Raw genomic sequence first — 144,179 nt, 5'->3', positions numbered from 1 at the left:
TCAATGGCTCTCGGACTGTCTACATTTTCCTTCCTGCCTCTGAAGATAAAAAATCTTAAAGTAAATATTTTCAGTTATTTTCGTTTCTGTCAAAGCTGGCGGATATTTCAACAGGCTGAGTTACATTTTTTCAACCTGCCAAATCCAGCCTGGAAGATATAAATGTCTACATTGACATTCAGAATCATGCTTTACCACTTAACATTTTATTTGTATTTTATCACATATATACGTACTTGTAGGATATCTTTGTTAATGGTCATTGACAATTGATTTTTACCTTATTGTGATATTACACCTTTTATGTTTCATACAGCTGTAAAGTTGTCGTCTCTTACCTGGGAACCAATTGGTAAAGACTGGGAAAGTGCCTGTACCCACTAATTTCCGGCTGCTTTCTGTTTCCCGATGTGACAAACCTAACCACCTGCTCTGATCTAAAGCATAATAAAATACATAACGGATTATCATCAAAAATGCATGCTTGTCGCAGAAATGCAAACAAATATTGCATTTGATGGGTATGTAATAAATATCTTTTCAAAAAATGGACTGGTAAATCATTCGCAATTATTATCGACTGAAGGTAGAGTCACTTGCAGGTTGAAGGTTAAATGCTAAATGGTAGCTTCAAAACCATTATCGAATCATCGTTAGACCCTTATCATTTACGTATACAACCCCAGCAGATGTCGACAATATGTGTTGTTTTCTTATTTTTTGTAACCATACTTGGTTAAAGAATCACATACACACGCATGCACACGCAGATGGCATTTGAGTTTTACTTTTCCCCATTTTTTTTTCTGAAGGTAGAAAATCAGTAATTGCTATCTGTACAATGCTATCTACAATACTGAGAAACAGTTATACATTACCTTTAAGTTGACGGAGCATTCCCGTAATAAAGTTATTTTCTTCCCAGTTGTTCACATGTACCAGGTGAGCACCAGGTTGCGCCTGCTCACAATATGTCTGTAAAATATACATACATGAGAACTACCTATTTAAATGTATATATGACCCAAAACTTGAACAATTACTAAATACAGTTTATGTAAATATTAAATTTACAAGTCTATGTGTATACCTATACTATATAATTATTAGGTTTGAAATAGTTCATACTGTATACATGTAGAACTAAACACAATATAAAAGTGTACATCTGCTAAAAATGAAAGGTTTTTAACAATCGTCTCTTACTGCAAGACATTTAACTATGATTGTATCTGTACACACAAACTTAATTTACATATTCAGTAAAGTAAAATACAATAGATAAGAATTATCTGTATTTGAAGTAAATAACTAAAGATAAAATATTTCACTGAACGATAGCCACTGAACATCTTTAGCAATGCCAAAAGAAAGGTTGAGCATCTGTAAGGAAGTGTGAAGTTTCTTTTTTTTTTTTGTAATGACGCGTGTTCTTGCAGGCATTTTGGTATTTAAAAGTAGTGTTCTTTATGTGTTTTCAAAGATACCTTGTAATAACACTGTCAGAATAATAATTTATCATTTATATATTGGATTCATTGCCAACGTCATAAATAAGCACATATAGTGCTTGACACCTTTTTCATTCTATTATTGCTATAACTATTGTTTATTTGTTGTAAAAAATAGAATCTGAATAACTTATAGCTGATTTGGTTTTATGTGTTAGCTGGATGCCAACATCGCACATAACGTTATATACAACAGTTAAAGGGGACCAACTATTTGTCAGAGCAAGTACTCATTGTAAAATACTATGTACGAATTTGGACCAATCAGAAACAAGTTCTGTAAATAGCACCAATCAGAGCTCACGCCTGCTAAGGTATAAATAGGTAGATGGATGACAGAGAGATCATTGACTTCTCCGGAGCCGCCGAGGAGAGGGAACATATGTCGCTTACTAGGTCACGCCTGGCCTAGTTAGCGACACATGACGAACATGGCGGCAGTTCCGGAGCTTGATCAGTGCTTGGAACGGACAGAGTTGTCGCTGTTCTTGTTGTACCAACAATGCATAACTGGTTGCTCTATGTATTGCCTGTTCTGTATTTAAGCCAATGTTTTATATGTACTGCATTTGACTTACTGTTAGGTTCAGTACATTAGTTTGTCAATGCATATTTCAAGCATGCCAATTTGTTGATTTGCTCTGCTAATAGTTATGCTAGATGTCAATTATATGCTTATGTATATTTCAACGAGTAACTGCTTTTGTTCTCTGCTTAGTTCGCGTGTTTGTGCTTATTTCTGTATGTGATAAAGTTTGCATTTCATAGAAATTCTATTTAATATGCTACCTGAGAGATAGGCGCTAATCAGGTCGCTTTGAATCTGATTCAATTTGATATATGATTTTGAAAACATTTTAGCTGATGCACTTTTGTGTTTATATTAAATTTTCAGAATTTTATTGATTAGATCTTAATTTATTTTTAGACCGTGGTCAAGATTAGCACAAACCTCTCAGATTTTACCTTGTATAATTTGAAATTCTGCAGCTGTAGTATGTATGGTGTGCATTTTATGCTTGATGTTTGATATCTGTTGGAAATTCTGCCAATAGCTATTCAAAGCTTATGTTGTAATGTTGACACCCGACTATAGATTAGAATTTGTATCTTGTATAGTGCGATCAATTCGTAACAGAAAATGTCAAAATACTTCAGAAAATGGGAAAAGCACCAAAATTGGCACAGCTATTTATTAAAGCATTAGAAACATTTTTTTCATGGGACCCATTTGATATCTGTTAAGATGTCCGATATGGCGGCCATTTTCCAAAATGGCCGCCAAAACTCAATATTTACCTTAGAAGATTCTAATGAAAGGTCATTATATTTACATTCACCCCCAAAATGCACTAAATATAAATGTATATAATAAAATAAATCCTAAATTTGCATCAAATGCAAAAATAACAATTCAAATGATATTAGTTTCTTTCTGTTTCCATGGTAACGGCAGAAATCTAACCTTTAAAACTTAGTTTAATATATCATTGTGTAGTTTTCATATTTTAAAGAATATTTTGTTTTAATATATGTAATCTATATTATTTCACTTGAATTCCTCCACAGCAGCATATTGAACACATTGTGTTATTCCCTTACCAGTATTTAGCCAGATGGGGCTTATGGGTTGCCCCTGTATGCATGTCAATACGTCAGCCATGCAGAGTGGGATACTGCAATAACTTTGAAACTACAGCAGAATTTTTCATGATACTTGGTACATGGTAGATGGCAATGCAGAGAATGCCAATGTCATTTAAATTTGTTCCTATGGCAACAAATGTTGTGCTATGGCAACAAATAGTGCACGAATATGACACAAAGTGTCATCCTGCATTTCTTCAAACCAGGAGAGATTGTTTCTTGAGAAATTTTACATAGACAGAGGGACAAATTGAGAACATGCTTGTTATCTTATTTTCTCCCATTGTACATAATTTTGTCCGTCTGTATGTCGGTCCATCATTTGCAAATGGCGGATTCTTCAATAACTTCAAAATTGCAAATTCTAAAGACTTCTTTATGAAACCTTGTTTAAAGATGGTAAGTAATATGGAGAATGTGAAGGTCAATTAACTTAGTTGCTATATAAAATTGTAGTTTCTTTGAACCAAGTACGACAACTACCCCTTTCAGTTTGGGACTTCGAAATGCAAGAACAGATTATAGCGGACAGGCCAGTAGGATCAAATGAAACAATGTTCCTTATTATGCACCCGCAGTCACAATGTCTGCGTAATAAATTGCTAACTGTGTAACAAAGAAGAGTAAGGCTGAAAATATAAAAGTTGCTTTCATGGACAACACTTAGTAACTATTCTGTGAAATATATTACTCTGAACAGTGAGCTGAAATCTGAAATAAGGTACATGTCAGATACTCTTGTCAGTACACACAAGCACGAGATTGTCGACAACTTTAGTTAACTTGCATAAGGCAGTGCAGAGCATTTCAGCACGTTTGAGAAATTACGTCTTCCTCGACAGACTTTATCGAGGTTGCAAATGCACTTGAAGAGCTATTGGTACGAGACTCGGGTACTTGAGACAAAAACTATTGGAAAGGTTCCAATATATCAAAGATCTCTCTGGTCAGCCTTATTTATCTTGACTAGGAATTTTAGGAAAGTGATAGAACACCCAACACCCATATGTGCCCGACCTAATGGGCAACCTTTTTTAGTATGATCAAGAGGTGTAGCAGACGATGCAGGAATGCACATTATAGCCCTAATCTATATGTGAACAGATGGTTGATCAAGCTACTTGACATGTTTTGCTGTAAAGAAGAGCATCGAAAGCCTCCATTTATACCCCAGAAATATAATACGAACAGTTTGCTTGTAGGAAGATGTAGAAAATGCATTTAAAAGCTTGATTCACCGGTAAGCGCGAGCTGTACTGGTTAGTTTTGTTTGACAAGACAGTGTTATTCTTACACTGGACTATTTAACTGGAAGTACAAATGGTAAATAAATAATATTTGTCATCTTAAAACTAGTAACTTAAATTGGTATTAAAATTGTGTTTCGAATGTACCTGTGCTCATTAGAAAAATCCTCAAGTACTCACATTTAATCTAATTTTAATTTCAGTAAAATGTCCAGAAATAGATATAAGAGCACATTTTTCTTGTAGAAATGATAGATTCTGCTCTTAATCTATACCCCCGTTACACTCAGCCACGTTCCCCCTACGTCGTAAAAACTAGCAGGACGCAGTAAGAACTTGTACAATGTAGAAGAAATACAGTAGACTCCGATAAGAACATGATAATTAATAATTATGGTCTATATGAGTGTAGAGAACGCGGTCGAATTTTGGACATGTTCAAAACAAATGTAGTGAGAACGCGGTCTAATCAGGAAGCAGGAAGGACGTAGTAATGATTAACTAAAACCTAGTAGGACATAGTACAAGCGTGGTGCGGACGGAAAAGGCTGGACGGCGTGCTCACTGCGCTGGCATTGGGTTGTCATTGCGTTTTTGCTACGTCAATGGAGTTCTTACTACAACTTATCTACGCTTGTGTGCTATGACCATGCTACGTGCATGCCACATTGTAGTATACCGCATAAAGTTATTAATACGTTCATTCGGTTCTTAACACATCTATGTCACGTTTGCAGCAGGTTCTCGCAATGATTGGTTAAGATTCTGAAAATTAAGTATGAATACTGGATCCAATTCCCAATCACTTCGTTTTCAATCAGCAATGGGTATCGAACATCATCAGGAAGTGCCACATAATCATGGACTCAGCAGCACTGGCAGCTTGTAGTGGACTTTTGGATCTCCGTATATCCTTCACACTGCTTTTGCTTATTCCACCGCAGTCTCTCTATAAGACTGCTCTTTTTTCTTCATTGGGGCGTTGGGGTGGGGTGGGGGTCGTCGTTTATTGTAATTTATGGTTGTTGAGTGTAGATGCGGACACAATTATGTCAATATAACTTGCAGAAGGAATGGAAAAAAAGAGGCGCATGGCGTAGTATTTACAAGTAGCCGACGAATGCAGTGAAAAGGTGATAAGCACATGGTTAAAGCATGGTAAGCGAGAGGTGCAATCTGACTGGTCGTACTAAGAATGTAGTAAGAACACACTGGACGTGAAGAAGCGCGTGGTAAGAAAATTAGTGTGAACGTGTTAGACCCCGTGAGAACCTGGCAAGGATGTTAAAAGCGCGCAGTATGAACTTTAGAAGTGCACATTTTTCGAGTTTGATCTCCGTCCCCGCCGCGTCAAAATTTTCAGGAAGCAGTATGATCTTCATGGTCTTTGAGAGTGATCAGGGCATTAGTGATGTACATTATATGCTTATGACATTAAACTATAAAACCATTGTTATGGCACAATGGCTACAATTTGACAAAAAACAGAATATTACAGGGACATGCAAATGTAAATTTGATTACGCTGATCAACGGCAATGACTTTTCCCAAAGAAATCTTGATGATCTGAAAGGCCAGGGATGTTCACATGGTCTATCACACTAACATAATTTATGAATTATATAGTTTATTAAGTGTCATTAGTTCTCTTAGTGTAAATAAATTGAAATGTATACAGCAACACTTACAAATTCTGAGTCACGAAAACTAATGACAAGTGAAACACATGTCATTATTCACTAATACACATTACAGACTAAAACTTCGTTTGCTCAAACTCTGATAATTCGAACACCATTCTTCAATTAATCTATCGTCAGGTCCCAAACAAATTCCTTTATAATATATTTTCGATCACTCATACTACCGATAATTCGAAAAAAATTTAGTCGGTCCTGATGGGTTCCAGTTACGAAGTTCGAATGTATTTATAATTAATTAATTTACAATTGTTGTAAAGTTCTGCACAGGACTGTTGCCATTTTAAACATTCTTGATATGCCAATTACCATTATATACTATATTTTGATTCATATAAATGCATTATGACTTTTCTTCTGCTTAATAGCACATTTTATCCAAGGAGACAACTTTTTTCATTTTGTTGGAAGAGCGGTATTTTTGTTAATATATATGTTGGATTTATTCAGGCAGATGATTCTAGCTTATAATACTGATGACTGTAAGTGTCAGTAGAAATTATATTATGTATTTTTGAAAATATATACATATATGGCGGCCATCTTGGATTTTTCGGCCATATTGGATTTTTCGGAGTGGGTCTCATGCTCATTTTTAGTATTTTGCCCTAAAGTAGTTATGTACCAAGTTTCATGCTTTTCCCATTTTCTGAAGTATTTTTACACCATTTTACTGTACTAGTATCTTGTAGTGGCCGTTAAATGTATACCAGTAGCTGAAGGAAAATTATTTCGCCGAGATTCTGCTGTTGACTCCACATTCTGTTACCGGGACACCTGGATTCATATTCCTTGTTCGACGTCAGCAGGCTTTTATCTTATATTTATCCGGTTTTATTTACTACTACCTGTTGACGTTGATGTGTATTGTCAAATCGTCCAGACATGCGGAAGTCCGAAGACTGGAATTCCGAGTTATGGGGCCCGATGTTACATGGCGGCGTATTCATCTGGTACTATCGACGGCGAGCAGGCTGAATTGGCAACGACTATATCTACGACGGAATGGCGTTCAATCGATCATTACGTTTTATCATCATGAGCGGCGGCGGGGCAACACAATTAGACATCATATAATTATTCATCGGAAGTCGGTCAACTTAATTATACCGTGAGATGATCAAAGGTGGGTGATAACGATGTTAGACAAACTTCAAGTGAGACACCATGCAACTTTAGACGACTTCAACATTAGACGATTCAACTTTAGTGGACGACCTAACTTTAGACTATCAACCTTAGATGACTTAACATTAGAAGATTCAACTTTAGTACTGAAGAAAACTTAGAGAATGCTCGCTCATATGGCGGTTTTCAGTGATTGATGTAGACACATCGAGGATTCAATTAATAATTTATCCTAGTACCTTGATGAGAAATTTATCGTGACTACGCTGTCAGGGCGAATAAATTATTAAAAAGAAGACGTTCGAAATTCATAGACTAAAGAAGAGGTGCGAAATTCCAACAAGGTTTTGAGCTAGCGCATATGAGTTTTACCATAACGGTAGTTGAATGCTATAGTTGATAGCAAATATAGGCTGAGCATCGAAAAGCTCTGGCAGAGACATAGTGTTTGGTAATCTACTGAGATAGTAGGAGAGTTCCAGCTTATAGACGAGGTTCAGCGTTATTGGCGAAGTACAACCAAGGCATCGGAGTTATACTTATATGGTAGTTGAATGCTACATGTGATAGCATAGGCGCTGAGCATCCAGGAGTAAGGGCAATCTTATTGAGATACAGCTTTAATTAAGAAGACATAGGCCATGGATCTATGCGATAGGACTCGTATGTTGTTGATTCAAAGACATTGTCTGACAGGAATTTCGACAAAAGGACCAGTCAAGTATAATGTTTCAAGCCTATAGGAGTTTGGTATGATTATCATTAGTTAAAGGGTGTTAGTTTGAAACATTCAGTGATTTGCCTGATCCATAAAATTATTTAGCTCCTAACTGTAATTATTTACGAATCATTGGTACACGAATCATCAGGCAAGGTAGCCAGAAAAAAAATTATATACGAGATATTTGGTCTCACAAGCTCTACGTTTTAATAAAGAACATTCTACATTGTTTATCAGCTAATCTAAAAATAGTCACCTTAGCGATTGGACCCATTTCATTGTTCAAGATACTAAAGGCGTAGGCACTACCATGTGTCATATAACTCGTATCCTGTTAGACACGTCTTGAAATATTCTACCCCGTTCTAAAACTATGACTATTACTTTAAACAGAATAGATATAATGTATTAGAAAGTATAGACAACCTGTGCATCCAGAAAGTTTATGTTTTGATTTGCAAACAAAGAGCATCATCCTTTATAAGCTATCCAGGCGTCTGGGCATTTTGTACCACCAGATACAATACCTGAAAAAAGTACGTAATTATGTTTACATTTGTACCTGAGGACAACAAGATTATTTGATAATACACTTTATATTTAGCGTACCAGAATAAAGCTAAAGAAATGTGAGGCTCTACCGAGCATTTTATCAATTTTATTCAACGAGTTTGATAAATTCAATGTGGAAAACATTGATATTATTTTATCACATGTAAGCTTTCCTGTTGAAACATCAAAATTGAATATTGATAATTTTAATTCCTTTTTTTTTTAACTTATATTTCCTAAATGTATATAGTGCTTTGTTGAAAACTTTTTATTTCAGTTGTAGCTTATCATATATATATCAACTAGAAAAATATCAGAAGGAAACCTGATCTCTGAAATAGATATCTGAAATTTCCGACTCCTACCCCATTGTGCATCTTACATCGTTTTAAGGAAGTTGCTTTAAAAAAAATGTTGTTTTTTCACAACAGGTAGAATCTGTTTGGTTAAATGGTACATTAGTAGCCATAGTTTGATGATATAGCATTTAGTTTCGGCATGACTTTGGCTAGATTTTTTTTTTCGAAGAAAAAGTTTTCAAAATCGCAGTTCCTGAGAAAAAACTCTCGAATTTGACTTGTTAAGCTGAGAAGTTTACACATTAACAAACCCCTTGTTTATCATTTTCGTATTTATAGGCGTTTTTTCCGCATTGCATCATAGTTAGACAGAAGTAAAATCGTAAAACGGCTGTAACTTTCTCATTTCTGAAAGAAATATGCAAATTTTTTCTAAATTAGCTCATTCGATGATTATTGATTTGATAACAAAATGAATTATTAACGCAAACAAGTAACATAAAAATGATATATGACAAAAGCATGTTTTAATGTATTTAAACACTCCAAAATGGTTATACTCCGCGTAGAATAATTCAAGGCGTATAACTGTTTAGATAATAATGTATTAAAACATGGTTTCGCTATATTTCTTACTTATTATACTCAATGTCCTAGCAAACCATGCGTTGTTCCTTAAAGGTGGTCAATCACATTTAATCAACATTTAATGACATTTCTTACTTTTTGTATATTCTGGTAGAGAATTATTTAAGGAACAAAAAGACCGATTACATAGAGTTAGATTCCTATTTGAAATGTATATTTTATTATTTTTATAAAATTTTATAATTACTCCCCTTTAATATGAAAGTATATAAAAAGCTGGGTATTTCTTTTTATTTCGATACAATGTCTAGTTTTACATTTGCATTTGAAAGACATATCAACTATTGAACAATCTGAACCAAAATGCAAGTTTTAAAGCTGTGTGTAGCTTCTGAATTCATTTATTTCCAATCTATCTTGGTTGCGCAACCAAGATAGGCAAAGGGAGGTAATAATAATTTTTCAAACTTGCGTTTCTAATGCATTCCATCTAAATACATAATTTTTAATGCAAATATTTTACAAATATATTACAATATGTCTAATATTTATACACTTCCTTAGGCAAAGTATGTTTATCAAATTTATACTTATGATAAAATAACTCTATCTTGGTTGGGCAACCAGGATAGGAAAATGAAATTTTAAAAATACCTCCAGTGAAAATCTAATTTGTATTAAGTGTTAAGTGAACATAAATGAGTGTAAATGATCAGATGCTAATGTTTCGAACAAATCCGTTACATGGCCAAAATCTGATTATCCACCTTTAAACCTAGATGAAATTTACCTTCAAGATCTTCCTTAATGGAAGATATAGCATCTATATGTTCCACCAGTTTTCTCAGAACGTAACATTCGTAATCAAAGTTGATGTAACATGATTGGTGAGAAAATACTGCAGACGACAATCCACAGAAAACGATTGCAACCAGTGCAAACATAGTAAAGAACGTTATTTTCAAATCCTATGAATTTCTTTTTTACAAAATATAAATGTCTGTTTCTCCCACTATGATTGTTTGGTTTCAGATGCTGAGGAAAACATCTTTTTTTTGTTGTTGAAATGTTTAAAGAGTCTTCTAGATCAAAACTGATCAAGGTTTTTTAAAACTACAACGGGATACTTTGTTTCTAGTGTATGTTGAGATATCTCCACGATTCATACAATGACAAGCTTGTCAAGATTCTTGTCTTAATCCACACCCTGTTTTATTTTGTTTTGCTTTATTTTTTTTATTTAATTCTCTTCAAAGTTGCACAATGAAAGATGTCATGCAGCATTCAGGAAGATTGTGAAAATTTTCTTCTCGTTTATCTTGTACATCTTGTTGCTATCAGTCTTACATACATGCCTTTGTATATTCATTTATTCAGAGAATAATCAAGTATGCAACTACACTCAGTTCCAAAAGAAAGTAAAAGAAAGTGTGCACTTAGTTTTCTGGTGTTTTTTCTCGGTTATTTTCATGAAAACTTATAATTTTTGGTACCAAAATTTAAATCAGTTCGTAAACAAATTAGTGTGCATTTTAGATTTTGAGTTATACCTGAGAGTTAGTGTATGAAAAAAATGAAGCAAAAACGTCGGGGATTTTTTTGAAATATTTAAACTTAAAAAGTGCATACTTTCTTTTGGAACTGTGTATATATGGCTTGATTGTATGATTGAACATTTTATACGGAATAAAGAAGTTCTCTCTGCTGTTCTTTTTACAAATGCAAAACTACTAAAACATGCCGAAAAACCTAAGGTTTTTAATTTTGTTTTCAAATTTAGTCATAACGTTCTATAAGTTTCTAACAGAACTGTATAAGAATCTTACATGCCTGCCTGTGTAAGACGGGATTTTTACTACCCGAGGGACAGTGTGGAATGAAAACTGATTTGACATGAATAAGAAACGTTCAGATGTCATAACAGCAAACTGATGATTTAGTTCCATTTTCTGAGCGAAAAAGGACCAGTCCAGTAACATATATGTACTTTGAGAACGTTAATGAAAGTGGGACATGACCTCCAATGCCTCTGGAGAATCATTTAGTAAATGCATGGACATGGAGACCTAGAAATATTGTGTCTGTCAGTTCTTTAATACATTGAATATTGAAAGGTTATAACATGCCTATTTATCTAACCCGTTCGACTGACTTTCGGAAACGCTTAACAGTACGATAAATTTTCAAAGCACAGCCGTATGCCAAATAGCAAGTTTATTAATAAGACATACTATTTACTACTAGCAAAATAAGTCATTAAATGAAATACTGTTGAAAGGTACCAAAATCTTTGCTTTTTCTGTAATCACTTTATCCACTTGAATTGATGGCTGATCTTTATTAAACCTGCTTTAATTAACGTACCAGTTTATGTATGAATATCTTCATAATTGGTAGTAATGTACTGGTACTTGATAAATCAATAGATGACTGGTAAATGCACGGACATGGAGACCTAGTGATTGTGGCTGTCAATGGAAATTACTTTACCCCTATGCTGCCAGTGAACCCCTCTGGGATAAACATTGCTATAAATATGCTGGACCAGACTTACTTCCAAAGGTGAAGTTTTAGATCTGACAGATATTTTTGATCTACTGAATGAGAAAATAAACCTGGTCCAAATGCCACTCTCTTGTAGCTGCCGTCGTCAGTTCTTTAAAACATTCGAATATTAAAAAACATGGTCTTTCCCCGCCAGGCCATAGATAATTTATTCGAATAGTTGGAGACTTTCTGATAGGCTTTACAGTACGATAAATTAACAAAGCACAGTCATTTGCCGAACAGTAAGTTTATTAGTAACACATACAATTTATGTTAAGCTGTCAACATCTACTAATTTCTATTTCATTGTCACTTTCATTAATTTTTCTCAAGTCACAACAAAATGTATTACAATTAGTAATTACAAAATGTATAACAATCAGCGAGTCAACAAAAAGCATAGAAACAAATTGTCCTTGCTGTATACAATGTTTATTGAAAGAGAACATTAAGTAGAAACTTCTTTTACAAACATTTTCTATTCTGGCATACAAACTTTTACACTATACATTACACTCATCCTGTTTCTTTGGTAAACATTTGACATTTAGTCCTGTATGACATTGGTTTTAAGAAAATGTCTTCTTCAAATAGAAACTGAAACTCGTTTCTAATATAGATGTAACATAGATTACTAATTTTTAAATTATAATGAACTGCATTATAGCTTACATATATAAGAGTTGTTGAAAAGTCTTTTATTTGACTTATGCTACAGAAAGATCTACTACATGTATGTCGTTTTCACGGATTTGAATTTAAATTTCAAAAGAAAACAAAACAAAAATAATATATTGTTTTCTTGTTATGTAAACCTAGCCACATTGGATAAGTCCTTTCAAAAAGACAAAGCTGGTATTTTGTTTAATTCCCTCGTCCTTCATTTTCTGTCTTTGTTACAATTTTATCTAATTACATATCAAAATTCAGACTTAACTGCTAGAAGATGGCTGGTCCTGCTATAAGTAAAAAATGTTTAAATTGGTTAATTGAAATATACAAGTAAAAAAGGGTTATTAGTCTGGCTACCGACTTGTCATAGAAAAATATAATTCTGTTATACATTCTGACTTCATCAGTCTTGGCTCTGATTATCTAGAGTACTGAGAAGAAAAGGATATACTTAGTCACTTATTCAAAATTTGAATAGCCTCAAGAATTATCTCCTGTGAACAAAAGACATATTTGTTTTCTTCAAGTTTTTACTTCAGCCAACAAAATTCAGTGTTAAATTTAAGACCATTTAATAACACATACTAAGAACCGGTAATTTAAGTAAGTCATGTAATAATGCGAATCACCGGTCCATGTGACCTGTCTGTTATTCAACGCTATATTTTGCTGTGCTAAAGTCAACACTGAGAAAAATATGAAAATTTGGAAGAAGGCACTTATTGAATGGCTTTCCTGCCAAAAGTCAGAACTGTAGTTTTAACTATTTGCCAACAAACCATTCAATAATTGTATACTATATAAAGAATTAACAAACAATAAGGCGGATTTCAAAAGACCGACAAAAAGCTGACTGATTTATATGTCCGTGTGTATAAAAATCTACTGATTCTGTATGTCCGCTCTATTACGTGCTCTTTCCGCTCTGTAAGGAAAAACAGATTGAATATTGTAATGTAATCTGGCTCCAATATCATATCACCAGTACCCGGATGTCGCTGAGCCATTGTAGCTTTTAAGTATTATTAAGGTTTTGAACTGGCCTCGAGACTTTGCTTTTCTTTAAGAATAGTTTATTTCTTAGAAATTCATATAACACAGTACAAACAATCATTTATGTAAAAAGATATAGCTTGCATATTTATCAAGGTCTTCTCCTATACAGACTTGGCTTTATAAACATTATGCCTTAATAAGCAGAAATGTCATAGTAATAGAAAGTTATAGTCAGTTTTAAAAACGATATGTATCACGTGGCTTAAAGTTACGTTTCTTTTAAAAATAGGGATATGGACGTACCATTTTTCGCAGACTGGATAGTAGCTGGAACTACAACTGACGTCAATCCATCTAAACGAGTCAGACTTGTAGAACACTGCACAGTCCTCGTTTGCCCTGCCCCCGGCAGACTCGGGTTCGCCTAAAATGAAAATAAAAACAATAAGGCACTTTTCCTTTTTAAAGAAGAATTGAATGGCTCTCAGCCCGTGTCAGAATTATCCACATATTTCTTCCCGTTTCTGTCAAAGCTGGCGGTAATTTCAACAGACCGAGTTACATTTTTTCAACCTGCCAAGTCCTGCCAGGAAGGTATAAATGGCTATATTGACATTCAGAATCATGATTTACCATTTAATTTTTATTTCATCACATACATATGTACTTGTAGCTGATTTAACATACCGATATTTTTGTTAATGGTCAATTGATTTTACTTTATTGTGATTATACATCTTGTATGTTTCACACAACTGTAAAACTACCTTCTCTTACCTGGGGACCAATTGGCAAAGACTGGGGAAGTGCTTGTACCCACCAATTTCCAGCTGCCTTCTGTTTCACGATCTGCCAGGCCTAACCACCAGTTCTGATCTGAATCATATAATAAATAAAACACATAACGGATTATCAAAAATGCATGTTTGTCTCAGAAATGCAAAAACAAAATTGCATTTTATGAGTATATAAGAAACATCTTTCAGAAGCAGCGTTAGATAACACTATGAAATGAAATACCGGTACGAAACATTTATTAAGGGTTCGAACGTCAGAGTCATCATGATTTGAGATTTTTACAGACTTGTTTAACAGTAACTCGATCTTTTTTGTGCCGCCGCAATCTAATTTTGCATATGAATCTTTCTGAGATTTACTTTGGGCTGCATTTGCCACAAAGGCAGAATCACTTGCAGGTTGAAGGTTATATGCTACATGGCAGCTACAAAACCATTATCGAAATATTATTAGACCCTTATCATTTACGTATACATCCCGAGCAGATGTCGATAATATGTGTTGTTTTTTGTAACCATTATTGGTTAAAGACCCACATACACTCGCATGCACACGCAGAAGGCATTTGAGTTTTACTTTTTTCCCATTTGTTTCTGAAGGTAAAAATCAGTAATTGCTATCTGTACAATGCTATCTACAATACTGAGAATCAATTTTACATTACCTTTAAGTTGACGGAGCATACCCGTGATAAAGTTATTTTCTTCCCAATCGTTTACATGTACCAGATGAGCACCTTTTTGTGCCTGCTCACAATATGTCTGTAAAATATACATACATTAGAACTATCTATTTTAGTGTATATATGACCCAAAACTTGATTGAAACAAAATTACTACATACTTTTATCTAAATATTAGATATACAAGTTTATGTGTATAACTATGCTATATATTAGGTTTGAAAAAGTTCAGACTGTGTGCATATAGAACTAAACACAATATAAAAGTTCACAGCTGCTAGAAACTGAAAGCTTTTTAACAATCGTCTCTTACTGCAAGACATATTTTATCTGTACCCACAAACTTAATTTACATATTCAGTAAAGTAAAATACAATAGATAAGAATTATCTGTATTTGAAGTAAATAACTAAAGATAAAATATTTCACTGAACGATAGCCACTGAACATCTTTAGCAATGCCAAAAGAAAGGTTGAGCATCTGTAAGGAAGTGTGAAGTTTCTTTTTTTTTGTAATGACGCGTGTTCTTGCAGGCATTTTTGTATTTAAAAGTAGTGTTCTTTATGTGTTTTCAAAGAAACCTTGTAATAACACTGCCAGAATAATAATTTATTATTTGTATATTGAATACATCGCCAACGTCACAAATAAGCAAAGATAGTGCTTGACACATTTTTTTCATTCGTTTATTGCTATAACTATAGTTGATTATTTGTTTTAGTACTGAACTGAAGAAATGCTCGCCGATGTGGCGGTTTTCAGTAATTGATGTACATACACCGAGGATTCAACTAATTATTTATATCTTGTATCCTGTAGTGGCCGTTAAAAGTGTACTAGTAGCTGAAGGAAGATCATTTCGCCGAGATACTGCTGTTGACTCCACATTCTGTTACCAGGGCACCTGGATTTATATTCCTTGTTCGACGTCAGCAGGCTTTTATCTTATTTTATCCGGTTTTATTTACTACTACCGGTTGGCGTTGATGTGTATTGTCAAATCGTCAAGACATGTGAGAGTTCGAAGACTGGATTAAGAAGACATAGGCCGAGCATCTATGCAAGAGGACTCGTATGTTGTTGATTCAAAGACATTGTCTGACAGGAACTTCAACAAAAAGACCAGTCAATTATAATATCTCAAGCCTATAGTGGTTTGAGTGATAACGATGTTAGACAAACTTCAAGTGAGACACCATGCAACTTTAGATGACTTCAACATTAACCGATTCAACTTTAGTGGACGGTCTAACTTTAGACGATCAACCTCTGACTCAGCATTAGAAGATTCAACTCTAGTACTGAAGAAAACTTAGAGAATGCTCGCCGATGTGGCGGTTTTCAGTCATTGATGTACATACACCGAGGATTCAACTAATTATTTATCCCAGTACCTTGATGAGAAAGTTATTGTGACTACGCTGTCAGGGCGAATAAATTGTTAAAAAGAAGGCGTTCGAAGTTCATAAACTAAAGAAGAGTTGCAAAATTCCGACAAGGTTTTGAGTTATAGGGCCAGCGCATATGAGTTTTACTATAACGGTAGTTGAATGCTTTAGTTGATAGCAAATATAGGCTGAGCATCAAAAAGCTGAGGCGAAACATAGTGTTTGGTAATCTACTGAGATAGTAGGAGAGCTGCAGCTTATAGACGAGGTTCAGCGTTATTGGCGAAGTACAGCCTATACCTATATGGTAGTTGATAACAACATGTGATAGCATATAGGCGCTGAGCATCCAGGAGTAAGAGCAATCTTATTGAGTTACAGCTTCAATTAAGAAGACGTAGGCCGAGCATCTATGCAAGAGGACTCGTATGCTGTTGATTCAAAGACATTGTCTGACAGGAACTTCAACAAAAAGACCAGTCAATTATAATATTTCAAGCCTATAGGAGTTTGAGCTGATTATCATTAGTTAAAGAGTGTTAGTTTGAAACATTCGGTGCTTTGCCTGATCCATGAAATCATTTACGAATCATTGGTACACGAATCTTAGTCAAGGTAGCCAAAGAAAAAAAACAAGATATTTAGTCTCACAAGCTCTACGTTTTAACAAAGGACATTCTACATCGTTTGTAAGCTAGCCTAAGCGATAATCATCTTAGGGATTGGAACTAGATTGTCGAAGTTACTTAAGGCGTAGGCACTACCCTGTGCCATATAACTCGTATCCTGACAGACACGTCTTGAAATATTCTACCCCGTTCTTAAAGGCCTAGATTTTGGCAGTGGGCAAAGGGATTTCTGTCTTCACCAGCACTGTTGGGGGCTAATGACCATCACAGTATGGTTCCAAAAAGCAAGGGTCGTTGTTTATTGGAGAGTCAGTCTACTTTACAAGTGTATCAATTAGTGAGAAAGGGAAACAATGTAATTTATTTCAAATTAATGAATAATTGATAACATTTAAAGTTACATAAATTTCTTTTTGGCATTTCTATGTAAAGAAAAATATTTGTTGATCAAAACCAATATAAAATAATCAGAAACTTTTTTCACATTCTGTTGGAGAATTGTGATATTTCTGAAAAATGTGACTTTCACTCATCTAAAGCTTGCAGAATACTGTAATACATTGTTCTAAATTGAAAACGAATGTGAATTCAAATTACAAAGCAAGCATGAAAAAGTTCCTTTTGGCAACAAACGAAATGAAAATTGAGTATAGATGGAACACAATATTTTATATTCAAATAATGTTGATTACATGAATACATGAAAATCAATTTCCAATCGAAAAATATGTTTTTTAGCACAAAGAACTCAGAAAGTTTTCACTATGTGTGTGTTTATTATCATTATTATTTTCAATATTATTACTGTATCTTTTATCATCCTATATGTAATATAATAATACTGATAATAATATACTAATGATAATATAATAACAATAAAAATAATAATAATAGTAATAATAATTATGATTATGATTATTTCTATTATTATTATTATCATTAATATTATAACATTAAAGTAATAGTTATTATCATCTACATAATATCAAAATATTAATTATTATCATTCCACATTTACTGAAGAAAAATTAATTTCTTTCAACTCCACTGCACACATCTTCATGGTCTAGTTAGTGTCTCTGCTGTGCTAATTGCCCTCTAATCAGTTGCTATTACATAATCGCTGATAGGAGTTGTATATTGGATTGGGGGGGGGGGGGGGGCACTTATAATGTATGGAATCTAGGCCTTTAACTATGGACTATTACTTAAACACAATAAAGAATAATCTATTAGAAAGTATAGACAACCTGAGCATCCAGAAGTCATGTGCTGATTTGCGAACAAATAGCATGATCCTTTATAAGCTGTCCAGGCGTCTGGGCATTTTGTATCACCAGATACAATACCTGAAAGAAGTACGTAATTGTGTTTATATTTATACCTGCGGACAACAAGATTATTTGATAAAACTGTTTATATTTAGCGTACCAGAATAAAGTTAAACAAATGTGAGGCTCTACCGAGCATTTTATCAATTTTATTCAACGAGTTTAATAAATACAATAAATTCTGAAATAAGTATCTGAAATTACCGACTCCTACCCCATTGTGCATCTTACATCGTTTTAAGGAAGTTGTCGTATTTTTTCACAACAGGTAGAATCTGTTTGGTTAAGTAGTACATTAGTAGCCATATTTTGATGATTTAGCATTTATTTTCGGCATGACTTTGCCTGGAAAGAAAATTTTGAGGAAACATTTTTCAAAATGGCAGTTCCTGAAAAACTCTCGAATTTGACTAGACAAGAAGTTCACATATTGACAAACCCCTTGTTTATCATTTTCGTATTTATAGGCGTTTTTCGTATCGAATCATAGTCAGACATAAGTCAAGTCGTAAAACGGCTGTAACTTTCTCATTTCTGAAAGAAATATCTAAATATGAGCATGCATTTTCTAAATTAGCTTATTTTCTAGTCGATGGATTTGACTTAGAATTGATAACAAAATGTATTCTTAACGCAAACATTTAACATAAAAGTAATGTATAACTAGAATGTGTCTGTAGGACACAGAGTGTGCCCCCATTGGTACATTTGTCACAAATAAGAGGCAATTATTCAAATGTTTACAGTGTTAATGGGATTTAGCCTAAATAAACATTTTGTGAAAAGGATTCATTATTCTAGGCCATATATTTTTGAGCTATGAGCATCACAAACAAAAAATCCACTATTTTAGCTATTTCAAGGGCCATAACTCTGTAATAAGCGCAAAGATTCTCAAGAAAAATGTCAAGTGTGAAAGGTCACATCATGATAAAGACTTAAGCAAGGTTTCGTGAATTTACATTAAATACTTTTTGAGCTAGGCACATAATTAAGGGCCATAACTCTAAAAATAGGGGGCAGACGAAAATGAAAAATAGAAAGTGCGCAAGTTCATATCATGATTAAGGCTCATGCAAGGTTTCATGAATCTATATTAAATACTTTTTGTGTTAGGCGTGTCAAAAGGTGAAAATGTGCATTTTTGACTATTTCAGGGGCCATAACTCTAAAAATAGGGGGCGGAGCCAGACGAAAAATTAGAGGTGCGCAAGTTCATACCATTGATAAAGACTCATGCAAGGTTTCATGAATTTATATCAAATACTTTTTTAGCAAGGTGCGTCACGAACTTCAGACGGACGGACGGACGGACGCACGCACGGACTGACGGACGCACAGACAAGACCAAATCATATATGCCCCTCCCCACCACTCATGGGTGGGGGGGGGGCGGGGCAAAACAAAAACATGTTTTAATGTATTTAAATACTCCAAAATGGTTTTTCGCCGCGTAGAATAATTCAAGGCGTTTAACTGTTTAAGATGAAATTTACCTTCAAGATCTTCCTTAATGGAAGAGATAACATCCATATGCTCCACCAGTTTCCTCAGAACGTAACATTCGTAATCAAATTTACTGTAACATGATTGAGAAAATACTGCAGACGACAATCCACAGATAACGATTGCAACCAGTGCAAACATAGTGAAGAACGTTATTTTCAAATCCTATGAATTTCTTTTTACAAACTTTAAATGTCTGTTTCTCCCACTGAATGTCTGGTTTCAAATGCTAAGGAAAACAAGTTTCTTGTTAAAATGTTAAACATTCCTCTTAGATCAAATCTGATTAAAGTTATTTTAAAACTACAACGGAATACTTTGTTTCTAGTGTATGCTGAGATCTCTCCACAATTCATACAATGACAAGCTTGTCAAGATTCTTCTCTTAATCTACATACTATTTTGTTTTGTTTTGCTTTATTTTGTTTCAATTTTCTTCGAAGTTGCACAATAAAAGAATGTCATACAATATTCAGGAAGATTGTGAAAATTTTCTTCTAGTTTATCTTGTACATCTTGTTGCTGTCAACCTTACATGCCTTTGTATATTCATTTACACAGATAATATTCAAGTACGCAACTATATGTATATGGCTTGATTGTGTGATTAAACATTTTATACGGAATAAAGAAGTTATCTTTGCTCATTTTTTGTTTTCAAATTTAGTCATAACGTTCTATAAGTTGCCAACAGAACTGTATAAGGATCTTACATGTTTGCCTGTGTACAACCCGAGGGACAGTGTGGAATGAAACAAAGGGCAAAGATGGCCCTAGGTCGCTCACCTGCGAAACACACCATAACAGTGTAAACATGTTTAACCTAGTGATTTAATGGAAACAAATATTCTGACCGATTTTCATTAAGATTGGACCTAAAATGTGGTCTCTTAAGTGTAAACAAGTATTTTCTTCAATTTGACCTAGTGACTTAGTTTTTGAGCCAAGATGACCTACATTCAAACTTGACCTAGAATTGATCAAGGCAGTCATTCTGACCAAATTTCATTAACCTCAATTGAAAACTACAGCCTCTATCGCATACAAAACGTATCTGGGGTCAAAAACTAGGTCACTAGGTCAAATCAAAGAAAAACCTTGTGTATACGATAGAGGCTGTATTTTTTCAACTGATCTTCATAAAATTTGGTCAGAACGATTGCCTTGATAAAATCTAGGTCAGTCTCGAATACGGGTTATCCAGGATCAAAAACTAGGTCACTATGTCAAATTAAAGAAAAACCTTGTGTATGCAATAGGGGCTGCATTTTACACCGGATTTTCATGAAATTTAATCAGTTTAATATGGGTCATCTAGGGTCAAAAACTAGGTCACTCGGTCAAATTAAAGAAAAACCTTGTGTACGCAATAGGGGCTGCATTTCAAACTGGATATTCCTAAAATGTAGTCAGAACGATTGCCTTGATAAAATCTAGATCAGGTTAGAATATGGGTCATTTGAGGTCAAAAACTAGGCCACTAGGTCAAATCAAAGAAAAACCTTGTGCATTTTTCGATTGATCTTCATGAAATTTGGTCAGAATAATAGCCTTGATAAATTTATGGTCAAATTTAAATATGGGTCATCTGGGGTCAAAAACTAGGTCAATAGGACAAAACAAAGAAAAATGTTTTGTATGCGATAGAGGCTGTATTTTTTAATTGAGGTTGATAAAATTTAGTCAGAATGATTGCCTTGGTCAAACCTAGGTCAAATTTGAATGTAGGTCATCTTGGCTCAAAAACTAGGTCACTAGGTCAAATTGAAGAAAATACGTGTTTACACTTAAGAGACCACAATTTTGGTCCGATCTTAATGAAAATTGGTCAGAGTATTTGTTTCCATGAAATCACTAGGTCAAATATGTTTAAACTGTTATGGTGTGTTTCTTAGGTGAGCGACCTAGGGCCATCTTGGCCCTCTTGTTATATCTAACTTTGAGAACGTTAATAAAATTGGGACCTGACTCCAATGCCTCTGAAGAATCATTAATTACATGCGATTTCCAGTTACTTCAAGCAAAAAGATGTAAAAAAATAAAATATATACTGTTAAAGTACCAAAACCTTTGCTTTTTTTTGTATCACTTTATCCACATGAATAATAATTGATGGGTGATCTTTTTTAAGTCTGCATATGTATGGATATCTTCATAATTTGTAGTAATATACTTCTACTTTATAGATCAATTAACAAGTGGTAAATCACACTGGCGTAACTTTCGCAGAAGCGCTGGTTCCAACGCCGCGGCGGTGGAGGATTCGTCGCAGAAGCGGTGGAGAAATATGGCCGGCTGACTACATTTCATCGGTAAGTTTTCTAATGAGTTTTTCACGTTTGGCTGACATTCCATGCAAGTTTGTATCAAATCAAAGCATAAATGAAACCTCATATTGCTGAAAGGGCCAGACTAGAATATTTGCCCCTTTCAGGAGTAGTATCTCTAGAACATATGATGGAATCTAGCTGGTTTTCAAAAGGAACCGAGTTCTTATTGTGACTTAAGTTGTGTGTAAATGTGGTCAAAGTCGAGTGTAAAATATCACTTCTATCGTATTCATTAAGGTAAACATTAACACATTTGGCTCTTTCAGGGATTAAACTCTATGCAAAATGTGGTCTCTATCGTGTACACAAGAAAATGTGACGGACGACGGACGATTATAGATGGGTTGTGGGCGCAGGAGGTTGATTAAATGTGCGACACCTTTAGATATCACCATTTTCATCGTATACTATAGACGTGTTATAAAGCATACACACTACTTTAAGGTGCCAACCCATATCGAGTCACTCTACCTTATATTTCATATCAGACATTTTCTTAAATTTCAAATTGCCATATTCTTTTTAATAGTTGTCTGATTTAAAAAAAAATATTTCAGCGTTATGAAAGGCTTAAGGATGACTTTCATATAAAATTATCTTATTGTCAGTATTTGTTTTTGCCCTTTTTTAAAAAGCATTTTAAGTATAGAGGCCTTTGAACGGTTAGGCTGATATGTGGCATTCCATGATCGGACTAATTCTAGCGTCAATGTTTTGCAACTTCTGGCGAGCCTTAAAAAGTTGCATCATATAGAGTTAGTTAATTTTGTAACTTTTAGGGAACGATTTTGTATCGTTTTTGTATCAACGTTTTGTAAGTTTTGGCTGTTCTTAAAATGTTATATCATTTATCGTCAACTTGTATCATTTAGCGAAGTTGTATCATTTTAGCGTTCCCACAACCTACTACATTTGGTTCTAACATATGCGGGAAGCGATTTCATTTTGTAAATCTTTTTTTTTTTAAATCTTCTCCTTTTGTAATATGTAATTCTGTGTATATTTATGAATGTGAGAGTGTTTTGTAAAGTTACGTATAATAACTGCTACATACTCAAACATAAATATTTCCATGAAAAAAAAAGAGAATGATACCTAGCCTGATCTTTCCGACTGGCTTTGAAACCTAGTTATTTAGTTCTGCTCGTGGTGTTGTTTCTTTGTGGACGGTAGGTCGCAAATGAAAATCAGTACTTTTAAGAAAATTATATTCAAGCTCTTTCTACTAATTTTAGTCAAGCTTTGCTATTGATATTGCAATGTCTAACTGTATTGTGCAACTAAATGTGAGGTGCGTAAGATGCAACGTATTCAACACTGGCACCAGACCAGAAAGAAAATGCCTCTGTACACGTTTTACTCTACCCCTAGGTATTCTATAGGAAACCATGGTCATGAACGGGAAAGTGCACTAATCCAATTCAATCGTACACTTCTCATCTAAAACGCGCAGTTCGGTGAATGGGTACTAGTATATTGAACAAGTGATAATTTATCTTCTATTGTGCACCAGCCACATTATCTCAATATTCCATATTGCAGAGATGCTCCACATATTTCATGCTTTTGTCAACGCTACAGATAAAACTTGCGTGAACTTCCCTAATGAACAGCCTGTCTAGAGGTCACGGCAGTGTGCACATATTAGGCGAAATGTAAACAAACAAAATCAGAATGCAAAATATTCAAAGTTTTACGATAAAACTCGAAATGATGAATGAAATTCATTTTGAAAATGATTTTGAATTTTAAATCATACATTGGTAAACATCTGTTCTGTTCATTTAATTCAGTTTGCACATTTATGCTGCATATACACATTTTGGCTCTGATTCATATGGGGAAGTTGGCAGTTACTTGCGGAGAACAGGTTTGTACTGGTACAGAATCCAGGAACACTGGTTAGGTTAACTGCCCGCCGTTACATGACTGAAATACTGTTGAAAAACGGCGTTACCCGAATAAAAAGCAACAAAGAGTACATGACGACTGACATACATTTCACAACAGCCAATCAGAATGATTTTGTAATCTAGACCGGAACTTCACCAGGGAAGTTCAAGCAAGTTTTTTGTGTAACGTTGAAAAAACTATAAACTACGCGTTGTTTTTCTAAGATAAGAAGTATTGAAGGAATATGACAGGTACACAATGGTACATAAATTACCAATTATTTGATATCCATAGTACACATTTACAGAACTGCGCGTTTAAGGTATGAAATGCGCAATTAAAATTTGTAAGTATACTTTCCCGTTCACGACCGTGGTTCTTCTAGAATACCTAGGGGTAGGGTATAACGTGTACAGGGGCATTTTCTTTCTGGTCGGGTGCCAGTGGTATTCACAATATGTGCGCAAAACTTGTCCTTAACAGGAGGAAATTTGACAGTTCTAAACAAGCATTGTATCACTTACATTGGTTGCTGGTGAAAGCAAGGATTGAGTTCAAGATACTTTCTTTCATGTATAACTGTCACACTGGCAGAGCACCTATGTATTTAACAGAATTGCTTACAGAGTATATACCTAGAAGACAAGGTTTGAGATCGTCAGAAAATTCTGAATGTCGTTATGTTGTTCCATACAACAAGTGCAAAACATTCAATGATAGAAGTTGCTGTACTATTGGTCCAAAACTTTGGAATGAACTGCCGTTAGGGCTACACAAAAGTAAATCACTTGACACTTTAAAAAAATCTTAAGACACTGTATTTCAGACATTTCACGGCATTCGTTTTAATTTTTTTGATAACTGTTTATTATGCAAAGACACCAGATGATAGCTCTTAAATTTTTGTAAAAGGTTTTACATTTAAACATTTATATTTCCAACGTTTGTTTAATTAAACACACTTGTTGGTACAGGCTCTATGGGCAGGGTAGTATGTAGTATTTCTTTTTAAAATAATATATGATGGCACCATTAACCTGGGGGTGGGGGTGAACCTCTATATGCAGCCCGTCTGGGCGTACCATGTGATGCTTTAAGCACTGGTATTCGCAATAGGGATAAAATGACCTCAAGGGGAGGGATGCGGTCATGACTGTTTGTTAAAATAAGGCTGTTATTATTATTAGTGTCATTATCACACTGGATAACCGGCTATCCTGACGCTCGCTGGAAATGTAACCTAGCTGGAAATGTAACCCAGCTGTAAATCGGTAGGTAAAGTTTTTCATTTATTTCTATTAAAACGAAGCTAATTCTTGCAAATCAACTTGACAGTTTTGTCAAGGAATGACCATTGCTTACATTTACAATTTCTGGGCCAAATACGATCCTTACGTTTTGAGATATTCGCTAACAATTTCTTCAGTTCGAAAAATCGAGGAAAAATCCAAAGTTTTGCGCAAATAGTTTTGTTTATGAACAATCTGTGAAAACTTTTATCATCTGGTTTAACAGATGTGTCCTTTCGGAACACCTGTGTAAAGTTTCCGGGTTCTACGTTATTCCTGAAAAGGTATATTAGCCGTTAAATAGGCATGGTCGAGAAAAAAAGACTGTCGAAAACGGCCGCTAGTGCTGTCGTTGAACTCTGATGTTAACATTTATAAACTATCCATTAACTCCGATGATTTTGAATACTTTTGTATGTAAAAAAGTATTACTAACAGTGATTTGACGGAAACGTAATTATTTTTAAAAATGGTACTTTCATTTCAAGAGGCTTTAGGACTATATTCCTTCACACCCGGGTTGAATTCTAACCTAGTTCACGCGTTCTTGCCATTTTTCCGCCATGCGAAAGCCAACCATATATATTTTTTTGCAGTTACACCGAAGCAATATAATACATATTGCCATTTTGCCAGCTTTTGACTGTGGAGGAAAACCACTACAGGTGCCTCCGGGCTACTACAGAATTTATTTTCACCTCGGGTTTTGAAAGTGCAAATGATTGCTTCTGGTCGTTAGTCCTTTGAATTTCGTTTAAAGAATTCAGCATCTTTAATGAATCTCAAATGCCCGTTCTTGTTTTGAAAAGTGTTCTTAGTGCGGTGCTTGATATGTGTATAAACTTATTTGCTCATACATATTTATTTAATTGCTCCTAATATAAATCTGCCATTTTGTTTTATTCATAAATACCTTTTCAACAAATACCAGTTTATTCATGGTCTTAAACTGCAAGTTGTTGATGTATAGAGGCAAACGATTGAAAACGATTGTTTCAAATCTAAATAAGCAGAACTTTGCAAAATGTCACATGACTGTTAATCAGATATTTCTTAACATGGCAGCCTCATGTAGCTTTAATCAACATATAACAAGGTAGATCGGAACTCTTCTTTGCTTGTTTACGACCTTACACAGTCAGCTATCAAATAAAACCGCATGAAAATAAAAGTTCTACTATACGACACAATGTATTTGAAATTTTATCTATGCATGTAGGAATTGCCAGTCTGACACAAAATACTTATTTATAGCTCTGTGTTAAAGATTTATTTGATATACTGGCATTGGAGGTGGTCATTAATGAATAGACATCACTAATACTTGTATCATCGGTAACACATGTTTGAAGTTTAAAAATCAGTACTGAAAAATCAGTCCATGCATGTAGAATCAGAGCCCGGACAAGACACTGCGGAAGGACGAAAGGAACAAAACAACTTCTTGACCCTAAACCAAAAGGACAATGATAATGAAATCAAGCAGAATTACTCGACATGGCAATAAGGACCATACATAAGTATATACAAACTGTTTACTGACTGCAGGTATACACATTTTACACAAATGAAAGACGAAAGAAATCGCAAAAACACAGACAGACTAAACAGATACAAAATATGCATAAAGAAGAGACACTACGGGGCATATAACATGTCTACAAGACAGTTTTTGTACTTTTATACAGCTGTATTCCCGATAGCCGACAGCTGACTTCAACGACTGCCTATTTCAAATACAGCGGCCGTTTTCGACAGTCTTTTTTTCTCGACCATGCCTATTTAACGGCTAATATACTTTTTCAAGAATAACGTAGAACCCGGAAACTTCACACAGGTGTTCCGATAGGACACATCTGTAAAACCAGATGATAAAAGTTTTCACAGGTTGTTCATAAACAAAACTATTTGCGCAAAACTTTGGATTTTTGCTCGATTTTTCAAACTGAAGAATTTGTTAGCAAATATCTCAAAACATAACGATCGTTTCTGGCCCAGAAATTGTAAATGTAAGCCATGGTCATTCCTTGACAAAACTGTCAAGTTGATTTGCAAGAATTGGCTTCGTTTTTATAGAAATAAATGAAAAACTTTACCTACCGATTTACAGCTGGGTTACATTTCCAGCTGGGTTACATTTCCAGCGGGCGTCAGGATAGCCGGTTATCCAGTGTGATTATTAATATTGTTGTTTTTATTATAATTATGTACAACGTCATTGAATATGTTATTGTATGAAAATAGGCGTTTAATCAAATTATTCAGTTTCAGTTTCAGATTCATGTTTGCGTCTAGTTCCCGTTAATAACAAAAGATTTTCACAAACATTTTGCAGATGCTGAAATACAAAAACAATGTGTGTGGTATTTGTTCTAAAATGTCAGCGAACAGCTATGAAAACACATTTTTATTTTATCTTAACTTTGTATCTCATGAAATGTTTTATACAGAAAAATGTTTGCCGAACACCTGTTACGTTATGTTGCAGTTCGTGGAATGTATCAATATACTTAAAAAAAAACCCCAATTTTCTAACAGTAATCTTCAAAAGGATCTTGAATACCCCGGTACACCGATACACGTGACATTAAAAGCCAGTATCCTAACGTTCTGTAAACAATTAATGTGAGTGTTTTGAAGTTTTAATTTTGATAACAAAAACAAAAATGCAATAGTAGACTTCCTTTGTGTATTGTACCAGAACCACACCTTGCGAAAACAAGCCAACGAGTAACAGGAACTGTCGTTACAAGACGTATCAGACTAGTTCTTTAAATAATCATAATGAAATATATATTTTGCTTATTTGAAATATATTTAAAAGGGAACATATGAAAAGGGAATTTGTAAGGAGGGAGAAGCAAAAGGTTAAGTAAATATTGGATGTGCCTAAAACGACTTAGGGGATATACAAGCGGGTTACTGGACGACGGTTAGGACAGTAACACCCCCAATTTACAATGTACATAAAATACATTTGTAACGATAAGCACAAAAAGCAAGTTGAAAATAGGACCATCACGTAAGAAGTAATTACATATATAAGGAAAATCGGGGTTGATACCTTTAGTGAACACAGGGATCCGGTACATGAGTGGATTGAATTTAATGACTTATTTTTGAGTCCTTGAGCCGTAAATAGGCGTAAAAGAATGTTTCCGGTATCCCCAACAACACTAAATTTTTGGCTCGACCCTAAATGTTTTAATTATGGCCTTGGAGAATATCTCTTGGAACTTTTTAACAGTGATGTTAGAAATCAACTTACTGATGCTCTAAAGCCATAACCCCCCTTATCTGTATTTATTTTTTGAAAAGTTTCACTTTATAAAAACAATTTCCAATAAAAAAGAAATTTCCGACCTACCTACCCTAATCGTTTATAGCATGGTACCGGAAACCAAAATTTGTTGAGGCCTTATGAAAAAAAAATGCACACTAATATAACTATTCCCAAGACAAGGGTTTTAACTACTTGTCTTTAACTATGCTTTGTCTACAAACTACTTTCTTTATATGGCCTGGAAAAATATTATATGCTATTTTCCCATTCAAACATTGCTTTCAGTTATTGATGTGGAACACCATTTTACATTTAATTTTAAATCCATTTAGTAACAGAAGAAATTTAGAGTAAAAGCATCAAATTTAAGCTTAAAATCTAAGTAGACAGGGGATACAATTCATAAAATGAGCCATGCCATGAGAAAACCAACATAATGGCTTTGCGACCATCATGGATCCATACCAGCCTGCGCATCCGCGCAGTCTGGTCAGGATCCATGTTGTTTGCTAACAGTTTCTCCAATTCCAATAGGCTTTAAAAGCGAACAGCATGGAGCCTGACCAGACTGCGCGAATGCGCAGGCTGGTCTGGATCCATGCTGGTCGCAAACCCACTATGTTGGTTTTCTCATGGCACGGCTCAAATATTTGCACGAGGGTACTGACCTGATGATATGGGTGATAATATGTTACAACTATTCTAAGTTTGAACCAAATCTGTTTAGTGATAACAAAGTTAGAGCGGAAGAGCATCAACTATAACCTGAATGTTTAAGTATAAAAAGGGGCATACTTCATTAAATACAGATAACAGAGATATGGTCCTTGCGTCTAAAGATGTAGGTAATGATGCTGAACAATAATTTTAAGTCTGAATCAAATCCCTTTTGTACAAACAGAGATATAATGAAAATGCATCAAAATCATCATAAAACGCTAAGTAAAAATGGGCATAATTCCTGAAAAATTGGCGCCAGAGTTATTGCTTTTGTGTCCTGTGATGAGGGTGATGATGTCAAACAACTATTTTAAATCTGAATCAAATCCATTTTGTAACAGCTGAGATAGGGTGAAAGTGCACTAAAACTTTAACCTGAAATTCTAAGTAAAAAGGGGTAATAATTCATGAAATTCTGATGTGAGAGTTATGATTACCATATGATGTGCGTGATGATGAGCAATAACTATTTAAAGTTTGAAAAAAGTCACTACGTAATAACAGAATTAAAAAGAAAATGCATAAAAACTTTAATCAAGGTGCAGACGAGGAAGGACTCCGACGCTGACGCCGGATCGAGTAGGATAGCTCTCTATATTTGGTATAGTCGGGCTTAGAATTATTATCGTCAAAGATAAGCTATAACAACAGTGAAACAACACAGTACTGCTAAAATAGAAACGCAATAATACTGTACGGTTTACGTATTTATACATGTACACATAACTCAATATGAAAATCAGTGAGACTGCTATGATTGGACCCGTTTACAGGACCAAGAAAAGTAGGCAATTTTCGACATCATTTCGAGGATAAAAGAAATGGTAATGTTACATACAAGTACTCACATCGACGGCAATAGGACGGTGATCCCATACACAGCAGACCAGGCTTGCACTGAAATAAAGTTTCGAAAATTTCATACCTTTTCGCCACAATATTATTATTTGCACCTAAATTTCACCATTACGTTATACCAATTTAGGTTGATGGCTAATTTCTACTTTTAACCTCTAGCCTGTGACTGCAAGTGATTTGCGACCACTGCAGACCAAGATGAGCTTCGACATCCGTGCAGGCTGACTATGGTCTTTACTTTTCGCTGTTCAGTCAGTAAAGTTTCAGGGACGCCCCCACCCCCTTCAAATAACAATATGGTATTGCCCAAATTGAACGATGGACCAGTCCAATATAGAAATTGGTTGAATTGCACGATAATGTTCTCAGCGTCATGAAATTTGTTTATACGTAAATATTTCGTTATAAGAAATAAGCTTATATTTTTGAATATATACTTACAGGTTCAGTTTTTGAACAAGGCGTTAATCCTGCTTCCGACTGTTGGAAAACACTAACTAATGTCAAGCTGATCTGAAATAAATCAGCGATACCAAAATACATCATGATGTATCGAAATATTCTATATGATAATTATAAAACTTACTTAGATAGCCTTTATTAGGTTTACCCTGAACACAATGCAACTTTGATTAACCGATCTTTTGATGTTTTATGCTAGTTATTGATATTGTTTTGAATATTTGACAGAAATAAAAAGAAAAATATAAACAATTTATCTTCCGATTGCTCTTTGTGTTAGCATTTAATTGCAGTCGGAAGAAGGTCGAGCTTTTTTGTATGTGTATGTGTGTGTGTGTGTGTGTGTGTGTGCGTGCGTCCGTGCGCCTGTGCGTGCGTGTGTGTGTTCGGGTTTAATGTCTTTTTCAACAATTTTTTCAGTCATATAAACGACTGTGTCTGCTTGTAGCCCAATTTTATAGTGCTGCCTCACTTGAATATCACACCGTAAACACGTGACATAATACCCCACCCAGCCACATTATACTGACACCGGGCTGACCAGTCCTAGAACTACACTACCCTCTTAATGCTGAGCGCCAAGCGAGGAAGCTGCTAGTACCTTTTTTTACGTCTTTGGTATGACACGGCTGGGGATCGAACCAACGACCTCCCGCACTCGAAGCGGATGCTTTACCACTAGGATACCGAGGCGGTGGTACTAATAATACAGTACGAGCAGACTTTATGTTTTACTATAAAGGCTTGTATTTTACAAGTACACTTGAACAGGCAAAATAAAATCCGTAACGTACCATTTAGATTGCATTGTAGAGATTTAAGGTTTTGTACGTACTGGTATGGAATTAAGTTAGTCTGTGAGTTGCTTCCCCTTAAAGTTATTACGCCATTTGCACAGTGAACCTGTAATTTATATTATAAGGGGACGCATACTGCTACATTCACAGTTCATATAGAAATGAGAAAGGGGTGCATATTCAAGAAATTGATGGTGGGAAGAAAAAAAACATATTCCAAAATTGATATAATACTGATGGACACCTGTAATATTCAGTACTTTGTGGATAAGGATGTTGTACTACGAATGTAAAAGGAAAACAGAGGTCTTTGTGAAAGTACATTCAACACAAAATATTAACTTTTTGTGTAAGGAAAAAACAGGGTTTTTTTTTACAATACCAGTGTAACAAATAATGTTGTAGAGAAGAGATTTTCTTTCTAACGCACCAGAATTGCTTAAACTTGTACAAATTTAACGCCACGTCTTTTCAACTCGGGATGGACGCCATCTTTCTCATTGATAAAAAAAATGTAATAAAAAAACAGAGTGGGATTAGCATTGCAATGGCATAACATGACATTCTACACAATGAATACCCTAGTTCAGATATCTAAGATGCCACATAGGTCTTGTGGGTTTAATGCATAACGTCGATCACTTGAAATTGATCTTGAAAAAGTGGTTGATTTTATGGTTTTTAATTTTCCCATGACTTCTCGGCGATTCACTGCAAAAAGTATTACTGCTCCGGAAGAACGGTAACTCTAATAATCGACGGGAGACAACTTAGGTATCAGCACGTGTATGATTTTTTAAAAAACCTGTCGATGTTTATAATTTCTTATCACATAACGAATCCTACTCGTCTTTAATGTCAGAAAATTATTCATTTCTATGGACATTTATAAAAAAATATTACTTACAGTGGACTATTTTGTGAATCGAACTCATTTCCGCTTTTAGTTGTGAGGCACTTACGTTATACGTCTTGACAACAATAACAAAATACAAAATGAATTAATAAAATAGAGAAAAGTGAAAACTTCACAGGTCGCCCAACACGACAAAATGAAAATGTTGCAGGCTCGGTTTGATTGAGCCTGTTCATGGACGGTAGTGGAAATGCATGCTACCGTCCACGCCCTCTAGCCCCGGGTTGAGCAGAACTCAACATTTACACATGCTAAAAGTACAAAAAACAATTTAGAGACATCCGCAGATGTATTCAAGTCACATGTAAACCGACTGCTACTCAGATCAGTGTATGTGTAGTTGTTATTACAACATCATACTTGTTCAATACGTTATGAGATAAAGTTTTTCTTGAACTGCATCATCAATTAATTACGTTTAGATGATATTGCATTTACAACTTGTCTGACCCCGTTTTTACGTGAATGACAGCAGTCTCGTGCAACTCGTGCAAACAGATTTATGAAAAGTAGGGTTGAGAATTCAAGGACACATTATAAATGGCATTAAAGTGAGGATAATTGTATATTTGTCCAGTTATGATTATTGACATTCCTGCTGTGTATTACTACGTTTTGTGAATGAGATGAGAAAGTTACTTTGCACATATACACACTAATTGGACCTGTCAACCCAATTTCATACCTTATTTTAGGGATTTTTAAGACAATACATTTTCAAAAGTTTGTTGAATGTGTTTTGATATTTAAATGCATTGTAGTTCATGAATACCAAGTTAAAAATTTAAAAAAAGTTAATAGAACCATTTCTAGACCCTTATTCTAGCCACTCGACTTCTGTAACAATAAATGTTTAATGTATTAAGGGGAATATAGGCGATTTTCTGAATTCATAAAATCGGTTAATTATTGAGAACAGCACTTTTTTCGCGTCCGTAAATCAAGTTAATCGTCTTATGTGTCATCGTTTCTGATTGGTCAATGGTTTTTATTCTTTTTAAATCTATTGTTTTTTTGTTTTTTTGTCATAATCATTGATAGGCTTATTCTTGTATTTTATAATACAAATTTAGACAAATTTCTTCATTCTGTATTTTTTTTTGGTTGGATCACGTCTAAAATATTTTTGAAAAGTTTTTCATAGAGAAGTATTTTCGTTAGCATTTTTTTTTATAATTTATACAACTTACAGTCATGTAGAAACGAAAGGAATTTCGAAATTTATTTGGACAATTCAAAGTATTAATTATTTGCAATTGGAACATTTCATAGTTTTCAAAATTTTTAATATGTCGGGGTCTGAAAACAGGAAGTCCGGTAGACCAACAACACGCCATGACTATGGTGGTAAGGTCAACGAGATAGGATTCGGAGATGATGACACTGGAAATCCTTCCAAAAATTCAGACAGCGAAGATGGCGCTTCCGCCGTTTTCAGCCCAGTGAGAAATAAGAAGGATGAGACTTTGGCTCTTCTGCAAAGCCAGTTACAATCGTTGGATCAAGAAGAGGAGGAGTTGAGGAAGGATGCAGAAATTACAAAATTGCAGAAAAGGATCGAGCAGAAGAAAAAGTCAGTAGCAGATTTACGAGGTGAGAATAAAAACTTTAATTCAGTCGAAGACAGTAAAGTTTCTTTGAAAGACTTGAGAAATGACAAAAAAAAATGCGTTCTGAAGCAAGTAAAAAGTTGAAAGAGACTGGATTAGTTTCAGAATCAAATTAAGAGTCGGACAGTAGTTCCGAAGCTTCGGGGTCTGAATCAAATAAACCAGATTCTGAAAAAGTGAGTAAAGAAAAGAAGCCTAAGAAAAATAAAAAGAAAAGTAAGAAAAGCTCTGGCAAATATCAAAATTATGAAGATGATTCTAGTAGTGACGAAACATCAAGCTCTGATAGCTCTAGTTCTAAAGAGTCCAAAAGAAAACATAAAAAACATAAAAATAAATCTGGCATTTCGGCAAAGTCGTCAGATCATGTAAAATACAGACAACAAGATATCACAGAGTGATCTTGGCGCCCACCAATGTGCCATTTTTGTGTGTTCCAAATTTCAAGACTTATTGACTAGCTCAAGGTCAAATTCCATTTCCGTACACAACACTGTGCGTGTGGTCCATGCATGTGGTCCAAATTTGAAAGCTGTAGCTTGAGAAATGTGGAAGTAGGTCTCTAGATTAATTTCAAGGACAAAGTTCTTTGTACACAAAACTATGCATGTGCATCAAACTTGAAGGCTGTAGTTTGAGAAATTTGAAAGTAGGTCACTAGGTCAATCTTAAGGTCAAAGTTTATTTTGGTACACAAAACTATGCAAGTGGTCCAAATTTGAAGGCTGTAGCTTGAGAAATGTGAAAGTAGATCACCAGGTCAAAATCAAGGTCAAATTTCATTTCAGAACACAAATCTATGCATGTGGTCCAAATATGAAGCCTGTACCTTCAAAAATATGTGAAAGTAGGTCACTAGGTCAATGCCAAGGTCAAAGTTTGTTTCGGTACACAGTCCTATGCATGTGGTCTAAATTTGAAGCCTGTAGCTACAGAAATGTGAAAGTAGGTCACTAGGTCAATCTTAAGGTCAAAGTTCATTTCGGTACACAAAACTATGCAAGTGGTCCAAATTTGAAGGCTGTAGCTTGAGAAATGTGAAAGTAGGTCACTAGGTCAAAATCAAGGTCAAATTTTATTTCGGAACACAGAACTATGCATGTTGTCCAAATTTGAAGCCTGTACCTTCAAAAATGTGAAAGTAGGTCACTAGGTCAATGTCAAGGTCAGACTTTGTTTTGGTACACAAAATTATGCATGTGGTCCAAATTTGAAGGCTGTAGCTTGAGAAATGTGAAAGTAGGTCACTAGGTCAAAATCAAGGTCAAATTTCATTTCGGAACACGAAACTATGAATGTGGTCCAAATTTGAAGCCTGTACCTTCAAAAATGTGAAAGTAGGTCACTAGGTCAATGTCAAGGTCAAAGTTTTTTTCAGTGCACAAAACTATGCATGTGGTCCAAATTTGAAGGCTGTAGCTACAGAAATGTGAAAGTAGGTCACTAGGTCAAAATCAAGGTCAACTCATGTCAAGGTTCATCTTGCCACTCAAAACCATACATGTGGTCCAAATTTGAATGTTGCAGGTTATTGACAAGAAGATTTTAAAAGCTTTTCCCTATATAAGTCTATATGAACCATGTGACCCCCAGGGCGGGGCTATATTTGACCCTAGAGGGATAATTTGAACAAACTTGGTAGAGAACCACTAGATAATGCTACATTACAAATATCAAAGCCCTAGGCTTTGTGGTTTGGACAAGAAGATTTTCAAAGTTTTTCCCTATATAAGTCTATGTAAACAATGTGACCCCCGGGTCGGGGCCATATTTGACCCTAGGGGAATAATTTGAACAATCTTAGTAGAAGACCACTAGATAATGTCACATACAAAATATCAAAGCCCTAGGCCCTGTGGGTTTGGACAAGAGGTTTTTCAAAGTTTTCCCCTATATAAGTCTATGTAAATTATAGAAATAAACAAAGGGCCATAACTCACTAAAAAATTGTTGAACCAGTCTGATTTTCAGAGGGACACAACTAGGGTACCAATACATCATTCTGATAAAGTTTGGTCAAAATTCCCCCATTATTTTCTGAGGAGATGCGATAACGAGAAATTGTTAATGGACGGACTGACGGACGGACGGACCACGGACGCAGAGTGATTTGAATAGCCCACCATCTGATGATGGTGGGCTAAATATGACCTTTAACGTCTAAGTGTGACCTTGACCTTTGAGCTACGGACCTAGGTCTTGCGCGCAACACGTCGTCTTACTGTGGTACACATTCATGCCAAGTTATTTGACAAGAGATCACAGAGTGATCTTGGCGCCCACCAATGTGCCATTTTTGAGAATTCCAGATTTTAAGACTTATTGACTAGCTCAAGGTCAAATTTCATTTCCGTACAAAACACTGTGCATGTAGTCAAAGTTCGAAACCTGTAGCTTGAGAAATGTGAAAGTAGGTCACTATATCAGTTTCAAGGACAAAGTTCTTTGTACACAAAACTATGCACGTGCATCAAGTTTGAAGGCTGTAGTTTGATAAATTTGAAAGTAGGTCACTAGGTCAATCTTAAGGTCAAAGTTTATTTTGGTACACAAAACTATGCAAGTGGTCCAGATTTGAAGGCTGTAGCTTTAGAAATGTGAAAGTAGGTCACTAGGTCAAAATCAAGGTCAAATTACACTTCAGAATACAAATCTATACATGTGGTCCAAATTTAAAGCCTGTATATTCAAAAATGTGAAAGTAGGTCACTAGGTCAAGGTCAAGGTCAAAGTTTGCTTCGGTACACAATCCTATGCATGTACGTCTAAATTTGAAGCCTGTACCTACAGAAATGTGAAAGTAGGTCACTACGTCAATCTTAAGGTCAAAGTTCATTTCGGTACACAACACTATGCAAGAGGTCCAGATTTGATGGCTGTAGCTCGAGAAATGTGAAAGTAGGTAACTAAGTCAAAATCAAGGTCAAATTTTATTTTGGAACACAGAATTATGCATGTGGTCCAAATTTGAGGCCTGTATCTTCAGTAATGTAGGTCACTAGGTCAATGTAAAGGTCAAAGTTTGTTTCGGTACATAAAAATTATGCATGTGGTCCAAATTTGAAGGCTGTAGCTTGAGAAATGTGAAAGTAGGTCACTAGGTCAAAATGAAGGTCAAATTTCATTTCGGAACACAAAACTATGCATGTTGTCCAAATTTGAAGGCTGTAGCTTGAGAAATGTGAAAGTAGGTCACTAGGTCAAAATCAAGGTCAAATTTTATTTCGGAACACAGAACTATGCATGTGGTCCAAATTTGAAGCCTGTACCTTCAAAAATTTGAAAGTAGGTCACTAGGTCAATATCAAGGTCAAAGTTTTTTTCAGTGCACAAAACTATGCATGTGGTCCAAATTTGAAGGCTGTAGCTACAGAAATGTGAAAGTAGGTCACTAGGTCAAAATCAAGGTCAACTCATGTCAAGGTTCATCTTGCCACTCAAAACCATACAGGTGGTCCAAACTTGAATGTTGTAGGTTATTGACAAGAAGATTTTAAAAGCTTTTCCCTATATAGGTCTATATGAACCATGTGACCCCCAGGGCGGGGCCATAATTGACCCTAGGGGATGATTTGAACAAACTTGGTAGAGAACCACTAGATGATGCTACATTACAAATGCCAAAGCCCTAGGTTTGTGGTTTGGACAAGAAGATTTTCAAAGCTTTTCCCTATATAAGTCTATGTAAACAATGTGACCCCCGGGGCGGGGCCATATTTGACCCTAGGGGAATAATTTGATCAATCTTAGTAGAAGACCACTAGATAATGTCGCATACAAAATATCAAAGCCATAGGCCCTGTGTTTTTGAATAAGAGGTTTTTCAAAGTTTTTCCCTATATAAGTCTATATAAACCATGTGACCCCCGGGGCGGGGCCATATTAGACCCCAGGGAAATAATTTGAATCATTTTGGTAGAGGACCACTAGATGATGCTTCATACCAAATATTAAAGCTCTAGGCTCTGTGGTTTTGGACAAGAAGCTTTTCAAGTTTTTCCCTATATAAATCTATGTAAATTATAGAAATAAACAAAGGGCCATAACTCATTAAAGAATTGTTGAACCAGTCTGATTTTCAGGGGGACACAACTAGGGTACCAATACATCATTCTGACAAAGTTTGGTCAAACTCCCCTTGGTAGTTTCTGAGGAGATGCGATAACGAGAAATTGTTAACGGAAGGACGGACGTCGGACCACAAACGCAGAGTGATTTGAATAGCCCACCATCTGATGATGGTGGGCTAAAAATATCCACATGCTTATTTAAGATTTGAACATGTAAATTCAAAGTTAAGTGTTGATACTCTAGAAATGAATCTATTTGTAGCGGGAGAACTAGAAATTATATCCAGCTCTTCTACAAAAGAAAACGAAAGAAAAGCACGTTTAGAACATTTAAAACGGCTCATGTATTTAAGCGGTACTTATGATTTCAATACCATAAAATCGCTGTATGCAGCTATTTTGAGAGAAATTGAATTGGGACACAAAAAATGGGGCAGCGATTTCAATCAGTCAAAAAATCTATACCGTCAAACAAATTTGGTTTAAAATCAAAAAGAGAAGAAATTTCTAATGAAAAAGTTTGGTTTTGCCCTTTATACCAGAAAAATAAATGTCTACACAAGTCCAATTCACACATGATGGTTGTAAAGGGGAAACAACGATGGGCACAACATGTTTGTGCAACATGCTGGTTGAAAGAACAAAAAACTTGAACATCCAGAATGCTCAAGTGCATGTCCACATGCCCAAAAGTGACTTAGAAATGGATTTTCAAAATTAACAGAAGCTAGTACGTCCAAGGAACATTTGGAAAATTTGTTTCTGCCAAAATATTGTTTGAGAAACATTGAAAAAATCATTAGTGACAAAGAAGTCGAAATAAATGTTTTGTCATCATTCAGTAAAATGTGATATTTGTAAAGTCACAAAAATCAGTAATGATAAAGATTCTCTCAGTAAAAAAGAATTACATGAAAAGGTTAAAAATTCAGGTCAACCAAATTTTTTAAATTGTAAAGTAGTAGTGAATGAAAAAATAGACACAGAATTTTGGAACAGGATGTTATCTGGCTATAAAGATATATTAGTTATAGAATTACTTAAGTATGGTTTTCCATTAGATTTTCAAGGCACTATATCTTCTTTTGAAAAAACAGAGTTATAGAAATGTAAAAATCATAAAGGAGCAGAAAGCTTCCCTTCAGAAATTAATAGTTATTTGGAAAAAGAAAAGCAAATTCACTGTATTATTGGTCCTTTTAAGAAAAATCCTTTTAGCAGTCCGTTAAAAATTTCTCCGTTAAATTCTGTTCCTAAAAAAGATACGTTAGAAAGACGGATTATTCTGGACCTTAGTTTCCCTAAGGGTAATGCAGTTAATGATTCAATTAAAAAAGATCGTTATTTAGGAGAACATATTGAATTAATTTTCCCAAAAGTTGATGATTTTATTCATTTGATAAAAGCTAAAGGAAAACATTGTCTGATGTTTAAATTAGACTTGAGAAAAGCTTATAGACAAATTTGTATATCTCCAGGTGATTATAATCTAGTGGCTTATCGTTTGAAAAAACATATCTTCTGTGATACAGTTTTGTCAATGGGTTTAAGAAATGCTGCAGCTATCTGTCAAAGAGTAACAAATGCTGTAGCTGTTATGATGTTTTAAAATAGGAATTGCAATTTTGAATTATCTAGATGACTTAGCAGGCGTAGAAAAAAATGACAAAGCATGGTTTGCCTTTCATTGCTTAAGACAGGTTTTAGATAAGGCTGGTTTGTCAGAATCAATAGAAAAGGCTTGTCCACCATCAGAAATAATGATATTTCTGGGCATTTTGTTTAACTCTAACTCCATGACAATGGAATTAACCAATGAAAGGTTAAATGAAATTAAAAAGTTAGTTGTTTTTTGGTTCAATAAAACTAAAGCTTCTTTAAAGGAATTACAGTCTCTCATTGGAAAATTAGATTTTGTGGCCGCTTGTGTAAGACCAGGGCGCATTTTCATAAATAGGTTATTAAACTAGTTAAGAGCCATACATGGATTAAATCCTACAGTGGAAGTTGATATTCCAGATTATGTTAAAAAGGATTTGATTTGGTGGGATAGGTTCCTTGTGCGTTACAATGGAATATCTATTATGTTATACAACGATTGGTCAAAACCAGATGGTATCTTTTCCACAGACAGTTGTTTAACCGGATGTGGAGGTTATTTTCAAGGAGCTTTCTTTCATTCAGAATTTCCAGAAGCCGTAAAATGCAAAAATTTAGATATAGGTTTATTAGAAATGGTTACTATTATAATAGCTCTTCGATTATGGGGACAAGAATTTAAAGGAAAAATAATTTTAGTGTATTGCGACAATCAATCAGTGTGCCGAGTTTTAAATACAGGTAGGTCAAGGTCAGAGACTTTTCAAGATGGCTTAAGAGAGGTTAGCTATTTGTGTGCTATTCATGAATGTGAGATAAGAACAATTCATTTATCTAGTAATGAGAATAGGCTAGCAGATTGTCTTTCTAGGTGGCATTTAGATGTTCATTATCAGGATGAATTTAAAAAATTAACACATGAACAGGAGGTATTTGAATGTTTTATATCAGAGAAAATGTTTAAATTTTTAAATATTTGGTAAAATTTTGATATTTAATTTCAGATAAACAGTTTAAGGAATTAAAGCAGGACCTCAAAGTTTCAAATTTGTCTGTATATGCATCTGGTTCACGGAAGAATTTAAAATTTCAATGGGAGTCCTTTATACTTTTTTGTTTATACTTTCATTTACAGTATCTTTCAGCTGAAACTTACACTTTACAACTGTATGCTCAATTTTTGAGCCGTTCTCTCTGTTCTATTTTATATTTTTTCTATCTATAAAAGCGGCGAACCTTGGTTACAGCTGAGCTGGTCTGTCTGTTGTAAACGGTTACATGCGATATCGTTTACAAAAGAACAAACTGTCTTACTGTATATGAATTTTCTTTTCTTCATAAAAAAATGTTCTTATGCTATTGTTAAGGCACTGACGTCCAGATTTTTAAAATGATTTTTCTTTAAAACTGAAGTTTGGCCACATTATGGACTTAAGTCCATTACTACGGGTTTCGTTTCTAAACTTTCCCAAAAATCCCAACTTCAAGTAAAATCACATGCATGTGCCGGAAATCGAACCCAGGTCGACGCGGCAATAAAACATTTCCTGCGGTCTTGACCAAATATACACCTGGCAGGAATACGTACTTAACGGTGGTTAAATATAAAGCTTTTATAATTAATGCAGTTTATCCCCGGGACCCCGTTGCAAACGCTTTTTAATTATGAATCGAAAGTTAATAAACACAATTAATTCTTGTGTGTTTCCAAAACTTATAATATGTCAGTTACTGTGAAATATAGCAATATTTTTTTATATAAAAAACTCACTTTTTTGTTGTTCGAAACTTCAACAGACTGTTAAACTAACCGCCTGTTAAATTTTGATTCAAAATACTAGTCTAGGTGGGAAACGATGTTTTAATTTTACTGCAAAGACATTTTTGTGTTCATGTTAATTAACTCATACATTTGTTTTGTTTTTTTTAAGTTTTCTAAACATACGAAATATAACCCTCAAAGTTAATCAAATTAACAATTAGCTTAATCGTCTGTTAAAGTTTCGAGCAACTGGGCCCATAGGTCACTGTATGTGTGCCTTTAACTTCAGTATCAGTTATATAATTTTTTTCCGAAACGGCACTAAAACATAGGCATAATTTTTTATGATCCAAATAAACACAGAAAATAAACTTACAATTGTCAGCAAAGGTAATCTCCCCATAATTATACTTTTAAATTACTCTAAATGACAAGTTTCTCCAAAATCAGCGCTGAAAATGATCCTTTGATCAATTTTCACGGACCACGTGTACACTGGAATGTGATTCAGTCAATAGAAATGAAGCTGCAACTTTGCTAATGGCATTTTTTTTTGCTTGTTTAGATTGCATCTTGAAACAAATCGCTGGTGACTTAAGCTTGTAAACAATGCACCAGCTTGTTTACATTGCGCAACAGCTTGTTTACATTGCATCTAGAACAATTGCGCAAATAGTTTAATATATCTATTTGATGAATCATCTCGATTTTACCTTGAAAATTGCGTGTTTGCTACATCGATTTAAAATTAAAGAAACAGGATTAGGCAGCAGTTGTTACATATTCTCTTTAACATATTAAGGAGGCCTCCGTGGCCGAGTGGTTAAGGTCACTGACTTCAAATTATATGCCGATCACCTATGCAGGTTCAAGCCTCACTCGGGGCGTTGAATTTGTCATGTGAGGAAGCCATCCAGCCAGTTTACTGAAGGTCGGTGGTTCTACCTAGATGCCCGTCCGTGATGAAATATTGCTCGGTGAGGCACCAGCGGCCTTCCTCCACCATAAAGGCTGTAAAATTGCCATGACTTATAACTGTGCCGTCGCGACGTTAAACCGAACAAAAAAAAACTAAATCAACAGATCAAAAATATACAGAAGTAAATTTTTATATGGAAACACTGTAAATTTGATGTTTATATTGCATTCAGTTTCCAGTCATCTTTCACTTAAGTCCCTGAATGATCTAATAGATAAATTAAGTTATTCTCAAGAGAGCCAGTTGAGACTTAAAAACAAAATTGGGAAGGGTTAGAGGAAACTCAAGACAAAGTCAACGCAGGCACATTTTCACACCATCGATTTAATAAGATCATCTGCATTTTACTTTCATAAAGGTATTTAAAGATCTATTTATAAAGATATCTTTACAATTGATACATTATTATTTTATTTTTAGCACGCCCTCAAAGTAAAAAGGCACGTACAATTTTAAGGACATATGCTGCAGTTTTGTGTAAAAAAAATTCCCAGTAATAGAATTTGTTCAAATTTTGTATATGAACACATTCAACACAGTGTCATGTTAGAAACAGTCCTTGAATATGCAAATTAAATGGAAAAATCAAGTTTTTTAGGGGCAGATATCTCATCAACAAGCATGGTGGCCTATGATATTTTTTTTTGCATTTTTCTAACATGAAACTGTGTTCATATACAAAGTTTTAACAAATTCTATTATTGGGTAATTATTGCCAGATCTTTAATACGAGAAATTGCAGCAAGTATCTTTAAGTGGGATAACAAAAAAACAAAAACAGACTAATCTGGACCCTAATGGGTTCAAACCAATAGCCGTTACTCTCTTGATCTGAACCTGTTCGTAGGTGACAATGACGACGACTCTCCGTTATCGCATTCGCGAAACTCCTTTGTCAATGAGAACTAACCTACTATTTTAATTTCCAGTCATCCACTTTTAGTTCACCTGAGCACAAAAAAAAACATTAATTTCAGACAGATACAACATGCACAATTATGTTTAAAGTGCTTTTATCTGAAAAACAACACTTTAATCGTACTCACGACGCTGTTTTGTTTTCTGACTTAAGTTATTCCTTACGTATCTTAAGTTTAAGCTGTTTTATGAATAGGACTTAAGTTTTTTACTTAGACTTAAGCTGAAATCACCACAAACTTAAGTAAAATCTTCAACTTAAGTCAAAACTTATATTTAAGATGCTTTATGAATACGGCCCCAGATCTTTATCAAGCAAATAATAATACAATTCTTTTCAATTCTAAAATTCATATTTGATATGTATATAATTAAGCGTTTCAATCGAGCTTACAAGTTGTCGGAGAACATAATGTATAATATATCAAAGTTCAATACAAAATAGACAAGCATATTATCCTCCTCTGTCCAATGTTGTCAACAAATTCAGTACAATCAAGAAAATGCCAAATAAATACTAGCAGAATCTCCTCTGTATCAGGAATATTTTCAGCTTATTTAAAATCTAAAATTTAATACCTGCAGGCATACCAGCCTCCCTCTGTCAACTCATTTCAAGGCAGTAATTCAAGACAGGCATATACCATTCTTTGCCAACTCATTTCAATGCAATGTTTTGAGACACGCATATATACCATCCTCTGACAACTTATTTCAAGGCAATAATTCAAGACAGGCATACCGTCCTCTGTCAACTCATTTCAATGCAATAATTCAAGAAGACATACCATTATCTGTAAGCTCATTTCAAAGCAATAATTTAACATTTAACAAAAACATATACCATCCATTGTCTCGTACACTGACATCAAACAGTGTCTATATCTTTTGTTTGACCTTCCAATAGATTCTAGCATTTTCAAATAATGGCCACGTGGTAACGGCTCCCCACTCCAATTTCTCATACTGACACATATTTCCATGGAGGGTCACTGACAAAGCCATTAATGATAGTAAAAATAGAAACAGTATAAGTCAAACCTATGTTTAAGCAGTCAACCAATGGAGTAACAGAATCTAATTGTTTTTAGGCAGGTGTCTGATTAAGACAAGTTCAAATTAGAACAGAATGTCCATTTGGTTAGTAAGCTGATTTGCTGCTTAAAACAAGTTATTGCTTAACACAGGTGGTCGCTAATGCAGGTTCAACTGTACCGGTATATAGAAATGTATGTATTTTATTACCTTTAGAATGTCAGATGATAGCTAGATTACGTTCCAGACCGAAACAGATCCTATTTACAAACGTATGTCAACTCAGGGACTGTCTAACCACATTTGTGGTAATCACCCACACATTTTGTATACCGGTATATGAAAGTTGGTCAAGATATTATGCTCATAAACATTCAGGTCAAGTTTGGTTAGACTCAAATTAGAGAGAAAATAAAATCTGTATACCATATTTGTGAACACCGCACGTCCGAATCCGCAAGTGCTCACATAAATATGTTCCGTTTTGTTTGCGGATCTATTAACACCTGACTGAATAATTTGACTAGAAAGAGGTAATGCCATATTTCAAAGTATATACGCTTACAGCAATTGCTAACCCGACATATACACTCCAAAAGTTCCAAAAGAAAGTGTGCACTTAGTTTTCTGTTATTTTTTCTCGGTTATTTTCATGAAAACTTATAATGTTTGGTACCAGAATTCAAATTAGTTCGTAAACAAATTGGTGTGCATTTTAGATTTTGAGTTATACCTGACAGTTAGTGTATGAAGAAATGAAACAAAAACGTCGAGGAATTTTTGGAAATATTTAAACTTAAAAAGTGCACACTTTCTTTTGGAACTGAGTATATATAAAGCAATGTTGTTTGATTATTTGTGAACGGATTTCGTTCACATATTGAATATAAATAATTAAACACATTAGACTCACTTCCTCATAATTTGATTTCAATTTGTAAACGTATAGATATAAAAATTAACAAAGAAAATATCACTGCAAAATCCGAATTCACAAAATGGCATAACGCAAAATTCTAACAATGTGAAAAGTCTCTGACTGACAGAACAGTTTGTAGGCCCTACGTCCGAGTAATTTATACTTTGTATGATTCGTGCGGTTTTCCTCTCACAACATGCACACACCTATGCCTCACCGACAGCCTGTAGTTTAGGATGACCCATTGGGGAATATTCCTCCTGCACAAGGGCCAAAGTCTCGTGCAACACGTAAAGAAAATAACTCAGTATCAAAATTCACTGATAAATATTCATTTGTATTATAATTTATTGTGAAAAGATTCACTTTGTAGATACTTGCAGACAAAATATCGTTATATACATGAAATCTAATTTACTTACGTGTTCAAATTGAAACATGACGATTGCGCGACAGCACTCTTGGATATTCATCGCAACCATTATATTTTTGATAGCAAAATTATTTTTTTCCGGGTGAATAGAATTCTAGAATTATAACTAAATGAAAATAAATTCGATAATTTCGCTTACCAACATTTCCTCGTGCTGAAATCGTGCACGTACCGGGTGCAAAACTACTGTATCGTAACGGTTAAAAGATTTTTTATAATTTCTGTACGGCTAATGCAGCCAAACAACTTTATGTATAGTTTCAAACAAATAGACAAACAGACAGTCTGATTGGGTTTCATGAATGTTGAAAAAAAAAAGCATTGCCTTTGTAGTGTGAGCAGCATTTTATTGTTATATTTAGTGACCTACTTATTGACTGATCATGACCCATATGCGAAATTGAACTCTGAGTTACGGTATATGGAATGGAAATATATTGCATGCACAGTCATACACAAGGTTATGCTTCAATTCAGACTTACGTAGTTGTTGATCCGAAATGACTTGAGTTTCAGACTTAGCTCAGATGTCATCAACTCAAGACCATTTTCTGATAAATGTCTTATCAGACCTGTATGTTCCATATGATACTTTCAAGTTAAATGATGAGGAAGGACTACGATGTACAATGAATGAAACACAACAAACATCATTTTATCCCGCATAGGGGCGTGAAACTCACACTTTAAAAGAAACAAGAAAATTATAGCCCAAGTGTTATATGCTGACGATTACGTTAGTGTATTTACTTAGAGGATACTGTTGTTGTTGTTGTTATTATTGTTGTTTTCTTCACTTCCTCCCCATGAGAACAGCTTTTGAATACGCAGCAATGAATATTGACTAAACAGTTCACTGCTAAAAACACCTTTACAACTATATACGGTCACATACTGACATAAGAGTGCCAAATATTCACGTTTCAGGCACTAGTAAATTTTCACCAAAAAAAAATGTGTAATCAGTTACTGTAATGTCATATAAGATTTGGTTGTTTCAACAGAATAGTGTCTATAAAGCTGGCTAAGGATGTATGCTGCCTTCTTTTACTTTATTTTCGTTTTCTGTTAAAATTTATACGTCAAAATATATACAAATCACTGTGCCTTAAGACTGCTTCCTTAGAAATAGAACAGCTACCTTAAAAATGTTTTGGTAACAATCTTCCAGTAAAAGGGAGTAAAATTTTGTTTCAACCATGATACGCCTTTAATTTTTTTAAGGATGTAACTTTACACCTTTAAAAATCTTTCACAATATAATAAATACAGACTTGATGGAACTAATTAATTCTGAATTAAATTTTGTATGTAGAATGATGCTTGCATGATGCACGAGTGTGTTTGTGCTCAACTAAAAAAAATTATAGATAAGTTATTGCAACAAAAGGGACTTTGTGAAGCAAACGGCTGGCCAAAAATCCGTCACGCTAGAGTGGAACGCAGTTGTTAGCTATGGCGGAGAGCGCTGCGGGGACAATTTCATGTCTATTCTATCGGATGAAAGTAGTGACAGCACGTTGATAAGTGCGATCACTGCGCAAGACACTGCGCAGAATTCACAGAAAGATCCGGCCGTTGACGTTACTATTGACGCTACCATGGAAACGGATAGTTACGAGGAGCAACAATCTCAGTCTCTGCTTATTTGTCTACCGATAGGCACTAGTTCTAGCCCTGAACAACAAAACTCCAAAAAGCGTCACAAGACAAAAGCAGGAGGAGTGAAAAAAACTGAAGACTGTAAATTCGCCAAAAAATAAGCAAACAAAGCCTAAAAAACAAAGACAAATATCAAACAGGGAATGCCATGTACCAAAAACGCAGCCTCCCCAAAACGAAACCCACAGCACACAGACGTGCACACCACAAACACACACGCACACACACAAAGCCAACACATCAGGACAAAACGAACAAACAAAGGAATACAGTGGGACACCGCCTTGGAACGATCAGTGGCAAAAACACCACTGGGGAGCTTAAACCGGTTTATGGTGCGCACCCAACCTCACTCTTACCCCCCCCCCCCTCCCCATGTTCCAAAGACACGGGACAGTGTAAATAAAAGTAATCCCCTCCAGGTGAATCTCTAACACACGTAATGGAAACAAAAAGGGATGGCATGTAAAACACAAAAATGCTCGTGTATAAATATATAAAAAGCAAACCTAAGAACCTAAAACGTATGTACTCAATGCCTTTACAGAAGACAGAGCAACAAGAGAAACACCCTTAAGTGCCCGACGAAACAGGCCAGAAGGGAGGCAAGAAACGTCGGTTATCTGAAAGTGATGACACATCCAACCAGGAATGCGACAATAGTGTGGTATCTGAGGATTGTGTTGTAGCACGGGCTTTAAACAGGCTTGCGGAGCAAACGGAAATAAGTTTTGGTGATCTATCTAGAAGAATTGGAGTGTTAGAGTCTAGTATGGAAAAAACAGTGCAATCCCAAGTTTAGAAATCTATAGCCCCGGAAATCAACAAGATCAGAAATGAATTCACTGGCGAACTGAAGAAAGTTAGAACTGAAATGAAACAAATCAGTGATACAAATGTAAGTGTGTGAAAGATTGTAATACAAGGGAGATAAATTCACAAAACTTGAAAACCCAATGTGACCGTGAAACGTCTCTTAACATTTTTATCCGCAACCTGCCTGAAACAAGCAATGAAAACACTTGTGCGAAAGTCAACAAGCTGATCAAGGAAGGTATTAAGCTCAATGTATGCATAGATTCAGCGGAGAGAAAGAGAAAGAAACAGTCAATCCGATAATGGCATAGTGGTCGCAAAATGCAAAAGTGCAAACGATAAACAATTAATCCTTGAAGGAAAGTCAAATCTGAAGAATAACAGCGAGTACGAGAGAGTATATATAGAAAGTGAAAAATCAGATGCAGAGAGAAATAACATTGCAAATTTGAAAAAAATTGCAGGCGTTATTGGACATGATAAGATATTCGTTCGTGGCAATAAACTTGTTGTTAATGAACAGCACAACCACAACGATGTACCCGGTCAATGGCAAAAAGTAACATATCGCCGTCCAAGAAGGTCCTACGAAAGACATAGTGGATCTTATTACGATTACCCACCCGAACAATACAGGCAAGGATATGGGTATCGTGCAATACGAAAACGCGTGCCGCCACGACAACCACCACGAATATGACAACAGGAGATCTCGGGATACACGTGACTCTCGAGATGACTACTATCGAGGATACAACACCCGCTCATTATCCTATGAGCGCCGCCATGACCAAGACCCCGGATATGCCGATAGATCACGTGACAACCGCGAAACACGCGATTACTATACTCATCGCCGACGTTAGGTATCATGCGGGTTTTGGAACTGCAACGGTTTCAATAAAGACAGTGCATCTGAAAGTAATATTCTTAGATCAGACTGTATTAAACATCTATACCTAGACATAGTCGGAATTGCGGAGACACATCTACAAAATAACTAGGCATACATGGTTATTCTCGGATTGGACAAAACAGAACAAATATTCATAAGAACGCATTAACGCACCGAAAGGAAGTGGAGGCGTCGGAGTTTTAATAAAACACAAATTATTTGAACAATTCTTTATCGAACAAGCACAAAGTTCTCAAGAGGGAGTCTTTTGGATTATCCTGACTGGAAAACGTTCGAGTGAGAAACTAGCATTCTGCGTTTGTTATCTCCCGCCAGGAAACTCATCTCGCCAAGTAAATATCAGTGACTTTTTTGACAACATGCTTGCTGAAATATACGAATACCAAACAGATGCGCTGATAACTATTGTCGGGGATTTTAATATAAGAATTGGTGATAACGAAAACTGTATACAAGGAATAGACAATCTACCACCCCGAAATGTTGTAGACTACAAATGTAATCAATACTGTGAAATCTTTCTTGATTTCTTGATTAGTTCGAACTTTTGCATTCTGAACGGGAGGAATTATGAGAAGAATGATTTTACTTGTGTCCCTACTCGTGGCTGTACAGTCGTGGACTACTGTCTTGTGCCATATGAATGCTTGACAAGATACAACAGTTTTAATGTAATAAGAGCTAGTACATTGATTGATGAAGCAGTGGATATGCATTCGATGAGTAACATCAGCATTTCTGATCACTCGTTTCTAAAATGGATTATAAATCTCAAAAATGTATGTGGGGTGCGGGAATATACTCAGAGAAGCGATAAAATTAAACGTGATGAAAACCTTATATACAAAAGAGATCAAATTCCCCATGAGTTTATGAATTCAGAAGAAATTTTAACTCTTATTCAAGAAAAAGTAGACTATCTTGAAATGAATCAAAATGAGCAAAGATACACTGACACATCTTACAATGATTTTGTGGATATGTTGAAAAACAAAATGAATAGTCATTTGAACCCAAAGGTAGTTAAAAGCAATCTCGAATCTGGAAATAAGACAAAGAAAAATACCAAGAAACCCTGGTGGACATCTGAGTTAAATGACCTGTGGAAGAAATTGGATTAAATGTAAAGATAACACCAATAAACACGTTTTAAAGGCAGAGTATGTAAACGCGAGAAAAATCTTCGATCGAAATATCCAGCAACGGAAAAGACAGTATTGGCAAGAGCAACAGAATCAACTTCTAGAAAGCTGCGAAAATAAAAATCAAAGTGAATTCTGGAAATCTATCGAAAAAATCGGTGTTGGCTCTAAAAGGAACACAAGACTTCCTGCTTAAGCCGGTGCTAGGGGGCGTGGGCAGTGTTGCATTTTCCATTACTGCTCATGAACAGACTCAATCAAACCGAGTCTGCAATTTTCACTGTTTGCATTGTTCACGGTGCTTCCGAGGGATCTACTTTCCAGATTTTATTCCATTAGAAATTGTGTTAGAAGATTGGTCAATTACCTCAGATGAAGAGAAAGTTCTTGACAAATGGAAATCGTATTTTGAAAACATGTTTTCAGAAGATGGAACTCAGGAAGAGACTGAAATCGAAACCCGTACACAAAGTAACATAAGAAATTCAAACGTTTCCTCATTAAATGAAGGGATCTCAATTCTGGATGTAAGAAAGGCAGTGCAACCTCTGAATAAAAACAAATCCCCTGGATATGACAATATACCCGCAGAAGTGTTGAATACAGATCAGTCCATAAAATACTTACATAGGTTGTTCTATGTATGTTTTGATACTGGTAAAGTTCCCGAGGCGTGGAATTACGGTATTATCACCCCGGTGCTGAAAAGCTCAACCTCTGATCTACGAGACCCAAGCAACTACAGAGGTATAACGGTGACCTCAGCGATCTACAAAGTCTATTGTTACGTCTTAAATGAAAGACTAACAAAATGGGCAGAAACAAATGAAATTGTTAATGACTCTCAGAATGGATTTCGTCGTCAAAGAAGTACGATTGACCAACTTTCAACCCTGACAAACATTATTGAGAACCGCAAAAAGGCTAGGAAGTCGACGTTCGTGTCGTACGTCGATTTCATTAAGTCATACGACAAAATTGACAGGACAAGTCTGTGGAATAAATTGCAATCAATAGGTGTAAATGGAAAGTTCATTGAAGCCATAAGAATGTAAAGTGTGCCGTAAAGTTGAATAACATCAAGACGCCATTTTTTGACGTGGCAGTCGGTTTAAAGCAAGGGTATTTATTATCTACAACTTTATTTAATCTGTACTTGAATGACCTGAGTGATATCCTAAGACAATCTGGCAAAGGAGTTCAGTTTGACAATGATGTAAGAAGCCACTTATTGTACGCAGACGATCGTGTCCTTCTAGCAGAAAGCAAAAGTGACTTGCAGTTCTTGTTAGATCGGTTATCGGTTTGGTACACACAAAATAAAATGAACATAAACGTTAACAAAATAAAGACCATTTTAGAAATCAAGCTACTCCAAGAAAAAACTTTGAATTCAAATGTGGCGAAGCATTTTTAGAGTGTGTTGATCAATACATATACCTAGGGATGGTATTAAACGAGACTCTTGACTATGCAGTGACAACCAAACACGTAGCACAATCAGCCACCCGTGCTCTAGGACTTTCGATTTCGAAATTTAAGGCTATTGGAGGAATGCATTATAACGTTTTTACAAAACTCTGTGATAAAATGGTCTGGCCTATCATCAGTTATGGCTCGGCAATATGGGGAACCAAGGAATTCTCGTCGATAAATGCTGTTCAAAATCGTGCTTGCCGATTCTTTCTTGGTGTCGGAAAATACACGCCTAATGCTGCGGTTAATGGCGACATGGGCTGGACACCTCCAGTTGTTCGCCAGTGGAAGAGTGTATTAAACCACTGGTTTCGATTGAATCAAATGGATGAAAAAAGACTGAATCACCGTGTATTTAAAGTAGCTGAAAAACTGAAATTAAGATATAAAAACCATTACTATACCGTTTTTACAAAATTGATAAATCAAATGATAAATATGGATGTATCAACTGTGTATGATAGAAGTACTCTAAAGCAAATTATCGAAAATGTTCACGGAAGGGTTTTCTGTTACTACGTTACACATTGGAAAGAGACTATCACCTCAGTACATGGAACCAGGAGAACAAATGGAAACAAACTTAGAACATATAAAAAAATTCAAGCATGACTATGAGACTGAAACATACGTTAAATGTAAAAGTATAAACAGATCTTGTTGAAGCGCCTTAGCTAAATTTCGAAGCGGGGTGGCTCCACTTAAGATAGAAACAGGTCGTTATCAGGGATTAGCTGTTAATGAACGTGTATGTTTCAATTGTCGAGAGAATGTTGAAGATGAATTCCATATTTTGATGAAGTGCCCTTTATATGATGACATAAGAAAACATTTATTTGAAAAGGATAAGCATATTGACAATAAAGGAGACGGTTCACTTTTGCACCAAAATGGCCTAAAAATAGAAAGTCTCTAAATTTAGTAAAGAACGTGATTTCTTTCATCAAGTAGTATTGTTTTATCAAGCTGCACAAAATATTTTACAATATATTCATTATAGAAGAAAATATCGGACAGAACTGAAAATGATTTTAACATTAATGGTATGGGAAACCTTCAGTTTTTAATCAAATTTTCAAACATATCTGAAATTTTCGTTATGAGCACAGCTGTCCACCACAACCAAAAAATGACCATAACTTCTGTGAAATAAGCTGGACCAATGGTCAAAATATTTTTGTGATCCTTCAGTGTGCTCACTACTAAAAAAATTCCCATATGACCTAAATATGGTAAAAAAATGGCCGTTTTCCCAAAATTTTGCAATTTCAGCAATATTCAATGACATGTTGTGAACAAAACAATAAATTTATTTATAAAAACTAAATACCTTGCGGTAGATAAACATTCTGGTAGTAAATAATATATAGTATTTTCAGATTACAGCCAATTTGAAAATTTTCAAAATTGCATAGGCCACATAAGGCTTAAATTTGTGTATTTACTTTCGACTAGAATGCTGAATCTGTTAAACATTGTGCCAAAGCTTGTCATGATATCTTAATTCATAGGCGAAATATTTTGTACAAATGATTTTAATATACTATTTTAGTGTAAATATACTTTGAAGTTATTAATTGAAATTTACTTGTATGTTTAATATGTCTTAATTTTGAATATCTTATAGTCTTAATGTTAACAGTTGTTTTAAAAAGTTTTATACTTGTCTATCATAACTCAATGCTGAGTGGTTTTATGCATTTTATATCGTATACTTCATATTGTTGTACATTATATTATTATGTATGAAAGTGAGACGTTAATAAAATATCTATCTGTCTGTCTGTCTGTCTGTCTGTACATACAAACATTCCATAATTGATATTGTAATGGAAGCTTATCGGAATTGCTTAAAACTCTGGTAAATACCTTAGGTGTTATTGTAATGGAAATTATTGTTAATTGCTAAACACTCTGGTAAATACCTTCGGTGATATTGTTTTGAAAACTACTTTAATTATTAAACACACAAGTGAATACCTTCGGTGATATTGTTATGGAAACTACTAAGAATTGTTAAACACACAAGTGTATACCTTCGGTGATATTGTTATGGAAACTAGAATTGTTAAACACACTGATATATACGTTTGTTATTATTGTAATTGAAACTACTGGAAATTGCTAAACACCCTGCTAAATGTATTCGCTAAAATTGAAATAGAAACTAATTGGAATAGTTAAACACAAAAGAAGCCTTGCTGATATTTTATTAGAAACTGTTGTGTTCTTCCCAAACACTCTGGTAAATATTTTCGTTGAACATGTTATGGAAACTTCTTGGCATTGCTAAATGCTCTGGTAAGTGCCTTTGTTTATTTTGTAATGGAAACTACTGTGAAATGCTAAACACTCGAATTAATACCTTCATGGATATTGTAACGCAATCTACTGAGAACTTTAAAACACTCTTGTAAATACCTTGCTAAAGAATAACAAATGTCTATTGAAAATTTACATGTTTGTTTACTTACCTTTTTTTAGTGTAAGTGACTATCGAAGCAGGTATAATGTCAACACACGGAAGATTCAAGACTTGATCAGGAAAAATATTTTATTTCTATGTTATGGTATGTGTTTCTAATGAACTTAGAATAAATATAAGTCTCGTACTACAGCTTGTTTGAGAAAGTACGGGATAATTCTTCATTCAAATCTAAGATAATAAAAACTAAACTTTGAAAGTCTTAGAGCAAGTGTAAGTCGCTTGCATTTGAACTTACTTGCCTTTTTGTTTGATATAGTCTTTACATTTGTCACATCTTCTTATATATATGTGTGTCCCTAGCGTTTGTAGAAGTCTCCTCATTCGATAACTAGAGGGAAGCGTTAAAGTTCCATTATATATAAATCTAAAATTGCCCCGAAGAATTATAGTATGCTGAAAAAAAGGACAATTTGCATTGACAAAATCCTGGAAACACCGAGCGAATCTTACACGAGTTCTAGAAGATTGATAATAATAGTCTTGAAATGAAACGTCCGGCAACCTAACATATCCGTTCGCTGTAAATTGGTCGTAGACTGAAAGAAAATGAATTTATAATATTAAAAGTTTATATAGACTAAAATTTTTGCCCAAACACTAACTGTGAATAATACTAAATGGAGTTCAGTCGTATCGAATTGAGTACGGTTATCGAACGTGTTTGTTATAAACAAAATTTGCATATCTTGGGTGGATTGACCTGATCCAAGTTAATGCAGTCTGTCTTTCATGTTTCTTATATGTATCTGTTTGTCAGTCCGTTTAGTGTAAAACTTCATTATTCTTAATTTCTTACATGGCGTGGAATATTTATCCAATATTGGTTAGGGGCAATATTCAGCTCTTAAGTCCACCTATGGGAGCCATTTATTTCTTAAGTTATAGGAATAAGCAAGTACAAATATAACTTCTGTTACGCAAGCACGCACGTACGCACACACACACGCGCGCGCTCACGCATACACGCTCGCAAACACGCACGCACGCACACACGCACACACACACACATAGATGTTCAAACCAAATAAGAGCCTAGGTGTCTTCACTTTGATTCAATGGAAGACAGAGAGCCAGGGAATATATGTGCGACTAGTAGAAAATCAATTTTGATACTTTTAAAAGCTATAGTGAACGTTTTAAGATAAATAGGGCATTTTACTCATGAAGAATCTTGTTCTTTTACATTCGAGATGATCAGCATAATACATGGGATCTTAATTTATTTAATGTCTCATCCAAATGCTATTAGTCGAATTCTTAGTATTGTGGAAACTACTTTGAATAATTTCAGATTTATCAAGTGCTGTGACCGAGGATCAAAGCATAGTTCACTAAAATGCTAACCCTATGCATTGTTTGTATTATTCTCTGTAAGGGAGTGCAACCCCAGAAAATAGTCATGCAGTTTAATATGGGTATATCCGTAACATATTGCTGAAAATGGTCTTGTTTAGTGTTAGCGCTAGTCATGTGCTCCAACCAATGGATATGCACACATATTTTGAAGAAGTTAACAACAGCATATACAAAGTAATTGGAAAAGCACGCAAAAAAACGTACAAAGAAACAATCTTACTGGGAAAAATATATGCAAAAGACAATCAATCTTGCCACATTCCTTTCTATTCATTACTCGTTTATATAACACTATGTCATGTCAATAATGTCAAATGAAAAAAGAAAGTTTTTAGTAAGAAATTGTTGGGAGTGAAAATAGACAAACACTGTTCAGTAGAGAAAATAATGTTCAGCTCATTCCTAGCATTAAAATTTCTGCCTGCGTCAAAATCTATGTTAGGAATTCTATATTACTTATATTACTATGGAGTTTTGATATTAAATATACTTGCTTTTTCACTTCATTGTTAACTCTGAAATGATTATTTTTTTGTAAAATTTCTGCAAGTGATACAGGGTCCATTGTTATTTCTTAGTTTTCAAATTTGAAGAACAATTGAGACGGATTCATTGATCGAGGAGATCCTATAGGAGCGAACTTATGATGGATTCACTGAAGTGTTAAGCAGGTCATTAGTCACCTTATGGGCGGTCTATAGACGTCACGGGGTATATAGGAGTCACTTTAGGATGGATTTATTGAGGGTGTATCATCCGATGAATCCCCATCCCCAGTAAATGAATCTACCATATTAAATATGACTCAGGACTAGATAACTCCGTCAGTGGATCAGCCATAAGATTACCCCTATATACCAACATTAATGGATCCATCGATCGTATGATTACTTCTGTAAACCCTTGATCGTCAATGGATCGACCACTGCAAACTACTACAACTATTTTAAAGGAATTCGAATGAAACTTTATACATGAAGAAAGTTTATGCCCTCCTTCTTGTCGTTTGGTCCATGATCTGTCCATGGGTAGACAATTCTCAGATTAATAACTAGAGAACACTTATGTCTATCATTGTCGAATTTCACAGGATGACTACCTGACATAAGTAGATCAAGTGACCTTTACACTGAATTATGTCCGATCAACAATCAAACTTCATAATATGAGCCGCGCCATGGGAAAACCAACATAGTGGGTGTGCGACCAGCATGGATCCAGACCAGCCTGCGCATCCGCGCAGTCTGGTCAGGATCCATGCTGTTCGCTAACAGTTTCTCCAATTCCAATAGGCTTTAAAAGCGAACAGCATGGAGCCTGACCAGACTGCGCGGATGCGCAGGCTGGTCTGGATCCATGCTGGTCGCACACCCACTATGTTGGTTTTCCCATGGCACGGCTCATATTACGATGATTGCGTGTGGTCATAATATGACTACTAGTAACTGTTATTTCAAAGCACAGTGCTACACTGACCATGAGACTAAAAGGGATTTCTTTTCAGTAGGATAGATGCAATGTCAAACTTCAGAGGATGATTGCCTATGGACAGTGGATGGCCCCTATCATTTAAGGGATGACAGTCAAGGTCATAGTCAGACCTAAAGAAAGAAGACTATCTATCTATCTATCTATCTATCTATACTGCATCACGCCTCTTTTCGGGTATTACGTGCAGCTGCGCGCCTGTACAAGAAATTTTAAAGTAGAATGGACAGGAGAATAAAAGTAATACACGATATGTATTTGCAAGCATGAAATACAGTTGATAGTGTTAAAAAACAAGAAGGATTTACAGATAAATAATAAAATCTGTAAAAAGATCCTTTGTAGGCAAAGAATGCAACCAAGAAGAATAATAGCAGACTCGGTTTGATTCAGTCTGTTCATGAGAGGTAATGAAATGTGCAACACGTCTCACGCCCCCTAGCACCGGCTTAAGCGGAACTCTATTACACGTATGTTGAATGGACTCCATGATCCCAAAGGACCAGAAAATATAACAACATTGAATCCAAGTACGGGGATACTTTTTACAGCCGCCACACGCCACTTAAAGATTGCTGTTGTGATATTTAATAAAATCTTTTTTAAAAAAAAAAAGATCCTTTGGAAGCAAAGAATTCAACCAAGAAGAATAATAGCAGACTCGGTTTGACTGAGTCTGTTCATGAGAGGTAATGAAATGTGCAACACCTCTCACGCCCCCTAGCACCGGCTTAAGGAGGTAGGTTACCTTGTTACCAGGGTAATTTCAAATTAGTTGAACCTCAGTGTTTTTTTGTATTTCGTGTAATTTAATGTTTTAACTGCTACAATCTCAGTTCCGTTTATCTCTGTCCCTTCAAGTACAATTTTTATCCAGATTTGAAGTATATGGCCCTCTTAAGGTATTTTATATAGAAAGAAGAAGGAAAATACGGATATTTAACACTTTTCAGTGTATTTTGGTTTCCTTGTTATCCGTAGAAGTCTGCATAATTAATAGTTTTACTAGTATGCGCATTAGCTTTCTAATAAAAGCTTAAAATTTATATGTCGCGGGGCTCGTGTTTCCATGGTAACGCATTTTCTCTCATTTTTCAACAATTATGTATGAAAACGGGTTTTTCGACGGCTTCAGTGCCATTCTGTTATTGACCAACATGGAATATTTGGGTAATATGATTAGCAAAATACCAAGAACTTTACATGGTACTATGTTTTTCTTAAAGTTTAGAGTAACCATGGCAACAGAGATGTTTAAAATAGCTTATATGTTGCTTTTTATCGTAATTTCTTATAAAAAATATTATATTAAATTATCTGTCTTGTGAATGTAGTTTTAAAACATCTTATTTCTAACGTTAGTAATATTTTCGTATGAACTGCAGTTAATTTAACAAATTTTACAGCTTAAAATACTTACAGCAGTGCCCGTCGTCTGACATTTTGATTGAAAAATCGTTCTGCATGCTGCTATTATTCTCATGGATATTGTTGAAATGAAAATAAAAAGCCGAAGCTGTGATCCTTAAATAGACCAGTGTCAACGCTTTTGAATTTTACAATTAGACATATAGGTCACGGGCTTCGTTTCCATGGTAACATCAATTTAATTCAAGACACCACAATTTTATACTGAAATTTAAACAATTTTAGAGCTTAGTTTTAGTATTTAAGTAACAAATTATCAACGGAAACTGGGAAATAGGTATAACAAATCAAACTGCCCAATTTTTATTTGTAAATGACCGTAATAAGTTACCTTTCAGGCAACTATATTCCCAATCATATCAGTTACCATCATCCATTTTCTTACATTCCGCATAACATTTCAATATAATTACATAAAAGAAGCAAAATATTGATCATTTTTCAGAGCAAAAGACTAATAAAAAGTATTTCAGCAAATAATGGCTGTTTAAAAATAGTTCAAATAAAGAAAAAGCACAGAATAACGTATTTTCAAAATAAAAGCTATTAACTTTGCGCGGTAACTGACTCGTAACGTCATGACGTCAATGACGTCATTTTAAGGCAACAGTGTTTTGAAGCGTTTCTGCGGCAATTCATTCATTATTTCTGCATTATTAAACCATTAAACATAAGATCGGAGGCAGGTTCAAGATTTATTTCCAGAAGAATGGATATACAAACACATTTAGTTTGTCGTAAACGTCGTCGTAAATCGTCACGTTAGCTTCCGGTTGGACATGCGCACTTACAAATATCAAGGTAACCTACCTCCTTAAGCGGAACTCTATTACACGTATATTGAATTGACTCCATGATCCCAAAGCAGTTTAAAAGCAGTTTAAAAACAGGTCTATCATGTTAAGCATTGTGTGCAAGTTTGGTCACACCCTGCTTAAACTGGTTCAGGGTGGGGGCTTGCACAAGTTATGCTGGAAGGGAATTCCAAAGCTCTATGGTGGCTGGAAGAAAAGAGTACTTATAGTAATTACAGGGAGTGAGGATCTGGGTATAGGAGTGGGGATGCATATGTCTTGTTGGACGGGATGGGGGCTGACATAAGAAGGAAATGGTACATCAACCAAACCATTCACTATTTTATAGAACATAAGGAGGCGTGAATCAGATCTCCTATTTTCAAGGGTACGCCATCCCAGCTGATTTAGCATGTTTGTGACACTTCTGTAAGGCGAGTAGTCATGATTTACCCATCACGCTGCCCTCCGCTGAATCATTTCGATTTGGTGAATGTTATGTTGGGTATGTGGGCTCCAGACGCAGCTAGCATATTCCAGCTGTGGCCTGACTAGATCTTTATAAGCTAATTCCCGAACTTTTGGGTTTTTGCATGGGATATTTCGCTTAATGAAGTTAGCTTTGTGTTCGGGTAGCTTTGGACGTGACTAAATTGATGTGTTTATTCCAGTTAAGATCTGAGGATATAATGACCCCAAGATACTTTGCATCAGGAACTGTTTCCAAGACTTGGCCATGGAGTATATACTTTGATCTGAAAGGTTTTTTTGCCCTTATGTTCATAACTGTGCATTTTGAGGAATTAAACTCCATGTCCCACTTACTTTCCCATAACTGTAACATATTCAAGTCTTGCTGGAGGATGTTTTCTTGGGCAGAACTATTTACAGTTAAATAGACAGCAGTGTCATCGGCGAATAATCGGACCTGTGAAATCAGATTTTCAGGCATGTCATTTATATAGAGTAAGAATAGAAAGGACCTAGGACGGAGCCTGTGGGACTCCGGACGTTACTGGAACTTCATTTGATGCTTCACTATTCATAAGGACGGATTGGCGCCTGCCAATCAAGAAAGACTTGACCCATATCACGTGGTGCCCTGAACACCATGTTGATGAAGTTTGTACAGAAGTTTCAGATGGTTAACCTTGTCGAATGCTTTAGAGAAGTCAAAAAGGATTAAGTCCGTCTGGTGGCCTTGAATTAAGTTTCGAGATAGATCTTCTACAAGTTCGAGTAACTGAGTTTCGCATGACTTTTTCTCGCTGAACCCATGCTGTAGGTCGTAAATGATATTGTTAACCTGGAAAAATGCTTGGTAATATTAGAGGCTATAATGTGTTCCAGTAACTTACAAAGAATACAAGTTAGGGAAACAGGTCGATTGACATTGGCCTTGGACCAGTCAGCTGGGATAGTGTCCGTGTCAAGGGACCTTTGGAAGAGCTTAGTGACTAGTGGTGAGTTTTGTTCACTAAGATTTTTAAGAAGGATCGGCTTTAGACCATCGGGACCACATGCTTTGTCTATTTTAAGGGAAGAGAGGAGTTTCTGAACACCATTTATACCGATAGTGACCTTTGGCATTAGGAGATATTTTGGCTAGTAGTCAGTTGGTATAGAGAGTAGAGACTGCACTTCTATTTTACAGAGTTGGCCTAAGGGGTGGATACAGATTGGAATTGACGATCGAGGATATTGGCCTTCTTTTTGTCATCAGTATGAAGTTGACCTTTTTCTAGAAGAGGAGAAATGCCTTGGAAATCATGCTTGCCATTTTTGGCAAGGAAGAAAAGTTTCTTGCGAGAGATGTTTTGAGCTGTTTGGGGGTTGTCCGGTTCATCTTGACATTCAAGGATATAATCTATGTAGCTGTCATGGGCTTGTTTGATATTTTTAATAACAAGATTTTTAAAATTTATGTAATGTTTGACCTTTGGATTAGTGTTATTTTTGACCTTTTGGAACATCTTATTTCATTTTCTAATTTGACGTTTAATGCTTCGGGTAATCCATGGTAGTAATTAAGACGGTTAACGTTTTTTTAAAAGAATGTTTGGTTTAGGGCGTCAAACCCCAATTGTTTAATGGATTAGTTAGTCAATAGTTATGTTGCAGTGTCCTTGAAACTGAAATGGTTTGAAACTGATCACTAATATGACTAGCTTAGTATATAATGCTAGCTGGGTGGGATGATACCATCTGTTACAAAGAAAACGAAATCTTTAGAAGAGTTTGTGAAAATATAGGTTGTTAACAAACTTAACCTATATAAAGAGGGAGTGTATTCCTGATGATAATCCAGACCTAAATATTGAATGGGTCATAAAGCCAGGTTTTAATACAGTAAAAGGTCTAGGTGAAGTAGATAAATGGAAAAACAGAATAATTAGTGAGGCTAAAAACAAAAAAGTCTTGGTCTTGTTCTGGTTCCTCACTTGTGACGCTTCTACCAAGGAAAGTAAATATATATTTCGTCAGTTTGACAGTGCCGACAGCCTGATAGCCGAAGTAAAACCACACCTTGAAAAATTGGTAGAGTTTAAAAGCGAGATAGGGGTAGATGTCAGTATTTTAGGAATACCTCCCATTTTCACCCAAATACGGAACAAAGCACGGAGTTATCCGAGGAGCGACTCAATAGATGACAGGCCGTTAAATGAACAAATACGTCTTCTGAACTCTGAAGTAGATGAATTAAATGAAAAGCTAAACTTTAGATCACCTAAATTCTACAGGGATCTTGTTAAAACTGCTACTAGAAGGAACAAAATCAGATATCAGTTTGACCCAAAAGTTCTCAGGGATGGGGTACACCCTGACAGACTTATAGCCAAAGTGTGGCTAAAAAATATACTGAGGGAAATAAGAAAAAAAAACTAGACATAATATAAAAATAGCCGAGGTGCAGGAATTGTTCTGCCTTCACTACCATCAAGATTTACGTGTACAATAAAAATTATAAATTTTCAAAGGCGCAAAAATGGCGTGTGGTTTTTCGGGTGATATAAGCCGAGTACAAACAAATACTCCAATAAAACAGGCAAAGGACTGGGGTATAGCCAGGAGGCAAATCATCGATAACGATAATAAAAGAAAACATGTTTCAGGCCCAGAAAAAGATGGAACTTGTTGCGCAAAATGTGACAATGATTTAGACGATAAACATTTAAAATGTATCTGTTGTACATTGTTCTTTTGCACAAGGTGCTCACAGCTTAACATGACTGTCATTGATCTTATCTACAATGGAGTACTGGAAGACTATGACTTTTACTGTAAAAGTTGTAAAAATCTCAAACCAACTCTTGAAAACATTGATAAAAATCTCACCGAAATTACTGGTAAACATGATGTCAGAATAACAACATTGGAGGAAAAAGTAAAGAGGATAGACTTGACAGTGAAAGACAAAGTCAAAGATGAAATGGAAGAAACCAAGAATGAGATCATGAATGACATCGAAAACAAAATAACAAAAATAGTCGATGCAAGAAACAAAGAGATGGACGACAGAAAAAGAAGGGAGTTAAATCTTGTGGTCTTTAATGTACCTGAAGGTAAAAACTCTGTACCAGAATTGAACAAAAGTCACGATGAGAATATTGTGAAAGATATTGCAAGTAGAATTGGTTTGACTGAACCCTTGCAGATGATTACACTATTCAGGTAAGGAAAAAAGAAGGATAAACATGAAAGGCCTAGAGTTCTGAAAGTCATACTTCAAGATAAAGGACAACGGAAATTTCTACTGGAAAACTCTATTAACATCAAAGACAAGGTAGAAGAAAAGTATAAGAAAATAATATTCTTCAAGGACTTGACAAAGGAACGGTTACAAGAAAGAAAGAAAAAGCGGGAAAGTAGAGATAAAGAAACAGAAATCCACCTAACAACACCTTCCACAAATAACAGATCTATACAGCTGTCACAAGCACCCAAGGATCCATTTAGTCAAGAAACAATCATGGAAATGGACCATAATGAAACAGTTCTGTCACAGTTTAATGAAATACGCGACGAAGAAAAAATTGTCATTGGAGGAACATGGCGAAACAACCCAAATATAAATGTTGAAAACAGCATGCATAGTCCCAGACCTCAATCAAACTTGAGGTAAATTTTAACATGTGTGAAGCAGTAAATTTTAACTGTACATATACTTTTAATGATGGGAACAGTGGTAGTTTTAACAATTCTCAACAAAATAATTTTAAATGTGTAACTATAGATAAACTATCTGTATTATACACTAACTCTGACTGTTTGACAAAAGAAAAACAACTAGAATTAAGAGAATATATAGCTAACAATAAATGTGATATAGTAGCCGTAAATGAAATTTTTCCAAAAAACTCAAAATTTGACCATACACTGGAATTATACACACTACCTGGTTTTAATCTTTTCTATAATATAAATGGTACAAGAGGAGTGGCAGTTTATGTGAGAAAAGAACTAAGAGCATACTTAGCAAACGAAGAAGGTGATGATTTTCAGGAGTCTGTCTGGGTTGAAATCAAATTGCAAAAAGGGGAAAAGTTACTAATCGGATGTTTATATAGAAGCCCAAACAGCAACAGAGCAAACTACAATAAAATGGTAGAACTGCTACATAAACAGTGTATATACAGGGTCTCCCATCTTTTAATCATGGGCGATTTTAACTTAAAAAATGTAGATTGGGATTTATTAGCTACAAGTACTGATGAGAACAGTACTGAAACTCTATTTGTAGAAACTGTTAAAGATCTCTTCCAACACCAGCATGTGAAGGAAGCAACAAGATACCGGCATGGGCAAGAACCCTCTTTACTTGATCTCATTTTCTCAAACGAAGAAAACATTCATAACTTAACTCAATAAAATGGAGTTCTGGTCTCTGTTTCTATATGGACTACATGGACTTAAAATGCAGCCGTTCTCTGCTTCATCTGAACTATCGAAAGCAGCATTAAGGCATACAGTCATTGGAAATTGACAGGGGAGAAAATTGTCAAACTCGCCTGGAGCACTTTGTGTAGTAGAGCCGTTCACCCGGTATGTGACGGTAAACGGGTATGTAACGGAGAATAGCCACGCCATTAAGCCTTGCAGTTGAACAAAAATAAACGTTTTTTACGTTTTCTTATTCATGTTACGGTGACAGCTGAAGCGGCCATGTACACACGATCAGGCGACTTAATATTTTTTGTAAATGGAAATAAGGTAGCATTCTGATGTTTCTTCAAAAGACAAAATAAGTGGTCTGATGACCTAGAACAGTAGAAGGCTAGATCTAATGAAGGGCACTGTCTAGGGCACGTAGCCACGTATACCAACTGTTCTTAAAGTAGGGTCGCAGTTTCACAAAGCGACGGTAAATAAAATTGATCCTTTTAGGGGTTCTGTAATCCCAGTCTGTGACTAGTTACCTGCACAGAGTCGCAAGCAACTGCTACAGATAATTTACTTGCCAATAGCGGATTACAACAGGCTGGTAACATTGCCGGATCGGGCTTTTGACATAAAAACTAATATTTCTTGAAAAATAATGAAGATATTCCCTTTGAAATTGTTTCATTTATTAAGCATAACATATGATACAAGTTAAGGAATCGCCACAGTCACAATTCTGTATCAGTTCATATTTTCAGGCCGAGTATTTTTCTCTTGAAAATTGCACTAAAGCCTTAACAGCTGGTCAAATTATCATCAACATAAGAAGCATATGATGATTTATAGTACATATGCCGCTTGTAAAATATTTGAGTCTCGTTTAGACCGAAAATTTACCCCAAAATATTGAAATTTTATGTGCAGTAGAACTCCAATATAAAAAATATTACAAAGACAAAATTTAGTTAATTTCATAGTACAATATGTATACTGCAAACTCCTACGGATTTTTGTCGAAATTGTTCCTGGTTATTGCATTAGACATAAAAAGACAACCCCATGTAAATTTAATTTAAAATGTTGTTTGTACATGCATTACTGACCACAGGTATATAGCCAGGTAAGCCTATACATAATCCTATAATATCACCTGTTTATATACATGTAAATTATGTGTAAACAGATAACACAAATTGGATAAATTGATGGTGTTGGGATTTTTGTGTATAATTCAGTAATCAGGTAAAATTTCAAAATAATTTCTGAAGACTTTATTCTTCACGGTCTGCTTTACAATTGGCTGTAATTACCTTTGAAATGTATTGAATATATATTGAGTTCGACTGCAGATAAAATTGCAAAATTTTGTCATAGAAAAATATCGAATAAAGGCATAATACAGGTAGTAAAATGCATATCCTTCTACTTGCATATGTTCACATAGATATTTAAAACATAATTATGACAAATTTATTGACTTTATTGTTACCACTTAGTCATCTTTTATTTTTATGAAAATTTCCATGTAAAATTTTGAGTCAAATGGCTGCCACTGTAGGCGATGCCTTAAAATAAAAATAACTTGGTTGCCTTCAGTTTTGGTAGAATTATTTCCCCTTTTCATATTTTTATGACGCATAATTTTTGAAGTCCAAAAAAATATGTTCCGATGCTAAGTTTAAAACAAAAAAAGGGTTCAATGTCTTTCTAATGCTCTAAATTATTGCGCTAGTACATAAATGTATACATTTTACTGTGCTTTCACTTACAACATTATAGAAAAATGTAAGTTGTAAAAAAAATTGTTCATATATCTGCACTAGAAACAAAGAATTAACCCTAAATATATAGAGTAAAGGTATTGGCGCACAAGTTTGGAGCAATAGAAAGCCCTTGAACCCTTTTCTGTTTTAAACATTGCATAAAACATAATTTTTTGGACTTCAAAAATTATGCATCATAAAAATCTGAAAAAGGCAAGTAATTCTAACAAATCTGAAGGCAACAAAGTTATATCTACCTTAATATGCATCATATGTTATGCTTAATAAATGGACCAAGTTTGAAAGAAATATCTTCATTATTTTTCAAGAAATATTAATTTTTATGTCTAAAGCCCAATCGGGCAATGTTACCAGCCTGTACAATCCACACTTTAAGCATGTAGTGAAGAATGTTTAGATTTTCATGATACCTAATCTTACTAACACTTAGAATTATTACTCACAATCTTATAAATGTTTGATTTATTTGAATCAGTCTTTTATGTCTAAAGTTATGAAGAAATATTGAAACCTAGCTGTCCCGATTCACCAATAGGGGATCACTTTTCATCCTAGTTTATCATACTTTCTATCCATTTAAAAATAGATTTTTTCTAACGAAACAAGATTTTTTTCTGACGAAACATGACTGTGGTATTAGAAATAAAGATTTAAAGGCAGAATGTAATGAGAATCAGTATGTTTTACATTTCAAACTGGAGATACTAGGTAAAAGAATATAGCGCTAGTTTTCACAGTTACATTTCTATCATGCGTAGAATCTAATTAGCACCAACTATATTAAAACTAAAAACCAAAATACTGATACATAGAACCTTATTTATTTATATTAATTTGCCAGTTCAAACCATTACAACATTAAATCAAGCATTGATTTGTATTTTTAAGCAGAATAAACAACCTTTTGATTATCTCCTGTATTGATTGAATTGCTGCCTCTGCTTGATGGCAATTTCTTTCATTGAAGTCAATCAAAAATTCAAAACCACATTATTCCTATGAAAGTGTGTGTTTCACTCTTCAAAATGATACCAAATTTGTGTGGTTTTATCGAAGAAACTTTGAGGTATGCTAAAAAATATTCTACTTTGAAGAATTCAGGAGTGCTAAAATCCAACTCAGGAAACATGGTTGCAAGAGTTATCTACTCTTGGAACTCAAACTCATTAGATTAGATACATCTTCTTTTGTCTAAGAATTGCTAAGTGTTACTAAAATCTTGTATACTCTCCTACGTTTAAGAGAGATTCACATTTTATTTTCAAGTGATCCACTATTGGCAGTGATCAGCTATTGGCAAGTTGACTGTATTAAAAATTGAAGTACAGGTCTATCTGTGACATGACATAATGGTCAAAACTGGTTTTATATTAAGTTCTGTTCACAGGTCAAGTAAATTAACCTGCAGCAAAGGAGGTAAATGTCAGTAGAAATATACCATCATTTCTGCCATATTTATCTACCTTTCTACGATGAATCCTCCCCCTACGCACAGTTGGAATCACTTTTTGTGCCTCACCAAACGTTCTTGATGGCTCCCTTCAATATGTCTATCCATCCGTCTGATACTGTGTTCTGCTTATGATATATCTCGAAGTTTTTGATCAAGAATCATCAAAACTCATAGAATTTACACTCAGTATAATGAGAAGTTGTGCACCTGGTATTAAAAAAGAGATTTCACACAGCCAGACCAGAGTTATGGCCCTTTACTTAGTCAGAAATATACATAAAAGGGGCCTTAAAGTTTGTTAAGTATTTGACCTAGGATTATGAAGCATAGGAATATTATTTTGCATGTGAAGTTGTGCAAATTGAGTAGACAGACCAGAGTTATGGCCACTGAGTTAGTCAAAAGTATGCAATAAAAGGCATAAGTTTCACTTAGTGCAAAAATTTTCAGTTTTTGAAAATAAACAGGTTTTTCTTCTGTTATTGATTTAATGTTAGATGTTTATTATTTGTACAATGCACGCTCCATTACTGTATTGTAAAATGAGTTCAGTAACTTCTTTCTCTTGACGGAAAATAACCTACTAGTGTGAAACATAGTACATATGTTTATAATACTTGGCTATGGCCTTCGGTAATGTGAATTACAGTCCGGCTATATGCCCTCCGTATATCCCATTTAAACCTTTATACCTAATTATATATATATTTGTATGGTTTTGCGAAATGCTCTTTTTTATTCTATTTTAAGTTTTATTTTCATAATTTTCATTTCACAGGTTGTAGAGCCATCCCCTGATGGTGAAGCCACACTTCTGCAGTACCTGCGACGAAAGTGTATCTTTTCCGCTCATTTGTGAAATTGTATTTGCTCTATTACCAGTCACGGGTGTAACTGTTTTAAGTTATGTAACCTATTTCAGTTACTTTTTCAAGCATTTTATAACCTGTATTAGTTATAAAATGTAGTTAACTCAGGTAAGTTATTCAAAAAAAGTCTTTTTGCTGTTCTCACAAAGTGACCTTTAAAGTGAAATTAGTAGCAAACTGTGGTTAATCAAATTCTCTTTTAGTCTGCGCATGACCCGCTAAGCATTATGGGATATTAAGAGTTTTATAGCTTTAAAACGTTTGCGTAAAACTTTATCAGCCTTGCGTAAAAATGTTTACTGCATAGCTGGAAAGATAAAAGGTCAAGGATTCAAGAAATAATTGCATTAGTCTCACTCATAATGAGGAATTGGCACAGGAGGGCTTTGTAATATTTTATGATAACTGAAACAAGTTATGAAAGTTTAAGCAATGACTCAGATGGGTTATAAACTGCGATAACTTGAAACAGTTACACCCCTGACTGATTACACAATGTACATCTGTTCACAAGATAAATATATAATCTGCTGTAGATTAAAAGATTTTTCACTTCTTGTAGTATGAAGCTTTCAATTTATTGTGAATCGCTTGCGATTATCCCAGTTTTTGAATATGACCGAGTTGGATGTGATGTCAGATTGAAATGAGCTGAAAACAATAATTATGCCATGTGTTAAACTACATGATCACAACATACTGTGAAATTGTTTCATTGGCGGAATATGAATTGGTGGATATAAAATGAATTGGAATTTTATTTATTTGTTTGAATTTAATTATGTGGATTAATGCAACCAAAAAATCCACGAAAATTAATCTCCCTGATGAGCAATAATGATTTTACAGTGCTTGATACTGTAAATGATACCGGGTATTCCCATTTTAACCCATCTGACAGACCACCATGGAGTGTGTAGGTGTACATATTCTACCTGTACATGGTCAGTGAATAAAAGTGAGTTTAAACATGTATGCCTTTCCTTGCAGCACAGGGATTCATCACATGCTATGATAGAGGGGATTTTTTTTTCTTTAATCATGGTTTTATTTTATGAAATTCTAGTACAAATGTACTTATAATATATTTTTTCCCACTATCATAGCATTTGAAAAATCCCTGTGCTGTGCAGCAATGCATAATAAAGAATGAAATACTTTGGAAAATTCATATTTTTGTAACCTTTCCTTGACATGCTAATCAGTGCTGCTGCCAGGGACAAAAGAAGGGTGTGGTCATGGAGGATGTGGTTCCTGTACAGTGATGGTATCCAAGCTCCATCGCAACTCTAGCAAGATCATGTATCCTTCATTGGTGTATATAACTTGGAATTGGTGTATATAACTTGGAATTGGTGTATATAACTTGGAATGTTTGTACTACTGATTTTCACTGAATTTTGAAATTTTACATGTGTTTACCAATTAGAGCAAATTTCAGGAGTATGATGAGTTTGACATTAAATGCATTTCAACATCATTGAGATATATAATTCAGTGTGAATTTGACAATTTACGTAGCTTTACATGAACTCAACAATTAAAAAATTCAGGTCTAAGTTGATTTAATAGCCTTGACTTGCTGCAGACACTACACAGTGAATGCATGTTTATTCCCACTATGTGCGGCTCACGGATTGGCTATCACAACGGTAGAGGGTGTCGGCAAACCCAACACCGGATTACATGATATACAGGTTGGTGCTTCTCAGACTTACGAACTTGATATAGTAAAATCTGGCTGGAAATACCACCCTTGAGAAATGGAAAGAGTGGTCTTTGTTTGCATGTGGCCTCTCAACTCAGCTAAATTTACACTGTGATTACATGGGAAGAGAAGAGAAAAAAGTGGCCTTTATATGGAGGTGGTGTTTAGCAAAGGTTTAACTGTGTATCTGCCTTTTTGCATACACTGCACAAAGTTGAACTTCAGCTCCAAGGGTCACTCATTTTTTCATTGTTATGCCCCCACTGGGGGGGGTGCATATAGATTTGATCTTGTCCGTCCGTCCGAGAATGTTGTGTCGCGCCTAACTCCAAAACTATTTGACGTAGAGTCACAAAACTTTACAGGAATGTTGGTCAGCATGTGTAGTTGTGCACCTGGGGTTTTGCATCCGGATTCATTCAGTCATGTAGGAGTTATGGCCCCTGACTTTGTAAAAATTGGTCATTTTAATGTTGTGTCGCACCTAGCTCCAAAAGTATTTGATGTAGAGTCACAAAACTTTACACAGGGTTCGCACAGGCCTTGAAAAGTCCTTGAATTCGATGGTAGTCCTTGAAAACTCCTTGAAAATGACAAAAACCCTAAAAAACCTGGAAAAGTACTTGAATTTTGAAAAAAACTCCTTGAATTTGACCTTTCACTCCTTGAAAATATTCTTTCCGTAACTTTGATTTGCAAAAAGAAAATAAGGCTTAAAATAAATCGGAGAAAATGAAAATAAATTCGTGAAATTGCAGGATCGGGTCACTCGTATGCTATTATAGTGGTCTACGGCCACACTTTATCGATATTTACAGAGTGCTATTTCTACTTTATCACCGTTTGCTTGTTTCCGTTTCCGTTTTAAAAAATACGGGGAATAATAACTCGCAATTTTTAGCTATTTGCGAGTGTTTGCAGTGAATTAAAATGTGTAAGAAAAATAAACATGTTTACTCAAGTAAGCGGGAGACAAAAGACGAATATAAACAGTGGCTGAAGCCCTATAGAACAGACAGAACGAAGTGTATTTGTACGTCGTGTGACAAAATTTTGAGGTATCATTAGTACGAGTGCGCTAAAAATCACAAGAAAAGCGTTAAACCTCAGGCAAATAATGAATCACATCAATCTAATAATCGAATTACATCATTTTCAAAGGTGTGACAAGTGATGGTTGTTTTATTTTTGCATTACATAATAAAAGTTGTTCAGATTAGGTCGTGGTTTTGAAAAAAAATAGTGCTTGAAAAATTGTAAAAAGTCCTTGAAAAGTCCTTGAAAAGTACTTGAATTTTGTCTCTGATATTCTGTATGAACCATGTTACAGGAATGTTGGTCAGCATGTGTAGTTGTGCACCTGAGGTTTTGCGTCCTGATTCATTCAGTCGTGTAGGAGTTATGGCCCCAGACTTAGTAAAAAATTGGTAATTTTAATGTTGTGTCGCACGTAGCTCCAAAAGTATTTGACCTAGAGTCACCAAAGTTTACAGGAATGTTGGTCAGCATGTGCAGTTGTGCACCTGGGGTTTCGCGTCTGGATTCATTCAGTCGTGTAGGAGTTACGGCCCCTGACTTAGTTAAAAATTGGTCATTTTAATGTTGTGTCGCACGAAGCTCCAAAAGTATTTGACCTAGAGTCACCAAAGTTTACAGGAATGTTGGTCAGCATGTGCAGTTGTGCACCTGGGGTTTTGCGCCCGGATTCATTCAGTATTGTAGGAGTTATGGCCTCTGACCTAGGAAAATATTTATGTCCTTTTTTATGTAGTGGGGGCATCTGTGTCCTATGGACACATTTCTAGTTTTCTCTGGCAAATTGATCAAATGAAGTATTTTTAGCTCACCTGAGCCAAAGGTTCATGGTGAGCTTTTGTGACCACTCAGTGTCCATTGTCAGTCATGTGTTGTCCGTCCGTCAACATTTCCTAAAAAAATCTTCTTGAAAACCAATGGGCAGAATAACACCAAACTTGAATTCATGCAGAACTCTGGTTGCCATGGCAGCCAAAAGGAAAAACTTTAAAAATCTTCTTATCCAAAATCACAGGGCCTAGGGCTTTGATATCTGGTATATAGCATCATCTAGAGGTCCTCTACTAAGATTATTCAGATTATCTCCTTAGGGTCAAATACGGCCCCGCCCCCAGGGTCACATGGTTTATATAGACTTACATAGGGAAAACTTTGAAAATCTTATTGTACAAAACCACAAGGCCTAGGGCTTTGATATTGGGTATCTAGCATCATCTAGTGGTCCTCTACCAAGATTGTTCAAATTATCCCCCTAGGGTCAAATATGGCCCCGCCCTGGGGGTTCAAGTTTTACATTGACTTATATTGGAAAAATAGTTTAAAAATCTTCTTGCCTGAAACCACAAGACATAGGCCTTTGATATTTGGTTTGTAGCATTGTCTTATGGTCCTCTACCAAATTATACCCCTGGGAGGAAAAGAGGCCCTGCCCTGGGGGTCCTAAGTTTTACATAGACTTATATAGGAAAAAACTTTAAAATTCTTCTTGTCTGAAACCACAAGACCTAGGCTTTTGATATTTGGTATGATGCATTGCCTAGTAGTCCTCTACCAAAATTGTTCAAATTATGCCCCTGGGGTTAAAAGAGGCCCCGCCCTGGGGTCACTTATATATATATGATATGAGTTATATAGGAAAAATACTTAAGAAATTATCTGATCCTATTTCCAAGACTGCTTAATTATAATTACCTAATGACCCCAAGTAATATGATGTCACTTGACTGTGACCTTGACCTGCTGACCTACTTTCTTGTTTTTTAAGAAACATCCTTGAAATGTTGATGACATACACAGTTTTGCACACCGATCGTAAAACTGACTTTCGTTGACCATGAATGTGACCTACTGACTTTCTTAATACTTTAGCATCAGTTTTACATTTGAAACATATAGCTCATGTTATTCAGGTGAGCGATCCAGGGTCATCATGACCCTCTTGTTTGAATATTGGATAAGAATTTATTCAGTTTTAGCTTACATAATTAGAAGGAAATTAGCGTAAATGCTTATTGAATCACTCTGGTATCTTCATCTGGTGAAATCTGTAGTGATTAATGACAACTCTAGGGCAGATCTAGTCACTGTACCGCCCAAACTGTCTTCTTGGGGGTGGATGTGGGGGTTTGGGGAACAGTAGTGAAGTGTTATGACTGGAATAACAAAGACACTGCAGAGCCAAAAATAATTTCTTTGGGGAAAAAAACAGTAGCAATGACTGGACAGGTCCAAACTTTTTTGGGGTCCTAAACTATTACCCACATATTTGAGAGTCCCCTTTTCCTTCTCATTTAATTCTCACGGAACACTGTTTTCAACTTGAGCCACATGCTTGCATGCATGGTCCTATAATTTGCATTATTAACCTCAAACATTTTTCTTTTTACTGTTTCAGAAAAGGTTGATAGAGTCTCATGCATTACAGTGTGGTTTTTGTACCCCGGGGTTTGTGATGTCAGCATTTGCTCTGCTTAGAAACAATCCCTATCCCTCAAGAGATGATGTGGAAAGAGCTCTTGAAGGTATACTTTATAATTTATCTTGTATGTTCATTGCATACTTTCATTATTTGAATGCAGGAAAAAATCAGGTAATTACGTCATTAAACATCTTTGTTTAGCAGTTTTTGAATATAGTTTTATCAAATGATCACAATTTCTAATGGCAACACTTGAAAGGATGACAACACTTCAGAGAAGCTAAGATCCAAACTAGACTGGCAACACTTCAAAAGAAACTAAGATCTGAACTTGCTGACATTGCCTTGGAGGAGCTAGGATACAAACTGAAGTCAGAAACACTTCAAAGGAGATAAGATCCAACCTAAAGACCAACATCACTTCAAAGGAGTTCAGATTCAACCTAAAGACTGAAAACACTTAAAAGGAGCTAAGATCAAACCTAAAGATTGACAGCAGTTCAAAGGAGCTATTTTAAGATCCAACCATAAGACTGACAACACTTCAAAGGTGCTAAGGTTCGGCCTAAAGACTGACAACACATCAAAGGTGCTAAGATTCAGCCTAAAAATTGACAACACTTAAAAGGAGCTAAGATCAGACCGAAAGATTGACAGCAGTTCCAGGGAGCTATTTTAAGATCCAACCATAAGACTGACAACACTTCAAAGGTGCTAAGATTCAGCCTAAAGACTGACAACACATCAAAGGTGCTAAGATTCAGCCTAAAGACTGACAACACTTGAAAGGAGCTAAGATCCAAACTGAAGAGTGACAACACATCAAAGGAGCTAAGATCCAAACTGAAGACTTTCAACACATCATAGGAGCTAAGATCCAAACTGAAGACTGACAACACATCAAAGGAGCTAAGATCCAAACTGAAGACTGACAACACATCAAAGGAGCTAAGATCCAAACTGAAGACTGACAACACATCAAAGGAGCTAAGATCCAAACTCAAGAATGACAAGACCTCAGAGGAGCTACAGTTTAAACCTTTAGACTGACATCAATTGAAATAAGCTATGATCCAAACTAAAGAACCAGATCTTATATAAATGAAACTTCGTTTGCCTTTAATTTCTTTGCCAGTCAGTTTTTCATTAAAAAATTGTTCTTTGTCTACTAAATTACTCTAGAACTTGTTTCTGTAAACACTGGGTCACTAATGAATGCCTCTGTTTGACAGGAAGGAGTGAATGATCCACTTGTATTTTCCCACTTGAAATAGCAGTTTAGAGTTTCTGACCAACATGATAGCAATTTCAAAACTCTACCTTAAGTGATAGGAATTACATGTACATGTACAGTTGAAACTCGATATCACAACTTCTAAGGGATCGAGCATTTTACTCCGATATAATCGAAATTCTACTTAAATGATATTCATGTTTTCTGGACAGGACTTGAAAATGTCCTCGAGATAGTAAGAATTTGAGATAAGCAAGTTGAGATATTGAGTTTCAACTATAGTATTAAGTTTAATGTATAACTGTGTTTTAGGTAACCTGTGTAGGTGTACTGGTTACAGACCTATTCTGCAAGCAATGGAACCATTTACTAAGGTAAAATCCATTTTGGTGATAAGTACTATGTTGTAAGTTGGGCCTATTTTTGTGAACCCCATTATATGATTCAATTCTTGAGAAGTTACCGCATAATTTTGATGCAAGTAAAAAAGAGAACATATCTATAAAGACCATCCTGAGGGAATTAAAAAAAGTTGGTCTTTGCTAAGGGTGGTCTCTATACTGGCACGCGAGTAGTCCCCGGACAGAAATCGCATATATTTCGTCCTCAAAAGCTTAAACAATATCAAGAATAAAAACGATTAACATATATCATACCTTAGCTCCGGTATTACCAGTTTAGGTTTTTCCTGTGAAATGACGTCACGTTCGCGGGGAATTAGCGAGGCCCGAAAAGGGGTCTGTAGAACGTCAAATTTTAACATGCTCGATAGTAATGCCTGGACACCATTTTTTCATGAATATATTTATCGGGAACTGCCCATATGAGCTGGAATTATGAAAAAGACAGATGATATTTTATATAACTGTAAAAAGATCACGTTTGCGTCAAATTGATTTGTCCCAGCCACACGGAAAATTGCTTAAGTCACAGATATCTGGACAATGTAGTGCTATTAAAATTATGAAATATTTTGGCAAATTAGTATTGTTGTCACAAAGAAAATAAGTTTTCTTGTTGAAAGTGTATGTATCGTCTGCTAGTCGTGAAGTAAAGACATGTAGCCTTGATTTTAAAACCCTCCTGACGGGCCTCTCTTGCGCATGCGCAATAAAAACGGAAGCCCCGCCAGTGAAAATGTAAAAAAGTAACCATGCGGAAGGATTTCCACGATTATTATACTCATATGATTACCTTTGAAAAAATGAACTTGATAAACTTCTCCAAAACAAGCATCTGTTACTGTTTATAATAATGATTAGGCACAAAAATATGTAGACGAATCGTGGAAATACATGTAGAGCGTTGCGGGAGCGTGTCCGGGGACTACTGCTGTCCGGGGACTACTCGCGTGCCAGTATATAGGTAAATTTACACTATGGTTAAATGGGCATAGAAAATAGTGGCCTTTTTAAGCAGGTTCTATAGTAGTGACTGCAGAGGCGGGGTTTATGAATACTTCTTTTGAAGGCCTTATAACACCAATTTTAATTTGTAATTGAAGTGTAAAAAAATTTGAAAATGTAATTCATATACTTACAGGAATGCTGTCCTATGGGAGAACAGTGCTGCAAGAATCAGCAACAGTCAGACAGCCAGGTAAGAAGATTTACATTAATTCTCTGTAGCACAGGTTTTTTATACTAAGATTAAATTTGTAATTGCTTGTATGTCTAATATAATTCTTCAGCAATGAAAAACAAAACTTTATATTAAATATTTATGCTCCAAAACTTGCTTATGTTTTCAGATTGCAAAACCTTGAAGGTAGAGTAAAATGAGACAAATTGCAAAGGTAAAGGAGTGGACAGATTTTAATATCATTGCTTATTTGACTCATGTTCTGTTAATTTAGGCACCAGAGGATGTGAATGTTGGATGCCAACCTACACAAGTTCCAATTTTCCCGCCAGAACTACAGGTACTTTTGTTTTACATTGTACAGTGCAACATGTATTAACGGAACAGTGCTGGGAAGAGTAAATTTTGTTACTTGTACAGAGATTCTTGCTTTGGAGAGGTTAAAGGAAATATCTGCATTTCAAATGTAGAGGCCTTTGTCTATAGGGGTGCTATTAACTGTCGTTATGATGTATGTATATTTCAGTATACAATCAGTTGTTTCTTATTTAATGCATTTTATGCATGTTTTAAATAAAGTTAAGAAAATATTACCTATCGAGTGACTTCATTTACGTAAGTTTATATAACCTTGTGTGAGGGTTTGTCAGTTCTGTACTAAAACTGTATTTATTATAATTTGACAGATTGAAACTAAATGTGGCTTCATTTGGCAGCAGACATGTCACTGGTGAATGATTTTAACTCTCCCCCCCCCACCCCTCCCCCCTCCTCCCCCTCGCCAAGATAATGAATAGAATAATGAAAGTCTTCCATTGGCATCAAGTAATATACAATGTATATGCTAGTATAATGGCAGTAAATGGGAGTACCATTTACTACATAAATGTATATGCTGACAACAAATTCTGTAATCAGTATGTTTCTGTCAAAGAGATGGAAAATACTGTAGTTCTTTTGTTATTATAATGTTTATTTCATGATCTGACTTAGATGGTCAGTGTGATAACATGTCATTTCAGACAAGTTCGGAGTACAGGAAGTCTGTATGTTTTGAGGGGCCTAGTTGGAGCTGGGCTTCACCAACAGATCTGTCTGAACTTCTCACGTTGAAGTCTAAATACCCGCATGCCCCAGTAATTATGGGAAATACAACAGCAGGTATGTATTGTATTTAAGTATTTAACCTTTAGCCTGCTGGTGGCAAGTGTTTCTGCCTTTGCGACCAGTGAAGACCAAGATCAGCCTGCTCATCCGTGCAGGCTAATCATGGTCAGCACTGTTCGCTGTTTGATCAATAAATTTTCAGTGAACACCCTTTTGAATGATAAGTGGTACTGCCCAAATTGAATGATGGACCAGTCCATTTTAGAAATTTAGCATGCTAAAGGTTAAATATATAACAGAATCATGTTTTAATATGTTTGAATATGATAAAAAGGTTATATACCTGTGGAATAATATCTAGAGGCCATAGCCCAGGTGAATTATGATACATGGTGAAAAACAAGAGTATTTACGTATATTAAAACATGGTTCTGCTGTATGTACTATATATTTTCTCTGATTCTAATAGGTCTTTTATGTAAAAGGATTGAGTGATATAGGGAAGCACATTCTATTGTACGCCAAAAGGGAGGTATTATGTTATACCCCCGGTGTCCGTCTGTCTGTCCGTTAGCAATTTCGTGTCCGCTCTGTAACTCTTGAACCCCTTGAAGGATTTCAAAGAAACTTGACACAAACGTTCTGGACGATGTGCAGAGCACGCGTTCTGGATGGCTCACTTCAAAGTCAAGGTCACACTTACTGGTCAAAGGTCATATGAGTGTGTGTTCATGTCTAACTCTTGACCCCCATGAAGGATTTCAAAGAATCTTGACACAAATGTTCACCACATCGAGATGACATGCAGAGCACATGTTCTGGAACGCTCACTTCAAGGTCAAGGTCACACTTAGTGGTCAGTAGTCATGTCTGCATTGAAACTCTTGAACTGCTTGAAGGATTGTAAAGAAACTTGGCGCAAATGTTTATCACATCGAGACGACTTGCAGAGCGCGTGTTCTGGATGTCTCGCTTCAAGGTCAAGGTCACACTTAGGGGTCAAAGATCATCGCTCTGTAACTCTTGAACCCCTTGAAGGATTTCAAAGAAACTTGACACAAATGTCCACAACATCGAGATGATGTGCAGAGCGCATGTTCTGGATGGCTAGCTACAAGGTAAAGTTCACAGTTAGGGGTCAAAGGTCATACCTTAGGGTGTATATTTTGCTCCGCTTTGCGGTGCTCTTGTTTGTGCATAAATGGCGCCAAATATTATGTCAATGTGACATCAGTGTGACAGTATCTTGAAAGTAATGAGGGGTTACATGTCATGGTTAGTAGTTCAAAAGTGGTTAGATTACTAATGAGTAATGTTGCACACTTAATAATTAATTCAGAATGTGCAAATAAAATTTGACGCGGTTCTTTTAAATTATTTAGATTCTGAAATGTCTTTATCTACTATAATAGTAGATCCAATACAGCAGTACCCTTCCCTGTTCCTATATGGCGCCAGCATATATGTGACATATGTCAGTATTGCAATATTGTAATGAAAATAAACATCACTTATATTATCTTATATTATCCCTGTTAAGAGTTAAGGGGCTTCAGTTCAGTACAGAAGTAAAGCATGGTTATGTAAGTTGACTTGCACCTAGCATTATTACAGTGAATGATACAGTACTTTTGCATTACATGTTTATGAATGAGTAAAGTTTATTGAATTAAATTGACCTAACATTTGTGTCTGGTATCAGTAATTAATCATCATTCTGTTAACCCTTATCAAGCTGGACACGATTAATTCTGCCTTTGCAACCAGTGCAGATCATAATCAGCCTGCATATCCATGCAGTCTGATCAAGATCTGCACTGTTTGCCATTCAGTCAGTATTTGTTTTGTAAGCACCACTTTTAACAATCAATGGTACTGTCCAGATTGAAAGATGGACAAGTTCATTATAGAAATTTAGCAGGGTAAGGGTAAACTTACATAAATTACAGATTTACAGCCTTGCTTGTTTACTATATGATAGCAACAAAATAATTGAAGAAAAATACCTTGAAGCCATTTTAACTTTTGGATATGTTCTTATATGGAGATACTTTTTCAGCACTTTCGATCAAACTTGGGAAGTTCAACAGCTCAAAGATACTTTTATACGGAGGTAATATTCCGGCATTGAAGGAGGTCTGTGTTGTGGAGGGTGGTGTCAGTTTTGGTGCAGCAGTTACGTTGTCAGAACTGTCTCAACATCTAACACAGCTAAAAGGTGAAATTAAAGGTAATTCTGAAGTTTGGGTATATGCGTCTAACTTTACCTTTCCTGCACTTTCACGGTTGACTTCTAGATTTTTGTTTAAAATTTCACCCAAATGACATTTTTGTTGGAACAGCAGTGTACACTATTCATTGCTTCAAAGTAGAGGTCACGGTTGGTGGTCGGGGTCTGAATGAGCATGTAATGCATGCCAGCAAGTGCAGCCAAAAAAAGGTTGTTTACCTAAAATTTGCCACAGCTGCAAGATCAGTACTATTAGTAAAATTTGTAAAGTGATATTAAGGAAAATGCATTTGAATTGTGACTGTTGCATTCTGATAATATTTTTGCAAAAGAATCAGTATTGTTGTTTCTTTGATTGCATGTTTTGCAATATCCAGTTACCTATCATGTGTTGTGATTTTACATGCACTTAGATAAATAATGTCAGAATAATAAAAACAGAATTGATTTTTAGACTTAAAGAATTTTTGCTTTTATCATTACAGAGGGTAATAAAAAACATTTCCCAGCATTAGAAGAGATGGTTGGACGGTACGGAGCAGACCAGATCAGAAATGTTGCTGTGAGATGTCCTATATATTATCACTGTTGTTGCTGTATAGTAAATTGTGTACTGGTATTACTTGAATAGAAGCACAAGGGACAAAAAATTATTTTTTTTGCGCTTATTCGAAGAAGAGGGGATGTGTTAGGTTGCATCTGTCAGTAGAACATAGGGTTTCATGTATCAGTAAATGGAAAACTTCCGGGTCTGCAGCCATTAAATAAACTTCATAAGTGGATTACAAGTGGCTAGTAGAAGATCCTGTTGTTTGCTAGATCAGTTGGTGAAAAGTAAAGGTCAAAGTTAACTTTGAGACTGAAAAATATTTTTTATCAAAGAACACTTCAGTCTGTGGCCATGAAACTTCAAAGCATGAGAGCTTGTGGTCACCCTATTGAGGTCAATAGATCAAGCGTAAGGTCACAGTGACTTTGAAACTGAACACAGTTTGAAGAATGCTTTGGCATACAGTTCCCATAATTCAAAGGATGATTGTCTGGTTGGATTTTAGTTTTGGGGTTAGTAGGTCAAAGGACTATTTTGATCTTCAGAGTGTGATTGTCTGTATTCATTAGATGAGCTATATTGCTTACAGGGTCAAAGGTCAAGGTCGCAGTAATCTCAAGACTTAAAACAGTTCCTGGTCAATAACTTAAGAATACTTGGTACTATGACTGCCAAACTTGGTAACATGATTGCCAGTGGTCAGTAGATGAGCCCAGTTAATTTTTGGGGGGGATAAGTAGGTCTGAGGTCAAAATCAAATTTACTTAAAGTATGAAAATACATTTTGATGAATAACTGTAGAAAAATTGAATGCAACTATCACACTTCGTTAGATGAAAAAATTCCCAAATTCTGATAGAATTAGTTCCATCAAGGTTAGTAACCTAGATAACCTCTGTTGTTTTTAGGATTATTAGGTCAATGTAACATTGGCCTTTCGGCTAAAAAAATAATTCTGGATAAATAGCTTGAGAATGCTAGGATGTACAGCAGTGACACTATTATTGTCAAGGTCACAGCATAGAACGTACCCATTTACCGTCTAGCTATTATGGCGGGCATATGAGTTGTACAGACAGCTCTTGTCCTGTTATTTTTATCACAAGTATTTATATGCATTTTGCTATATGATGTCATTTCAAACATAAATGCTTATCATGGAGTATAAGAAATAATTGTATTCATATAGATTTTTTTTTCAACTTTTATAAAAAAAGTCAAGAAATCATTCTTCATGATTTGAAAAATGTTAGTACTTAATATGTGGTTGGCTTCTAAAGGTATCTTGAATAGGTCAAAAAGATTTAATATTTACAAGACAGCACATTCTTTAATAGTTTTGACTTTTATGTCTTTATCAGAAATAACAACATACAATACAAACAACATCTTGTCATTCTTGGAGAATAAATTCCTGTGAATTTTTTATTAGGTTCATGGTGAGCTTTTGTGACTGCTCAATGTCCATCGTCTGTAGTCCGTTGTGGGTCGTGGGTCATGCGACGTGCGTCCATCAACAATTTCTAAAAAAATCTTCTTGAAAATAACTGGGCAGAATTACGCCAAACTTCACAGGAAAGATCCTTGCATGGCCCCCTTTAAAAACTGTTCAAAGAACTGAATTCCATGCAGAAATCTGGTTGCCATGGCAACCGAAAAGAAAAACTTTAAAAATCTTCGTCCAAAAGCGCAAGGCATAGGGTCTTGATATTTGGCATGTGTCATCATCCAATGGTCCTCTATGAAGATTGTTCAAATTGTGCCCCTGGGATGAAAAGAGCCCCAACTCCGGGGGTCACAAGTTTTACATAGACTTATATAGGAAAAAACTTTAAAAATCTTCTTGTCTAAAACCACAAGACCTAGGCCTTTGATATTTGGTATGTAGCATTGCCTTGTGGTCCTCTACCAAAATTGTTCAAATTATAACTCTGGGGTGAAAAGAGACCCAGCCCCGGGGGGTCTCAAGTTTTACATAGCCTTATATAGGAAAAAACTTTAAGAATCTTCTTGTCCAAAACCGCAAGGCGTCGAGCCTTGATATTTGGCATGTGACATCATCTTATGGTCCTCTATGAAGGTTGTTCAAATTATGCCCCTGGGTTGAAAAGAGGCCCCTCCCCGGGGGTCACAAATTTTACATAGACTTATATAGGAAAAATCTTTAAAAATCTTCCTGTCTAAAACCACAAGACCTAGGCCTTTGATATTTGGTATGTAGCATTGCCTTGTGGTACTCTACCAAAATTATACAAATTATAACCCTGGGGTGAAAAGAGGCCCAGCCCTTGGGGTCTCAAGTTTTACATAGACTTATAAAGGAATAAACTTTAAAAATCTTCTTGCCTTAAACTGCAAGCCTAGGCTTTTGATACTTGGTATGTTGCATTGCCTTGTGATCCAAAATTGTTCAAATTATGCCCCTGGGGTGAAAAAAGGCCCAGCCCTGGGGATCCCAAATTTAACGTAGTCTTATATAGGGAGAAAAAAAATCTTCTTGTCTGAAAGTTCAAGGCCTAGGCCTTTGATATTTGATATGTAGCATTGCCTAGTGGATTTCTAACAAGATTGTTCAAATTATGCCCCTGGGATGAAAAGAGGCCCGCCCTAGGGGTATCTTGTTATATGAGTTATATAGGAATAAATACTTAAAAATTATCAGATTATATTTCCTAGACTGTTTAATTATAATTACCTGATGACCACAAGTGATAAGGGGTCACTTGACTGTGACCTTGACCTACTGACCTACTTTCTTGTTTTTTAAGATATAGCCTTGAAATTTGGATGACATTTACAGTTTTGCACATCGATCTTAAAACTGACTTTCAGTGACCATGAATGTGACCTACTTTCTAATATTTTAGCATCATTGTGCTGTTTTAAACATGCGGCTCAAATTACTCAGGTGAGCAATTCAGGGTCATCATGACCCTCTTGTTGATTGATAGTACAATTTGTTGCATCGTCAGTTCAGAAATTTTGTTACTGATATATTTAGGATGATTTTAATTGGATAAAACATTATGTATATTTCAGACGTTAAGTGGAAGTATATTATCAGGAAGATCAAACTCAGATATAATAACGCTGTTTACAGCTCTTGATGCATCAGTGTGTCTAGCTTCAGGTAAATAGTATTTATGGTAAATAGCTACATGAAATTCGCAGTGGGAAGTTTCATGTTAAAATTATTTTCTAACAAATTAAAAGTAAAGATTTTTTTTTTTTTAAATTTCCTATTACCAACCTTAGAGTTCTTTAGAATTATGCAAAATATGAATTGTATTGTCTGGTGTTTAACCTTTAGCCTGCTAAATTTCTGAAATGGACGTCTATCATTCAATTTGGGCAGTACCATTTATTATTCAAAGGGTGTTTACTGAAAAGATGCACAGGCTGATCTTGGTTTGCGCTGGTCACAAAGGCAGAATCACTTGCTGCCAGCAGACTAAACGTTAAAGTAGGAAGAAATTTGTTATTGACCATGTGGGTCAAACAGTAGTTAATTTTCCAAATTAGAAACAAGCAGTTTTAAGCTGTGAGGATCTATTATTTCCCATGTAATAAGTGTTATGCAGTCAGTGCTACCATCTTACTTGTCGGCCCGCTTAGCTCAGTAGGTAGAGCGTTGGTCTACGGATCGCAGGGTTGTGAGTTCGATCCTCGGGCGGGGCGTATGTTCTCCATGACTATTTGATAAACAACATTGTGTCTGAAATCATTAGTCCTCCACCTCTGATTCATGTGGGGAAGTTGGCAGTTACTTGCGGAGAACAGGTTTGTACTGGTACAGAATCCAGGAACATTGATTAGGTTAACTGCCTGCCGTTACATGACTGAAATACTGTTGAAAAACGGCGTTAAACCCAAAAAAACAAAAACACAAAAAAAACAACAAAAAAACCCATCTTACTTAAGGGCAATTTTGACAGTAGATAGGTTTTGATGTAAAATAATCCAAAATAATAACGAAATAAACAGCAATATGATGAATCCAATTGATATTTGGCAGATTGTTAAACATTAGCCTCACTTGCCTATAAATTTGTTTGTCCATATGATTGAAAGTACGTAATGAAAGTACATTGTGGAGCTTTTTATGCCCCCGAAGGGAGGCATATAGTTTTTGAACCGTCTGTCTGTCTGTCGGTCTGTCCGCAATTTTTGTGTCCAGTCCATATCTTTGTCATCGATGGATGGATTTTCAAATAACTTGGCATGAATGTGTACCACAGTAAGACGACGTGCAGTGCGCAAGACCCAGGTCCGTAGCTCAAAGGTCAAGGTCACACTTAGACGTTAAAGGATAGTGCATTGATGGGCGTGTCCGGTCCATATCTTTGTCATCGATGGATGGATTTTCAAATAACTTGGCATGAATGTGTACCACAGTAAGACCACGTGCAGTGCGCAAGACCCAGGTCCGTAGCTCAAAGGTCAAGGTCACACTTAGACGTTAAAGGATAGTGCATTGATGGGCGTGTCCGGTCCATATCTTTGTCATCGATGGATGGATTTTCAAATAACTTGGCATGAATGTGTACCACAGTAAGATGACGTGCAGTGCGCAAGACCCAGGTCCGTAGCTCAAAGGTCAAGGTCACACTTAGACGTTAAAGGATAGTGCATTGATGGGCGTGTCCGGTCCATATCTTTGTCATCGATGGATGGATTTTCAAATAACTTGGCATGAATGTGTACCACAATAAGACGACGTGTCACACGCAAGACCCAGGTCCGTAGCTCAAAGGTCAAGGTCACACTTAGACGTTAAAGATCATTTTTCATGATAGTGCATTGATGGGCATGTCCGGTCCATATCTTTGTCATTCATTTATGGATTTTAAAATAACTATGCATGAATGTGTGACACAGTAAGACGATGTGTCGCGCGCAAGACCCAGGTCCGTAGGTCAAAGGTCCTAAACTCTAACATCGGCCATAACTATTCATTCAAAGTGCCATCGGGGGCATGTGTCATCCTACGGAGACAGCTCTTGTTCTGTATGTGAATCCTCAAAAATGTGATTTTCTCTTAGAAGCCCATTGTGAAAATTGACTGGAGAACCAGTGTTTTTAAATTTGTCTCTCAAAAAATCAAACATATTTCTTTTGATTCAGTGCTGCTTTAAAAAAAAAAATGCTTTACTAAAATTCTACATTACAGGGCTCTCGCGACTGGGCGACTTGAGCGAAATAGGCGCTCTAGAACTTCAAACTTCGCTCAAATCTAACCTCAAAGCGAAATGCAAGTCGCCCGATTTTCTTTGATTTCCGCACTCGCTAAGTACTGATTTCCGCACTCGCTAATTACTGCTACCCAGACTGTTGACAATTTGCACGGTGTCATAATGAGTGTCGAATACACAAACACACGCCGGCAGCATAATTTAAGCTCCGCCTACCTCAGGTACTTGCGAGATTATGCCGAGAAGTGTGAAAGCGAATCAAATTATCCGATACACCAGAGTCTATTGTGTTAAGCCAATCAGCGCCGCGTTTACGTCTTTGACACTTCGCGTTAATTGTCAACATGTTCGAGTGCAAAAAAAAACAATGTTTTATTAAAGAAACTGCTGATTAACTATGCGATTAATTGGAATATGGTTCACAATTATTTGTTATCTATGATAAAAGAACGACATGTAATGTATTAACTACGTTAAATTGACTCCCATCGATGAATTTATTTGAATATGTATTTCTAGATTACTGTACACATTTTACTTTCAGTTTTATATTTCGAGTGAGATACTGACATTCTTCGGTGAATGACTCGGTGCAAAGAGCTATAAAAAATAAATACACTTCTACTTCTTTGCTCGGTGTTAATAATAAACACTTCATACATGTACAAGATATAACCAAAATTCGGCGTGTTACATTTATAGCATCGGCTTGAATTTTGAAAACGACTTTTTTCAGAATTTTGTAAGAAAACGATAACCACTGTATGGGAAATGATCTAACTAAGAAAATGAACGGTCACATCAATGTTTTTTATCAAGAAACAAGAAAATTACAGCCACCTTTCGAATCACTCAACATCATTGCGGTAGAAAGTCTTCCCACTTCTCCCTTAAGTCTCCCCACTTCTCCCTAAAACAGCTTGAGGGAGAAGTGACTTCTCCCAAAAATTTGGACCTAGCTAGACCCCTGCATTGTAGTCAAACATGAAGAACTACCTACTTATATTTACTGATCATGTTTAGTGATGTCCTTTGATCATGTTTTGTTTTTGTGATGTATTTAAATCATGTTTTATGATGTCTTATTAGGAAGTTAGATATGAAACATTGAATATTTGATTTTACAATGTTATTTCTCTGTATATAGTGAATGGAGAGAGAAATGTTGGTATAGAAGGACTCAGTCTACAAGAAATGGAGGTCATTAAATCAGTCTTCATCCCAAATAGTGACCAGGTAACAGTATTTGATGTCCACTTACCTTTTAGATAATAATAAACACAAGGTGAATGGTCAACAAATCAGTTATCAAAACCACTGTGCCAGGACCAAAGGCCAAAACCTTTTACTATTGACTGGGAAGCCATTCAATTTTTAATGAGATTAGTAGACATAAATTTTCATTTATATCTTCAAGTTTTGACCCTAGCTCAGCAAGATACTGTGAAATCATTTAATTTCGTCGGCACGAAATTTCGTGGTCTTGACCAAAACGGCTGTTTCGTGGGGACATAAATTCGTGGATTTTCAATTTCTGAAGAAAAAAAATAATTTCCACAGGAATAGATCTACTAGTACTTCTGTCCTTACATGTGAAACCTACACGTGTCAAACAGCGCTACCATGGTTACCGAATTTGCAATCTACGCCGCGGGAGATTAGCGAGTGATCATGTGCCAAATAACGACTGCATTATCTATAATTATACGACCCCTAATTAGCAAAACTTTTTAAAACTGTGAAATATTCAATGAGAAATGTCGGGGCTAATTAAAAAGTGTCAAAAACCGTAGCACCATGCACAGTTAGCATTCATAATCGAAACAGATATAAAGTTGATCATTTGATCGTGTTTTAAACAAGAACTACTTATTGTACTGCAAATTAAAACACACTATATATAATTATAGATTTAAATAATGTAGTGCTAGTATAACCATAATAATTCTTACATAAACTATTATAAACTGGTCCGACTTTTTTTTGGCAAAATGAATGCGCGTCTGCATCTAAAATTACAAGCTGTTGAACTTGTGCATGTGTTATTTCCTGCCGAGAAACGTGTAATATGAATCAGGTATTAATGCATCGGATACAAATCTTACAATTGATTTGTAATATTTAATAGTTCCAAAGTCATAGTATTTTACTACATGTCAGTAAAAATAAAGGCTAGTGTATAAACATTGCATAGCTGGGCCGAAAAAAATCATGTAACAGCCGTATTATAGTGTAGTTGGCATGTGACGCTACGTCATACTTCTATATTTAGTATCTACTTTCACTTTGACAGAAATGTCGTAAACAAACACGGGTACATTTCTAAATGAAATAGTCAGTTTTGTTTCCACGCATACTTATGTTTATCATTGATGGAGTCTCCATAAACTACACAAAAGCTGCAGGTTAGTACTGTCGCATGCATGCAACTACGGATCAGATCGAACAGCTATGGTGTCTTTTTTGGCGACTTTGTGTACAATTAAAAGTTATCGTTGGGCATAATTTGTTCGTTGGGACTTAAATTCGTGGTTGAGTTCAACCACGAAATCCACGAAAATTAATCCCCCATGAATAATAATGATTTCACAGTATAGTGTTGAACTGTAGATCTGTCAATAGCCTAAACTGGATGCTTGCTTTATATAAGCAGTCATGTAATAACTAGTTACTTGTAGAGAACATGTACCAGGACAGTTACTTAAGAGAACATGGTAGCACAAGTACAGTTACTTCCAGGGAACATGTTAGTGTTCTTACAGTTACTTACAGAGAACATGCTAGAACTGGCTCAGTTACTTACAGAGAATAGGTTAGTACTGGATCAGTTACTTACAGAGAACATGGTAGCACAAGTACAGTTACTTCCAGGGAACATGTTACTGTTCTTACAGTTACTTACAGAGAATAGGTTAGTACTGGTACAGTTACTTACAGAGAATAGGTTAGTACTGGATCAGTAACTTACAGAGAACATGGTAGCACAAGTACAGTTACTTCCAGGGAACATGTTAGTGTTCTTACAGTTACTTACAGAGAACATGCTAGAACTGGTTCAGTTACTTACAGAGAATAGGTTAGTACTGGATCAGTTACTTACAGAGAACATGGTAGCACAAGTACAGTTACTTTCAGGGAACATGTTAGTGTTCTTACAGTTACTTATAGAGAACTTGCAAGTACTGGTTCAGTTACTTACAAAGAATATGTTAGTACTGGTTTAGTTACTTACAGAGAACATGGTAGCACAAGTACAGTTACTTTCAGGGAACATGTTAGTGTTCTTACAGTTACTTATAGAGAATAGGTTAGTACTGGTTCAATTACTTACAGAGAATAGGTTAGTTCTGGTTCAGTTACTTACAGAGAATAGGTTAGTTCTGGTTCAGTTACTTACAGAGAATAGGCTAGTACTGGTACAGTTACTTACAGAGAATAGGTTAGTACTGGTACAGTTACTTACAGAGAATAGGCTAGTACTGGTACAGTTACTTACAGAGAATAGGCTAGTACTGGTACAGTTACTTATAGAGAATAGGTTAGTACTGGTACAGTTACTTACAGAGAATAGGTTAGTACTGGTTCAGTTACTTACAGAGAATAGGCTAGTACTGGTACAGTTACTTACAGAGAATAGGCTAGTACTGGTACAGTTACTTATAGAGAATAGGTTAGTACTGGTACAGTTACTTACAGAGAATAGGTTAGTACTGGTTCAGTTACTTACAGAGAATAGGCTAGTACTGGTACAGTTACTTATAGAGAATAGGTTAGTACTGGTACAGTTACTTACAGAGAATAGGTTAGTACTGGTACAGTTACTTACAGAGAACATGGTAGCACAAGTACAGTTACTTTCAGGGAACATGTTAGTGTTCTTACAGTTACTTACAGAGAATATGTTAGTACTGGTACAGTTAGTTACAGAGAACATGGTAGCACAAGTACAGTTACTTTCAGGGAACATGTTAGTGTTCTTACAGTTACTTATAGAGAACTTGCTAGAACTGGTTCAGTTACTTACAGAGAACATGGTAGCACAAGTACAGTTACTTTCAGGGAACATGTTAGTGTTCTTACAGTTACTTATAGAGAACATGCTAGAACTGGTTCAGTTACTTACAAAGAATATGTTAGTACTGGTTCAGTTACTTACAGAGAACATGGTAGCACAAGTACAGTTACTTTCAGGGAACATGTTAGTGTTCTTACAGTTACTTACAGGGAATAGGTTAGTACTGGTTCAATTACTTACAGAGAATAGGTTAGTACTGGTACAGTTAGTTACAGAGAACATGGTAGCACAAGTACAGTTACTTTCAGGGAACATGGTAGCACAAGTACAGTTACTTTCAGGGAACATGTTAGTGTTCTTACAGTTACTTATAGAGAACTTGCTAGAACTGGTTCAGTTACTTACAGAGAATAGGTTAGTACAGGTACAGTTAGTTACAGAGAACATGGTAGCACAAGTACAGTTACTTTCAGGGAACATGTTAGTGTTCACACAGTTACTTATAGAGAACATGCTAGTACTGGTTCAGTTACTTACAGAGAATAGGTTAGTACTGGTACAGTTACTTACAGAGAATAGGTTAGTACTGGTACAGTTACTTACAGAGAACATGGTAGCACAAGTACAGTTACTTTCAGGGAACATGTTAGTGTTCTTACAGTTACTTTTAGAGAACGTGCTAGTACTGGTTCAGTTACTTACAGAGAATAGGTTAGTAGTGGTTCAGTTACTTACAGAGAATAGGTTAGTACTGGTACAGTTACTTACAGAGAACATGGTAGCACAAGTACAGTTACTTTCAGGGAACATGTTAGTGTTCTTACAGAGAAAATGCTAGTAATGGTTCAGTTACTTACAGAGAATAGGTTAGTACTGGTTCAGTTACTTACAGAGAATAGGCTAGTACTGGTACAGTTACTTACAGAGAATAGGTTAGTACTGGTTCAGTTACTTACAGAGAATAGGTTAGTACTGGTACAGTTACTTACAGAGAATAGGTTAGTACTGGTACAGTTACTTACAGAGAATAGGCTAGTACTGGTACAGTTACTTACAGAGAATAGGTTAGTACTGGTTCAGTTACTTACAGAGAATAGGCTAGTACTGGTACAGTTACTTATAGAGAATAGGTTAGTACTGGTTCAGTTACTTACAGAGAATAGGTTAGTACTGGTTCAGTTACTTACAGAGAATAGGTTAGTACTGGTTCAGTTACTTACAGAGAATAGGTTAGTTCTGGTTCAGTTACATACTGGTATGAAATTGTGAGCACTGTGTTGGTTAATGAGCTATTGTATATAACTTAAAATATTACTGGAAAAGAATGCTTACTTATCCTTTAAAAGAAATTAGGAAAAGATTAATGATGCTTGTAGTTGAACTTAAGGTCCTCGGTTAAAACTTATCTCTATATAGTAACAGATTTCAGTTTGATTACAGGATAAGTTTACACAGAGTATGTTCTTCAAACAAGCACAGAGAAGGACTTTCTCATTGGCAATCATCAACTGTGGAATGCATGTTATTTTGTCGGACACAAGAACAGTAGAGAAACTTAGGTAGGGGGTATTATTTGGGAAATAGATTTTTGTTTTGCTTGCTTTGTCGGCAAATAAAACACAGTTTTGAGTTCAGATGTGCAGTAATCTAATCATGAAGGCCGAAGGCCTGAGTGATTATTAATTACGAGCATCTGAATGAAAAAAGCCTGTTTTATTTGCCAACAAAGCACGCAAAACTAATCTCTATTTCCACTCTAATACGTTCGAATTACACCAGGAAGGGATACTAATCTGGAATCCTTTTTTAGGCTTAAATGGATGCATTACTTCCCTTTGCCAAAAGTAGGTCATTTTGCGAAACGTGTTTTAATTGACAAGACAATTCAGGGTAAAATCCTTCTTTGTTTATATAAAAGAAAATTTTAAAAGTGTTAGAATACCTTTTAATTACTACGTCAGTTACACTTACTTAATCTAATGGTTTATAGGGAGCTGTTTCAGCATCTACCAACTAGTGTCAGCATTCTCCCTAGCTCACCTGAGCAGGAAGTGTTCAAGGTGAGCTATTGTGATCTCACTATATTTGTTGTCATTATGCAATTTGCATCATCAAAAAAAATATTGTTAGCACCCTAGATGTCACAGTGGCCCATTCTAACCACACTGGGTCAGAATGTTTGTCATTATGAAATCTAGGTAAAGTTTGAAAGTGAATCATTTGGGGACAAGGTGGAGTGGCAGAAAATATTTTTAACACTCCAGATGCCACATTTCCTACATAATGTTCATGAAATTTAGTCAAAATGTTTCTCTTTAGAAAAACAGATTTGAAATTAAACAAGGTCATATTTGGTCTAACATTAGGTCATAGAAAACCCTTGTAAACATAACATTTGTCATATTTTTTACCAGATCTGCATGAAACAATTTCAGGATTTGTTTTGGTGGAATAGCAGACAAGGCAGTTTTGGCAAGGAAGACCATGGATTTAGCAGTTGGAACGTAGGTACATTAGATTTCTTTTCATTTTTAGCTTGGCTATTTAAAGAATGGGTAGAGCTATTGGACTCACCCATGCGCCGACGTCCTGATTTTGTTACGTTTTTTACATGTAAGCTGGTATCTCAGTAACCACTTGTGAGAATGAATTGAAACTTCACACACTTATTCACTGTGAAGAACTGATTTACATTGCACAGTTTCATAACTCTGTTTTGCTTTTTAGCTCACCTGTCACATAGTGACATGGTGAGCTTTTGTGATCACACAGCGTCCGTCGTCCGTCCGTAAACTTTTGCTTGTGACCACTCTAGAGGTCACATTTTTTGTGGGACCTTTATGAAAGTTGGTCAGAATGTTCATCTTGATGATATCTAGGTCAAGTTCGAAACTGGGTCAGTGCCTTCAAAAACTAGGTCAGTAGGTCAAATTTGTTATTTTTTTTTTTTCAAATTTAGTCATAACGTTCTATAAGTTGCAACAGAACTGTATAAGGATCTTACATGTTTGCCTGTGTACAACCCGAGGGACAGTGTGGAATGAAACAAAGGGCAAAGATGGCCCTAGGTCGCTCACCTGCGAAACACACCATAACAGTGTAAACATGTTTAACCTAGTGATTTAATGGAAACAAATATTCTGACCGATTTTCATTAAGATTGGACCTAAAATGTGGTCTTTTAAGTGTAAACAAGTATTTTCTTCAATTTGACCTAGTGACCTAGTTTTTGAGCCAAGATGACCTACATTCAAACTTGACCTAGAATTGATCAAGGCAATCATTCTGACCAAATTTCATTAACCTCAATTGAAAACTACAGCCTCTATCGCATACAAAACGTATCTGGGGTCAAAAACTAGGTCACTAGGTCAAATCAAAGAAAAATCTTGTGTATACGATAGAGGCTGTATTTTTTCAACTGATCTCCATAAAATTTGGTCAGAACGATTGCCTTGATAAAATCTAGGTCAATCTCGAATACGGGTTATCCAGGATCAAAAACTAGGTCACTAATGTCAAATTAAAGAAAAACCTTGTGTATGCAATAGGGGCTGCATTTTACACCGGATTTTCATGAAATTGAATCAGTTTGAATATGGGTCATCTAGGGTCAAAAACTAGGTCACCCGGTCAAATTAAAGAAAAACCTTGTGTACGCAATAGGGGCTGCATTTCAAACTGGATATTCCTAAAATGTAGTCAGAATGATTGCCTTGATAAAATCTAGATCAGGTTAGAATATGGGTCATTTGAGGTCAAAAACTAGGTCACTAGGTCAAATCAAAGAAAAACCTTGTGTATTTTTCGATTGATCTTCATGAAATTTGGTCAGAATAATAGCCTTGATAAATTTATGGTCAAATTTAAATATGGGTCATCTGGGGTCAAAAACTAGGTCAATAGGACAAAACAAAGAAAAATGTTTTGTATGCGATAGAGGCTGTATTTTTTAATTGAGGTTCATAAAATTTAGTCAGAATGATTGCCTTGGTCAAACCTAGGTCAAATTTGAATGTAGGTCATCTTGGCTCAAAAACTAGGTCACTAGGTCAAATTGAAGAAAATACGTGTTTACACTTAAGAGACCACAATTTTGGTCCGATCTTAATGAAAATTGGTCAGAATATTTGTTTCCATGAAATCACTAGGTCAAATATGTTTACACTGTTATGGTGTGTTTCTTATTTGAGCGACCTAGGGCCATCTTGGCCCTCTTGTTATATCTAACTTTGAGAACGTTAATAAAATTGGGACCTGACCTCCAATGCCTCTGAAGAATCATTAATTACATGCGATTCCAGTTACCACAAGCAAAAAGATGTAATAAAAATGAAAATATACTGTTAAAAGGTACCAAAACCTTTGCTTTTTCTGTATCACTTTATCCACATGAATAATAATTGATGGGTGATCTTTTTTAAGTCTGCATATGTATGGATATCTTCATAATTTGTAGTAATATACTTCTACTTTATAGATCAATTAACAAGTGGTAAATCACACTGGCGTAACTTTCGCAGAAGCGCTGGTTCCAACGCCGCGGCGGTGGAGGATTCGTCGCAGAAGCGGTGGAGAAATATGGCCGGCTGACTACATTTCATCGGTAAGTTTTCTAATGAGTTTTTCACGTTTGGCTGACATTCCATGCAAGTTTGTATCAAATCAAAGCATAAATGAAACCTCATATTGCTGAAAGGGCCAGACTAGAATATTTGCCCCTTTCAAGGGTAGTATCTCTAGAACATATGATGGAATCTAGCTGGTTTTCAAAAGGAACCGAGTTCTTATTGTGACTTAAGTTGTGTGTAAATGTGGTCAAAGTCGAGTGTAAAATATCACTTCTATCGTATTCATAAGGTAAACATTAACACATTTTGGCTCTTTCAGGGATTAAACTCTATTGCAAAATGTGGTCTCTATCGTGTACACAAGAAAATGTGGACGGACGACGGACGATTACATAATCTCATCTTGTAACTACATTAAAAATCTAAACTTTTTTCCTTGACAATTTGAAATCCTGTAGTAAACGTCTGAAATTACTAGTAAAAGGATATTGTAGAAGTTAAGTAAATCAGCCTACTTGTAAAAAGTCTTAACTCATATAACGCAGCCGCTCAATGGCATTTTGTAATGGTATGCTACGTATAAGTCATTGTATTGTACATTAGTGAAGTTGGCATATTATACGATGTAACAGTAGCATGTGGTCAGCATTTAATCGAAAAATCAATATTGTCAGTTTATGTTTTGCAAATCAATATTACATTTATTCTAAACATTCAGTTTCTGTTGCTGTGTAATGTCAAAGCGATTTCATGGCCCTAACCCAATCAAAATCCCGGGAAAAGTTTTGTATAGTTAAGTCCTTAACGAACATTAAAGAGACAAGATACACCGTAATGCGTTGCAATTGTACCAACCGCACACTGCGTTGGAATCATTTTTGGTCGATTATTTTCTATGCCTGTAATGAAAATTCACCGATTACGGAGAAATAATTTTTGCTTTACAGTGTCATACTTACGATTTGATGCAAACGTGCTCAGGGGTCGTTTTGTACAAGGTTTTACCATTTTTGATGGAAATACTACAAAAACGGCAGTCCCTCGTCAAACTGTACAAAAGTGTTTACATTAATGACAAAGAAGTGCACTGAACAAGTGTTTGTGGCTGGAAGAGTACACATGTGGGCTCCTGTCTCACTGGTTGTTTTCAGTCAAACGTGAAAAAACTCATTAGAAAAAGTACCGATGACAGCGTAAATGTAGTCAGCCGGCCATAATCCTCCACCGCTGCGGCGTTGGAACCACCGCTTCTACGAAAGCTATGGCCAGTGTGTAAATGCATGGACATGGAGACCTAGAAAGATTGAGTCTGCTGATGGAAATTACTTTACCCTCTGGTGCCAGTGAATCCTTCTGTGATAAACATCGGTATATTGCATATGTTTCCAAAGGTGAAATTTTAGATCTGACAGACATTTTTGATTTACTGATTGAGAATTTAAACCTTGTCCAAATGCCACTCTCTTGTAGCCGTCGACGTCAGTTCTTTAACACATTTTACTATTGAAAACTATGGTCTCTCCCGGCCAGACCAAAGATTAGAACATGCCTATTTACACATGTATCCGACTCGTTCGACTGATTTCGGAAAGGCTTTACAGTACGATAAATTAACAAAGCAGTCATATGCCGAATAGTAAGTTTATTAATAACACATACAATTTATGTTAAGCTGTGAACATTCGCTAATTTCGATTTCAATGTCACTTTCATTTATTTTTCTCAGGTCACAATGCATAATATATATAACAAAATGTATCACAATTAGTAATTACAAAATGTAAAATAATTAGTGAGTCAACAAAATGCATAGAAACAAATTGTCATTGCTGTATACAATGTTTATTCAAAGAGAACATTTAGTACAAACTTCTTTTACAAAGAAACATTTTGTTTTCTGGAATACTGACTTTCACAATATGCATGACACTTTGGTTAACATTTAGTCCTGTATGATATTGATTTTAAGAAAATGTTTTCTTATCATAGTGGCATTCACATAGATAATGAAACTCGTTTCCAATATAGATGTAACATAGATTGCATATTTTTAAAATTATAATCAACTGCATTATAACTTTCATCTATTAAAGAAGTCGTTGAAAACGCGGTTTATGCAGCACATTTCGTTGTGTCGTCCTAGCACGCGCTAATGCGCCATAACGAAATTTTAAAAGTTTTGTGGGTTGTTTTTGCGCGCGCCACTGCGACAAAACGAAGCAATGAAACATAGAACGTGACAGAATAAAACATTTATATTTTCATTATGTTGCGTTGTTAGTTTCGTTTTGTCGCGTTAGTACGAGTGCCAAATGGTCCAGTGGATAAAGTGTCGGCCGCTCAATCCAGGGATCGTGGGTTCGAGCCCTACTGGCGTCACGACCATGATTTCTCATATGACACCAGTACTAGTTTATCCAGGAAGCGGACTCAAAAGTGGTTCCAATAAGCTTGAAGCTTTCATCACAATCGAGCTAAAACAAATTAGTATAAACTAAACTTAATGACACACAAAATGTTCAATATTTTGTTATTGCGCGTTGGCGCACGCGCCAGAACGATACAACTGAATATTCTACAAAAGTCACGCGCGCGCACCAGTGCAACAAAACGAAATGTCCTAAACCAGTCAACAAAGTTAAGAGTTAAAATAATCAAACATTATGTTTCGTAATACACAGCTAATTGCATATCAGAATTGTACGTACTAATGTCTGTTGTTATATTATGTTATTACTTTCCTTTATTGAAAATCAAATAGATGAATCAAATGTTGAACATGGATAAACTATTTGCATCTAAGGAGTTTTCAGTTTGTTTTTAGTATTTGTGTTATTAAGTAAAACGTGCACATGCCCTTGAAAAATCTGACCGCTATTGATTATTGGCGGGAAGTGCTTTGTAAATCAACATATATTTCATTTGATTTCAGTAAATCTTTATGCTTTTATGTTACATTTGATATTGATAAAGTTACAATTACAAATACTTTAATAACTGTTTCTGACCTCAAAATCAACTTTCTTTCAATTTATCTAGGATAAGACAAAAGGGAGATAATTGTACACTTACATGTATGTTTTAACCAGGTAAGGAAATATACACTTCCATCACTTAAAAAGTTCATGGGATTTAACGAAATGTACAATTTCACTAAAAAAGTTTCAAACTAAACCTGACATGTCCAAAATCAGATTTGCCGGAAAAAAAGATGTCACTCTTAATTCCAATGCTATACTACATGTATGTCATTTTTATGGATTTGAATTTAAATTTAAAAAAAAAGAGGATTTTAACATTTTGCAAAACCAGCCTCTGTCATTTTTTTTGTGATGTAAACCTAGCCACATTGGATAAGTCCTTTTAAAAGTACAAAGCTGGTATTTTGTTTCATTTCCCTCTTCCTACTTTTTCTGCCTTTTGTTTACAATTTTATCTAATTCCATATCAACATGACCTGTATTCAGACCTAACTGCTAGAAGAACGCTAGTCCTGCCATAAGTAAAAATATGTTTCAATTAGTTGGTTAAAATATACTAGTAAAACAGGATTATATTTGAAAAAAAAATCGAAAATAGTTCACAGGTTATCATAATGATATTTCACTGGTAAGGAGTACACTTGAACGCGGAAGAATGTGAATAAATATAAATGTAATCGAAAACTCTTGACAGAACTATATTTGACTATAGATATAGGCAGCCATCTGAACACTCACTAGATCTACATTAAAACTATTATTTTGTCCATGTGAACGTGAATGTAATCGAAAACAATTATCAGGAGTAGGACTACATATATACAGTACACATAAGGCCACCAAGAACATTAAAAAAAAAACCCTTTTTTTGATAAAAAAGGGGGATATTTAAAACAATCTAAAACAACAAAAGGGGCAATTTTTTAAAACATTTTTTTAGCTACTGCAAATTTATAAACAAAGGGATTAAAAACTTGCATTTCTAATGAATTTGGGCTAATTTTATAGTTGGTAATACAGATATTTGACAAAAAACGGGAAAATAAAAATTTCATGAAAAGGAAAATTTCTATCTTTCCCCTTTGGGCCCAAAGTGTTTTTATAACCCCTTGGGTTTTGGGGAAAACTAGGATAGGGAAATCAATTCTAAAAATACCCCCAAAAAAAGGGAAAAAATTTCATTATGAATAATCATTAAATCAAACACTTAGGGGGAACCCGGGCCAGCAAGTCAAGGGGTTTATAGTTTAAAGTCAATATTGTATTAAAAAAAGGACATCAGAAAAAAGGGGGGATAATTTTTTTTAAACAAGTTTTCACTTCAGTAAAAACAAAATTCAGATTTTAAATTTAAAGCCCAAAGCCAATGGGGACATACTAAGGCCCGGGGAAAATTTAAAATAATGAGTCGGGGAAATTTAAGGGCGAATTGCCGGTCTCTGACGGGCATATCATTCAACTTTATTTTGGCGGGGCAAAGTCAACACTGGGGAAAAATATAAAAAAATTTGTAAAAAGACACTTTTTTGAATGGCTTGGCCGGGGCCAAAAAATGGGGTCAACTGTAGTTTTGTTTTATTTGCCAGAAAAAACCAATTCAAAAATTTGGGGAACTAATAAAGGGACTGAACAAACAAAAGATAGATTTCAAAAGAAACGGCAAGAAAGCCAGGGTTCTTTGGTCCGGGGCGATTTTAAATTTTTTGGCTTTTCTGTCGCCGCCGTGTAAGGTTTTCCTTTCCCGTCGGTAAGGAAAAAATTTGTTTTAAGGGGGGTAAAAAAACAAAAACCTGGCCCCAAAGATCAAACACACGTCCCCTGGAGGGCTAGGGATCCTTTTTGGGGGGTTTTTAAGTTTTAAAAAATTTTTTTTGAGCTGTTTTTACTTTAAAGGGGCATAGTTATTTTAAAAACCAACAAAATCCCTTTTTTTTTTTTTACAGTTTGTAAATTTTAATGAAGTATTTTCAAGGATTATAGTGCGAAGTCTTTCTACAAAATACGTTTATTAATTTGAAACTGACTAGTAAGTAAAAAACACTGTTCTGTTAAAACACACCATTAAAATGGCAATCTGAATTTCCATAAGTCGTTTTAACTGATTTAATTTTAAAAAAGGGAAAGCAAAGTTTTTAAATCGTAAGCCAAAACCAAAATTGGATATCCTTTAAAAATTTAAGTTTTTTTTCCCTTCCGTCTTTGTTTTTTGTTAATTTTTTATCTAATTTCATATCAACGGGCGAAATGACCTTTTTTAAAAAAATCATCAATGGATACAAAATGGCCAAAAGGGAAAGACGGGCTGACGGGGGTAAACGAGTTTGACTTAAGGGGACAAAAAGGGTTTTGCCCCCTTGTTGGGGAGATCACTTCCGTATCAGAGTGGCGGGGAAAATTTCTTTGCATGAGTTTCGGGTTTTAAAGACTTTTAAAACAAGCTATTTCCAAAAGGACCGGGGGGCGACGGATTATACTGTCCCAACCCAATACAGCCCCGGAGCACAGGGCAAAACCCTTTAAAAAAAAATATCTATTCCTTTCCCGGGAAAACCTGTGGATTTTTTCATCCACCATAAAAAATTTTTAAACATTTTTAAAACAGCTGTTAAATGACCTTCAACCCATATAAAAAAAAGGAAGTAAAGTTTAAAAACAATACCGGCGGGGGGGGCCGGGAAAAAAATATGTATGGACGTATCATTTTTTCGCATATTGGAAAAAAGTTGGAACTCCCAACCCGGGCGTCAACCCACTAAACGAAAGGGCGGTAGAAAAGTTGGCAAAAAGCCCCTCGTTTGCCCGGGGCCTCCCCGGCAGACCCGGGTTTTCCCCAAAAAGGAAAAAAAAAAAAAATTTTAAAAAATACTGAGAACCCTTTTTTAAACTTTTAAAAAAAAAGAGATTTTTCAAGGGCTCCCCAAAGAATGATGCACTGTTTCCTCCCCGTTTCAAAAAAGGGGCGGGCAGGTAAAACATTTCCGTTTTACATTTTTTGCTGGGGGCAACCCGGCCAAGCCCGGGCCGGGGGGGGGGGGAAAAAAGGGTATCAATTTATGCTTAATTGACATTTAGAATTATAACTCTTTGACAAAAACTAACCATTTTATAGTAAAGGCGTTTTTTTTTTCGGGGGGTTTTAAAACCGGGTTTAAATTTTTTAAATACAACGAAAAGGGTTGCGTCCCTTCCCGGGGGGACCCATTTGGGATAGACTGGGGAAAGGGTGTCTTTAAACCCACCGGGGTTCCACGGGGGCCTTTCCCTATTTCCCGGGTTTGATAGACCAAACCCACCAGTTCTTATCGGAACCATAATGAAAGGGTTTTTAACAAGGCTTTTTCAAAAAGAAAGTTGTCCAGGAAATACATAAAAAACATTGTTTGAAATTTTTGAAAACGGGTAAAACACTTTTTAGAATTTTAAGGGGTTTTAAAACGGGCTATAAAATGAAAAAGCCGGGTACCAAGATTCAAACGTCTTCAACAGCGCAATAATGATATGACTTTTTTTACCGATTTATTAAGCATGCTTTAAAATTACTTACTGGGGGCGGGGCGGTGAAATTTTTTGAATGGAACACTGTCATTTTTTGGGTACAGAAACACGGTACTGAAAACTTTTGGGAAACAGAGTGGGGCGAAGGCCAAACAAACCCCACTGACACATCGGGGTTAGATTTTTTGGTTTACCCTTTTTCATATTGGGCATTTTTTCCTTTTTCGCCTATCCGTTACAACTAGGGGCAATGTCGACAATATATTTTTTGTCCCGGGGGCTTTGGGTTAAAAAAAACCCATTCGCAAAAAGAAAGAATAAAATCTAAAAAAGGGAAAAAATTTTACGAAAGCATAAGGGAAAGCTTTTTTAAAAGGCATTTGATCATTTGACACTCACGGCTGAGTTTTTTAAAGCATTATTGTAAAAAACCCATTGGTGTTAAAATTTTTTTTTCCAGTTAGATAAAAATTGCTTAAAACATAAACCCCTCAATATTTTATTTAAAAAAATGGATGTTTTTTGTCTAATTGCAATCCTGCGAATGGCCTTAATTAGTGACAGATGACTGCAACAACATAGAGATTCTTATGAAATTTTGGATAAACAAAACGACAGTAAGAAAACATATGTTAATGAGTTTTTGGGGGCAACATATAGAAAAAAACCTTTTTAAAGAAAATCAATATGGAAGAAAACCTGTCAAATTTGCCCATTAGTTTTCCCACGATCTGTCAAAATCATTATTATATCTCCATTCCGCATATGCATTGTTTCTGTAAGTATCTTGGTAGAACATTGTAGTTTAAAACTTACTTTACATTCCACATCAATATTTATGCTTAAAATTGTTTTGTTGAGCCTAATGAAGTCACGAAAGAATTTCTATTGCTTTAGCTTATTGTCTGTAATAAGGGTACTAAAACTCGACTTAAGATAAAAAATTTTTCCCCTTTTCTAATGGAAAAGAAAAACTTTTCCCTTTAAAACAAAGGGTTAAATGATATTTAGAAAAACTAATTTTCCCTTTGTTTTTGTCATGCACGGGCAAAATTCAAACGTGAAACACCCACCAAAATTTAAACCTTTTTTCCCCCTTTCCCAAAAAAAAAATTTAAAATTGTATAAAACTGAGAAGAAAATGGGACAAACCTTTTTAAAATTTTGATGGGGGGCAAAACCCTCAATAAAGTTATTTTCCCCCCCAATCGTTCACATGTACCAGGTGAGCACCTGTTTGTGCCTGCTCACAGTATGCCTTAAAATTTACAAAACCGATTAATGCATATATTTAACTTCAAATCCCAAAAAAAAGGGAAGATGATATTTTTAAATTCTTTGGGCCAAAGAGGGAAAACCCCATACAGAAAAAAAAAAAAAAAGTACTTACCCTGTCAAAAAAAAACATCTATAAAAATAAATCCCCAAAGAAAAAATTTTTGTAAGGCATACAGCTTATTCATGACATTGCGTCCGCTACACAAAAGTAATATTATACAGTCTGTCTTAAAACAAGAAAAAGTTATTTAGTTTGATTATCCACCTATTCTCGTAATTAAGTGTCGGGTTTTTTCCTTTTCATTTCCCCTAAAAGAAAATCCCACATGTTAACACACCCCCAAATTACGGGCCCTTATTTAAAAGGCAAATTTTAAATTGTCTCAACGTTAGGCCCAAGGGGAGACTTTTTTGGGCGGGAAATTTGGGTCAATATAAAACTCCAAAAGTGAATTTTTTGGGTGCAGGCAGAATATTTTTTAAGGATGGGGGGGCGGAAATTGTCTTGTTTTGTTTTGAAAATTTTAAAGGCATACAAAAACCCAAATAAAAATTTTTATTGAATCACTTTTCAACTTTTTTGCTTTTTTTTCAGGGGGGGGGGAATCCCCTCGTTTTTGTGTGAGGGCATGAAATTATATTTCCCAAATAAAAAATTTGATACATCAAAAATTTAAAACCAAAAAAATTTTTAAAATTTATGAAAAAATTTTACTTAACCCTTACCATGCTGGACCCCCTTTGGGGTTTTGGCCTTGGGGGGGGGGCCGGGGGCGGGCCCAAAAGATCGGGGGGGGCACACCGTGCAGTCTGATAGGGTCGCACTGCTCCCCAAATTAAGCCCTAAATTGTTGGTTGGGCACGCGCCTTTTTAAAATTTTAAAAGGGGGGGGGGGGGGGGGGGGGGGGGGTTACTTTTCCCAATTTGAAAGAAATAAAAGGGTTCATTATAGAAAATTACCCGGGAAAGGGGTTAAGCAAAATAAATTTTTTTTCTAAAAGAAAGTGTGACAACCTGTGCATCAAGAAAGTTCATTTTCCCTGATTTGCAACAGATAGCCCCGACCCCTTTTGAAAATTTTAACCCAAAGGGCGTCGGGGGAAATTTTGGGAATTGGCCCCAAAAAACACCAAAAAAAAGCGGGGTAATAAATCAGCCATTTTTTAAATACTTACATATATCCCTGGGGACAACAAGCTTTAAAATAATTGATATTACACCTTCCCTTTTGTAGATTTACGCTAAAACTATGATGAACCTTTTTTTTGCATTTTTTTTTTTCAATAAAAATTAACGGGGGCCAGTTTTATTTTTTAAATGACTTTAACATCATTCCTTTTGGGGGGGGGGGCAAAATCTCTAGAATAGACTGGCTTTTGTCTCTATGAAATGTAATTAAAACAAAAACAGAAGAAAATTTAATTTAAAATCTTTTTTATCAGTTTTTGGGTTAGGCCAAATTTTTTTGAGAAACACAAGTGGTGATAAAATTTAAATTCTTAAAAATATATAGTTAAATTTTCCGACTTTAATTTTTTGAAAATTTAAAGGGTTTTTTAGACAAAGGGGGTTTTTTAAGGTTGGGAAAAACCGCGTTTTTTGGGGTTAAAAGACCCATAACAAATAGGGGCCGGGCTACAGTTTGTTTCTTTTGAAACCGGGTATAAGTCATTTAAATTTGTTTTGGGAAAAAAAGACAAAAATTTAGAAAAAAGACAGGGAAATTTATTTCTGATATCATGATGTCATTGTCCGAAGTTTTGGGGTTTTGGGCTGCAAATCAAATTTAATTTAAATATATGTTTTTTACGAACCCTTATATAAAGGGGCCCAAACTATATTTTGTGTTTGGGGGTTTCACAGCTTAATCTAAAAAATGAGAAAAATAGGGAAAAAAAAACCCGTGAAAAACATTTCTTAAAAGGGCATGAAAAATTTAACATTTTTTTGGATGACTTGCCCCACCAATAAAATCAAAAATATTAGCACCATGTACTCATAAGCTTTTTGTTTAAAAGTTTTTTACTGAAAAAAGGGGCCCTTAAACAAATGTTAATATTTAACATCCGATACAAACAGTCTGGGTTTAAAATAAAAAAAATACATTTAAACACTCCAAAAAAGGGTTTTACGCCCCCGTAGAAGATTCAAAGGGGTAAACTTTTGTCGTCTTTTTTTTAAAATAAGTTAAAACATTGGTTTTGCTTAAATTTTTTACTTATTATACTCAATGTTTTAAGGGAAACCATGGGGTTGTTTTCCTTAAAGCTAGATGAAAAAAAAACCCCAAAATCTTCCTTAATGGGAAAATATAACATCTATATTTCCCCCATTTTTCCCGAAAAGTAACACTCGAATCCAAAATTGGGTGAACTGATTGGGAGAAAAAAACTGGGAGACGACAACCCACAGATAACGAAAAGGGGACCATTGGGAAACATAGTATAGGGAAAGGTTTTTTCCAATTTCCGGTGAAATTTTTTTTTTTTAACAAAAATTAAATGTCTGAAACTCAAAAAATGACTGTTTGATTTCAAATGGGAAAGAAATTTTTAGTTAAAAACAGTCCTCTTAAATTTAAAACTGATTAAGAGATTTAAAAACAAAAATAGGTTACTTTTTTCCCATTTTATGAGGAGATCCGTTTTTACCCTTTTTTTTTACCAACATTCCCCTTTTTTTATCACCTTTTTTTGTATTGTTTTGGGGGTAAAAAGGAGGTGTTTGGGATATTTTATTACTTTCAATAAACAGACAACACTGAAACAGATTTTTGGGGAATGAATTTAAGCATTTGGGTGCATTTTTTGCTTTCATGGGACCATATTTAATTAAATTTTTTTTTTGGGGGATACGGGCCTGGGGGGTTTTTTTTAAAATTTCCCAAAAGGGGCTGGAAAACACTTTCACTTAAAAACCCCGGGGGTCTTTTGTTTTTAAATGAACAAAATTCTAAAACCCCTATATAGTAGCTTTGGGGGCAGTAAAGCTGGGGAAAAAAAAAAATCTTTGATAGTTTTTTCTTGTTCCTCTATTAAAAAACACGTAGTTTTAAAAAATTTAAAAACATAGTTTTTTTCCTGGGAGATGACAAACCCAAAAAAGGGGAAATTAAATTTTGTTGCTTTTTCCCCTTTTTGGGAACGTCATGGCGTACTTCCGTTTACGGACGGAATGTTCCCACCCCCATCCCCACCCCACCTCCCCGCGTTGTTAGCTCACCAGACACGAAGTGCTCAAAGGGGAGCTTTTTGGAAACTGGGCATTTTTAAAGGGGGTCCCTCGGCGCCGTCGTGCGTCGTGCCGTCCCACGTGCGTCGTTTCCGGGCAAATCAGAGGGAAAAGGGTTTTAAAAAAAACCCAAGGGGGCCAAAATTTATAACCCTAACTTTTATGAAAATTGGTCCCGAATGTTTATCTTCAGATCTTGAGGCCAAAATTTGAAACCCGGATTATTGGGGGGGTCCAAAAAATATGTCATAGGGCCCGATCAAGGGGAAAATCCCTTTTTTAAACCTCTAGAAACCACATTTTAAGTTTGAAAATAGGGGAAATTTGTTCCCAAAAGTTTTTCTTATGATCCCCTAGGTCAAGTTTGAATTTGGGTTTTGTGGGGTTAAAAACTAGGCCCCCGGTCAAAACAAAGGAAAAAGCCGGGTTTAAAACCCCTCTAGAGGCCAAAATTTATGCCCCAATTTTCCAAAGAAAATTTGGGCAAAAAAATTTCTTGATGATCCTTTGACCAAGTTCGATTATGGGTCATTTTGGGGAAAAACCCCAAAGGGCACTAGGCCAACAAAAAAGGGAAAAACTTTTCTAACCACGGCTAGAGACCCTACATTTTAAAAGTCTGAAACCAAAGGGGAATTTTGGGCCCGAAGGTTTGGGGGGGGGGGGGGGGGGGAAAACAAAGGGCAAATTTGAATAGAAGGGCAACTTGGGTGAAAAAAAAAGGTCACCCTGGTCAAATCAACCCGGGAAAAACCCCCTTTGGGAAAAAAAGAGGTCCTTTCCATTTGGGTTACTCTTGGGTTTCCGCAAAAATTTTTTGTAAACAATATGAAAGAAAAAAAATTTTTTAAAAGGGTAAGATACTGATCAACTGTCTATTTATTTAATAATGCCATTACTACATAAACTATAAACACACATGTGTCTTAATTTGACATTTTTCCCGACAATTTGGGTTTAAAAATAAGCAAAATATCTTTTCAACTTGAACTGAAATCTTTACAGACAAAAAAGCGATAAAGCCGGGGGGAAATTTCCCAAAGATGGGACCAAAATTTTCAATTTTTTTATCCTTTTGGGGCATAATCCAATAAGGGGGAAACGATTTGAAAGTCACTAAGTCCCCTTTTTAGGGTTGGGACTTTTTTATCTGATGTGCATGAAACTTTTTTTTAAATTTTTTTCCCCATAAAAAACTCGGATGAATTTTTAAACTAAATCACGGGGTGGGGACCCAAAAATAGGGCCCCAAAAGGGCAAATCAAAGAAAAAGCTTGTTTTACGCTCCAGGGGGGCCCCCATTTTTTTTTTCAATCTTCATAAAACCCTGGTCAGAAGGGTTTTGGGATCAGAATCTTGTATGAATTTTGAATCTGTAAACAAGTAGGGTAAAAAAAAATAGGTTTACTTGGGAAAATCAAAAGGGGAAAAGGCTTGTTTTACAAATCTTAAGGGGGGGCCATTTTTTTTTTTCCCCCAATCTTCACGAAACTTTGTCAGAATAATTGTTTCCCTTTAAATCAAAGGATGGGTTTTAATCTGGGGCCCTGTGTGGTCAAAAACAAGGGCCCCTAGGGGGCCAAATCAAAGGGAAAAAAACTTGTTTACCACCATAGGGGCTACATTTATGCTATAATCTTCCCTAATCGAAGGGTTTGAAATTTTTTATCCTTTAAAACCGGACCCAGTTTGAAACTGGGTCCCTATGGTGTCAAAAACTTGGCACCTAGATCAAAACATGTTTTCCAAATGTTATTGTGTGTAACTCTGGTTTACGACCTAGGCCATCTTGGCCCTCTTTATAATAAATTTGATTTTTTTTTTTTTTTTAAATTTTTGAATATAAACCTTTTACTGGTTTTAGATGGGAGATTTGGGAAAATCCCTGCTTTCTACAACCATTGAAAGAATATTTTAAAACCGTTCCCATAACCCTGGGGTGAAAAAAAAAACAAATAAAACAACTTACAGTTTTTATAAGTTGACCCTTTCTCAATTGATGGATACACTTGCCATTTGGGGGATTATCCTGGGCCCCTTTCAATTTTTTTTCTAAAACAAATTTCCCAAAAAAAAATGTTTTGGGGCAGCACTTTAACTTTTTTACACTTTTTAAATTTCCCAATGAAGAAATGTAAAAAAAACCAAACTTTCTTTAAATTTTTGAATTTGTCCCGTAACGGTATATTACTGTCATTAAAGAAATTATGGGAATTTTGTCAATTAATCAAAACCCTGAAATGACCGATGGGCCCGTGCTTACTTTGGGGATATTTCAACCGATACACCTGAAAAACTAACATTTCATTTGGGGGATAAAACCCCGGGGCATTTAAATTCCCACTTTTTGAAAGTTAACCAATCAAAATGGGGGCCCTCTCTTCCATGCTGTTAAACAAACAAAGCGAAAAGGAATTTTATTTATGGGGTGTTGCATTACGAATAGAATTTTAGGTATGCGGGGAGAGTGGGTTCATGTAGAAAGCGGGGTGATTCCGAATATTTCGAATGGGGGATTTTAAACAATAAAATTTTTCCCCAGAATCCGTTTCTGCTTATTTTTTATTGTTTAAAAACAAGTAGTTTCTCAGTTTTCTCCCCATACTCCCCACAATAACCCAAAATTATGAAAAAAAAAAATAAAGGGAAATATTTTTACACGTCCAGAAAATTTGTGTGAACGGTCAGAAAAGAAATTTGAAGGAAAACCCCCAAACGAAAGGCGAGGGCAAAACTTGGTAGTTTTATTTAAAAAAGCTAAAGTCAGTTGCTTAAGGCACTGGCTAATAACGGGGTCCCCACCCTTCTTATGGGGCCCCCTACAGTATTACAGTCAAAAATTTAATTTCAAGATTTGCCGTGTTTGGGTAAAATATCAGTATGGCATTACGGGGATTTTTCAGCAACGTTGTCTACAGAAACATAGAGGGGACAAAGGATTGGGGGGGGGGCTCGAAAAAAACAAAAATAAACGGAAAAAATATCTTCGAAAAAAATATTCTTTGACTAAAAAAAAAAATTTAAAATTGGGCTCTTTTAAAAATTTAATTTTAAGAAAAACCACGAGATAAAAAGAAGAAATATTTTTAAAACAAAAATCTTTCAACTTATCGCGTGCCCTACACCGTGCCAAAACGAAATGAAAGCTGCAGCAGATGACACTACTTTCTAGTTAGATTTGTCACATATTAATGCAACATTCGAAATGAAGGACATTTCAAGTCTAAATCATATACGGTATAAATGGCTGAGAACAACTAGTAGGGTGTTAAAGGATCCAGCAAAATTTTTGAATATAGTAACATCTGAATTGGGGCATAAACATCTTTGGGGGGGGGGGCAAAAAAAAAATTTTTTAGAGTAACACTGGAAAGGGGGGAAATTTTTAAAAAAACGTATATTTTTCTGTAAATATAAAAACCAAAAATGCATTTTTTCAAGTAAAGGGGAATTTGGGGGGGGGGGGGGGGGGGGGAATTTTCCTACTGGTCTGAAACTTTGGGGTTTGGGGTTTTTCCCTTTTTGGTTTGGGGGCAAAAAGTGTTAGATTAAAAAAGCCCAATCATTTTGCGAAGAAACAAAAACTAACAAATAGTCCCAAAACAAAGGGAATTTATTTCTTTTGCAAACAAAAAAAAACAATTCTTTAATACAGTTTAAAAAGTTAGGGGGGAAAAACAATTTTTACTTACATTAAAAAAGTGACGTTGACCTTTAAAAAAGAAAAAGCATATATCATGTGTTGACACATTGTCCCCATCATGGTGGAAAAGGGGGTTTGTCAAAACCCCTAAGAATATCCAAAAAAATGCATAAAAAAGTTAAAGGAGCGACGTACAACGGCCCGAAAGGGCGGAGGAAAATTCTTCGAGTCCCCTCCGGTAAACAAATAGGGACAAAAAAGGGGAAATTTTAAAATCAGATATAACCCGTAAAAACCAAACTTTTCATCATTGGGGATTGTGAAGGGAAATGGGTTGGGACAACCCGACACGGTTTCCCCATAGTTCCCTTTTCCCACTGCAAATTTGTTTCTGACGGGTTGTCAAAAACCATTCCGTCCCGTGGAACCACGATAATACATATAACGAATTTTTTTGGGGTTTAAACGATTTTATGATAACCACCATAATTTCACACTCCGGGCCCAAAGGGAAAAAATTTTTTTTCCAAAAGACAGCACATCCCAACAACTAAAATTACCACGCTTCAATGGGGGGCGCTTCAATTGAAAGGGGAGGATTAGTTTTAGAAAATCGCAAGGGAGACAAAACAGATTTTTGGGGGAAAAAAAGCCAGACATTTTTTTTTTTAAATCACCCACAAAGAAGAAAAAAAGAAAAATAGAACTTTGGGTAGATAAATTTAAAAAGAAGTAAAAGGGCTTTTATGATTTATATACTTGGGAAAATTTTTTGAGAAAAGGTTTATTATTTGGGGGAAAAGAATATTACTTACCTCGTAAAACGGTTTAAAAATTAAATTTCGTTTTTTGGGGCCAAAAAAAAAAAATATTTTATGCTCAAAAAAGGTTTGGGGTTTTTACATCTTTTTTTAAAATGGGGAATACGATAAACAGTTATATGTTGGGATTCCTTAAAAATCTGATCGTCCCTGCTATAATTAGTGATCTTAAAAATGTGTTTTCAGTTCTGTTTCCCTATGTTATTTTTATTTTAAAAAGTTTATTTGGCCCCAAAAGTTTTTACAAAAAAATATGACTGTTTTTTTAATTTGTGTATGTGTCTACAAAGGATATTGGAGCAGTCTGGTCATATAGTCTGCATTGTTTAATTTAGGATTAAATTCACAAAGAACATAGAAAAAATGGGCCCGGAAAAGATTTAAAACGTTGTAAAAAGAGTGCAAGAATGTCACAAATTTCGCCCTCACAGCCCAAAATTTGCAAATAGCAACCTGTATTTGGGAAAAGGGAAACTTAAATTTTTTAATTTTTATATTTTTGGGGGGGGGTTCTTTGGGGGGGGCTAAATCCCCCCCAAAAAAACTCATAACCAAGTAGAGATACCTTAAAATACACCTATAATTTGAAAGTAACATCTATGTTGTACCACAGAAAAGTGGTCACGGTCTGTATTGTAAAAAGTTACAATATAGGCTATTTATAGTAAGAACTAAGGGAAGTTAAAAAGAAAAAATAAATCCAAAAAATTTTTGTAAGTCCACACGAAAATCCTTACCCAGTAGAGACAGGTCAAAATACACCTCAACATTGGATGTAATATGCATGTTGTACTACAGAAAAGTGGTCTTTATTTTCCCCTACGACTAGTAATGAAAAAGTTGCAATATAAGCTATTTACAGTAACAACAAAGGGAAGTAATTCTAAACAAGGGACCTGCGCATGACACTCCGTCTCATGATGGTGTACAATTGTGCTAAGTAACATCAAAATCCCTCCATGCATGAAGAAGATATGGTTCGGACAGTTTTCATTATTGTATACTTTGACCTCCACGTGTGATCTTGACCTTAGATCTAGGAACCTGGTTCTTGCGCATGACACTCCGTCTCATGATGTTAAACAAACGTGCCAAGTTTCATCAAAATCCCTCCATGCATAAAGAAGAAATGCTCCGGACAAAGTTTTCATTCTTGTATCCTTTGACCTTCAAGTGTGACCTTGACCTTAGACCTACGGACCTGGTTCTTGCGCATGACACTCTGCTGCATGATGGTGAACAATTGTGCCAAGTTAAATCAAAATCTCTCCATGCATGAAGAAGATATGCTCCGGACAAAGTCATTCTTGAATTTGACCTTTAACCTCTAAGTGTGACCTTGACCTTAGACCTAGGGACCTGGTTCTTGCGCATTACACTCCGTCTTATGATGGTGAACAATTGTGCCAAGTTTCATCAATATCCCTCCATGCGTTGAGAAGATATTCTCCGGACAAAGTCTGGACGCCGCCCGCCCACCTTTCAGGGGTGTTCCCATAATACGTCCCGTTTTTCAAACGGGCGTATAAAAAAACAACCGAAAAAGACATTTAATAGTTTAACAGTCCAGACAAAATCAATACATTTCAAGACAATCCGTCCTCCAGTATTTACAATGCTTTGATTTCTTTTGCGAGTTATCCCTCTTTGTAATTGGTAGCATAGAAACGGGACTGGTACCATTTAGTGATATTCCATTGTTCATTATTCATGTACTTAATACAGAATTGCTCCCTACATTCAGTCGCTTGAGCCTATGCACATCTTACATATTAAACATTGGCCAGTTTTTCAACTATTAAGTAAAGACTTAAGCTCCGGCTTAAGCCGTGTCGGATATATTTACAACGCTTAAGTCAGCACGTGAATAACGGGGCTCGGCAAAAGTTAAACCTTCGATTGGATTTTTCTACTTTGAGCGGTGTCAGCAATGGCTTATCTTTCTATTGTTATTTTAAACCTGGGGCATAGGTGGTTTAAGAAAAGATGAAGGCGGAATATTTAGACATGGATTTAAATTTCCAGCATGAAGTTAAAGCAGAAATGTTGAGGAGGGAGGGAATGATACGGGACTGAGCAAACCCTTTCGTTATGTACGACGATTTGGACTTTTGGATAGATTTCGTTTCAGTAAAGCTAGTATTAGAGATGTTTTACTTTATAAAATAACTTAAACCAACGGCGACTCCGACGCCGACGCCGATGCTGGGGCGAGTGCAAAAGCTCTATTTTTATTCGAAAAGTCGAGCTAAAAATGGAACAGATTCAACTCTTCAATTTTAACTTTGCTAAATTCGCTACGTTTGTACACGTTTCAAAATATACGTGCAAGCATAAATATATAAGTGCATGTAATTAATTATAATTACATGTAACGCAAAAATATGTAGCTGAACATATATATATATAGATACGCACGTCTACATATATACGTCTCCTTTCAATCACATGTGGATTTTGAAATTCAGTGGAGTTTGAGTACCTATACTATTAATTTAAATTTACAAATGCATTCCTAATTACAAGTGCATATTGCACGTGTTTTGTACATGGAAGGTGGAACATTTAAGAATAATGAAAACAATAAGACAATGAGCAAACATAGGAATGCTTGTAGTCTTACCTTGAATTAAATTCACCTTTTCCCGGCATTTTTTTCCATTCATTAGACGGGCGCTAGTGCTTTTATGTTTTAATGTGCCTTTGTATTTTTCTATGATTTCTATAAGAATTTCTTTTTCGAAAGTAGTAAATCACCAAAGTAACACGTTTTATATATGTAAAAATACAGTGAAACGGTCCGATGACTGTATCTACATGTTCATAGTGTGTGACCAAGGCTTAGCTAATACATCGCAAATATACCCGCCGAGTATTAGTAAAAAATCCGTTAGAAAACAAGGTTGAGCGATGGCTGAACTAACACACCCTTGTTACCCGGATAATACAAAATGATGTGATAACTCCAACATGCTATAAAATGGCCGATCAACGATTTTGAAAATTTCACGTTTTTCGGTAAGTTGCTGTGGCTTGATAAGAGATTTTAACCCCCAGGTGTTGCAAAAAGAACGAATGGCGATTTGTTTCCCTGGAACTCAAACTATTTTACTGTATTTTTGTGAATACAATACACAATATGTTAAATAGTTTACAAAAACCATGTAAGTTTAGTTTGAAAAATCATAAAAAATATTTAGAATTGTTTTTCATGCTTGTAATTCACTGTATATACGACTCTACCATTTCACTATCTGACATAGTTTACAGTAAGTTGTTTACTTTTGCTGTTTTAATGTCAAAACCATTTATATTGATCTGTGTATGAAAAATGGATAATAGCCAAAAATGACCATGGATAATGCCCTACATGCGTTGTCTTTGAAAGTGGATAATAGCCAAAACTGATTTTTTCTTATTGACATCCCATTACAGACTGACCAGTTTTGTGCGCATGGATATGTTTTGATAAATTACTTTGTAACAACATGATGATATGAGCCTGTTAACATTTTTAACAGGCACAGTTTACAACTCGCACCTTCCTGGTATCAAGTATACATGTGCATAAGTATTATTCCCCCCCCCCCCCCCACCTCCGCTGTCCATTTTTACCCCACGGTCTCCGTATTCCATATAAAATACATACATGTATTTGATTGTCAACTACCTTTTATAATCACTAACAGCACAAACCCTGTTCACATTCTGAATACCTAGATATACATATTGGTACACCAAGATCTCTCTTACACGCACACGCAATCCACGTCACATGTTGTAACTGGAAATCCCGAACGACCAATTCACCGTGACACAGTCATAAACTGTTTGCGTAAACGCGGGATTCATTTCCGTCGTCAAGCTCGATGTCAGGCTCTTGTCATCGTCAAGAAAAGCAACGCTGTGCTCTAAATAATTGACGACGTCAGTGGGGAACTGTTGTATTTAGCGACGAATCAAGATTTAATTTCCATCACGCTGACGGATAGGTCAGAATATACAGACGCCGCAACGAACGTTTCATAAATAACTGTGTGCGTGAGGTTTATCCGTACAATGGTGGCAGAGTCATAGTATGGGCAACAATAAATTCCACCTTCAAGTCCACCCTTGTATAGGCTGTCATACAGAGCGATGGTGGCTATACGCGTTATTGACTGCACTGACGTTGAAGCATGGAAAGAAATATGATCTCAAACGATATTCATTTTTTGATGATAAAATATTTTTCGGTTATCATATGTTTACTTTGATTACACATATAAATTTTTATGGCTAAACATCAGTAGGTTATAAATATTGACTATTACAATACTTGTTGCCTTTCTTTTTCGTGTCAGTTTACAATGTTGACTATTATCCATATAACATTTTGGGCTTTATCTTCGAAATTTCTGTGAACACTTTGGTCAGTATCCATCGACTAATATATATGCTTATATATTTGTAAATTTGGGTTATTTTATCTAAGATAAAAACTTCCTAACATGTTCATATCATTGTTTATATAATAACTGAAAATTACAAAATAACATTCATTACCAAAAGTCCATTAAATGAGGTTGACAACGGTTTGAATCGCCAAACTCGTTCTCAAAAGCAAAATGTAAACATTGTTAAAGGGTTTCCAAAGTGAATAATATGTCCCATATGCAAATTGTTTAGTGCAAATGGTACAGCTTGTAAACTATTTTGAATCAGTTATAACACTTTAAACGATCAGAATGAGTAATTAGAAAATATTGAAATAAACAATGTCCTTACCAAGTTTGACAGTTCATCCAGTTTGTAGTATTTTGGAATTATCATATCATTTTGTATTATCTGGGTAACAAGGGTGTGGTTTGAGCCTTTCTTAGTGCTAGAGTTGAAAAACTGGCCATAGTTTGGTGTCGCGTTTGAAATATTTTCTTCTTCGATGATTAAATCAAAACTTGTAGGATTGTACTTATCGCTATTTTAAGTGCTAATACTATGTTTCAAGCATGCTTTTCAATTATTATATTTCCTTGACCCCATGCGAAGTTTAAATTGTTGTTTTTTTTATCTAATTCACAAGGAAAGACCGTCACGAAGCATCAAGGAAGATCGTGACTTCTTGAGATTATGACTGGTATGTCTGACTGATAAGGAAATGTGCCCGGTGTATTTATCAAAACTAAACCGGGACACAATGATTTTTCATTTGAAATTTTGGATGAAATCAAAATGCATGTGAACATACGTATATTTACCGTACTGTCTGTTGCGTTAGCTGTTGCTAAGGGTGCGTACTAAGTTTTATGTTTAGCCCAAGCATATTCTAATACCATAGTTGACTGAACTTTGACTAGAATAAAATTATTCGTCTATATTTTATTGTTTATTTAGAGATTTGGCACTTGTACAAAATGTATGATTCTACTGTAATCGGTCATTAAAATACATAAACAAGACAGTACTAGTAGGTCATTTCTCAAAACGTACCGTAATTAATCTTAAATGCAGTATTTTTAAGCAAGTAAAGTTCTGGATATCTCATACCTGTTTATGGCACCGGGATATAATACAGTAGAAGTGGTATTACAGGTTCTGACGTTGGTTGCACATCCATATCAGGCACGTGTCAGGAAGACAATTTACATTGTTCCGGAAGTTACGTCAGTGGATTGTGCTCAGGCCACGCCTCAAGGCGTTGCTGCGTTCCTTCAGGTTCAGTAAAATTCTGTTATAGATATTAGTAAATTCGTCTGAGTTACATAAAGGTGTTCGCTATATCCGAGGTACGCTATTTCCATAAAGCGAACATACAGCGAAGACATACCTCACGCTGTGGCTGTGTTCCTCCATGTATATTGTGTAATAAAACAGTACCCAAGACATTTAATTTAATGCTCTTGATGACCTCAGTTTGAGCTGAGATATCTACGACCCAATGGTTGTAGTCAAACACTCCGAGACACTGGTCCCTTACCAATGTAGGTTCGAGTTAATATATATCTTTCATAACATAAAAATATAACATCATAAAGCGGGAACATTCTTTCTAGGGACACATTTCTAAAGGTTGATTTTGATTTTCTAGCGGTATTACACAATTTATACACTCGACATTATATTTAGTAACAACATCATTTCAGGAAGTGGCGGATGTTCAAACGTAAATATTATATCCCGAAGTCAGTGGGGAGCACGTCCACCGACACACGTGTCATACATCAGCACACCCGTGCACGAATTTTTCATACATCACACAGAGTCTCCGTCGTGTAGCTCACAAAGTGAATGTTCGACACGAGTAAGGGGAATACAGAATTATCATATGGACAGTAGAGGTTCGTATGCGTCTATGATTTAACCTATAATGCCATAATGTCAATTTATTCAAAGGAAGTATACGGTATTGCAACAATTTTGATCTGCCCTTAAATCACAATATATATATACTGGCAAAGGGAGAATGCAACCATTTTCTCATAGCCAAAAGTTATACGGAATTTAAAGTCTTAGATTATATTTTATGTACACATTGATTTTTCAGTTGTTGTTTTGTTTTCAAATTATTTGGTTAATTTCCGTGTTATTCTTCACTTTCGTATGCACACTTCATACCTTTCCGTGAAAATGGATTTTGCACCGACAAAGTACAAGTTGTGGTTTTATACCTGGTTTTATTTCTACAGGATGGAGCGATATAGGGTACAGTTTCTTAGTGGGTGAGGATGGTAACGTGTATGAGGGTCGGGGATGGTCCCATATAGGTGCGCACACAGCTGGATATAACAGCAAGGCATTCGCCGCCTCCATGATCGGCAGTTACATGACCCATCTTCCGAATTCGAAGGCTTTAACCGGTATGTAGGCCTACTGAAAGTATACTTTTCTTTAGAAACAAATGACTGGCCTCATGGACCTGCTTACATACATTTATATTTCCTCAGTCTTGACGCAAAGTGAAATACCAGTTCTACTGAAATGTTCTAAAGCTTTTGAGGATGGGTTTACCCGCTTCCAAGCAGAGTTATAAGTATTGTTCTTTTGAAAATCATAGAATCCTTATTATATTCCAAAACACACTACAAAAAGATGTCCCCATCCGCACAAAAAATAGTTTCTTTCATAAACATCGGGGATGAATTAGCAATGATGCGACTGAATCTGACCAATTTATATCAGTGATAAGGTTATGCAGCCAATGGTTATCGGCTTAAATTATGTAAGTTCCTGGTTTATGTGAGATCGCGTAGATTTAGACCTATTAGATCTGAGGTAAAAGTGTAATTATTTGTCATTGGTTATATTTTGCATTTCTTGCAGATAGGTTATTGCAAATAATATCAAGTAGAACAATTTATCGGGGCGGTTAGTGCTGAATGTTAATTTTGTGGGGGATTTATTTGCATATTTTACAATCAATCTGTTTGTTGCATTTGTTCTTGGGGTATTTTTCCTTTGGTAGGTTTTATTTAATTGCATTTTGTACAACTGAAATGTTTTTTAACGTTTTTTCCCCGTGTTTTTCTATAGGATAGACAAAGTGAAAACTTATATATTATTTGCATCACCCCATTTGTAAACGAGTAGTATTTAAGTATTTAGACACACAGTCATTGTCATAAAACAAAACAAAAAATCTAGAAAGCCCTGAATGCTTTGATTAAAGATAGCTGCTACTTACAAATAACTGATAATATCTTTTACATTTCAGCTGTGAAGAATCTAATCGCGTGCGGCGTTCAGCTCGGGAAAATTGCCGGTGACTACAGACTGTACGGGCACCGCGATGCTGGACAGACGGACTGTCCGGGAGATGCCCTCTATAAAGAGATTCAAACATGGCCGCACTATAGTCACAGCCACCCCTAAATGATGTCTTTTAGATATGTATCCAATACCTGTTTTGAGTTTTGATAGATTAAAACTTTGCACTGACTCTTTTGCTGTTTATATATTACACGAACGAACTTGATCGATATATCCATGGAGCATGCATGTGTGTAAGACTGTTGCGAATACAGATATATCCAGGGAGCATATGTGTGAGACTGTTGCGAATACAGATATATCCAGGGAGATTGTGTGTGAGACTGTTGCGAGTACAGATATATCCAGGCAGCGTGTGTGTGAGACTGTTGCAAATACAGATATATCCAGGGAGCGTGTGTGTGAGACTGTTGCGAATACAGATATATCCAGGGAGGATGTGTGTGAGACTGTTGCGAATACAGATATATCCAGGGAGCATGTGTATGAGACTGTTGCGAGTACAGATATATCCAGGGAGCATATGTGTGAGACTGTTGAGTATACAGATATATCCAGGGAGCATATATGTGAGACTGTTGAGTATACAGATATATCCAGGGAGCATATGTGTGAGACTGTTGGGTATACAGATATATCCAGGGAACATGTGTGTGAGACTGTTGCGAACACAGATATATCTAGGGAGCATGAGTGTGTGACTGTTGAGTATACAGATATGTCCCGGAGCATGTGTGTGTGTGTGTGAGACTGTTGAGTATACAGATATATCCAGGGAGCATATGTGTGAGACTGTTGAGTATACAGATATGTCCAGGGAACATGTGTGTGAGACTGTTGCGAATACAGATATATCAAGGGATCATGTGTGTGAGACTGTTGAGTATACAGATATGTCCAGGAAGAACGTGTGTGCGACAGCAGTGGATATATGATACAAACGTCTTTGTAAACATGAAAATGAAAAATGATGACAGATACTGGCAAGTGAACTGCATTTAAGCTTTTATGGCCACATTAATTAATTACTATACCCCTTTAATTTTTCGGAATATATGGCACCACGACCATTTTCTAACAGAGATAACATCACAGCGAGACAAAGGTAACTCTTTAAAGGAAGTACATGTATTCCTACAAAAGTGATACAATAAAAAGGTGTTTATCATCGTTTTGCAAAAGTATAACAAATGTTAATATGGCACTGAGGCTGGTCAAATATGTTTGTTTTGGAAGAAGGCTTTAACCTTTACCCTGCTAAATTTCTAAAATGGACTGGTGTATCATTTAATTAGGGCAGTACCATTTGTTATTTGAAGGGATGTTCACTTAAAAATTTACAGACTGAATACGGATGTGCAGGCTGATCTTGGTCTGCACTGGTCGCAAAGGCAAAATCACTTGCCTCCAGCATACTAAAGGTTAAATAAGACGTTCAATGGAATCACAGGTGTTTGAAGCTTAATTAAGTACAATGTACATGTATATTTAATGCAGATTAGATCTCTTTCATAGTATATTAAGACGGCGGGATATGATAATGCATATGAGCTGTGTCATGCGAAAACCAGCCTTATGCGAGCAGTATGGATCCAGATCAGCCTGTACATCCGTTCAGTTTGATCAGGATCCATACTGTTCGCTGTTCAGTCAGTATAGGTATCATGAGATATTCAGCGAACAGTATGGATCCTGATCAGACTGTACGGATGTGCAGACTGACCTGGATCCATACTGGTCGCAATCGCTACAAGGCTGTTTTCGCATGACGCAGCTCGTATATTTATTGATAGAGCTTCAAGCGTCTGTGATGGAATGAATACAAATTTAGCACGTTTATATTCTTTGACTATCTTAACTATTTCCATTGAAATATTAACTGTGTTTCATTCTAGTTTCTATTAACATATAATATTATTATAATAGCAGTGGATTTGGCAGTCCCTGTTCCTAAATAGTTTTGCATCTGAAAACGGTACATGTATTAAGCTAATCCTTATCCTGTTAAATTTTTATAATGAAATTGTCCACCTTTCAATTTGGACAGTGCCATTAACTGTTAAAAGGGGTGCTAACCAAAAAGATACTGACTGAATGGCGAACATGAAGGTAGACTACGATTCCTGTCTAATCATAGACAATACTGTAATGGAGTTCTCCCTTACAAAATGAACGTCATGAAATTATGTGACAAATAAACATTTAGCATACAAGTAACTGCTGAACTAGTGTAATTTAACTTAATACCAGGACTGTTTTCAATATTTAAAGTGTAAACTGTTTATATACGTCATACCTAAGTAACTTACCTTCAAATGGACTGTTTCCTACAAAGATTCTTCATAAAAATTAGAATGTCATCGTTGTTGACATTTCTCCTTGTGAGAGAGTACTCTACATTAGGATACGTAACTCTTGCAATAATTAGTCAAGGAGGCAGATGGTTCTTTTTGCGAATAAATTAATTACTCCCCGACACGTACAGGAAGAGATTTTTACCACATCATGACTATCTACAGACGTATTGGAATATTTCTGACGATGGTGCCTTGTGCCATTTACGGAATCTAAAAATGGCGGACACGGAACTTTGGACTACTTCTACATTTTAGGGTCCGGCTCATTGTGAATGTATCTTTGTTATGAATGAAACTTTTAGGGATTTATATTTATGCTTAAATAACTTAAAGCCTGATGTAAGCCGGATATTTCACACCAGTTTTAACATTTTACTATGTATGTACTATACCGGTATATTGTTAGCATAACAAATTTCGTCTGCATGTATCACTACGCTCAGCGTATAAGGTATGAAGGTATTAAATGCCTCCGCTACTATTTTCTATATGAAATTAACAACTTACAACATATTTTTATCAAGATTTCTAGCCTTTCACTTCCTGCGAGACTACCCTTGTCTTGAAGGTCTGTCTTTAGGCAATCAAAATATATCCAAAAAATATGGGGTTGACCATAATGCAGTGAAACCATGGTCACGTGACTGAGACACGTGATGAAAACGTTAATATTGCGTAGGTAGACATCAGGAAATACCTACTTTCACTTTCATTTTACAAGGCAGCTTCCAATCAACTTTTGAAACATATAACGTAGCTTAAAATCATCTGCGGACATTCCTTTTTACAATCAAGCATCAATAAAGCTTATATCGGGCATGAAAACTATATACTGATATGGACTACATTGCCCCCTTCATGCCTATAAGTATAATGCTCCGGCTTTTGCCAGTATGTTATTTCATAATGTATATCATGTATAATTAAGTGGATTTTCTTTTAAGCCGTGCTTGTAGTACTCGAGCCTGAAATGTAATGCAATTTTATTGTTCTCATTGTTAAATGTTGCTTTGGGCGTATCACAGTACCTAGTCTTAAGCCGGGATTTTCATTGGTCAAAGCCGTTGCCATTGGCACTCTGAAGGCTATAAATACGGGTGTCCGCGTTCAGTCGGTATCTTCTTCTCAACCGTAAAACCTTGAGAAGTAAAACTCACAGACGAGACATTTCTATTCAGAAATACATTTTCTATACAGAAATACATAAAAAGCTCTTTAGCAAGGTAAAAGAAACACTTATTAGGCAGTTTCAACTTTATTTTAAAGAACAGAAAGTCAAATTCATAGAATAGGTACTTTTAGCCTTACAGAACAACAACAACAACAACAACAACAATATTTTGAAGTAAATACAAGACCATGTAAAACCGAACCTTGCAGTATGCCTAGTCTGAATTACCACGTTATGGCAGAACCAAAGAGATGCACTGGTCTACGTAATTCTGCTTATATTCACATATTATAATGCTTTGTACTGATGTAGATTCTATATATAACTGCTTTGACTGAAGAAGATCCAATTGCATAGGCCTAGGTCCTCCATTGTTAATCTATGACGATGTATTTATTTCTACGATGTAATATCATTTCTACGATGCCATATTGTCAACTTCTCGAACGTACTTCTTATGTTATGTAAGCGTTATACGATTATTATGACGTCGCAATATTAAAGAGCTATTTTTAACCGTTCATCCGAGTTCCTGTGATAATTTGAAGGTATTGATGTAAACCAGAAAGGAGTACCTGTGTATATGCACTTCATCTTAACTGATGGTGATGTATGTATATTGGTTATCATTATGGTCCGATATCCTGACTAAATAGGACTGACAAGGTTTGCCCAAGGTATATGATCTATAATGACGCACCTACAGTGATTGTCCAATATCGACGCACCCAAAGAGGTTGCACTAGGTGTCTGTTTCAACGCATCGTGTGTTAATCGTAACATACACTTGTAATTGCATGCTTTATCATGGGAGATGTTGATGTGCAAATACCAGTTATTACTAAGTAGATCGGTATCCTGATTAATAAGGATGTGCAACTACCCAGGGGGTAGGTCCTTACGGTACTTACAATACTTTAAAGCACCTTTGGTGTTTTTAATAGTACATATACATTTTTGTCATACATTTATAACTTGGCTCATCCTACTAAGGATATAAAATTGACTTTTAGATTTAATAAAGGTTATAAAAACCATACATTTTTTTTTCACTAGCCTCAATACCATATCAAAATTTAGTATATTATTACTAAAAGATGATCTATATTTTTGTAATGTATCACTTGCGTAGAAATAGTAAATTTTTACATTTACATTTTGTTGTGAAATTATTGCTCTTAGAATATACTAGCGTTGTGCTATTTGTTTCGAACTGTTACAGAGCTATATCAGTAAGTTAACCCAGCTTTATTTGGTTGAACCCGCCGGCCAGTCCTATCCCGTCGGCAGCGGTAATTTTTTTAATTTTCATTTCCTAAAACTGCATCATCGCGTTTTTCTCATTTTTTTCTACCGCAGTTAAAAGAGTCAATGAAGAACTTGGGGGATTTTTTTTAGGTTTTAAGTTTCTCTATACATAATGTTGTGTACATACTTTAAATATTAATATCAACCAGTGTAATAAAACGTGTAAATCTAAAGAAGACAATACTTCCGCGTACTTGTATATCATGATTAAGTGTCATTAACAAAGGACTAGGAAGTTCTTTCATGTTTCGGTTTCGGTTTATTAACTAGTTGAAATTTTAAGCACTTATTGTAGGACAACCGGACAACAACTAGTAAAACATGGCGAAAATATCCACTTTTATTTTACTGTGTTTGGTACGGATTCATGCAAATGGTTATGTTCTACCAGGTAATAGTTTTGTTTTCTGAAATTTAATATCTACATTCAAAATACTGACGCGTGCTTTTGTTGTATCTTCCTAAATGTAAACAGCAAATCACAATTTGATGAAGGTCAAATCTACGGAAAACATTTCCTCAATTCTCTGCTAAATTTCTATTATGAACTTGTCCATCTTTCAATTTGGACAGTACCATTAACTGTTAAAAGGGGTGCTTACCAAAAAAAAAGACTGAATGGCGAACAGTGCAGATCGCGATCACTCTGGATGTGATCAACACTGGTCGCAAAAGCAGAATTAGTCGTGCCCAGCATGACAAGGGTTAATAATTTTGTTTTTACTTGTGTAAAACTGTAAAAATAGAAACACAAATACTTCCATCTGTAAACAATTGATTGGTTACCGTTTTAGATACGAAACCTTTTATTGAAATACATCAGAAAAAGGAAACGTCATAGATTTGTATTGTTTAAAGTTGCCATGGAAACAGTCATAACATATATAGTTCAAAACAGTCCTTTTTTTCAAGGGAACATTTTTTTGTATTTTCACTCAGTTGGTCGTCTGGGTTGGGTGGAGGGTGTATAGCAGGCATGACTGGCCCCAACTTATGGAATAATATAATTCGTCAATAGGAAGCTTTGATTCTACAACGCAGATTTAATTTGCTTGAAATCTAAAGTGACCATAGCGTAGACAAATTACTGAGAAAAAGTTCGTTTTTGATATTTAAGAAGAACAAAGTACATGAGAAGTGATTGTTTTTAGCTCACCTTAGCACGAAGTGCTCAAAGGTGAGCTTTTGTGATCAACCTGTGTCCGTCGTCCGTCGTCGTCCGTCGTCAGTCGTCCGTCGTCAACAATTTGACTGTTAACACTCTAGAGGTCACAATTTTGGCCCAATCTTAATGAAATTTGGTCAGAATGTTACCCTAATAAAATCTTGGAAGAATTTGATATTGGGTCATCTGGGGTCAAAAACTAGGTCACCAGGTCAAATCAAAGGAAAAGCTTGTTAACACTCTAGAGGTCACAATTTTGGAACAGGCTTAATGAAACTTGGTCAGAATGTTATCCTCAATAAAATATTGGACGAGTTTGATATTGGGTCATCTGGATTTAAAAACTAGGTCACCAGGTCAAATCAAAGGAAAAGCTTGTAAACACTCTAGAGGTCACAGTTTTGGCCTGATCTTAATGAAACCTATTCAAAATGTAACCCTTAATGAAATCTTGGACGAGTTCAATACTTGGTTATCTGGGGTCAAAAACTAGGTCACCAAATCAAATCAAAGGAAAAGCTTGTTAACACCCTAGAGGTCACAATTTTGGCCCAATCGTAATGAATCTTGGTCAGAATGTTACCCTCAATAAAATCTTGGAAGAGTTTGATATTGGATTATCTGGGGTCAAAAACAAGGTCAGCAGGTCGAATCAAAGGAAAAGCTTGTTAACACTCTAGAGGTCACAATTTTAGCCTGATCTTATTGAAACTTATTTAGAATGTTACTCTTAATAAAATCTTGAACGAGTTTGATATTGGGTTATCTGGGATCAAAAACTAGGTCACCAGGTCAAATCAAAGGAAAAGCTTGTTAACACCCTAGAGGTCAAAATTTTGGCCCAATCTTCATGAAACTTGGTCAGAATGTTACCCTCAATAAAATCTTGGAAAAGTTCGATACTGGATTATCTGGAATCAAAAACTAGGTCAGCAGGTCAAATCAAAGGAAAAGCTTGTTAACACTGTAGAGGCCACATTTATGATTGTATCTTCATGAATCTTGGTCAGAATGTTAATCTTAATAGTCTTAAGGTCCAGTTTGAATCTGGGTCATGTAGAATTAAAAACTAGGTCACCAGGTCAAATCAAAGGAAAAGCTAGTTAACACTGTAGAGGCCATTTATGACCATATCTTAATGAAACTTGGTCAGAATGTTGATCTTGATAATCTATAGGTCAAGGTCAAATCTGGGTCAGGTGGGATCAGAAACTAGGTCACTAGGTCAAATCAAAGGAAAAACTTGTTAACACTCTAGAGGCCACATTTATGACTGTATCTGCATGGAACTTAGTCAGAATTTTAATCTTGATGATCTTTAGGTCAAGTTCAAATCTGGGTCATGTGGGGTCAAAAACTTGGTCACCGGGTCAAATCAAGGGAAAAACTAGTTAACACTTTAGAGACCCCATTTATGACCATATCTTAATGAAACTTGGTCAGAATGTTAATCTTGATAATCTTTAGGTCAATAGGTCAGGTGAGCGATACAGGGCCTTCATGGCCCTCTTGTTTAATAAATACTCGAGTGTAGTTTGCTTTTTAGATATTGGAAGTCAAAATATTGATATACAATAAACTGGTTTATGGCTTAGTTTTCCCCATACAAAGCGACAACACTAGTGTCACTTTCAAGCTATCAAAAGGGAATAGTGGTACAGAGTACTTATCTTTCCCTAGAGGAAAACAGGTAAAATTTAATTGACGAGTTTATGGTTTCTCAAATGTATTTATTCCAAAATGATAATGAGTTGCCTTGTAAACAGACAATGCATAAGCCCAAGTCATCGATGAAAAGACTATCAATTTTTTAACAAATCAGGCCAGCGGACTAGATCTATTCGAAATAGGGTTGTCAAAAAAATATCAATTTTTTAACAAATCAGGCCAGCGGACTAGATCTATTCGAAATAAGTTTGGATAAAACTATTGTTGCTTATGAGCTTCTTAACGGGCCTGTCATTTAGGTAACCATGGTGTATCATGTTGCTTCGAACATAAGAATATAACGTGATTTGGTCTTTAAACATCAATAAAAAGACGAAGATGTGAAAATATTTCGGCCTTTTTGTAAAAAAAATACTCACACGGAAAAAAATATAATGCTTCTTTTTTTTTTCATTATCGCTATGTAACATACTTGGTTGCAGCATTACTGTGCAGCTAAATATAGTTCCATTACATGCCAAAGTATGTCATCAGACCGAAGTTATTAAATGAGAATTTTACCTATAAATGACAAACAAACTTTTTTACAGGAGATAAAAATCAAGCATAATAAAATACTGGGGTTTTAATGACGTTAAAATATTCTGTTACAGAATGCAAAATCAATATCATCACTCGAGCCGAGTGGGGAGCACGTCCACCGAAAGCCATTACGAATCTCCGGGTACCTGTGCCCGAGTTCTTTGTTCATCACACAGATACACCGGAATGTTTCGATGTGAAAGCCTGTTCTGCTGCAGTAAGAAGCATACAAGATTTTCACATGGATGAAAGAGGTGAGGAGTATACAAACTTAAAACATTCATTTTAGTAATACAGTTATAATAGTGCTACATAGGTAATCAAGCAGCACTTCCGGGTTGATAAGATAATGGCGGAAAGAAAAATCCTCAACTTTTTCCCAGTTAAAGTAGCATATTCACGTCTTATGTAAGAAAGTAAACTTGACATTTTGCTATAGCATTTTCAAGAATTTTGCATTTAAAGAAATGTAAACAACCTTATTACACATGTGTCCATTCTAGCTGCCAGTTTGGGAGATGTTCCATAGTGTTGAACTGTCAGATTAGAAGATACATGACCCCTGCTTTTCTTGCTGGTTTTTTTTTTTTTTTTTTTTTTTTTTGTTTTTCTTCTTCTTTTGTTTGGTTTATAAGACATTTATGAGCATAAGGTTAGTAATTATTTTTTTAATGGTGTTTTTAAGTGTGTGACAGACGCTCAGTTAATTAATAGATTGATAACTGTATATAGTTATTTACAACAGTATTACCTTTAACGCCGTTTTAGCAAACTGATGCCATTTTGGACATAATTTCTACTTTGCCATTCATTTGCATATGCGCGGCAGCGATATTGGATTCTATAGTTCGGATGTTGACATCAGATGTATTTTAAGAACTATCTACTTTTGATGGTTCAGAAATCATATTAACTTGTACACATTCTCTGGGACGTGGTCGCGGATATTGAGGGTCAGGTCTTCGACCCAGAACGGACATCTAACGAATAAATATAATTAATAATAATAAATGACAATGTGGAACCAAAATTTGTAGTCCTGTTTGGCGGCATATAACTTATACTGTGTTGGTGCGCCGTAAAACCCAAATAAATAAAAAAAATAAGACATATGACAATATAATAATTCTGTAATAGAAAATGGAGATTTCTTAATTAAATATGTATAAAAAAATAAATCTATACATTTTATATAGGCGAGTCTTAATGATAAAACATTGAAAAAGAGTTAGCATTTGAAAAAATGCATGTATAAAATGAAATATTACTTTTTGATTGTATTATTCTTGTTGCAGAAAGTCGTCGTTCTCATAATGAAACAAAAGCACGAGTTTTACGTGTACCAAGTTTCATGTTTAACATGAACAAGAGGGGACATTTCTTCTCCGAATAAATACTCACTTACAGTTTTATTGAATATGACAGTCAAACTTTTGTCAATTTGCAGAAGTTGTCGGTTACTGCTAAGAACTAGTTTATAATCGAATCTAATTCATAGGTTAACTTAAATGAATTCGAAAAAAAAAAAGTTAAACAAATAAATCTATCTGAATAATTTTATTTCATCTATGTAACTTTAGGCTGGAACGACATCGGATACAATTTTCTGGTAGGGGAAGATGGGAATGTGTATGAAGGTCGCGGCTGGGACCATGTAGGGGCACATACAAAAGATTATAACAGCAAGTCTTTGGGAACATCAGTGATTGGAAACTACACAGCAAAGCTTCCGAACCAGAAAGCCCTGACTGGTGAGTAAAAGAACAGTTTCAGGCAATTGAACTGTTGTTTATAGCTTATGTGTCACATATTGCAATATTTAGGAACTGAACATTTTACACATTGCAACATTTAAGGACATTTGGAACAGAAAAATGTTTTGTGGATAAAATGTAACATCCGTATCTAATCCCGCAGCGTTTCTAAATGAGGAAAGTATTCCCGTCAGATCGTTTTGAGTAAATATTCTGACCATTCATGCGATCTGTTGATCTTTGAATCAATCTGCTGCGGGGAATTTTGTTCGATTATGCAATTCGTGGTCATTTTACATGAATGTGACACTGTTGTCTTATAGCGGAAAAAAAATAATTAAAATTTGATTATTGTAACCAATGTGTCAATGTTGCAGTCCGAATATATTTCATATTACAGAATACATACCGGTATATCAGAGTTTATTTTTTTGGCGTGCCGTATTAAGCACGATTTTTTTTACCTCGTATGACCTTATGCCGCCTGAATAATGTACCAGTCGGATTGCTTGGTAAGGTATTCTCGGTATTTTCAGCCATAATGAGAGATTTTGTAAGAGTGGCGCTGATTGGAGGAAAGGCTGAAAATGCTTCACTCTGGGTCATGTGTGACACCGATTGAAATGACAGCACGTTCGTCATCTATAACCTCTATAAGTACAGCACCATCGGGTTGTATGCGTACCACTTGAACAGGTGTGCGTCATCAAATACGGACATATTTCTGTTTTGTTAAGTTTTCTTGTTAAGTTATTTCTGTTTTGTTAAGTTTCCTTTCCTTAAGTTTTGTTTTTACAAAAAGGTTATTTGTTTTATAGTCATTAACTCTTACCCTGCATTACAGCAACAATTTCTAACCAGTGCAAATCTTTACTAGCCTGCAACAACATGTCCGATACTGTTAAATTTTGGACTCTAAATTTTAAATTAATCTTTCCGGTGAAAACAGTACTGTACATATTCTGAATGATAGACAAATTTGATAATAAGCTGAAGTAGGGTAAGGGTTCATGTTGCTTCCAACAATTCCAGAAATAAAATATAGAACGTATTTCAATATTGTTTGCGTACTGTTACCATCTTTTAAGCACCAAAGGCTCAAAGTGAGCATTTGTGATTGTTTGGTGTCCGTCGTGTGTCCCTCCGCAATTTCTAAACACAGTCTTCTTCAGAACTACCGTCCTCATTTATACAAAACTTCACAGAGGCCCCTTTCAACATTGCCAAAAGATTTGAAATACAAGTTTCTGCCCATATATAACTTGTGCTTCAGTTGCATCACGCCGACCATCTTTTTTAAAGATATTTCTGGTTTATTCACGATTCAAGAACAAAGTTTTGCTTTCCGTGAACTTTTGAAATCGATGTACGTGAAAGTTAGTAGGAAACAGCTGGTGTCAAAAACCGGAAGTATCTTAAAAAGTTTGAATAGAACAGACATGAAATGTCAAATAATACAACACAGGAAGTAGATACTGCCTTTAACTAATTCTATTCTCTATAAAATAAGGTTATTTAAAAAAAATAAGACGAAAATCTAAAGGGAAGTCAGTTTAAAAGGTTGTTAATCCGACTATGATCATTTAGAAAGGGATTTATTCAAAACTTTAACACTTATTTATGTTCACTGAGCATTTTAAGCACATGTTAGATTTTCACTGGGGGCATTTCGCTCAACAGTAAGTATAAATCTGAAGAAAAAATATACATTAATGAATATTATGTTATATTCATTGTGAAATTATATATATATTGCTGAATTTCATTAGAAATGCAAGATTTTGAAGATATTATTACCACCTATCTTTATACAGTAGAAACCCAAAGCTACGTGCCTTTCAGTTCAATATCCTGTATATATGTATTACGAATGTAAAACTAGACATTACTAGTATATCAAAATCTCAGCTATATAAAAACTTGTATATTAAAGGGAGCTACTGATTACAAAAAAAAATATGAAAATTCTTAACTCTCCGGAACAGGTAGTTTTGTTCCTTGAATAAAGGGGTAAGTTCACTAATGGTCAAAATTTGCCCAATCTCAGAAACAGATAAATTACACACATGTGATAGAGCAATATATATTCTGTTCAAATACCTGACACATTTACAGCTGGGGACATCATTATGGTTGCTATGGCAACAATGCTAACTACCTTAAAATCCGTTTTTACTGCAAAATTGGCATTTAATAATGTGTTACTAAACAACAAACACTGCTGCTATAAACATTAACAACACAACACTGATGAATTGCAAGTTACTTTGATTTCCATCCTATCTTAGGCTATGTTGCTATGGTAACCATGCATATTTGAGACAAAACATTGTTCTAGTTCTCAATATTACAACAGTAGAATGATGCTCCCTACAAAATTAAGCAGACTATAACTTGTCATGAAATAATTTTCAGAATAATTTGTAAAATAGCAGACAGTCAAATAATTTGATGTTGTCATGGTAACAACAATGTCAATATCATTGAATATTTCACTTAGAGCTAAATTACACGTTTTTCTCAATCCTAGGACCTTCAGTACGTGAAGCGAGCGCATTACCACTGAGTCACATGGACTACCAACAGTTACGCGTGTAAAACTAATATATATTTCTAATTGGCTTTACATATAGCAGTCGTCTGTCATTTCCGGCGGAAAAAAACAAAACAACAATTTGTCTGCGTTTTATATGGTGTTCGTTAATGGGGTATACATTTTATCACATATTGTAAGGTATTTTTATACTTGTCAACATTTTAAATGAAATTAGGGCGATTCCAGAATTAACTGTATGGGGGTGTCGGACGGCAATCGAATTTTTTTTATTGACGGGTGGTGGGGTCCATCGGAAAATCATAATTATGGGTGGTGGGGTCCATCAGAAAGTCATTATTATGGGTGGTGGTCCTCAGAAAAATCGTCTTTATGGGTGGTGGGTTGATTGTAAAAATAAAAATATTAAAAATATGGGTGGGTTGGTGTTTGACCACCTCTCTTAATAACTTACTGATATTTTCCTTTCTATTTAACTAGAAGTCGCTACTTTACTGACCGCGATACATGGATCGCAATTTTTACATCATTTTTATTTCTGTTCATTAAATATTTCATTTTTCTTTCTCGTTCCCGTTGAATTTATAGTCAGCGTCCTTAATTGCGTTTGTCCATCAACATTTCCTGACGTAATAGAATCGTGTCACCAATTATGTGCGATATCTCGCACTTGTGTAGAATTCAAAAAAAACCGTGAAGACCGATTGAAAATTCCATTTTCCCCGCCTTTCATTCACACTCGTGTATTCTGACAAGCACGTGACTTTGTTATGCCACCAGTTACGGATGTTTCTCATACGCCGTGAAAAGAAATAGAATGAAGCTAAATGAAACCTAGACAGGCCGAAACGAAAACATGCGTGAATTGAGTAAAAAAAATGCATGAAGATCAGTCAAATTTTTTCCTGCTCGCACAAATATTTTAAACGGGCGTACAGATTCCACTTAAAATTGTATGTTAATAAATCAATGGTACCGATTTCATTATCCGATGCCGACGTAAATAACATATCGTCATCATCCATATTAAGGACATATTTGCCTCGGGTATTTCAATATATTTGTGAAGCACTAGCCGATTTGGAAACCTTATTTACAAGAAAGTATGTAAGTCGCCAAGAAAACCAACATCATAAGATTCCCAACAGTAATTCTCGTTTATAATTATGGGAAGTCACTAATGCCGCACACATCATATTTGCTGCAGTATTACGCAAATGTTTTCTTTGCTGTTATATGTGGCTTTACATGTAATTGAACTATTTAAACTGTTCATGCGCGGTTTATCTATTTTTCTGTCGAATTGTTCAGTTAATTCACATGCGTATCACTGCAAAGTTAAACTATAAAAATAGTGAACATCAATTTCTTTAAAATACTTGCATGGTTTATGTTGAGCATGATAAGACAAACGCCACGTGTTCATTTGATTTGCAAGGTGAACTTATCTTCTAACAGTTTCCAATCATATTTTGCCCGCATATTAATGCAAATGATAGGCAGACCTATCATAAATAAGTGCATTTTTGCAGTTTTAAGTATTAATGACAAAGCCAGCATCGTAAAAAAAACTTTTTAAAACTTAATTTACGTGGAAGTACAATAAATGTGACCTGCGTAATATGTCATATCTTTTCCTAATATCTGAGGAAGCTTTCGTGTGTACGGGCCCTCCGTAAGGATTTTAATTTACCCATCATACAAAACTTTTTCACCTATATAAGAATACAGTTCGGCAATAAATGGAGGTTTTAAGTTCGGTCGTAGAAATCTAGCGGTGTGCCGTAACCATGGAAACGGCTACTGAAGCTGGTAATCGCGGAAGCTAAAAATCTGTCTTTTGTTATATTTCAAAAAGTAATGGTATTAGAAACTTGATTTTTTTTCAAATTTTCATTAAGTTACAAATACCTATCGTTTGCAGTGATTATATTCAAAATATCTAATTAAATTTCTTAACTGTCGTCAGCACGTGCAATTTTAGTTATTGGCACGTGCATTCAGTTGTGAATCAACAAGGAACCTCTCTTAATCAGAAAATGTTTCCTGGACTTAATTACAACTATGGCTAATTTTTGGCTTGAACATTTTGTACAATACGCATGCTATTAAGATTCTAAAAATTTTGAAACGTCAGTTTAACACTGTTTTATATATTAATGCAGCGGATTGCATGTCATGTACGTTATTCATTCGCTTCCTTTTTTCAATACACACGGACAATGAAGTTAGGGAATAACTCGTTGAATCTCGGTTTGGAATATTTAACATATATAATATATATATATATATATATATATATATATATATATATATATATATATATATATATATATATATATATATAGTGTGTGTGTGTGTGTGTGTGCGCGTGCGTGCGTGCGTGCGTGACATTGTTACCTGTCAGTATTGTATAGATAAGCTTAACATATAACACATGCATAAAATTATTCTCATTTTCGTTGATATTTTTACTATTTCTGTTACGAATTCAAGTATTTTAGATTTCATACTTCTATCACTTTAATAATCATATTACCGGACTTCTCTCCATAATTAAGCAGTACAATAATGGGAGTAAACTAGGCCTAGAGTAAAGACTTTTAGTGTGTGTAGAACGGTTCTACCAAAGTGATGCTAATAAAATAAAAGTTCATGTATGTTTATATGGAAACCTGGTGCGCCATGTTATTTATCAATTGCTAAATATCAGATAACAATGCTAAATGCCAAACACCTTATGCAAAATGTTTCAAACGAAATGACATTTATTTATTAAGTACAATGGGAAGGCTATGGAAATCCGGTGTGCCATGCTAATTGCCAAATGCTAAATGTCAAACAGTTGTTGCAAAATGTTATTTGCTATATGCTTAATGTCAAATATTGCCTGTGAAATGGTACATTTGTAATTGTCAAAAAATCAATTATAATTGCTAATTGCAAATACGAAACAATAAATGCCAAATCCGTATTACAAAGTACTTATTCAGAGAAAGAGCTGAATATATCAGTGTATAAATGCATCCTGTAAATAGTCATTGGCCTTTGTAACATTACTTTGTCTCTCTTAAAAACATTTCTTAACATTTTAGAGTGAAAAGTTTCGATCATGTCATCTCATAACCCTCAGAACATGTTATTGCTTCAAATCAGGCTGATAGAACTTCATATGTTTTTTTCGTGATTAAAAGTAACAGTCATTAGTGTAAGGGATACAGATTATTAACTCACAAAGTGAAAGCATTTGACGAGTAGCATTTGTCATTTGGCAATAATTATAGGCATTTAACACAAAGGATATGGCATATGGCATTTGATATGTATTGAAGGCCGGTGCGCCATGAATATAGCCAAATGTTAAATGCAAAATGCAAATAACTTAATGCTAAACACCAAATACTTAATGTTAAATGTCAATCATTTAATGCAAAATGCCTAATACTTTATATGAAATGCAACATACCAAATGCGATATGCCTATGGAAGGTCAATGCGCAATGGCCACTGCAGAAATGTTAATGCAAAATAAAACTGCTATTTACGAACTGCTTAACTTCAAATGTTGGCTTTCGAACGGTAATTGTCAATGATAAATGCTTTTTTGTTAAAATAATAAATGTCAAAATGCTCATTGCTAAGTTTCCATTGAAATAAAGAGCTGAATATATCAGTTATATAATCATTGCCCTTCGTTACATAACTTTGTCTCTGTTACATATCTTAAACTATTATATGATAAATATTTTACAGCAAAATGTTTCGGTTCCATGTCCCTGTAACATCTGCAACGCTATTGCTTTAAATTAGACAGGCAGCACATCTATTTTTTTCCAAATGAGTAAAAGCTACATTCATTGTTGAAGAGATAAAGATTACAAAGATTGATAATTTGAAAATTACCATTTATCATTCGACAAAAAGAATTTGTTTTTATCTTCTTCTCCTCGTTTGCAAATACATTGTCAGACCAGTAGCCCTGGTGATACTTGTGGTTTGCCGCAGATCCTCAATGCCTCCATACAGTTGCTGGTGCATTGAGGTATCTATCGGCCAAGTCGCAGCTCGCTCATGATCATGCCTTTTTACATCTCCGAAGTATATGCTCCGCAGTCTGATCTTCCTCACCACATTAACAAGATGGCGATGGTGCCAGTCTGTATTTCTTGTACGTGTGAGCATTGAGTTTGTTGTGCCCCGAGCTTATTCAAGGAGATAAAAAGCATCTTTCTCTATCCTTGGTCTCGTTAGTGCCTTGATGATGGTGGCTTTATTCTTGCAACATACAGGTTTTGTTGGTTGTTCTGACTGAGCTTCTAGCTTAGCCATTTTGTCTGTCTCTACATTGCCTGCAAGTCCACAACGGATGTAATCCACTTAAGTGTTACTTTGCAGTTTATACTCGGGTTCTACATTCTCCTGGCTAGTGCGGAGCTTTATTGTTGATCAGAACTTCCATAACAGACAGTGTATATATGTGAGAAAGTCGACTGAGGAGCTTTCTTCTGCCGAGTCTTCAACCATTCAGACGGCCTTCATGAGTGCTTCAGTCTCTGCCTTATAATTGCATGTAGATATTTTATGACATTTAGCATTTTGTACACGGATTATAGTTTTTTGTATGTAGCATAAGTATGTGATATTAACATTAAACTATTGACATTTAGCATTAACAACTTCTTATTTAGCATTTGACAGTTAGCATAGCGCATCGGTCCCCACTAACTGCGCAGGGACAATGAGCCCCAGTGTTACGAAAAGAGAAGTTCGCCAAGCATGGAAGATGATGTTAGATGATCTGTTTTTGCAATTCAAAATGTAGTTCCTTGTTGTTGATGAGATCTTGACTATGAGTCAGATAAGGATGTGACAGTTATAGCTTTGGCTAAGCTGTATTGCTTATTGTATTGAGAAAAGATCTAGATAACTTTCACTGTGAATTTCCATGTCTACATGTAAACGGGTTATCGCTAAATGACAAATTTTATGGGAGTATTTTCAGATGGTGATGTTTTTCAGACAGATAATATTTCTTTAATATAACCTTAGGACGGCCAGCACATATCCTTAGGACGGCCAGCACATATCCTTAGGACGACCAGCATATATTTATGCAATCTCGCCGGGCATATGTATGTTTTTGACAACACAGTAAATGACGTCACTCGACCTTCAGCTATTTCCGGAAGTAAATAAAATGAAAGTAGAAATGTTAAACTTGAAAAAGAAAGCTGCATTTTGATTCGTAGATAGTCAGGGGTCACGCGCAGGGGTCACTCCGTCTAAATATATGCGCGTGGACTTTTTTTTTTTTTTTTTTTTTTTTTTTTTGCTATTGGGGAGCCAATTTTCAGCACTTTATTACGAATTGAAATTACCTGGGCTTTAGTACAGCATGTCAGCTTTTATTCTATGAAAAAATATTTGAGCTCTTGATAAACACAAATCCCACAGGGGTCCGTAACGGACCAAGGGTACATTGATAATTTTGGAACTTCATCAAATCGCTCTAAATGTCATTTTTGATGTTGTCTGAGAGTGTCAGTATATGCCTCAGATGTAAGATATAACCGTATTTGAGAGCTGTAGACCTAGACATTTCAGAAATATTTTCAAAATAAGTTTCGTGTAATAAATGTTGTTTCTACGGAAGCGTGAAAGGGCCATCAGACGCTAATACGTTTTAGTACGTTAAGGCTGTGGAAAGGATATTTATGCAATCTCGCCAGGCATATGTATGTTTTTGACAACACAGAAAATGATGTCACTCGACCTACAGCTATTTCCGAAAGTAAATAAAATGAAAGTAGAAATGCCAAACTTGAAAACGAAAGCAACATTTTGATTCGTAGGTAGTCAGGGGGCACGCGCAGGGGTCACCCCGTCTAAATGTATGCGCGTGGATTTTTTTTTTTTTTGCTATTGGGGAGCCAAATTTTCAACATTTTATTACAAATTGAAATTACCAGGGCTTTAGTACAGCATGTCAGCTTTTAATCTATAAAAAAATATTTGAGCTCTGGATAAACAGAAATCCCACAGGGTCCGTAACGTACCAAGGGTACATTGATAATTTTGGAACTTCATCAAATCGCTCAAAATGTCATTTTTGATGTTGTCTGAGAGTGTCAGTATATGCCTCAGATGTAAGATATAACCGTATTTGAGAGCTGTAGACCTAGACATTTCAGAAATATTTTCAAAATAAGTTTCGTGTAAATGTTGTTTCTGCGGAAGCGTGAAAGGGCCATCAGACGCTAATACGTTTTAGTACGTTATGGCTGCGGAAAGGATATGTAACCTAACATCTAAATATGTATATTGTTTCATTTTTGGTGTGAAGACATGTTATATTTAATGGTTATATATGTGATTTTATGTCACTGAAATGCTGTAAAGCACTGAAAATGAGGTCTCAAGATTTAATTGTTTATATGATACAAATGAAGACTGTTACCTTGTACCATTTGAATTTCGGTATTTTCACTCAAAGCAAATTGATTCTAATATAGTGTGCATATTGATAAGTTCTGAACAGTCGTACAAAGTTGCAATAAAGAATAAATCCTAGCACTGAGACGTCTAGTATTTATTGAAGTTGCTCAATTTGAGTAAGTGGTAGAGCGTGGGGGTGGGGAATCCGGGGTTTGGCCATCCGCAGTTATTTATTAACACTTGAAATTCGACCTTACACATTGTCCTATACTTACCTTCTGATTGCTTTTTAAAACGAGATTATGGTATGTGTATGTTTTTTCAGTGTTTAGAATGTAAGTTATCATAGTAAAATGATCATTTGGAATTCATTTTGTTTTTCAATTTGTCAATAAAGTGTAAAGTGTTTTGTACATAAAATAACTAGAAATGTGCGACTTATTGAAGCAACGGAGCCGGAATGAAAATGTATAAAGATAACATTTGCTGACCATCCTTTTGCAAACTGTCACCCTAACAAGTGTATTTTTTCTTCGTAACCGCATGCAGAGCATGTATATTGCTACTACAAGTGTGCATGAAAAAAATACATACATACTCTTTGAAAAACATCGTATTTTCCTTTTATTTTTCCATCTGGTCTATATACAATATATATATATAAAGTACTTGATAATATACCAATGGTTATGATATCTCCGGAAAATGTATTGCATAATACGAGATTCAACAATGTAACAGTAAGTGACCCAACCCGAAAATAAGAAATACGCAAAACATTGTTATTATTTACATGTACGTAAGCATCACTTTGGTAGAACCGCTCTACACACACTGGAAGCCTTAACTCTAGGCCTCGTTTACTCCCATAATGGTTCCAGAAGTCCGGTAATTTGATTAATTATTAAAACTATAGAAGTATCAAATCTAAAATATTTTATTTCGTAACAGTAATAGTAAAAATATCAACGAAAAAGGGAACAATTTTATGCATGCATTATAATATGTTAAGCGTATCTATACATTACTGATAGCTAACAAAAAGCAATGTCACAAAAACAATTTATCCACATGTTTTCCAACAATTAATTAAATAAACTTTGTTGTTTGTCATATAATATCTATTAAATATTCCAGAACGATATTTAACGCATTATTAATTAACTTCATTGTCCATATGTATCGGAAAAGGAAGCGAATTAATAGCCTATATGGCATGTAACCCGCTGCATCAATAAAACTGACGTATCAAAAGTTTTAGAATTTTAATTGCATACGTATTATACAACATTTTCAAGCAAAAAATCAGCAATAGTTGTAACTAAGTCTAGAAAACATTTTCTGATTACAGAAAGACACCTTGTTGGTTCACAACTGAATGCACGTGCTTATTACTAAAATTGCACGTGCTGACGACAATTAAGAAATTAAATCAGATATTTAGAATATAACTACTGCAAACGATAGGTATTCATAACTTAATGAAAATTTGAAAAAATCAAGTTTCTAATACTACTACCTTTTGAAATATGGCGCAAGGAAGTTTTTTGACTTTCCGCGATTATCAGCTTCAGTAGCCGTTTCCATGGTTACGGCACACCGCTAGATTTCTACGACCGATTTTAAAAGTCAGTTCTTACATTACTTAATTGTTTTATCATAGTAAAAAAGTTTTGTATGATGGGTAAATTAAGTGTGGCATATATTTTGAAAGATTCCTCGTATATAAACATTACCATTCTTAATTATTTCCATTATACGTTAAACAGTAAGTGGACAAAAAGATCACGAGTTGTTACTTTAACGTTTAGCCATTTAAAGGCACTGCCCTCCAGATTTTCGCTTAAAGTTTGGTCATATTTTGAACATTAGAACACGAGATTTTGTTTCTAGTCTGTCTTAAAATGCAAATCAAGAGAGAGAGAGAGAGAAAACATGCTCGAGTTGGGAATCAAACCCGGGCCGCCGCGGCAATATTTTTTTTTCCTGCAGTTCTGACCAATACACCACAGCGCGTAAAGGTCGTTGAATAAATATAAAGGCGGTTTACCTACACTATACCGATATTTTGAATGGGAAAAATCGCAAAATCAACTAATTCTTATGTGTTTCTATAACATAATCTGTCAGTATTTAAGTTTTAAAACCTTAAGAAATATAGCAATAGTTTTCTGATATCTATATTTTTTTTGTCGTACGATCTGGAGATCAGTGCCTTTAAAACAAGTTTACTAAAACATAAAGTGTGTGAAATCATTATTCTAAAACAGGTTGACAAAATTTCCATAAATCATGTCCAAAGAAATGTCAAGTCAGGGGCGTAGCTAGGCCTTAGAGAATGTGTACGCAAGCATTGTAGTGGGGTTCGGGGGCATGCTCCCCCGAAAAATTTACGTTTGCTAGAACGTTTTTGGTGCAATCTGGGAGTATTTTTAACAAGAAATAGAGTCAATAAAACGTGTTAAATACATGTGCTTCCTGTAATAACACTTATTTTTCAAAGTGGATTTTTTGACATTACAAGCGAAAATTGTCATTTAAATCTTTTTCGTTTCAAAAAATGTAGAGAAAACATTTAAATGCTCACTTCCGCGATGTCTTTCTAATGACATTTCTCCAACAATAATGCTTTTTTTAAAATTAATTTCACCAAAAATTGATATTTCGGCCGGTTAATAATGTTAACTTAAATTTAATAGTATCACTTTAATTTGTATAAAGTCGTGTAATCTTATTATATGCACATTATTCCGATGGTAGAAAATCGAATTGACGGATGTAAAATATAGTTCAGTTCATTCAAAAAATAAGCGCCAGTTTCCTACTCTTCCTTCTAGTGAAGTTATCTAGAACAGACTCGCTGTTCAGTACATTTTCCCGGTAAACGATTAACAGCCCAAGTCCCGACAGCGTGTCAGTGGTCATTGTGTTCAGTGTCTTTACTCGTCTCAATATACTGAACGATCGTTTCGCGGTAGCCATTGATACTGGAATACTAACACAGAGTACAATATAGATTAAATAATGGTATCTGGCAAACTGAATGGAATATCTGTCTCAATGGCGCCCGCCCACCTATGGAAAATCAGGTGACAACAGTGTTTGATTAAATATTTCAACGAGATTATCATGTTTCCTGTTAATACACTCAACCGCTTTCAAAACGCCCCACTTATATAGAATTGTATGCATTATAAGTAAGACACACACTACAAAAAATGAAAGTCACAAGATGACACAAAATTCGTAGAAGTAAGGAACTTTGCCTTAAATGCTGATCAAATCAGCGAATATTTTTCATCAAAATGGTTTTAAATGCATTTGTCATTAACTATTAAACATTAACATTGAATTTCAGGTATAAACCAAAAGGCTCTCTTTACGGCCATTTCTTTATAGATTTGGAAAAACAGCGTAAAAGTTTGAATCCTTTAAAATATTTTTCTAAAATAAAATATCATTTCATGTTAAATAAAATCAACCGTCCTGTAGAATGTTGTATTTCGAAATTTCTACTGTCGTAACCTCGTATCACTTAACTTTACTTACGCTACCGGTAGCCTTTTCGCAATAACTTTAAAACTACCAAAAAGAACTGAATACATTTTCCAGGGAATTTAGAACAATGTATAAGATAACGTTTGATACAAAATGAACAATGAAATAAGGCTAAAATAGCAGATTTTATCACTAATCCGATGAAACCCTAGTTTTTTCAAAGTCGCAAATAGCCAATAATTATGCTACAGTAGTTACTAGCGCGAATGTTAACGGTTTTCATTAGAAATATTCTTGCAAATTTAAAATAAATTGACCCCTGATAGTACGTGACTGAAACAATGGAGATTTTTGAATATTTAAATATGCATTGATAATTTTAATACACACACGACATCGTTTCACAAGACAGAACATCACGTGTCATGTGGTTGAAAATTTTATATTTCCTAATGTCCAAAGATAATGATAACAATTTACATGTTTATTAAATGTACTGAGAACTATATTGGTAGCAATCAAATGATTTTTTTTTAAAATTAGCAATGTTGACTTTTACGTCATGAGTTGTATTTATTGGAAATAATTGCAACTTTGCAAATCATCGGGGCTTCATCAAATAAAATACAAAAGGTTCACATTACGGAAATGTTTCTTGTTAGTTAGTTTTCCTTCGAACAATGCCTGATACTCCTTTAACTGTCCTGAAACTTTCACGGAATTATCTTTGGACGACGGTAGTTTTAACATTATAGCGAAAAGTCTACTGGTAATGTTAGAGAATTTGTTAAGTGTATGCCCCGAGAACGCTGTTCCTTGCTTCATCATTTAGGCTCAGGTTCCCGTGTAAAACATCTGGATAAGACGGACCATCTGACTGGCATTCGGTCATATTTAAACTTGGCGGTGAAGAAACTTTTCAAGAAAGATAAATCTTCCCCTATGCTTAATATGTACTTCATTACATTGAAAGCGCGACAAAGATTGCTGTTAAGAGTTCTTCTGAAAGAAAGGAAATATATCGGTATATACCCACTCCCCCTTCAGTTTTTATTGCATTTTTAGACTGTTTGTGTTTTTAATTTTTGAGGACCATGTGTACGCAACTGCGTTTTTTGCGTATAGGTAGCTACGCGCCTGCAAGTCTTATCGGCGTCGGGGCACGTGTATGTTTTAATGATTGTCATGATTCTTCCGAAACCATATTTCAGTAGAAACTGCTAGATCGATATATACATTTTCGTACATTGTTCGGAAGATTTTCATAATGTTAGGTTGAACACACCTACATAACGTTAAGATGGAAACGTAAATAATAAAAGAATGAATAAGCGTAAATATCGGGCCTTCTTGATAGAACCGGAAGCAGACGTTTCTTCTTTGTATTTTGGCGGGAAAACTGCACGTGCCTTCAATGATACTCCTTCGGTAATGACCGCGTGCTTATAGAAAATTACGTATTGGCGTTATATTTTCGCGTCACCAGAAACGTTACTGTGTTAAAACTTTCATGTAATTGTAAACAAAATGCACTATAACCAAACGAAAATGCATGCTTAAAAGCTTGAATTTATATTGTGTCTGTAGATCTACGTCCGTGTCAGGCTCTTATAATATTTTTCATTCGAGTTCTTAATATTATATTTATGTGTTCAACTTTTAAAAAGAAAGGATGTTTACGTTTAAACACTAACAGGCATGTGATGACGATCGTTTCACCGGTAAACGAACATGTTTTATGGATGAGCTTATAATAAATCAGGTGGGTGGGGTACAGACATTTTTCTGCTCCGATCCTTCCACCTGGAAACGTATTTTATCAAATGTCAGCATCAGCGCATTTGTGTACCAAACTTATACATACACCATTTTGTTGGTATTTAACTAACCTTTCACTGATACAAATATTTTTTTGGTACACGGATGCGCTGATACTGAATTATTCACCTGAACAGTGTAAAATAGCGAACATTCAGGTTTTTTGGCGAAACTAGGGTTGGCATGAAGCGATGTAAATATTTACATACTGTGGATAGAACTGATCTATTGATGTTTTTGAGAAGCTCTAAGGTTAGTCTATTTGAAAGAAAACGTAAATGATATTTTTTTAAGTATTTAATGTATTTGAAATTACAGGGCAAAATAGTAGGGTTAGTGAACTTACCCCTTTCTAACAGAATATACGAAAAGTGAAAAAAAGTTCTTACTGCATGTATTGACATATGTGTACAAGTAATGACATGTGTTTATACCTTTCAGGCTTTCATATAAAAGTACACAAAGTTGACATTTTTCTTCGTTCCAGCACTGAAGACCCTGATAGCATGTGGCGTAGAAGAGAAAAAACTAATTCCTAACTACCGACTGTACGGACACAGGGACGCCGGAAAGACGTCATGCCCGGGGGACGCTCTATACAAACTGATTCAAACCTGGCCACATTATAGTCATGAACCGCCAAAACTGTCCTTGTTTGAAAAGTCTAACAACATTGTTTACAAATGGTAATCACTTTCTGTAAAGTGTCAATAAACAACATGTGAAAATGTTCTTTACAAACAGATATACAGGTGTTGTAAAGTCATATTAAATGCACATTTTAAGATACTGGATGGAAAACAAGACCGTTTTGTTGAAAGTTTTAGGCTCCGTTCTTTCTTTTAGAAATATAAACATACAGAAATCACAACTGGATAAACTTTCTTTAAGTATCACATGAAGCAATATAATGAAAGACGATGTTAAACATATCTGTGCCGCCTGATCATGATCTGCATTGTTCGCCATTCATTCAGTATCTTTTTGGTAAGTAAGCACCCCTATTTACAGTTAATGGTACTTTCCACATTGTAAGATGGACAAGTTCATTATAGAAATTTAGCAGGGTAAGGGTTCATGGACGAACATGCAGTAGCTGTATCATCATATGACATGTATTATTTAACTGACTGTCATGAAAAAAAAACGTCATTCTGTAAGTTTATCTGGCATGTTGCATTGCTGCCTAACTAGAGTCTTAAAAATCAGGAAAAAAACAGCATGCTTATATATTATTGTCGACAAAAATTTATGTGAGCCCTTCCATTCTTTTGCGCTATGAAATTACTATTTGACTAAATAATAGAACAATTTTCTACAATGTTTTGCAATTGTTCTTATATTGCATATGGGTTTTTTTCCTAACTCATTATGATATTACTCATTAGGTTATTTAGTATTTATTAAATGTAGAAACTAGCAAATGACTAGCAAGTTCGTAAGCTTAAATATTTGCATTTTCAGATTCTGTTTGTGTCACGTAAAATCCGTGCTGTTTGTAAAAGCTACCACCTGGTGTAAGAATCTGCGTGGTTTCAACCGCAATTTAATTATTTCTTACATAATTATTTTTCAGAACTTAAATATTTCCTTCATATTTAAAAGCTCTTATTGTAGTGAAGATGCTATTAGAAAACTGTAATAAAACAAAAATAAAATACAGGCTATTCACTCTTCAAATTATTGATGATTCAAATATGATATATTATAGTTGAATGTACACACTTTTTTATTAAAACAAACATAGTAACACTGATTGTATCAGGTCTCGTTATAATAGTATGTATATCATATAAAATATTTGTTTAGCTTATTGTAAAAGGTAGTCAATATTACGGAGACTAAAAGATTCACTTCAAAGACAAAAATGGGCATATACGTTGTATAGCCTATCATGAAGTAAAGAAGTGCCTGGACCAAATTAATAAATAACAAGAGTAAAATGAAACAAGAGGGCAAAGATGGCCCTAGGTCCCTAACCAGAGTAACACAACATAACAGTGTAAACATGTTTGACCTAGTGACCCAGGTTTTGATAAAACATGACCCGGTGTCAAACTCATCCGAGTTTTCAAGGAGATAAACATTCTGACCAAGTTTCATAAAAAATGGAGCAAAAATGTGGCCTCTAGATTGTAAACAAGATTTATCTTCGTTTTGGCCTAGTGACCTAGTTTCTTACCCGACCGGACCCAATTTTAAACCCGTCCGAATTTTCATGAAAACAAATATTCTGACCAATTTTCATTAAACCAAAAATGTGGTCTGAGTATAAACAATCATTTTCTTTGATTTGACCTAGTGTCCTAGTTTTTGACCCAACATGACCCAGATTAGACAAAGGTTCTTGAAGATTGGAGCAAAAAAAAAGTGGCCTCTAGAGTGTAAACAGGCTTTTCCTTTGATTTTACCAAGTGACCTAGTTTTTAACCCTACATGACCTAGATTCAAAATCGTAAATAACTTCATAATACCAAACATTCTGACAAAGTTTTATGAAGACTGAATTATAAATGTGTCTCCTACAGTATAAACAAGTTTTTTCTTTTATTTGACCTGGTGACCTACTTTTTAATCCCATGTGACCCAGATAAAAACTCCTCCGAGATATCATGGAGGCAAATATTCTGACCAAGTTTCATGCACATCAGATGAAAAATG

The 144,179-nt window shown here is 35.3% G+C and overlaps 5 protein-coding genes across 6 annotated transcripts; 4 read left to right on the top strand and 1 right to left on the bottom strand.

The window, feature by feature from the left end:
• Positions 1 to 12,172: 12,172 nt before the first annotated feature.
• Positions 12,173 to 15,171, bottom strand: LOC123560369 (hepatic lectin-like). Its single transcript, XM_053516736.1, has 4 exons — positions 15,072 to 15,171; positions 14,387 to 14,485; positions 13,913 to 14,033; positions 12,173 to 13,538 (listed from the first exon to the last, which is right to left on the bottom strand). Coding segments are annotated over exons 1-4 (240 nt in total). The 5' UTR covers positions 15,091 to 15,171; the 3' UTR covers positions 12,173 to 13,537.
• An 18,610-nt stretch (positions 15,172 to 33,781) lies between these two features.
• On the top strand, positions 33,782 to 34,503 carry LOC123546354 (uncharacterized). Its single transcript, XM_053516890.1, has 2 exons — positions 33,782 to 34,085; positions 34,220 to 34,503. Exons 1-2 carry the CDS (start codon positions 33,782 to 33,784, stop codon positions 34,501 to 34,503), a joined length of 588 nt encoding a protein of 195 aa, XP_053372865.1.
• Positions 34,504 to 64,457: 29,954 nt separating this feature from the next.
• On the top strand, positions 64,458 to 91,974 carry LOC128559894 (xanthine dehydrogenase/oxidase-like). 2 transcript variants are annotated; one of them, XM_053552900.1, is made up of 15 exons: positions 64,458 to 64,594; positions 68,280 to 68,337; positions 69,576 to 69,672; positions 69,959 to 70,067; positions 73,509 to 73,635; positions 75,079 to 75,140; positions 76,309 to 76,365; positions 76,622 to 76,687; positions 77,370 to 77,508; positions 79,514 to 79,684; positions 80,170 to 80,246; positions 83,274 to 83,364; positions 86,574 to 86,662; positions 90,882 to 91,000; positions 91,877 to 91,974. In XM_053552900.1, exons 1-15 carry the CDS (start codon positions 64,547 to 64,549, stop codon positions 91,947 to 91,949), a joined length of 1,383 nt encoding a protein of 460 aa, XP_053408875.1. In that variant the 5' UTR covers positions 64,458 to 64,546; the 3' UTR covers positions 91,950 to 91,974. The 2 variants fall into 2 exon arrangements, with proteins under 2 accessions (XP_053408875.1, XP_053408876.1); XM_053552901.1 differs by lacking the exon at positions 64,458 to 64,594 and adding an exon at positions 64,601 to 64,745.
• A 22,616-nt stretch (positions 91,975 to 114,590) lies between these two features.
• On the top strand, positions 114,591 to 117,376 carry LOC123560370 (peptidoglycan-recognition protein SC2-like). The gene is made up of 5 exons (XM_045352567.2): positions 114,591 to 114,731; positions 115,034 to 115,156; positions 115,585 to 115,779; positions 116,128 to 116,298; positions 117,153 to 117,376. Exons 1-5 carry the CDS (start codon positions 114,674 to 114,676, stop codon positions 117,308 to 117,310), a joined length of 705 nt encoding a protein of 234 aa, XP_045208502.2. The 5' UTR covers positions 114,591 to 114,673; the 3' UTR covers positions 117,311 to 117,376.
• A 4,898-nt stretch (positions 117,377 to 122,274) lies between these two features.
• On the top strand, positions 122,275 to 142,839 carry LOC123561815 (peptidoglycan recognition protein 1-like). The gene is made up of 4 exons (XM_045354423.2): positions 122,275 to 122,435; positions 125,531 to 125,713; positions 127,040 to 127,210; positions 142,006 to 142,839. Exons 1-4 carry the CDS (start codon positions 122,366 to 122,368, stop codon positions 142,206 to 142,208), a joined length of 627 nt encoding a protein of 208 aa, XP_045210358.2. The 5' UTR covers positions 122,275 to 122,365; the 3' UTR covers positions 142,209 to 142,839.
• The last annotated feature ends 1,340 nt before the right edge of the window (positions 142,840 to 144,179 follow it).

Source organism: Mercenaria mercenaria, chromosome 10, assembly GCF_021730395.1.
Source record: "Mercenaria mercenaria strain notata chromosome 10, MADL_Memer_1, whole genome shotgun sequence".
Lineage (NCBI taxonomy): Eukaryota > Metazoa > Mollusca > Bivalvia > Venerida > Veneridae > Mercenaria > Mercenaria mercenaria.
This window is presented reverse-complemented; position numbering and strand designations above follow the sequence as displayed.

What these genes read in the sequence shown, in the direction of transcription:
- LOC123560369 (XM_053516736.1), bottom strand. An exon ending in CTTTGCCAATTGGTCCCCAG is followed by an intron (nt 14,034 to 14,386) that starts GTAAGAGAAGGT and finishes TTTTCATTTTAG; the next exon opens with GCGAACCCGAGTCTGCCGGG.
- LOC123560370 (XM_045352567.2), top strand. Translation starts at nt 114,674, where the DNA reads ATGCATGTGAACATACGTATATTTACCGTACTGTCTGTTGCGTTAGCT. An exon ending in TGCGTTAGCTGTTGCTAAGG is followed by an intron (nt 114,732 to 115,033) that starts GTGCGTACTAAG and finishes GTGGTATTACAG; the next exon opens with GTTCTGACGTTGGTTGCACA. An exon ending in GAATTCGAAGGCTTTAACCG is followed by an intron (nt 116,299 to 117,152) that starts GTATGTAGGCCT and finishes TTTACATTTCAG; the next exon opens with CTGTGAAGAATCTAATCGCG.
- LOC128559894 (XM_053552900.1), top strand. Translation starts at nt 64,547, where the DNA reads ATGTACACACGATCAGGCGACTTAATATTTTTTGTAAATGGAAATAAG. An exon ending in CCGGATTACATGATATACAG is followed by an intron (nt 70,068 to 73,508) that starts GTTGGTGCTTCT and finishes TTACTGTTTCAG; the next exon opens with AAAAGGTTGATAGAGTCTCA. An exon ending in CAATGGAACCATTTACTAAG is followed by an intron (nt 75,141 to 76,308) that starts GTAAAATCCATT and finishes ATATACTTACAG; the next exon opens with GAATGCTGTCCTATGGGAGA.
- LOC123561815 (XM_045354423.2), top strand. Translation starts at nt 122,366, where the DNA reads ATGGCGAAAATATCCACTTTTATTTTACTGTGTTTGGTACGGATTCAT. An exon ending in TTTTCACATGGATGAAAGAG is followed by an intron (nt 125,714 to 127,039) that starts GTGAGGAGTATA and finishes ATGTAACTTTAG; the next exon opens with GCTGGAACGACATCGGATAC. An exon ending in GAACCAGAAAGCCCTGACTG is followed by an intron (nt 127,211 to 142,005) that starts GTGAGTAAAAGA and finishes TCTTCGTTCCAG; the next exon opens with CACTGAAGACCCTGATAGCA.
- LOC123546354 (XM_053516890.1), top strand. Translation starts at nt 33,782, where the DNA reads ATGTCGGGGTCTGAAAACAGGAAGTCCGGTAGACCAACAACACGCCAT. An exon ending in GTCAGTAGCAGATTTACGAG is followed by an intron (nt 34,086 to 34,219) that starts GTGAGAATAAAA and finishes AATCAAATTAAG; the next exon opens with AGTCGGACAGTAGTTCCGAA.